The sequence below is a fragment of the Rissa tridactyla genome, chromosome 16, assembly GCF_028500815.1.
Source record: "Rissa tridactyla isolate bRisTri1 chromosome 16, bRisTri1.patW.cur.20221130, whole genome shotgun sequence".
NCBI lineage: Eukaryota > Metazoa > Chordata > Aves > Charadriiformes > Laridae > Rissa > Rissa tridactyla.
Window position 1 is genome coordinate 6,496,402 of NC_071481.1, and position 121,896 is coordinate 6,618,297.

The 121,896-nt window shown below is 47.8% G+C and overlaps 2 protein-coding genes across 2 annotated transcripts; one reads left to right on the forward strand and one right to left on the reverse strand.

Annotated features, from left to right (window-relative positions):
* The first annotated feature begins 5,893 nt into the window (after positions 1 to 5,893).
* On the forward strand, positions 5,894 to 17,791 carry SCNN1D (sodium channel epithelial 1 subunit delta). The gene is made up of 13 exons (XM_054222478.1): positions 5,894 to 5,905; positions 8,813 to 9,147; positions 9,997 to 10,249; positions 11,744 to 11,937; positions 12,343 to 12,446; positions 12,864 to 13,027; positions 13,604 to 13,702; positions 14,318 to 14,435; positions 14,952 to 15,030; positions 15,668 to 15,725; positions 16,505 to 16,560; positions 16,965 to 17,040; positions 17,314 to 17,791. Exons 2-13 carry the CDS (start codon positions 8,828 to 8,830, stop codon positions 17,725 to 17,727), a joined length of 1,935 nt encoding a protein of 644 aa, XP_054078453.1. The 5' UTR covers positions 5,894 to 5,905; positions 8,813 to 8,827; the 3' UTR covers positions 17,728 to 17,791.
* A 3,142-nt stretch (positions 17,792 to 20,933) lies between these two features.
* On the reverse strand, positions 20,934 to 120,667 carry ACAP3 (ArfGAP with coiled-coil, ankyrin repeat and PH domains 3). Its single transcript, XM_054222541.1, has 25 exons — positions 120,498 to 120,667; positions 77,905 to 77,962; positions 74,048 to 74,167; positions 73,022 to 73,075; positions 61,534 to 61,592; positions 58,313 to 58,496; positions 55,363 to 55,407; positions 54,822 to 54,917; positions 54,405 to 54,479; positions 53,083 to 53,094; positions 44,436 to 44,548; positions 40,159 to 40,210; positions 39,602 to 39,702; positions 39,069 to 39,180; positions 38,319 to 38,527; positions 37,948 to 38,017; positions 37,720 to 37,814; positions 36,961 to 37,175; positions 36,225 to 36,329; positions 33,419 to 33,511; positions 33,039 to 33,259; positions 32,767 to 32,876; positions 32,296 to 32,406; positions 32,129 to 32,190; positions 20,934 to 22,198 (listed from the first exon to the last, which is right to left on the reverse strand). The coding sequence occupies exons 1-25, from the start codon at positions 120,542 to 120,544 to the stop codon at positions 22,092 to 22,094; spliced, it is 2,526 nt and encodes an 841-aa protein (XP_054078516.1). The 5' UTR covers positions 120,545 to 120,667; the 3' UTR covers positions 20,934 to 22,091.
* Positions 120,668 to 121,896: the final 1,229 nt, after the last annotated feature.

Consider the following 121,896-nt stretch of genomic DNA (forward strand, 5'->3'; position numbering starts at 1 on the left):
GATTAATAGCAAATCGTAGGGCTTCCCGGCTAACTACGGTGCTTTCCATGTGAATAAGCACAGCCCAAACATCAGAGCAAACAGACCCAGAGCACAGAGACATTCATGGGTCTCCCAGATAATCTGCAATTTTGAATGAATCAAAAATAAGTCATCTATGCAATCCTTACGTCGGCCTAGCATTTTAGATCACCTTTGGTATCATTTAAAGGTTGCAAAATCATCTGTTTTTTAAAGCCAGGTCTTCTCTTCAGCCAGAATGCTTCCCTGAGGGTTTACCTGCATTCAGGAGATTATTACTATGGTTTTTAAAGTTTTCAGCACCGGTAGCCTGTATAGAGCTGTTTGTACATTTGCTGTTGGGGCATTTGGTCTATGACTTTGCAATTACCAACTCAGGCATGGATAGAACTGTTCTGTGAGAAGGTGAAGGAATCCTTCAGAGGTTGCTGATGGAAAATATAATATTGCAGCTGAATTTAACTCAAAAAGCATCCATCTAAAGAAAGAGGTATGACAGCTGACACAGCCACTTATATAATAGCTAGTTTCAGTTACTGATTTGCTAATGACTGTTTTGCCCTTGCGCAGTTTGTTCCTGGTTTCTTCATTCCCCTCCTTCCTCGCTGCCATACTATAGTACCTCTTCCTCTTGTTGACATCTGTTCTAGTTCCCAATAGGGAGAGCCTGAAGTTACTGGATTGATTAACCCCAGTGAATTCCTACCAAGCATTGCAATCGCTCCGCCAAGTACCAAGAGGAGTGAGGATCGTCAGGGGAGATCTGCTTGCCTATTGCCAGAAGACAGGAGAAGACATACTATCTACCACTTTCTCCAGGAGCTTGGACAACTGCTCAGGAAGATTTGGGCTTCATTTATGGTGGAGTTATGGTGTCTGTGATTCCAGGATGATTGCATCTTGCATGTCCACAGAACAAGAAGCTTTTACTGATGTTCTCCAACCTCTGGTAGTTCTAATTGCATCAGCATTCCTACAGATACTGCATCTGAGCTGGAGTAGGATTAAAAAAAAAAAAAATCCACTAGCAAGCAGGATTTCACCAGCTTGTGAATCTTCTAAATTGGCTGAGGGGTTGACAGGTTGGAACAGGCAGAACATCATCTATGAAGGCCTGTGACTAAAGAAACAAGAACAGAGAACAGGAAGAGAAACAAGAAAGCAGGTGTTATCCCAGAGGGATGACAGGAGGAGCTACAGTCGTCTTACTCAGAAAGGTGAGTGAGTGGAAATGAATGCTTGGTCATACTGGAAGCAAGCAGGATTTTGCTACTGAGGCTGCATTTTTAACCCTCTGTGCCTCTGGTGGAGGCTTAATGAAAAGCAGGGGTTATGTAGGGCCTCTTCATAACAACAGGTGTAATTAAGGAACGTTCAAATGGCTGGTGACGAGCAGAATATGCACGTGCTCATTGCTGCGATTTCTGGGTTTTGTAAGGATGTGCCAGCTAGCTTCAGCCGTGCTAACTCAGGCACTGCTGGCGATAAAACCAGAGCACTAGGGAGCTCAGCACAAGTTAAGGAGTATTTACCCACTTCCTCGAGCAGGTTTGGCAGCCTTTGCAGCAATTGGAGTTGCTTTGGCTAGATGCAAACCAGTGCAAGAGGGACGCCGAGGTACACCAATGCTATCCTATTTCTGCAGGCATAGCTCACTGTGGTTTCAAGATATAGATCCCCTCAGCCGTGGCTCAAAGCATCACACAAGCAAAGCAATGAATGTTGGGATTCCCAGAAGAAATTTTGGTGAACGGAGCTTCAACGGAGAGATTACAGCAGATGAGGCAAACGCCTGAAAATCAGAGTTAGTTCAGCAACATTTGGGGCAGGATCAAAAGGAGACATTAAGCAATGTTTGAAAGCTCTCCAGGGCAGGGACTGCCTTTGTTCTGCCTCTTGCATAGGACTGAACAAGCTGTCAGCACTTCCATAATACCTCTGGGTACTGCTCCTTCCTCCAGTGGGACAGCAGAGAAACAATTTTGCGTTCTGCTTTGAAAAGACGACAAAGTTGTTCTGGCTGGTAAGAACTGGGAAAAAATACAGGAGGCAGAGCCTGATGCGTGCCATTTCAAGTCCATACAGAGCACAGCCAACCAACAGATGCGGAGGAAACACTGGGAGTTTCCTTTTTCTGTAGTTGCCCACAGAAGTTTGCCTGCCTTTGAGTGGGAGGAGGAATAGACTGGCTCATCCAGTGGCCATGAAGAAAGCACTGTGAGGGAGTTTCCACAAAACCAGAGGAGGCAAGTCGCACTGATTTTGGAGAGAGAAAAACTGGGTTGGTATGCTGTGTCCTCTGTAATGGGAGAAAATGTGGGAAGATGGTTTGACAGAGTAACCTGGAGCATTCCAGGAGAATAAACGCCATTCATGCAGGAACGAGTGACGTGAGTAAAGCAAGATTTGCTAAAAATCAAGATTAAACTGTAGATCTACAAAGCCTGCTGAAGGCAGGAGGGTGCAGGATCTGCTCCGTAGCCCTTCCACTGCCAGAGAAGCGGATGCCAAAGGCTGCTTTTCTCAGCTCACAGGCTGAAGAATATAGAGAAAAGCACGGGGCATCTCTGCAAGACACCGGAGAGTTGAGGAATAATAGAAAGAAATGAAACACTTAAGTGTGAGAGAGCGCGATAATATGAAACAAATGCAGCACGGGAGAAAGTTAATAACTGAAAGACAGTTTGTGTGGTTAGTGGACAGCAAATTACAGTGAAGTTTACAGTTTGGTATGGCAGCAGGGAAAGCTGCTGGAAGTTGGGGGGGGTTTAATGTGTCATTTCAGTTTGCTGATTTGTTTTTGGCCTCTCAGTACGAGCAGTTTTCAACCAACTGTGAAAGTTTTCATGAACGAGTAGCTAGCGTGTCCTCTGTTGTTCCTGTGTAAGCCAAAAAAAAGTGTGATTTACTCTTATCTGTCAGGTCAGACTCATCTCACTGCAATTCAGCGTTCTGACAAGAAGTCCAGACAGTCTGGCACCTCTTGTTCTGGACATTTAAAATGAGATAGGGCAAAATATTAATATTTGAGCTCTAGAGGAGTAGCCTGTCACAGCAAGAGCGACTAGCTAGAGATCATCACTAAGCTTCTCCAGTTTAATCTCTGTTACCCTTTCACTCAAGCCTGTAACAACAGCAAATGTAATAAGGGGCAGGCACACCGAATATTCTACACGGTGAACGTTGTCTGTGCTGTTGACCTGCTTAGTGTCTAATGATACCCAAAATCAGTGTTATAAGAAATGTTTGCTTTATAGAGAGCAGCACTTTTTTCACGTGCACCAGCTGAAAGGAAATATTCAAGGATTAAAAAAAAATATATGATTGTCTGGTAATAGATTTCCCTAAGTGCCTGAGTCCATTCCACAAAGCACATTAATTCACTGAGTAACTCTTTGGCCCGTGTGAAGTAGAAAAAGTCTCTTCTTTCTGCCTGCAGGATACTCTTTGTACCTCTCTCTCTTCTGTTACTCTGAGCTGGTGCTGATACTAGACAGGCACGTCTTCAGAGACATGTTTGTACGGTCGTGATTGTAATTTCTGTTTCAGTAGTCTACGAAATGGGTGAGAATCGTATTATGGTCCGTGCTGAGCATGCCCAGTCATCAAGGCTCGTGTAGGGCCGAGAGTGGGGAGTCTGGACGGTTCCTTTAACACGTGACAGCAATGCAAAAGCTTAAAAGCAAAATGACGAGATCCCTTTATTTTGTTTACCTGTATGGTCTCGGTCAACTAAATGGGATGTGATTCCATTAAACCTAATTGGGGAACAAATTGCAATTTAGGGAAAGGGGTTTGAAAGGTTGTGGGAGGCATCCTTCTGTGTAAAGCATAACTTGGCCAGAGGGTGTATTCATCCGTTGATATTTGCTGCTGCTCTACAGGGCGTGCAGTATTCTTACTCCTTCCCCCCATTACGCTACTACGAGCACTAATAAACATGTTCTGCCCCACTGAAAATAATTATAGCATAGTCTTTTTGCAACCCTAAAGGACTTTCTCATGAATGTTATCTCTCCTTAATCTGTTTCTGTATTTTGAAAGAAACACCAACTTACTTTTTAACCAGAGAGAGAGTTCTCTTCCCCGCTCCTCCCAGTTCAGGATACAGGATAACGAATGAGCAAGTGCAAACAGAAATGGTATCTTGCTTGAGGGTCAGCGTTGTCTGTGTATCCAGTTCTTCTCCATTTCCTGCAGGAAAAATTCATGGCTGGCTCAGAAGGTATTGTTCTGATGTGTTGCCAGAGAATCTCTACACTGAGGCCTGCAGCCATAATGAAGCAACAGAATTTGTCTTGTGTATGTTCATTGTGCAATAATCTCATTGTCAAGGATTTATTGTTGCCATTTTCTATTGCACAACATAAAATGAAGCGAGAAAGAAGGGTGGGGGACAAATAAATGGACATGACAGAATTAGGTTTTCAGTTTTCTGAGGTTTTTTTTAATGATAGTTTAACTACTTACCTCTTCATCAATCAGTGCAAATGGCTCTGTGGTAGCTGCTCGATCAAGAGCCAATTGGATTTTTTTTTAATAAAAAGTTTAATTTTTACATCCCAAAATGCTGACTTTTTTAAAAATTTAAAACATTTTCCGAGTACTTTTCGTGACATTTCCCCTTAATACCAAAGACAAAGAGGATTAAAACACACTAATAGCAGCTGTTTAATAGGATTCTCATCTTTTAGAATAATCATGAACCTCCTACATGTTTTGGTTCTCTAAAACATAATCCAGCACAAAGCAATTGTTAAAAACGTAAGCAGGATTGAAATTGGTCAAAATCAGAAGAGTGTATTTTCCCTGATCTTTGCCCTTTCTCCCTTCTTTTTGAATTCAATTTCACAAGAAATTTCAGTTGTCTTTGCAAATGACAGTATTTCGCAAGTTCCAATGTAAAAGAAAATCCGGTTCCAGCCAATTTGAAAAGGCAGGCAGGAGCTCTGCTGGTCTGATATGGAGCTCTAAACAGTATCCATATCCGGAGTATTAACATTTTCATATAACAAGCTTCTTGCAAAACCATCGCAGAGCTGTTTTCCAACTGGGCAGCCGTCAGTACTAATTAAGCAACAATCCGAGGTGCTTGTGTTTTAGCAGTCCCAGAGTCCTGAATCTGCCTCTGTATTACTTATGCAAATCTTAACTAAGCAGTGTTACAAAACCAGGGTGTTCTGATTTTAACTGAGTATCGTGGTTGATTCAGTCTATTCAAGTCTTAACGTCTGAAGAGTCCTATTCTTTATGGGTATGGGATAGCCCACTGCAGGTGAGCAGGAGTCATGGAGAAGCAGGAAGAAATCCACTGCCACGTGTGCCTTAGACTGAGTAGCTGATCATTTCAGATTACACTGAGGTATGTAATTCCTCAAGCACACCTGTGGAAACCTTAATGGCTTCAATTACTAGTGATCATGCAAGCCTCCGGAAACCATGAAAAGAAGGCAGAATGCTAATTCCTCGATGGGAAAGTTCAGAGCGGGAAGAACCTTACAGGACCCATGGTTACTTCCCTAACTGTTTATAGAAATTGTGGATAAAAAGCTTTTCTAACCGTTAAAATAAAAAAGGAGAACACAGCACCACCACTCAAACCAACTTTAACTCAAGCGTAACCTTAATGTTAACTAGTTTGTCCAGTTCATTCACTTCCTATTATTCCCTGCATCATGCTTTGAATAATTTCCATGATCTGTTTCTCAAGTCCTGCCCCTTTTGATGTCATCGATTTGATCCATATAGGCCAGTCAGCTCCCAGGGTGTCTCCAGTTAGAAAAGGAGATCTGGAAGCTTTGGACCATCGTCTTCTGTTCAGGATAAAGCTGAAGGCTGAGCTTAGTGGCTTCTCTAAACACTCAAAGATAGAGTTCCTGCCAAGGTACAGTGGGGTGTTCTGCAATTTGGTCTTAGTTGTTTTGCTGTGTATTTCTGTATAGATGTGTGATGGATATGTAGATACGGATACCTATCCACATGGTGAAATATCTGTCTGCATGGCGTTCGTGTGTAAGTGTTTAGTATGCGTTGAGCGTTGAGTTGCTGTGATAAGACATGGGCATATGCTTGTTTGCCACCGCTGTATGACTTCCACTGACTTCCTTATAACCTGCAGCCTCTCTCCAGGCGCTTCCCATGGACAAGACAGGCAATTGCTCACTGTTGCTGTTAGATGTTTTGTTAAGTCCCTGACTGCAATTGCTACGTTAAATAAATTAGTGATAGGCTGATCTGGGAAACCAGTGGAGAGAGGCTCTTCTGTCGCCTGTACACATGTGTGTTTTGAAAGATTTCCCTCTGTTACTTTGCCTTATCATACGCTTTTTCATTCTAGTTATTTTAAGAACGCAGATTCAAATGGTAGGAACTAACTAGCCATAGCCTTAAAAGCAAGTCAGAATGTCTGGATTTGTCTCTAAAGACATGGTTTGAATGTTTACAGATGGTTTTTTAGATTCAAAATTATATGTAGAAAAAGTGTGTTTGGTAGTTTTGATTTAGCTTTCACTTTTGGCAACTATTGCCTTTTATACTACTTTTTCTCATTAGAGCAAGGCTGACTAGCGAGAGTAATACAACGCTAACAAAGTTTCCTGGTTTAGTCTCACACAATTTTCATTCCTGTCTTAAAATACTATAAATATTTAAAGACTCATTCAATATATTTCTTAACATACACTGCAAGCTTATTTTCAGTTATTCTCATCTAAATAAAATGAGAAAGAAAGGCTTGAATAAGAAAAAGGTAGAGCATAAAAGTTTAATCTGAAAAATGCGTAACAATAGAGGGTACCAAGACTACCATGGATTCATTTCTGGAGATTGCCACAGACAGTCGGTTTTGGCTGTAGAAGCATTCAGATGCAAGTCTTCAGCTGTAAGGGGGGCTGATAAGATTTGTGACCGGTGGTTCAGAGTATCGTGGCTCCATGTAGTCTGTGCGGGAGTAACGGTTTGACTGTATACGCCCAATGCAGAAAAACAGTATTTCCTTGTAGCAAAAGTGGAATTGTTCATTTCCCACTTCAATTCTTCATCACACATGTTTTCTTTTAATTGTTCGTGCCCTTTTTTAAATATTTCATTTTTCTTGGGCTTCCTGTACTTATTCAATGGCAAATACATCTAAGAAATTTGAAAAAATCATTTGTCGTGTTTAATCACGAAAGTATAAAGGGGATGCATATGCCTTTGAGTTAATTTCGTATTATTGTTAAACTATCTTAGAAAATACAAATGGGGTATGTGTTATGGCCTTTCAGGAAAATAACTTATGGGAAAATGGGTTTTCTTGTCTGGTAAAACACTTTTTTGGGCTATTTTAAAGGTAATCGGGCATAGAGCTTTTGGAGTGCTCTTCGCTGTTTAAAGATTATTCCTAATCTTTCTGACATGAGTAGGCACAGCTGAAGAGACTGTCTTAGCAGCTTGTGACTCTAAGATATCATTTCATATGAAGAGCCCTATTCCAAGGACCTTTGAAATAAAGCCGTGTTTAAAACGGGGGGGTCTAGGTGAGGATGAAGGCATCGCAGGTCAGGGCACTAGAGTCTATCAGCCGAGCTGTGCCAACCTCAGTGGCACCTGGGACCGAGCCACCACCAGACACTCCAAGGCCGATAACTCAGTAAAGGGCTTGAGCTTTCGTTTCCTTATCACATAGGCCACTTGCCACAATTCTTTAGTTTTTTGTGCACTCCTTGTCTTGTACCCAAACTCTGTTACTTACTGTATTCATAAGATTTTTTTATTTGGAGTTAAGGTTGGACTGAAGTGTTGTACTCAGTAAACTTCTCTTAATAGCATAATAGGTGGGGTGATTCACGGAGTGCTGTAATGTTGGAAACTCACATATTACAGGACTTGATGTCATGTTCAGTAAGTGGAAGTATGTCAACAATAGTCCCATGTCCCAAACTGGTACTAAAATCTAGGAAGATGTCCTGAGTCTGTGCTGCCTAAAATAAATAATGTTCACGCTTTCATCAGCCTCAAGTCTGAAATTATCTAGAGTAGCATAGTAGATGTTTTACTTACTGTGACAAAAGAGATATGGATTTTGATTTCCAGTTATGTGACTCTTCTTGGGTGATTTTCAGCTTCTGTGCTTTCTTTTCACTTCTGTAAAATAGAGAGAAGGAGAAGATTTTTAGATTCCTGGGGGAAACCATTTATGTAAGAGAGAGGTCTTACATATCCTATCTCCTAGGAGATAGGAGATATAAGAGATTAACATTTCTGTTAATAGCAGTAATTAATATTTCTAATTTGTCCCTTTCATTCCCTTGAAAGTTGGATTTATTCAGATTCCTTGACGTAAGCCATATTGCTAGTTCTGGCCCGTGGGCCAGCGTGTTTCTCTAGCAGTGTACTCATACGAATGAATTAGCTGCTGATCTGTATTAATGCACGGTGACATAATGTTTCAGAATCAAATGTTGGTCCCTGGTGTTCTTAGAAAGACGAAAACTACACACCCCTTTGGCTGCAGACTTCTCAGCAACTTGTGTATTAGTCACTAACTTTGCATATCCGTACTCACGGAGCAGTCATAGCGTAAGTGTGGTAGAATCCCTCAAGTTACTGAGGCATCAGCAGGAAGAACCTTTGATCTCTTTGCTACTTCATGGTGTCCAAACTCTGGAAAGACAGATGAGTGTCAGCTCACAGTTATTTTCAACTTTTGCTAATAACGAAGTCATTGCCGCCTTGTTTGAAAGCGTCCAGAGACTGGCCGTGGTTTTTCTAACAAGCTAATAAGATTTTTTTTTTTTTTTTCATTGAACAGAAAGAGACTTAGAGGATGGAGCAGGAAATGGCAAGAGAAGAAGAAGAAAAGAAAGAAGGCTTGATTGAGTTTTATGATTCCTTCAAGGATATGTTTGAGTTCTTCTGTAAGAACACAACAATCCACGGCACCATCCGCCTTGTATGTTCGGACAGCAATAGGATGAAAACAGCTTTTTGGACTCTGCTTTTACTTGCCAGCTTTGGCATGTTGTACTGGCAATTTGCGCTTATGTTCAGCCAGTACTGGGCCTACCCTGTTGTCCTGACCATGTCCATGCATTCAGAGCCCAAGATGTTTCCAGCAATCACCATCTGCAACCTGGACCCTTACAGGTAACCTGTGCTTTCCCCTTGCTGTAGTCATGTTTTTACACTCACAAGGGTTCTGGGAAGGTCAGCAACCGTAGGAGCGCAGCCTGGAGGAGGCTGAAGGTAGAGGGAGGTCTCCCTGCCCTCACGGAGGTAGAAAGGGACTATTGTTATTTCCAAACTGGTTTTAAGATAACATCTTGTTGGGAATTGTGCAACAGCATGTAGCAGTTTATTTCATGCACTGAGTCAGGATAGAGGGAACTCTGCCTTCTGACTCGGTTCAAGCTGCTAACTGATTTTGTGCTCTGATAAAAAGAGTCTTTCCCTGAAAAACGTGGCTACTCTGTGCATTCATTCTGAACTAAGCTAACCGTCTCTGGAATGGTCCATGTTAGAGATTATTCTGCTAGATTCTACATTCTGCTTGGTTTTTCAAGCCACAGAGTGGCCTTAAGGAAACAATATGAATTCTGTGGAAGACTGCATGGCTCTGCTTGTCAAGCAAGGCTCGCACAGTAGTGGCAAGTTATTGAGAAGTTTCAAATTACATCGTAAAATAATTATGTAATTTCCTCAGAATAATTACCTGGCTGACAGGAAGGCCAGTTTGTGCAGCTGATGCCGCACAGCTACAAGTTCTGAGGTTTTCAGTGGAGGATCCAGCAACTGGAAATGCAGCTACTGGAGCTTCTGATAAATTAACGTGTTGGAGTTAGGCATGCTAAGCATAGACAACATAATTGCTGACTTCTCTCACACGGTCTGCAGAGACCAGGAGTAGCTTTTCCATAGATACTGCGAGGGGACATAAGATAAAGTGCTTTTGTTTTGTGGATATTCACAAATAACTAATATTTCCGTTCCTTGCAGATTTGAACTGGTTAGCAAACATTTGGTTCAACTGGATCGCATGGCAGAGGAGTCAATCACTTTTTTGTATGGCGTCAACACATCAGCCAGCTTGTTCCACATGAATGAGAAAAACATCCGCATAAAGGACTTGTCTAGCGTTGGCAATCTCAGCACATCTAGCTTCAAGCTGAGCCAAAACTTCTCACTCTTGAGAATGTTTGGCCACAATAACAGGTCAGGGAGGAGGCATTCCAGCGTGGGCTTCAGGCTGGTAAGCGCGTGTCCCCTTTGAGATTTTAACCGGGCTACAGACAGGAGCAGCGAGAATCAGCTGCTCCTTGAGGGACAGGGGCAGAGGGGGACCCCGCTGGCAGGGCAGGATGGGTCCCCATCCCGCAGTACCTGAGCAAGCGAGCAGGGAAAGCCCGCAGATGGTGGCCGGGTCCAACCAGGAGTCCAGCTCATCAGGCAAGTTGGTGGCGATGAGGCAGGTTTAAGATGGGACCATGAAGTCAGCCCGCTGGATCGACAGGGTCCACGGCGAGGCAGGAGCACCACAGCAGCCAGGCTGGGAAGCAGCAGCACAGTCCAAAGAGGGGCTGAATGCTCCAGCTGAGCTTAAATGAGCCCCTGGGGCCACAGGTGGAGGGTGGGGGTGGATGTGCCAGGTGAGGCTGTTCAGGGACGCTAAGTCCTAATAGTGCACTGAGGGCCCTGGCAAAGATCTCACAAGGTACATGCAAAAAAATTAGTGAAAAAAAGGCTAGTTTCAGTGCTGTGTAATGATTTCTTGGAGGATGTTTCTGGAGAGTCCATCCCTGCCTCTAACAATTTATGCTGATTGCCAGGATTCATGTGAAGTGAAAGGACAGCAACATCAATGATCTTACGCAGCCCACCCACTTGTAAAGTCCTTCTGGCCGTGACAAATTTGGTAGATAATGATATTAGCAGGCTATGGGAATCATTGTAGCCCTTTCTAAAAGTATACAAAACATCTAGACTAAGCAGGTGAGCGTTGAAATAACAGAGAAACAACATGCGAGGATTCCCTCAGTGTCTAAATGCTGTGGTACTGGGGGCACTAGAAATGTTGCAGATAAAAGAAAAGATGGCAATAACAAATCAAGAGGACGAATGCAATAAATGTGTATCTGTGTCTGTGGAAAAGAATGCAAATGCTTCAGATTCTTCATATGAAAAACAGAGTTTACGTAGATCTAAGAGCAGGAGCTCAGAGGGAGGGATTAATGTGGCGCGAAAGGCCAGCAATTTTTGCCTGATTATTATCGTCCTGCCCCATCCTGCAGTCCTTCCCCAGGCACACTTTCACCAGAAGCTGTGGGTGTTCACCCAACGCCTGAGTAATAACACAGAAAGTGTCTCGGGACTTGGTCCATGATTCATGGGTTGTACAGAATTCCCACCAGGCCTGTCCCTCCTTCTCCCAGCGTACTTGAGTGTGCTTGCCTGCTCTCCTCTCCCGCCTCTCTTCCCCTGCGCTCGTTCCCCTGAGATGAGGCGGCACACCAAATTCAGCTTCAGGGAGAGAAGGTGCTTAGCACATAACAAGATGACCTCCAGACGTCCCTTCCAACCTCAGCCGTTCTGTGATAACTAAAATGATCAGAGACTCCACTTTCTGGAAAAATAAGGATTCCCCTTGTCCCTGTATCCAATATTGCCTTTACCCCCCGCTCCCTGTTACCCTTCGGCTGTCCTGTCCTGGCTGTGCTGAATGGTTCCCTCTCTTCTTTTCCCCCAGTGCAATGCCACAGGTGGGAATTGCTTCTACAAGACCTATTCATCCGGGATGGATGCAATTCTTGAATGGTACAGGTTTCACTACATGAATATCATGTCCCAGCTGCCGGTTATAATCAACATTTCTGATCATGAGGAGCAAATAGAAGATATGGTCTACTCCTGCCAGTACGATGGGGAGCCCTGCAGACCCAGGTACGTCAATTCTTGAGACGATAATTGTGATTTCAGCAGAATTCGAGGACTCGGGAGACTGCAAGTATTCTCCTATTGATTAGAGCATAGAAATTCAACCTGCCTGGTTGGAATAAGCAGGAAAAAGTTTAGTCTACTTGGAGGGAAAAGCAAGTCAGAACTTTGAATTTGACTCCTGTGTTTGCCGCTCTGGCTGTACCAGTGATCTGGTGATCTGTAATCTGGGGAGCAGTGAATCCCTGTGCACCGGATTTTTTTCCTCGTCTCCGGTGAGTTAACAACTGTCTCCCATGGTCACTGCTGTACATACACACACACATATATATACAAAAAAAGCTTCCTACGTAGAAGTAAAGGTATTGCTGCGCTTGTATTAAAACCCATCAAAATCTCTCTTGATTTCAGTGACTATGTTCACTTTCACCACCCCGTCTTTGGAAGCTGCTATACTTTTAACAGCAAGGGAACAGACTCTTTTTGGACAGCTACAAAACCTGGAATTCCTTACGGTATGTTATTTGGCAAAGGGTGGGAAGAAGAGCTGAAGTTAATATAATTTGACAATGGATTAAATATGTCTTCTATAGATGACTTACTGACATAGAGTCCTCTCTTCTGTCTGGTGGCACAAATTATACACTGTATTTGCTTGCTTCACGAGCCACATGTATACGATAGCCGTATCAACCCTATCTTACCTTATAGCAAGCAGAATATTATTTTAGTTTTCAAGCAGAATATTATTACGGTTTCAAAATAGGCTGGTGCAATCGCTACCTGACCACTCACCAGATCTCTGAGGAAAAAGAATGGCTCTTCTGTAAGCTAAGACAGCAATTTGATCAGTGCTGAGATGTCAAGACATAGTGGTGTTCCTTTTGGCCCAAAATAAGTTGTTATATGCTTCCCTTTTCTCTGGTTTACAGGACTTTCCCTTATCCTGAGAGCGGAGCAGAAGGATCACATCCCGCTCTTGTCTACAGTAGCAGGTGTGAAAGTGATGATACACAACCACAATCAGACGCCATTCCTCGAGCATGAAGGCTTTGACATCAGACCAGGCATTGCAACTACCATAGGCATTCAGCAGGTCAGCCACTTGAGCAAGAGCATCGGTTCTTTTCCCTCTGGTTGCAGAAAGTTGTGAGGAGCTGAACAGTGTGACTGACTCATACAACAGACTTGCGGGACTCTTCTGCTCCCCGCTGGACAGGGCATGTGTATCCATGGAAGCCTCTTCTCACTGTGCTCAGGTTCCCGTGGGCAAAACAAAATTGTTCCAAATGCGCAAGTGGCCTTTTAGTCCTCAGTACGCTGGGGCCTGATTTGTTTTACACTGGGGCTCTTGCACCTCTTAGGTCCTGTTCCAGCCCTGTACAGCGAACTGCGTGTGTGTCATAGCATGAGAACAAACATTCAGAAGTGATTTAGTTGTTTTGACGTGATGCGTTACTGCTTTGTCAGCTGCACCACAGGGACTGACCACCTGCACTCCCCTACCTTTTCCCTGCTCCTGTGTGTATTTTATTAGCAGGGTATAGCTTGGCCGCTCACATATATTACTACCTTTCCTGTCCTTTATATGATGCTCCAGTTAAGTTTAGGTGGTGACGGCTAGGTCCAATTACAGCTCCTGATCACTCAGGCCTCCTTTCTGTGTCCACAGGATGAGGTGAATCGCCTGGGCGGCAATTATGGGAAATGCACGACTAATGGCAATGATGTGAATGTCAAACTCCTGTACAACAACTCCTACACCCTGCAGGTATTGTCAGAGCGGCTGGCTGAGGACCCAGCTTATTCAGAGGCAATGAATAGCAAACGAGTCATGCCTTACTCTCCAGAGAGCTTTTACAAATCAGCAGGTTCATTGCTGGAGGTAACAGGGAGATTCACGCCCCTCTGCAAAGAAGCTGACAAACAGGGCGTTATCACTTGGAATGAGTTTCACTGAGTCGGGGATACTCAGTCCAAGACACTGGGGCTCTTCCCTCCTTGTACCACAAGAGGGATCAGACAGCGAGCCAGTCGTGGCAGCTGGAATGTTCTGGTGGGACATTCTTGGGCCATCAGGTCTTTATTTGTGTAAGTAGTTGCTTCTGGCTCTAGAAGTTCGGGCTGCTTAACTGAGATGTTTCTGGGCATAACGAAAAAGGCAGCTGGAGAAAATTCTGTCTCACTGAGTTCGGTACTGTTTTCAGAGGTAAAGATAAGGAATGAAAAGTGAAAACCTTTTGCATCATCGTGCTCTAGTAATGGCTGGTGTCTTTTTGCAGTACCAAAGTTGTTGTCTCCTAGCAGCTGCATGCTACAGACTGAAGATCTGGGCGCTTGAGAATTTCTGGCTTATCCAATCTTTTGTGTCTTCTTTATTTTCCAGGCTTGTTTGCATTCCTGCTTTCAGCACATAATGGTTCGAAAATGTGGCTGTGGCTATTACTACTACCCACTGCCTCCTGGCGCCGAGTACTGTGACTACAATAAGCAGCCTGCGTGGGGTGAGAGCAACAGACTGTTGTCTTGTCCTTGTCGGAAGGGGACACCTTCCCACAATAGTTACGTGACCCCTTCGGTTACTGCCCTTCTGCTTTGTGCCCGTCTCCTGCTTAGACTGTTCCCTCACATCACTAAATCCAGCCCGATGGCAGACCCCTCTCTGGGTGTTTGCGTGGATATCAAGTTAGAGCCTAAAAAACATCAAGCATCCCTCTATTAAAGACATTAATATAGGGTCAAGCTCTTTCATGTTACCGGTATTGGTGGCCGTGCTGGTGTAAGACAAAGCTTTGAATAACTTCTCTTGGTTTTCTGCTCGCCTGTCCTCGGCCGATCCTTACAGGGAAGGCACGTGCTTTGCACACAGGGGCCGTTCCAAAGTGAGAGTGAAGCAAAACCAAGTCTCTTTGGGAGACTCCTGTGTGCTTGGGAAGGGCAAGGGAGGCCGGAGGTTTCGGTAGCCTTCCATTCGGTAGCCTTCCGTTTCCTGAGTGCGTTCCTCTCATTTCTTTCACCAGGTCACTGCTTTTACCAGCTCTACAACAGGCTCAGAAATCATCACCTGAATTGTTTTGACCAGTGCCCCAAGCCTTGCCGGTACGTCGCTAAATTACAGCACAGTAAATGCCACCTTGCAGAGGAAAATTACACCAGTGGAAATATAGGCAATTTCATGGAAAATTTATGGATTTTGATGTTTTCTGAACAGGAGATGTCAGTTTGATGTTTCAACCCCAATGCTGAGAAAGGAAAAAGATAACAGCATTAGACAAATTAAATAAGAACTTTAATTTAAGTTAATTTTGACATGACAGCAGAGAGGGGAAATTATTTTATCCCACTGAAATGTTTTATTACGCCCAAACCAAATTGTTTGTGTCATTTTTCAATCTATACTACTTGTCTATGGATCACCTTTTTTATTGTAGGTCAATTTCAAAATGGAAAGACAGAATTTTAGAGCAAAATGTGAAATATTTTGACTTTAAATGCATCCAAGTAAAGTGGTCAGGCTTTTGAAACCATTCTAGTTTTCCTCCTGGCCCGAGCAGTTTTCAGGCAACCTCTGGTTTTATTTTCTAAGCTGACTCAATAAGCTTTTTCCAAGGGCCTCAAGAGCTGTCCCCGGAACTTATGCAGTGGGCAAGTAGTTAGCATCGTTAAACTCCTTCATGTATTCGCTTTTAAATGCCAAGAGTCGTAGCGATCATGATCTCCGTTTTTATCTGACCAGGGAATCGCTGTACAAGGTGTCTGCTGGAACTGCTAAGTGGCCGTCGACAAAGTCTCAGGTAGGCCATGCAGACAGCTGCTGTGTTCAGAGGGGATACCGCCTTTACTCTGGCTGTTGGAACATTAAAGTTAAGGGTGAAAACAACGACTCAGGCAGCAGCAACAGAAATGGCAAATAAAGCAAACTGGTCCAAAGCCTGGACCCAAGGGAATGGCCTTGTAGTTAAGAAGCCAGACTAAGGCGCTGGAGCCGTACATTCAATTCCAGTCCTAATCCAAGCTTCCTTGCGACCTTAAGCAATTCACCTCACTGCCTCGCTTCCCACCTACAAAATGGTGCAGATGACCTTCTGCTTCCAGTGGGTGTTGTGGTGCGACCGCTCGCTCACTCCTGTTCGTGAGGTGCTGTGGGGCTGCAGTGGAAGTTCTGTGAGTCAGTAGGTGACCTCTTGCCGTTTCTCATGTTCAGATGTTAAAAGGGCATTCCGGCAGCATGACCAGGCAATTAATTCATGTGATGTAGATGATAATGTGGAGGTAAATACAACCAATACATTTTAAAAGAGGAAGTTATTTGGCGGGGTTGCCATTAAAGGCAGAATTTAAGAACCAGAATACTGTACACACCTAAAATATCAGCGTGTATTTCCTTGCTATTCTGGCAAATATGGCTGCTACTTGATAGCTATCACTATATGTTGTAAATCAGTCTATTACATCTTTTTAAATTATTTGCAATAGCCTTTTTATTGCTTATGAAATCTATGTTTACAAAATATTAAGCATACAAAAACTCAGAACACAGGATCGCCAATGATATACATGTGCTCTGCTGCAGGACTGGGTCCGCCAAGCTCTAAGGCATCAGAACGGATATAACTCCACCAGCAACAGGTCAGTCACTGCGAGAAGGTGCTTCTGTTAAAACTATGGATCAGCTCTTCATCCCTGCAGAATTTGTAGATGTTAGACTGGAAAGGGAGGACAAGAGAAAAATCATAGAATCGTTCAGGTTGGAAAAGACCTTTAAGATCATCAAGTCCAACTATGAAATGCACAGGGTCAGCCGATCAACTTCCCATCTTTCCTTACAACACTGTGAAACGGTCACTTCTGTAACCTTTTTCCAAGCTCGTGTTAAACACCCTCAGGAAGAAAGCTTGAGTGAGTGGCGAAACCTATTGCCTAGCAATCAGCATGTAAATTGCATGTAAATCAGAATGCCGGCAGGGCCTTCCACCAGGTGAATGACGTGTGGCCATCCCACCGTTGCTAACTGCTGCCTTTCTCCAATACAGGAAGGATATTGCCAAGGTGACCATCTTCTACAAGCAACTGAACTACCAGTCCGTCAACGAGTCTCCTTTACTCTCAGTAGGTTGCACTACATCAGCTCAAAACATCGTTACCTGTCATTAGTTACGGTGTGCTGCGTGTGGTTGGAGGGAGGATTGTTTACAGCCCCCAGGATGGGATGGGATTTTGCTTCTTAGGGAAGAGACTTGAACATTTCACATTGTACGTAGTCACGCAAAATTACTCCCCAGCTGGCAAGCAGCTAACTGACCTGCGGGCGGTACGCAATAATTTCATGTTCCCGGAGCTCTGCTGTGTTTGATAAACACAACCCTTTGATTCTTTCCACAGGAGAATCTGCTTCTGTCCAGCATGGGAAGCCAGTGGAGTCTCTGGTTTGGATCCTCAGTGTTGTCTGTAGTTGAAATGTTTGAGCTGCTCATAGATACGCTGGTCTTGTCTCTCCTCTTCTGCTACCAACGGTTCAGGTCAAAGAAGACGTTGAAAGTAGCTCACACTCCTACCGTCCCCAGCGTGAGCTTGACCCTAGAAAACTACCGAGTTGTGCAAGAAGAAGCTGGAAAAGGTGATGATTCTGCTCATACTCACCCTTCTGGAGTGACTATTGCCATGGACAACAACAGCGACCCGCATTTTCACCCACTCTGCAGCAAGGTGGGAATGCCAGAGCCTTGCCCAAATGTGGTGCTTAATGGATTTAGATACACGAAGGACACCTCGTCGGACGGGGAGCTGAACCGCTAAGAAGGTGCTTGTGTGCGCAGAGAAGCGGGAGGCTGGAAACTCCCCTAGTGCTCAGGTGCTGTCAGAGAGGTCGCACACAGAAACGTGCTGGATCCACAATCCGTGAGCACCTAAAGCCCACACTGCTCAGCCTGGCAATCCTCCTCCAGCTGTTACAAGTTCATTATTAAACCGGCCGTGTGTCCTGGATTCAGGCATCATGCAATGTTCTTTTGTTCCTAATGAGTATCTGGGGAGGGGAGAACTGAGCTTCGACTCTCTGGGACAGTCGTCGCGTCCTCGTAAAAGCCTATTCATAGCTTTTAACTTTTAAATCCTTCTGAGGAAATCAGCCTGTGGCTTCAGACAGGCCCATCTACATTTCACAAATGTGCTCAAGAGAAAAAAATCAGCCTGGCCGTTCATGGAAAGATTCCCGGTGGAGGCTCAGGAGCGCGCGCTCCTGTCAGGCAGCGCTGTCTTGAGGATGACAGAGCGTGTCAAAGCAGGAGGTGGCTCTGATGGCAGCCGTGCTTCCGAGACACCTCTCGGTCCTTAACCTACCGCTGTTTTGTTTTGAGGACAACGCGCAGGATGCTGCTGCTGAGATGCTTAACCCCCGTTAGTGCAAATGAGACCCACCATCTTAGAGGAAAGAGAGGAAATGGGGTCGATAATGGTTTTTTCATGTCACAGATGAAGCATCTGATTTATTTAGAAGGTTAAAACAAAGCTGCGTTTTTGTTGCAGTCCATTTATAAAAAGAGATGTTTTAATGTTAATATTTGACAGTAACTTATGTGTACATAGAATAACACATTTATTTTTGATGATGATGTTTGCACAGGAGCATTTTACTCTCTTGTAATCTTGTTTATGACTCTCTGTAGAAAACAAAGAGTTAACAAGAAAACAATGAGCTTTGTTTTGTAACTTTTTTAAATAATAAAATGCTCTGAATACAGACGGTGACTGGGCGTTTAGTTTGGCTTTGTTTTGCCTACAGCTGATATGTGGGTTTGTTACTGCCTAGTTGTTAATTCTAAGTGTTGGCTCTGGAAAAGTCTCTTTCGACACGTCCAGACCTTACTTGCAGAAGCCTAAATGCATGGGAGGAATCATGAAAAGAGTTTTGGTTCCAGACAGTTTGCTGCTGACACCATTGGAAGCCAAGCACCAAGATGCTTTTGAAAGTCTCCCTTTTTTGTTTGATTTGCTTGATTTATTATTTTTTTTTCATTCAGAAGGAGAATCTCCAGAGTTGTAGACCAAACCCAAAGGAATTGCAGTGTAATACACCAACCCAGTCCAGGATCTCATAGATTCTCAGAGCTCATAGACTCATAGACTGGTTTGGGTTGGAAGGGACCTTAAAGATCATCTCATTCCAACCCCCCTGCCCTGGGCAGGGACACCTCCCACCAGCCCAGGCTGCTCCAAGCCCCGTCCAACCTGGCCTTGAGCCCCTCCAGGGATGGGGCAGCCACAGCTTCTCTGGGCAACCTGGGCCAGGGGCTCACCACCCTCACAGCAAAGAATTTCTTCCTCAGATCTCATCTAAATCTCCCCTCTTCCAGTTTAAAACCATTCCTCCTCATCCTGTGGCTCCCCTCCCTGATCCAGAGTCCCTCCCCAGCTTTCCTGGAGCCCCTTTAGGGACTGGAAGGGGCTCTGAGGTCTCCCCGGAGCCTTCTCTTCTCCAGGCTGAACCCCCCGAGCTCTCTCAGCCTGTCCCCACAGCAGAGGGGCTCCAGCCCTCGGGTCATCTTCGTGGAGGCTTTTCTCTGGGTCTTCTGCACTGGGAAATGCAGCTGCTTCGCGGACTGGCAGGAGTGATTTGATGCGATACTGCAGCCCGAGTCACCCTGCTGGGAAAGGATGCCGTGGAGGAAGAAAGCACTATGGACAAGAAAGAGAGAAAAGGAGTGAGACTTCTAACGCAGAACATCTGGGCATGCCCTGGGAATGCAAACCTCGAGCGGGTGCCGGGCAGTCATTACTGAAAGATTGCGGTGCCTCAGGTACGCTCAGGTCTGTGTGTGTGCACCAAAGAAAGGCCCTCTCAGAACTCCCAGACTTGTTACCACTGGGAATAGATGGGAATGCTAAAGGTTGGCTAAAAGGAGATTGAGGAAACAACCTTTATACTGGTCCCAAAGCACAGGAAAAAAAAAAAAAATTACTGCTGAATTCTGCATCGTGTAATATAATTTCCAGGAGGAGCCAGTCTGGGGACGGAGGAGGCAGGGCCAAGGACGGAGCGGCAGCGTCTTGTCCCGTGGTCAGATTTGGAACAAGAGGGATGTGGCAATACGGGACAGGGATCTGTCAGCGGAGGCGTGTGCTTCGGGTTGTCCATGTGCAGACCCAGAAGAGCAAGGGGTGTTGCAAGGCAGGAGGGAGATGCCCCGGCAGCCTGGTATGCGAGTGGGCAGGGAGCGTCTGTCGGTGGCACGGAGACACAGGACTGGAAAAGCAAAAGAGTGTGGGGTTCACCGTGGGAGGGGGGCACAGGGAAAATTTGCTTCGCACCCGCTTCTGCCACCTTTAGTGGAATAAAATGATGGTTTCTAAGGTAGTGGAAGCATAAGCCATGGGGATCCAGTTTGAAGGTAGCGTCGAGCAACCTTCTCCGAGGGTGTGGACTACTTTTCAGCTTGGTAGCTGCCTCTTGATTACCGAACATTCCTGTAGCCTGTTGGAGTTGGGAAATCAGCCGTACAAATTCTTCATTGGGGTCATACCTTAGTGTTGGGGATGTCATCACCGAAATATCTGTCCTATTTGGAGCTCCCCGTATCTGAGCTGCATTTTTCCAGCGGGCAGCAGAAATTGAGGCCTGAGCGGGAGCCGCGGCGACGCTGAGGATCCCACAGCAACGGCAGGGAGAGGAGCCAACCCCGAGCCCCCGCTCCCTGCCCCGGCTGCCAGGAGGCCTGAGATGTCTATTTAAGCTGCCGCACTGCGAGTGTGCTTCGTTAATAGCATTAATGAAATTAGAGCGTCTCTTAATCAGATAAAACAGAAGGGCTGCCAAGAGAGTTAGAATCCCGGGTTTCTTTGGCGAAAAGGTCATTTACCTTCCTCTTTTCAAGCCATAAACCTGTGCCAGATAAACTTCGTATTTTAACCCTTCTCAGGCCAAAGCGCTTCGCTGGCTTGTAAAGGTCTAGAATCAGAAAGAATGAAGAAACGTGTGTGGGTTTATAAAAAAAAAAAAATTCCCGTCTTTATTCTCAGTTCATAGATACTGTTTGCGTGTGAGATTTTTTTTTTCACTCCCACCTTTTCAAAAAAAATACATTTCTTCTGCCGTAAGATATATTACATTTCAGCCTGTTATAGCTTATATATCTCATTCTGACAATACACTTTATTATGTCATGGTGCCTATACCTGTATAGTCCACACACAACCTTTTATTATTTCCGCTAACTATGACATACAATAGTCAAAATGACCAAAAAAAAAAATAATACTGAAAGCCGTGCCTTGCGGAAGAGTGCGACTCTCCTCACGAAGAGCTGGGTCCTGCTTCCAGGGTTGTTCGTACAGTCTCCGTGGAATCGGCGTTGTGTTTCCTGCTCCACGTCAAACCAAAGCCCTCAGCGGTGGAGGCATCGGAAGAGGTGAGTTCGACAACAAAACGCTTTGCCGGAGGTTTTGCAGTGCAGTGGTTTGGGACTGGGACCTCTACGGCTGGGTGGTTTCCCAGTGTCGTGTCCTGGGGGGGCCTTTCTCCTGCGAGCGCTGTGCCCGGAGGGTCTCGTGCCACTGGGAATTGTGTCCCGTCACGGCGGCAGGACGCTGGTCGGACCCCAGGGCACGGCAGGCGGCCGGCGCTGCGCGTTGGTGAGCTGCGCGTTGGTGAGCTGCGCGTTGGTGAGCTGCGCTGGCTGCAGGGACACGGCCACGACGCGGCATCACTAAAAGTCTGTGACATTCACTTTTCCTCAGTTTTTGGAGCGCTTCAGGCTTGGTCTCCTCCTGGAATGCTCGATGGTCACGGCCGCTTCCCTGTACTTCATTTTAGGGGCGGGCACTGCCGCAGGGTGAGAAGTGTTTGCATACAGCCAGAAAGGGGGGATTTTTCCCAGAAACGGCAGTGTAGAAAGGGCACCGGGAGCTAAAGATCAGCTTAACTCATTTTAAACTGCATCCAGGTCCTGCAAGGCACGGCACCTAATGCAGCCTGAATGCGTTCCTGCTCTGGAACGGCCCCTGGGAGGTCTGTCACCTTCCCGGCCAGGGCGCAAAAGCCAGGGAACACACGGGTTTGGAGCAGAAGAACGTCTGAGCAGAGAACATCCCTCTCGGGCAGCGGAGCTCCCGCGCAGACGCCTCTGCCGCGGCGGGCAGCCCGGATGGACGGGGGGCAGAGGGGGTTATCTGCAGGAGTGGCTGAAGTGCAGGCTCCTCCGCTTCAGTTTCTCGGGGTCGTTGGACGCCATGTGCGAGAACTCCCGGAAGATGTCCAGGTAGGTGGCATCTCCTGCAAAAATACACAGGAAGAGGCGTTAGTCCCAATATTTTTGCTTTGCTTTGCAACTTCCCACCCACGGAGGTCCTGGGGCATCAGGCCGTTTTCTCTGAGAGCTCGTGACTCTCACCTGGGTGTAAGAGACAGCTCTACGTGCGGCAGAGACGGAGCCCAGCTCTTGAGCCTTGCCCTGCCTCAGAGGGTCCTGTTTTGCCTTTCCATTCTGTGTTTAATAAGAACAGGAGTATTCATGAGCTTTGCGCACGTCAACATGCTCTCAGGACTCTTCCTTCACAATCAGATTTGGGATAATTCCTCCCTTTTGGGATAATTCCTCCCTTTCAATATTATTGGCACTTTTTTCCCAAAGCCCAAGAGACAGCAGAGGAGACTGTTAAGACTCGAAGGCGAGAGCTATTCTGGCAGCCGAGTGCTCTGAAACGCGAAGGTCCTTCCTCGGTGCCGCTTGGGCACCAGCAGAGCTTCGGGCGGCCGGGAACACGGGGCTCGAGAGCGGTTTGCTGGAGACATTGTTCAGCCGGGAACAGGGAGAAGGGTCATTCATTGACCGCTTTTCCGGCTTCTCTTCTGGCAGCCAGACTTTTCAGAGCGTGTCGTGGCAGGTACAACATCATCGCGCCTGCGCTGGAACGAAACAACCGCCTGCCGAAGGGCACCCCCCGGGAACGGCGATTCTCCGTGACAAGGCCCCGCTCAAACCACGGGGCAAGGCAACGGGTTCGGGTGTCCCAGCAGCCGTCCCATGATAGAATCTCCCTTCACGCAGGAGTGGTTTCAGATTTATGCTGCAATTCTAGAGATAATTAGGCACCCGCATCCCATTAATGATATCTCTGCTTGTATTGTTTGCTACTTGATGTTCTAGGGCAATTTTTTGCCACGGATTGGGCATTTTTACCTGGTGATGAACTCGTGTAGCCACAGGGGAAAAGATAAGTGAAAGATCCCAGGTATTTACCTACAGAGGTGCAGCTACCTTCAGTCTTTCATCCAGAGCTCCTCTGCCCTTCGTTTGACAGCAGACATGTCCTGGAGAGACACTGAGAGGGAAGACCCACAGCTACGAGCTGAGTGGCTCCAAGGCACGTCGTCTGTCAATGTTGGTGCGGTGCAGAGGGAAAAGCTAATACAAAACCTTGGCTCCATACAGCCCATTCCATAGCAGGACCCCGTCTAACTTCGTATTTCCTCACAAACTTGGCTGGAGAGAGTGCTCTGAGCGCGTGTCCGGCTGGCTGAGCGTGGGCAGAGGCGGCCTGGGGTGTCCCCTCGCTCGCCCGGCATCTTCCCGGCCCCAGAGACGTCCTCGGAGGAGCCTTTCTCCAGCTGCTGGCGGGACAGGTCCCTCTGTGCTGTCCCCTCCCACCCCAGCTCATGGGCGAGCACACCGGGATGTGACAATTGTCCCTCGCCCGTATACGAAGGGTGTCCGGCCCCAAAAGTCTCGAGAATAATAGTCTTAATTCAGCATCATCCACATGCAGGCGGCAAAGGCTGATAACGCGAGCCTTATCGCCAGGGCAGGTTTTGACCGGGATCTGTTGATTTTCAGGCACAGCCACGCTCAGGAAACGTTCGGTTTTGTGCCTGCCGCAAAACCAGCTTGACCTACCTGTTGGCCTCTGCTCACGCTCGCTGGGGCCCCTCCTGAACTGGTGGGACTCGGCCCGTTCCCAGTCCCCCCCAGTGCTGTCCTGTGCACACACACATATCCCGATGCTACAGGGACTTCTGCCGTTAGACACCGTCCCCCAACACCGGCGACAGCCCCCCCGGGACCCACAGTGCCGCTCATTCGCTGTGCATCACCCCGGCATCGCCGCTGCTCCCCCGCCACCTATTCCTCCCCAGCTGCCCTGAATAAAACGTACTCCCTTTCTGGGAGGAGAAAAAACCCCAAGCCCACCCTTATACACTGCAAAGAAACCAGGTAGATTTTCCACGAGGACCATAAAGACTCCTCTCTCCGGGGTTTATTCAGTCGAACTGTGAAGCGAGCCTGGCAGCAGCAGGGAAGCGCCGAACTGGCCGAGTTCTGGTGCAGAGACCAGGGAGCAGCCGCGACTTCTCCGCTTTGATCCTTAGTTTTGACGGCAGTGGGATGGTGACAAAGTGGCACTCGAGTAATGGGCCAGAGAATTGCGATTACCTCCTGCCAGGAGCCTGACCGTGTTGGTAAAATCGTTAATATACCCTCGTTCAGTGAGACCAGTGATCCTCCTGCACACCGGTGAAACATTTGTTCTGGGAACACAGATACAACTCCAGTTACGAGAATCCTCCTGTTGTAGTAAAGCATCAGTCCCAGATTTTGGAAGATAGTTGAGCGTTTAATCCTCATTGCCTAAAGAAAGAAAGAGACTGGCTTTTGGAGATCTGGTTTCTGTAACCGCATTTTAGTCTTCAGTGTGTTCATCCTTGTGAGGCCGGGTGAGACCAGAGTCTCCATTTTAGACAGAAAGGGAAAGGCAGGAAAATAAAGGGGGGGGCAGTGGGAGTCAGTAAGAGGGTGGGGGGAAGCCACGTGTCTCCCGAGCTCTGTGCTTATAAATCTACTGTAAGACCACCCATCTCTCCTTCCATGAATGCCTCAAAAGACTGTGATGCTCCTGATTTCAAAGTACCCTTCCAATTCAACTCCTTCACTGCGTCCAGGAGCCTGCCCGGATTCATTAACTGGGGTCTGTTTGTCCCTCCAGGGGAAAACAGAGGTTATCCCACAATTTTGTTTTTCTGCATTTATTTTCCGTGCTGAGCATGGTAGAAATCATGAGGCCAGGCCAGGCTTTCTTTTCTTCTTCTTCTTTTATTTTTCTGCCACAGACACGCAGTACGGGAGAAGGCCGGGGGCCAGGGGGGGAGCAGGGGGAAGGATTGTGCTGTGGTACGTGGGAAAGGGTGGTCCATGTGCAGGAGGATTGATATTTTCATCTAGTGCAAGGTCTCCTTTTAGAGGACAGCCATCGGCACAGCTCATAACATATCAAGCATTAACGGATTCGGGTACTCCAAAGAAACACGAACGGGGAGGCTGGGGGGGTGATTTGAGCCCATCGCCTTCACCCCGGCCTTCTGCCTGAGCCCCCTGAAATCGCAGTATCACAAGACAGCGTCACAGAATCCCAAACAAAAATGCAGAGTATTTACGTGGCAATTCCAGTGCATTCACTGCCATACAAGTCAAGCTGTGGGCTGCAGAGAAGGAAAACAGGTTAAAAGGGGATGGTTTTCTAGAGCCAGTTAATACAGGCAACAAGGCAAGAAACCCGACATAAATAAATCAAGCCAAAGGAGGAGGAGGGAAGGAGTTTATCTAGATTTTTATTAAGAGTGTTTCAAGAGACAATAGAAGAGAAGGAAAAAAAGGCAGACACCACAGCAACAGTTTTAAAATTGTACAAAGATAATAACATACAGAATATCTGGTTCCATAGTTACAGTCAGTACAGGCCGTGTAGGGAAAGGGGGAATTAAAAAACGTGTTACAAAGTTGTAGGGAAAGCAGGCAAGTGAAGGAGGTTAATAGGTTATAGCGTATTTACAGCAAGTGTCAGCCCCTGGTCCAGCAGCCCAGCCATCCCGCGGGTCACGGAGCCCTGCTCGTCAACCACGCTCTGCAGCGCTGACCTGGCTCAAGGACTCCTTTCTCTCCGTGCTGTTTCGATAGGAAGGTGGGGGGGCCCTTCCTCCCCGCTCCAGGCTCTCACTGCAGCCTGCGGAACCCTGCAGCCAGAGAGCCTTACTCCGTTTCTGGGATCCAGCAGCCACAGGGCTCCCAGGGCGGGCCATCCACACGGACGTCCGTGTGCTGTTGGGAGGGACGCGATGGATGGAAGTCAACTGAGAGAGGGCCACAGAGCCACTGACAACCCGAAGGCAAGCGCCTGGCCGCTCCCCGTGTCACCTCTTGCAGCACGAGGACGTTACACGTGCTCCTTCGTGGCCCTCGCTGGGAGGAAGGTGCTGAGATGTGTTTGCGGAGCAAATGCTCCTACTTCAGCTGACCTCTCTCGCCACCCCAACTGCTGCGCTGGAAACACACACGGGCCTCCTCCTGCCTTGGAAACCGTCTTGGCTACTCCCCCACCTCCATCCCTCGTCCCCTCCCCACAGCCGCTGAGCCGCCCTATCCTCGCCCTAACACAGCACTGGGAATACAGCTCAGAAGGGACGTACCCCGGCCCCAATTCCCTCCGAGGCTGAGGAACCAGCAGGCAGACTGATATGAATCACATTCCTATGGAAACAGCACTCTATATTTCAGAACCTAAAAAAAAAAATAATAAAAAATATCTTGTTCCTTCAGAACTCCCACTCTCCCTTCTCCAGCTCAGTCCCTTCCCCAGATAACAGCACCACACGCACACGCACTCACACAGACGTCTGTCGTCAGCTAACCGATGGTTTAATATCGCATTTAATCCGTTCATCCTGTTTTGTCTTTGGTTGAAAGCAATGATGCTCGGGCAGCGAGGAGGGAAGCGGGCTCAGGGACAGTGGAGCAGCACAGAACAACCCGGCAGCTCAGCAGGAGACACGAGCTGCGTTGTGGCCACCGGACAGTAGGTTAATCAGTGCATTGCTTTAGGAGGTCCTGTTTTTCTCTTGCATAAATAACGGTCATTTTTGCTGGTCTGAGATGTTACTGATCCGTTTTAGGCAGTCCCAGCTTGCCAAATCTTTTTCTTTAGAGACATAAATTCTTCCAATTCCATGTTTTTCCTCTGGACTGCTCAAAGAAATGTCACATTGCAGAGACCATCTCAGAGACAATATTGAAATAACCTGAGGCTTCCCTGGCTGCCGCGTGGGGAGGGAACACAGAGGGTACCATTCCGACTTGCCAGCAACCAGAACTCATCCCGTGGGGAATCAGAGACACGTGGCAGACCCCAAAGGTTCAAACCTAGACTATCTGACCAGGCACTTGGTTACAGGGGTTGGGTCGAGTCAAACAAAAGCTAGGGGAGGGGATGTAAATATTCACCCAGATCTCCAAAAACTCAAAGGATGACAGAACCTGCACGGCTGAGGCAACGCTTTGGGTCTGTTTGCGTTTTGACGACGCCTGGCACGTTGCTTTCTAGACAAAGGCAAATCTCCTCCTGCTAACTGTGGCTGCAACCAAGTGACTGTCCTACAGACAACGCCCGCGCTCTTTGAAAAGAAAGGGAGAATGAAAAGAGAGTAGTTTTGGCATTAGGTATTTCAAAACCAAGATCGTACGACACAAATACAGCTGTATTTGAAGGAGGAAAAAAAGAAAGCGTTCAATGTCTAGTCTTCCCGGGAGCCTGGCTGGCCATTTCACTTTGCTGAAAACAAGTTTTCTGTACAACTTCCCCACTCTCCCCTTCGAGCTACAAGCACGCGCACGCACACACACACCCCCCCCTCAGTTAAAAAAAAAAAAAGAATAAATCAAATAAACACAGAAAACATCGAGAAGTGCCTCCTTAGCATTTTTTTTCCTGGAGAGCCTTTTTGTTTTAGAAACTGCAGGATGTACTGAAGCGTTTGATTATATTTCAAACTAGAGGCATTTAATGCCTTCCTGATCTGTGTAATGAAAATAGAAGAGAAAAGGGGGGAGGGGGAAGAAAGGAAAATCGTGGGGTGAAAAAAAGGCAGGTTTTGAAAAATATTCCCTAACAATGCTACAAAAAAAAAAAAAAAAAATCCTGACATTAAATACAGACAAACGGTATTGAATAAAAATTGCACTAGTCCTCTGGGCACATCAATAATAAATTAAATACTTAACAATTTCACCGATTAAAAAAAGACAGCACAAAATCCATAACAAAAGAACATAACACCCCCCACCCCCCCCCCCCAAATACTGTATGTAGGAAAAGTGCACAAAGTTGCTTTATACATTGAATCTAAATAAAGTACCAATACATGTTAAATAGATAAATTGTCTTGCAAGACGCTGCTTTTTGCATCAGTATTTACATAGGCTTTAACTTCACGTACTTCAGCAGCGAGGCTGAGCTTCGGCGGACCCAACTGTCCATGGGTTTCATATTGTTCTCATGAGCCGCTAACGCTGACTGTGAAATAAAATGACCCGCAGTGGAAGCCATGTCTCCGGTTCTCACTGGCTTACGGAAAGGATCCGTCGTATTTCTAACTTCTTACGAAAAGCTGGAAAACCACCTGGGGTGTTTTAAGTTGCTGTACATGTAAAAAACATGGCTAGACGGTGATCATGCTGAAATTCATTAACAGAGTAGGACCATGGGAGTGGCGAAACATCGATTTCATTTTCAAGATGGTTGAAGTACCCTGAAAGACACCAGCTTTGATGCAGTGCGGCCTTTTTCTAGCAAAGGGCACAACTTGAGGGGACATCAGCACTGACAGATGTCTTGATGCAGATCAGTATAAAATGGGACAGGATTATCAAAGAGAATTCATTATGGAGCATCTCCCAGTTCCTAACCCAGGAAGCAGAGCGAGTTCTTGGCCGGATATCGGTTTCTGGGCTGATCTGGATCTGTATTTATCAACACTTATAAATACTTCAAGGGTGGGTGTCAGGAGGATGGGGCCAGGCTCTTGTCAGTGGTGCCCAGCGACAGGACAAGGGGCAACGGGCACAAACTTTACCATGGGAAGTTCCATCTCAACACGAGGAGGAACTTCTTTGCTGTGAGGGTGGCAGAGCCCTGGCACAGGCTGCCCAGAGAGGTGGGGGAGTCTCCGTCTCTGGAGACATTCCAAACCCGCCTGGACGCGTTCCTGTGCCACCTGCTGTGGGTGACCCTGCTGTGGCAGGGGGTGGGACGGGGTGATCCCCAGAGGTGCCTTCCAACCCCCACCGTTCCGTGATTCTGTGGATGCGGCGGGGTGAGCTGTAGGATCCAACCACGAGCACGGCACCGTCCTGCTGACGGCGGAAGCGTGCTTAAGGGCTTTGCTGGATCGCCAGCAGGCTCAGCACCACAGCCCATATCCCCAGACAACAGCATCTGACACCATCTCAGCATGGCGAGGGCTGCAGGGCGTTTCGCACAGATGATTTGTAAGACTTCAGACTTGCTCCTGTCCCCACTCAGGCTGCAGTGGGCTCAACTGACAAGGAAGGGGGGGTCAAATGGGGCAGTGACACACAAGCAAAGGCAACACCCTGCTCGGTGGGGAAATTAGGTAAATTTAGGGTGAATTGGATGAGAAAGAAGACAAAGTCCAATGCAAAGGAGAGAAAGATGAAGCTCCATGAGAATGTAAAGTGGTCACCTTCTGTAATCCTGTGCAAGAAACGCCGAGCGGGCAGTGATGCCGGCTATACCTTCACACAGCTATCAGGAAGAAAGATAATTAACCCAGGGCATGATGAAGGCAAACTGAAGCATACTGCGTAGCAGCACAGCAGCAACAGCTATGTGCGGTGCACACCTGCCTACACTTGGTGTCACTTAGAGGGGTGTACGCCTGGAGTCAGCCCTCTCCCTTCAGTGATAGGAGCCCAGAGTCACTCCCAGGAACTACCAGCAGAACACGGTCCCTCCTCACAAAGAAATCATCCTCTGAACGCAGAATTTGTACACGCTAGCGTTCCTCTGAAATGCAATTGCAGCAAGGATGGCATTTTATGCCACACTGCTTCCATCCACATGCAGTCCTGAATCACTCCGGAGGGTGCCGCAGATGAAGGGAATACAAATACAGACCAAGCGACCATTAATTTTTGCCTTCCAAGATTGGTGGAAGGAGACTGTTCGTTATCTAGGGAAGCAGGAAAAGCCCTGGGGACAGGTTTTGCACTGCCACTGATCTGCAGCAGCTTCAGTACAGTCACTAGGACCATTTCAGATTCCCAACAGACAGCTGGGACTGAGATCAGAACTCAGCACTTGGCACTGTGCGTCCCGAAGCTCCAAAAGGAACAAGAACGAGAAAGCGACAAGACAAAGATGGACTTCAAGCCCCAGACTGCGCAGACAGAAAACTTGCACAGCGCTTTCATAAGGATGCGGGGACTCTCCCTTGAACCGAGGGGACACCCTCCTGGAGACCACGCGGAGTTTCTTTACTGTTCCACTTTTAGATGTGTGGGTGGAGAGTGAATGGTGTTGGTTCAGTCTCTGAGGGCAGTATCTTGAGTGAAGAGCTGGGTCACTGTTGCTTTAGTATCTGAGGACTCAATTACATCAGTAGAAACAAACCCACAAAGGTTTAATCCACTAAGGGCTGCAGCGCCACAGCAGCCAGGATACAAAAAAAAGTAAAGTCAAACACGTATCGCATGAAAAATAATATGATTGTGTCTCACTGCTGATGTAATGCAGGAGGATGGGGGACTCTGCCTGGTGTTCTTGCATTCCTTGTGAGATCTTGATCCTCTCAAGATCCCAGCTCTGTCTGTAAGGCACTACGGCCCAGCCCCAGAGCCGGCAGCCTGGGTGCCCAGGCAGGCTAAATGCCAGTTGTGGACCTGAAAAACTCCGACATCAGTTGCAGTTGAGGGCATTCTGAAGAGGTTCTTCCAGGAGCACACCTCCGCTTGGCATCCAAACTCCCAGCCAGAGGATAAGCCACCCATGGGACGCGTGCTCCATCAGCTCTCCTGAGACAGGATTACACGGCTGCAGCACCTCTGCAGAGCTACCGTAGCACGATTCCCATAGCGCAGACCATAAACACAGCAACAAAGTGCTCCAAGTAGAAACACATTCGCCCAACTCCCGCAAAGAATAATACAAGAAAAAAGGAAAGAAACAAAAAGAAGATTCTGCCGGTTGTTGGAACTGGGGAACTCAAAAGCCCCTGGGCCAGCTGCTGAGATGCCCTACTCACATGCTTCAGCCTGCGGGGGAAGAGCACAGGGGGATACACATGCAGGTAGAAGTCTCCTTCACAGAGATGCTAAGTCAGAAATCTGAAGTGAACAGGAAACGAACTGAACCGAAGTCAAATTGCATGGTGCAGCCAGCCATTTAGGCAGTGGGAGTTGGATGTGGCTTTTCTTCCCTGACAAAAAGCCCATCGCCAGCGACAAGCTTCTCCCAGCCTGAAAAAATTAGCACCGCTGCTTCCGTAACACTGTGCAGACTGCATCTTGGCCCAGAAAGCAGGCGAGCTATGGCTTTGACCAGCTGACCACCAAGGGCAAAAAGAGAGGAGCGTGGCTGGTATAGTCCTGAGAGCAATTAAGGTGAGTAGCCATCGCTCTCAATCCTACCCCTTCTCTCTTTTCCTTCTGGAGCAAAACATCTCTGCCCCACAAAACAGCCTGTTCCTGTCTTAAGAGGTCACCTTTTAGTTTACTACACTGGTCCCAGCAGCTCCCAGACGCTGCAGCGGTCCCATGAGAGAGCAGGCTGCTGGTCAGGCTGCCGGGATGGAGGGCTCCACGTCAGAATCCCTTCCAACCAAACTCTTCAGACGAGAACTCAGTGCACGGTAACTACACTGCAGCAGAGACAGGTTCGTCTGATCGTATTGTTGGTGGGTTTCTCCTGGTGATAGAGGGTTTCCTTTTCTTCTCTTTTTCTTTTTTTTTTTTTCCCTTTTTTTTTTTCTTTTTTTTTTAAAATGCTAAAGTCATCTCCCATACTTTTCACACACTCAAGTCCACACGCCATGGTCTGTGGTTATGCCCTAGGAGTCTCCTATACAAAATCAACCATCCAGTAGTCAAGCTTGAGAACTTAACGCGAACAGGAGAGGCCCCTTTTCCTTCCTGTGTGCATCTCAACCTCTATGTGCAGGCATCAAAAACAGACCAATCTGCAAGAAACACCAGTATACCAAGGATGGGGCTCTCAGGGCTTCTAGAAATTCAGCCCAACTTCAAGACAGCAAAGGGGAGGTGGGGGGGTTGTCACTAACACTCATCTATATTAAGGCTGATGAACTCCTGTATACACTTCCTGTACTGCAACTCAGTAGGGCTGTTGCTGGGATATTGACCTGGTTGTCCAAAGGGCCCCTCTGCTTCTCGCATTTCCTCGTTCATTCGAGCCAGACGCAGCCTAGAGCGAAACAGAGAAAGCACAAGGGAGAGGAGGTTTGGTTATTCCTTTCCCTGATGGCTATTTACATGTATACGCGCACTGGAAAGTCCTGGCTGCACTTACAAGGTAACTATGTCTGCATTGGCTGCCTGGACGGCAATGCTGAGCGGGTCCTGCCCGTCGCCATCCACCGCATGCTGATTCGCCCCTCGCTTGAGGAACAAGCAGACCTGACTGTAGAAAGGAAAGAAAAGGCCATCAGAGCAGAAATTCCAGCTCCCCCACCCCACCCTGAAGTGGGCAGAGGGCACTGCTTCACTTACATTGGTTTAAATCAGGAAACACTGCAGTGGCGTGGAGAAAGGAATGGGTATGCAGGGGCCCAATTACCCCCTAGGTATGTATCATCATGGGGGCAATTATCGTTAAGATAATCAAAAGTTGTTGATGTGATACGAAAAGGCAGGTTTTGCAAATAACCAATTCACCAAAACCCAGCTCCGTCGCCCACCTCACCCCGCGACTCTCAGTGTTAACGCTGAATCTCAATCCACGGGTGACGGAGCACATCACAGCGATGTGCAGAGAGCTTACCCAGTGTGCCCTAGGTACGTGGCATGATGCAAGGGAGCTCGGCCTCGGATATCTCTTTGGTTAACATCTGCCCCGTTCTGCAGCAGGAATTCACAGGCTATCAAGGAACCCTGGCAAGGTAAAGGGGAATTGCTAAATAAATTCAGCCAGCAGTACTGAGAGGACGTATGAGCACGTACTGGGCTGTAAATTGCCCATTGTCGGTGCTCTCTGAACTAGAGTCAAGACCTCACATTCCCAAACACGGCCTCACAGACACTAGCACAACGTACCCCCATCACAGCCTGAATCAGAGGAGTTTTGTTTTCATCTTCATCATTCACCCAGTTGATCTCAGCACCGTGTGCGAGTGCTTCTGCCATGAGAGGCAGGTTCCGGGCTTGCGCTGCCTTGTAGATCAACAAGCCAGGATGCAGCTCCCTCAGGTCCTCCAAGTCCGATGCTTCCTGTTCAATCTCTGCTTCACCGCTTGACTCCTCTGAAGCCTCGCATTCTATGAGGCAAAAAAGGATGGAGAGAGATGACCCAAAAGCTTCTTATTTCTGATTTCTTTTGTTCCCTGTTGTTCTTGGCCCCAGACAGTCCTGACCATCCATCCTGCCTCAGCACTAGCCACCTCCCCACATTTCCATCGGCAGCCTGTGGCACCCACCTTCCTCTGTCACGCTGTCCACCACGGAGCCAAACACCAGGACATCAGTGCTGCCATCTGTGCTTCCTCCAAGTCCGCTGTCACTGCTCAGACCTGCAGGGCCAACAGAAGACAAACCAAGCCCATTTTAATACACAGGCATTCCAGTAGCAGGCACAGCTGAGACCACGGCGGGGAAAAGGGCTGCGCAGAACGTCACACACACATTGCACCGGACACTGCTGGCAAGGGAGAGGGAGACTGCTATCCCGTTTAGCCCCACTCAATAAAACTGCCCAAGGTAAAATTGCAAAGCCTTATGGTGTCCGTGTCCCCACACTGCCCTTCATGCAGGGATGCTCCGACATTGCCATGGCACTTTGGACTGTTGAGGACAGCCCTTGCTGCAATCCATGAGGGACGCCGTGACGGAGACTGGAGCAGAGCAGCAGCAGAGACAGCTTTGTAGCAGGTTATGCAGTGTCATGAGCAAATGAAGACACCCCTCTGCTTTTACCACTAATAATCTCAGTTTCTACTCTATCCAGAGCTTTTCAGTTGTCACTGGGGCACTTGCCAATGCATTGATCTTGTGACAGGTTATTGACCATGACTGGGCTAAACAGTATCAACAGGGTGTATCTCAAGCCAAACTCTTAAAGCATTGTCCAGTGGCTCGCTCACCTTCACAGACATCCCTTCCCTTTCCCCACACTGCTTCCCACCTTCCCTGCTTAGCTGGTGAATGTTACAAGTCAGCCGACCACGTACAAGAAACGGAGCCGTGAAAAAGATGAAGCAACTTGCCCAAGGACACACAAGGTGTCAGTGGCAGAGCAACTTTGTGCCTTTTTCAGCCTGCGCCCAAAAGTAGTCAAGAAAATGAGAGAAAGGAAGGAAGCAGCACATGCAGGAATTTCCCCTGTGGGAACAGGGATGGCACATCACCTTCATCCTGAAGGATGCCCGCCCCCCGCCGACGACTCTGGCTGGATTCAGCTACTTGCTGCTATTAACTTCCCAATGACTAAGTACTGGGGGTGTCGGTCCTCCCAGAACTCAAGAGGTTAAGCCCCCAGGATCTACCCCAAGACCTACCCTTAAACCACCGTGATTAGAAAGAAAACAAGCCAGGTTGTAGCTAACAAAATGTTTCTAAACTATGAGCTGTGTAGTCTTTGCAAAGAGCAGTAGCAGGAAAGCCTGCAAGAACTAAAGTCCCGAGCTTTGAAAACCGTAACAGAACAAGACACCTTAACCCTACAGGCTGTCTGTTGAAATCTTCAGAGCAGCTACAGCTGGGTCCCAGATAAAGAACAGTCTCTAAACCAGTGGTCCCGAAACCACGGCTCGCAAGTAACCCTTCAGCACAGCTCAACAGCCAAAGGAGATAATGAAGCTACAACAGGAAAGTTTTAAAGTGGCACACATCGTGAATATGTTTTTTTTGGATTTCCTGTCAGAAAAATCACTGCTGTTTTTTGTAGAAAGCAAACGTACTGCTCGGGGAGACTATGCTCTCCATGTCAGTACAAGTAAAGAGTGATTCCAATGAGGCCACATGGCACTACTCGAGATTTACATCAAAGCAAGAAAGGAGGATCTGGCTCATATCACAAGAGTATTAATACCTCAAATTCCCAGTTCCCTTCCTACTGAATCAGTGACAAAATTCCTGCTTTCTTCTACAGGAGCAAGATAAGGCTGTTGAATAAATCTGAAATCCTGCATCTCCCAAGTATTGTTTCTGTTGACTAATAATGCTAAATTCCTTGAAACTGGAAGGAAGTGCCTTAAGGCACCGATTAAAGCACCTTCTTCACTGATTTCAAGAGGTAGCATGTACTTGTAGGAAAGCCTGTGATTTTCTGCTGTGCTGACTCAGGCCCGTAAATATTTCTCATAAGTTCATACAACAACAAGGAACTGAGCTATTAAATTTTAAAAAATTATCACTCCTCAACTAAGTGTGATAATGGACCACCCGGCTAGCCTGTGAGAGATGCGGGGCATGCGAAGTAAATGCTTCGTACTTCCTATTTGCCAGGAGATCCCACCTGTACAGGATTGGATCCTTTATCTCATCTGAGGGACAGCTGTTCCCTTATGATGTAGTAACGCGACTGCTGGCAACACTAGGACGCTTTTTGCCTTTCGAAAGCCTGCCGGCCTGTCTTTCCCACGAGGGGCTGGTAACCTACATGTTCCAATCATTCGGCTGAAAGAAAATACATAACTGCCTCTGAAGCTTGGTTTGGAACAAGTAAAATTTGGGTGTCTCTTTTGCTGCTAGCTGCCAGAGCGTCACCTTACCTCCGTCCAGGAGGAACGGCGTACCGCTCCCACCGGGACCAATGCCACTGCCACTCCATGGGCCACCTGTTAGCGGATGCTGCATAGAGATGTGGCTGGCACCTAGAGGAAGGTGGACGGAATATGAGGGGGAGTTCATTGTCACAAACACAAAAAAGAAAAATTGTCCGCAGTAAGACTTGCTAAAAATGGAAAAAAAAAAATTAAAAGCCACAACTAAAAGCAGAAAAAAGCCAATGGAATGCACAGTCCGGGAGTAAAAGATGTTGGGAAAAAATCCCATCCACCAGAATGCAAACACCAGGGACTGACTGGATAGGATATTAAAATAATAAATGCAATAAAAGAGCAATGGGCTGGAGTTGGTGCAATTAACTCCCCATCACTCTTCTGAAATATTTACCCTCTCTCCAGGGAGGCCGATACCTTGCCTTAGGTCTGGTGCAATGCACATGCCCTAGAGGAGCCGGGAGGTAAAGCCTGCCAGGAGCAGGGACACTTTCTTTGTACTTACTGCGTGGGCCGGAGCCAGCACCAGTGTCAAAGTAGGAGAAGAGAGAGTCCAGCTCATCAGGGCAGAAGAGGGAATCTCGACGGAACTTCCTCTCCAGTGTAGCTGCTGTTTTACACAGAGACATTTTGAAATACATAGTTAATAACATATAAATGAGACACAGTTAATAACATCATAAATGAGACGCAGTTCTACAGCTGTATTTACACAGGCTGAGCTTGCGTGTCCAATGCACCCCAGATGTGTCCAATGTCATACCCATGTCCACATACGCCATCAAAATACAAAGAGCTGACTATAGGTGGCATACACTGCAGACCAAACTATCCCAGAGCATTTTGAACAGCTAGAACTCTTGATAAGCGTGGCCTCTCTTACAGACCAGGCAGGTAAAAATAAAAGGATTTGAAACCTATTAAAAAGCAGGACGGTGGAATAACAAAAGAAAATGCACGAAGCAAGCGGAGAAAGTTGCTGGAACACCCTGGCGTAATGACCTCCTCCTTTCGCCACAAGAACCTCCTTAAACAGACGGAAAATGTTATGAAATGGCTCTAAAGACCTGTGTCAACACAGTTTGTGCAACCATGTTTTTGCTTATACCTCTGGCAGGCTGCAGGTCCTAGAGAAAGACAGGGCCTCCCCTGTCATCAGGGCAGTTGTGTGGACACCTACAGAGAGTGGTGGGGAGGCCACCACAGCTCTGCATGGGGAGCAGGGCGAGGGAGGTTCCCACCTGATGACAACATGGCTGGTGACGCATTGCCTGCTTCATGGCGGTACTTTCTACGAGCCGTGGGTGCTTTCGTGGTGCTGTTGTTTCTCTGGCACTTCTTCACACACCAGCGTCGAGGTTTTCGTTCATTCTCTGTTAGGGTCTCCCCATTTGGCAGCTTCTTCAGGAATTTCTTCTCCACATACTTCACCTTGATCCAGGCTTCCTTGTCCTGCCTAAGAGAAGAACAGCATAAAGCTGTGCACGGGGTCACTTGAATCACCTAAAGCAAACAGCCACAAGGAGATGGAGCTGCTCTGGGTCACTGTATCAACCTGGCTTTGAGTCCTAAAAATCACTGAGGCCTGTATTAAGAAGGGAGACTTTCTCAAACCTACAAATATCTCCCATCTCAAAGCAAAACTAAGAAGTGCAGGATATAGCTGAGAGCGGAATGAGATGTTCAGCCCTAGGCAACACCACGTGTTTCAGTTACGTGCATTTGAAAGGTCTCAGAGCAGTTTAAACCCAGCAAGCCCTGGTTCCCGAGCATGTTTCACCAGGTTGCTGGCTGGTAATGCTCCACTGACCTTTCTGAGAGTCAGTCTCAAGTTAGCTACAGAGGGAGTGGACTGAGGTGCACCTGAGGTAGGATGGGCTCTCAGTGAAGGCCAGTCGCTCTTAATCTGACTTTCCAGACAGCTTTGGGTACTGGGTTAGCTGTGTGGATGGAGAGCTTTCGACAGCACTGAGAGGACCAGGGTGTGCGCTCAGACTCACCTGGAGCTCCCTGCTGTTGGTTTCTTAAGTCCCAGCTCTTCACATTGTGCCTCGTAAATCTGATTCATGGTACTGTTCCCCAGCTCGCACATCAGCTGCAATACAACAGGGAATGAATGAAATCCTCGGGTGAGGAGCTACGTTCCCTCTAGCCCAGCTTACCACCAAGTAAGACTCCTCCCATGTCCACCCTTTGTCTATCTCGTGCTGCTAAAAGCCAACACTCACTTTCAGTAACTCTGGCTCCCAGGAGTCCAGTGTGAGAGATCGGACCTTGGAGCAGTGAACACCCAGACTCCTATTTATCCAAACAGAAGAAAATTGAAATGGTTATATGGCTCAAAACAGAACTTCTCATGCATCGTAAGATGAACAAGATCAATCCAGTTCTTATGCATTTATCTATACAGATGGAGCTATAGCGAGGAGTTTTATGCGTGCACAGATGTACCTGCACACACAGGTACTGCAGCAAGCAATTACTTTTGAATCTATCTGTATAAACATTATCGTCAGTTGTAATTCAGCCTCCACCGTTTTTTCCAGGAGCTTGCAATCCATCCCTGGCTGGCAGCGCAGAGCGCACACGTACGCAGTACCTGTGGATACCGGAGCACTCAATGCACAGCAGAATGCCCAAGTTGATACTGGCCCAGCGAGGATCCGGCTGACCACAGTCACAGCACTGGTCATTCCCAGCGATGCTCTGCACTCTCTGCAAGATGGACTCTCCTTTCACACTGCGCTCCCGGGAGTCGGTAGCAGAATCAATGCTGCTGGTTGATGGGGAAGCAGTCCGGTCCAGCCTCTGCAAGATAAAAAAAAGAGTTCTAGGATTTTGCAGAGCACTGTAGAACGAACCAGAGCTTTGCACAGCAGAGGCACTGATAGGAAGCGTCACCTGAAGAATAAACAAGGGCTAGTCCAAGTAGGGAACGGGTAAAGCCTCATTAATCTCTATAATTGGCACAAGACGGCGCTGCCCCCCACCCCTGCTCTAGGGTCTGCTACTGTCTGTCAAACTCCTTGCTGTCATGGTGCCTTGCTTGCTCTCGTCCCAGCTAGGGAGCAAGCTCTTCCCAGGGGAACATCGATGATGGCAAGAAAGCGAAGATGTCAGGACAATGCTGATTTAAAGCCTTGACTTTCCCCCAGCCCAGCTTTATAAGTGCAGCTTTGGTTGGTGATCAATTGTTGCCTGAGTTAGCACTGACCGCAGCTGCTTTCCTTGAGGGCAGAAGAGTATTTCCAAATGGTCCACTCCCACACACCAAACCTGCCACAGCCCGAGAGCCCACTATTAGGGCTCTGAGACACAATTATGGATCTTTCACGACCCCCTCACTCACCTCAATATAGTAGCTGTCAGGACTCTCCCGGTACGCAGATGCAATGCTGGCTTGAACAGCCTGAATCCAGGCCTGACGCAGCTTCTCCGAGTCAGCCTGCAGCATGCAGCTCCTGTGAAGGAAGGAAATGAGTTGGAAAGAGCAAAAGGACAGGGTGCACGTTTTGGTCAAAATTGTTCCACTTCATCCTCAGCATAGCCATTCCAATGGGGGCAGCACCTTGATCTGACAGGTGAAGGGGCAAAAATTAATCCTACAAGCTTGCGCTGCCAAAGGTGTTCCCTCTTCAAAAACTCCAGGCAGGTCTGCTAGCTTTTTTGAAAAGCCGACCGCTGCCAGTGTCATCATCTATATGTATACTAGGCACGCATGGCCTAGACCTAGCTTATGCTGATGTCTGACGAACTTCAGAGGGATTCTGGAGTACAGGCAATGGTATCTCCCAGGGCAGCATCTGCTCAAATCTAATCTCTTGCAGTTCCATGAATAGTCCAGCCACCGTGAGGATGGCCTAGGGAAGCCAACAAACTTACTTGGTAGGTGAGACGACCTCAAAGCAAAACCTCCTCTCTATGTCTTCACAGGGCTTGACGGTACAGAGCCGCAGGTCTTCCACCACTACTGTGAGGACATCCTGAAAGGGTGAGAACAGGTGGCTTTGTTGGCTCCCTGAATCTGTCATAATCAGCCCCCTCAGAAAACTCTTTCCCAAACCCTGCTGGTTAGCACACGCTGAGCCCAGAAAGAGCAGAGCCACCCCGCCACCAGTAACTCTAGGGCAATAGGAAGGGGTTACACAGAGTTTAAGCATGGGACAACATGCACATGAAGTGGCAGGGTTACTGGGGACTTCACCAACTTCCTCTGATGAACAGGAATAATCACAAACACCACCTGCTGCCACTTAGTTCTCAGTATGGTCTAACTTTGGAGCACAATAATGCCTGGATGGGCTTGCTGTCCTGGGATCCGATTCCCCTCCCCACTCCTTCCACCCCACTCCCCTGCCATGGTGCAGAAGTCCCCGGCAAAGCAGGACAGCAGACAAGTTGGCTCATCTGCCGGTGTCATCTGGGGTAGCCTCACTGACCTTTAGCTTCTTCTGGTAGACCAGCTGACTGTTCTGTATGGAGAACCACCTCCTGAAGGAAGACAGACAGACAGACATCAGAACAAGTGAACAGCAGAGCCACAGAGAGGCAGTTTGTTCTGCAGCAGGGCAGGATATTTCTCCAATTAAAAAGAGTGTAATTTATCCCAAGAAGCTGGAAAGTAATGACACAAGAAAAGCTTGCACTTCTCCAGTCCCCTCTCTCGGAGAATAAGGATTTACAGCCTTAGGGAATGACTCCGGGCATTGAGATGCCGTGCTGGCAAGTTTTCTAGATATGTTAATGTGCAGCAAGAAGGAAGGAAAGACGGGAAGAAACAAAGGATTAGGGCAGTGCCGTATTCCTGCCTATGATTTCTGGGGCAGAAGTCTGTGTGTGCACTGCCCTTGGTGCAGGTAGCAAGCCCAGTGCCTGTGGGACATGTCGCACTGGTTAGGGCATACTTGCCTATGTGCTACTTGACATTTACTGGGGAAGCTGGATTACTTGCACGTGCCAGATGCAGTGTGCCTGCTGCCTCTCCAAGCAGGCTGTCATAAGGCAAGCCAGAAATTCCTTGACACCATGAAGAACCTTCCAAGGTGGGAAAAAGAAAAATCCATCTCAGAAAAGCCTGCTAACTGGCAGCCCTACAAATACTGTTGGAGAAAATAATACGAAGGAGTTGCACACCTTGTTGTTTACACAGGCTATGCTACCCACCAGGCTGATTCCTCTGTACCCACCACAGCCTACGTGAGGCCAAACAGTGCCAAAGCTCCCGCTACCTACAGCTAGAGCACGGACAGATATGTGTGAAAGGAGTCTGCCTTCTTAGGAGGCAACAAATCACCAGCTAGCAGCTTTCCATTAAAATACAAGTGACAGAAGGTCTATGCGATGCTGACAGCAGAGGTAATTCCCTGGTGTCTTAATCTTCAGTGCTAAATCCGAACCCCCAAGTCACTTCCTCATTCCAAGATACAGCCTAAGATTCAGCAACCCGATCTCCTTCATGGAGGGCAATGGAAGCCATCACTAAGCTTCAGGAATAAGGTACTGGAATACCTGAGCATAAAGAATCACAGGTGTGCAGCAAGATGTTATTTAGAGCACATATTACACACTCTGTTTGCAAAAGAACTAGGTTCCCTGGGAAAATGAGATGAGACGGGATTCTCTTTCTTTTGTCATTGATGAAATATTGAACAAAGGTAAAAGACAACAAAAGGACTTGACATGTCTGTGGGCAAATGGGAAAATACAGGTAACTGGAGGCCATCTCATCCATGTGGGAGCCCATTTTGATGAGCCGATGTGGTTCTGCATCATTCTGAGCTGCTGTGACAGCAGCAGTCTGTGCTCAAGGAGTTCTGCTGTCAGATGAAGCCAAGCAGAAAGTCTGTCTCTCAGGTTCTGGTCTCTGCTCCTGCTCTTCGCAGCTGTGCTCTCCTGCTCGCCCCCCCCAGAGCGTGCATTTCTGCTCTTAGCCTGACACCTGCACTGTGGGTTTTGCTGTTCCCTCCCGCTCACATGAGGGGGAGGCACTAACAGTGCGTGACAGTGAGAAGGTGACAAGTAGGCTACAGGAGCTGGGAATAGCTAAGACGCGGGTAGATGTGGCTCAGAGTGGGTGGGACTGAGGAGACAGAGATGGCTGTGGGGAGGACACAGACTGTATGGCTGGGATGTAGGAGGATACAGGGAGGATAGCTGGGATTTGAGGGAGAGGGAAAACTTGGAGACTCTGACACTAACATTACTTCAGACTTCAGCAAAACCAGAAAGTCCTAGAGGGTCATGTTCCCTCCAGGATAAGTGTCCTTTGGAGTGACCCTTGAATTCACCAACAGGGGAGTCGCCAGGAGAAGGGAGTTGCCTGGAACTGTTTCATCTCTACCACAGGAGTCAAGCACAAGGTTTGACATTAGCCTGACACATTTTGGAACGACCTTCTGCTCTGCAAAGACATGTGGGTGTCAGTGACAGCAGCCATGCAACAGGCTACGGACCAAGGTGATGCTTTGCTTAGGAAACACCGAGCAGGAAAGCCTAAAAGGGTGATAAAAATTCAGCTAAGACACCTTCCCCGTGCACCAGGTTGTGAGCACTGAAATCAAACACCGTGATGCACTGCATTGTGGTTTCTGGTTCCTCCAAGTGCAAATTTAGCACTTAACTGTCAGGGGATCAGAGAGCCTGAGGGGTAACACAATTATCCTAAATTTGCCTGGAATCTCCTTAGTACTAGGGGAAGCTTCAGAGAGAAGGCATCGCTTATCTAACCAACTCGGAGATCTCTAATAATTTCAAGTCTTTTTTCCATGCAAATACAGGCAGTTTCTGTGCATACCACAGACTGTTCACTGAACCATTTAGTGCTTATTTATTCCTAAGTCTAACAGCAGCACGTTTCAGCCTTGCTGTGATGTACACTTTGAATGCATCCCGTAGCCAAGTAAAAGAAGATCTCTTAATATTGTATCATTTCCCTGTTATGTGAGAGGAGGAAATGTAGGTCAAAAAGGCATTGATCTCATGCATTAGACACTCACTGGAAGGGTTTGGATCCTTTTGCACAACCGTGTGTGAAACCCATTGACTATCTCAAGGGAAACGAAGCACTCAAATATCGAGCAAGGCTAGAACATGAAACCTTTGCTTCCACTTTCCCCAGGATCTCTGACAGCTGTGGAGCCTCCTGACTAGTGCAGGAGGCAGATCAGCCTGGCCTTCCCAGTGACCTACCAGATGAAATATTTATAAATTAATAAGAGCGGGGTCAGTGCACAGAAAGCCATTTCTCAGCTCCTGGCAGCACAGCTGATATCTCCACTTTCACATATCTCCCTGTCCTAGATTAGACAGGTTTGATACTCATGGCATCTCCTGCTGTGTTAGGTATTTCTCTTAATCGCTATAAATTTCCTAGCTTTCTTAGGGCAAGATTCAAGTTGCATTGTGCCCTATCTTCCCTGCATGGAACCTGGTCATTCTTCCATTGTGGAAGGGTTCTCTTTTTTTCCCTCCTGGCATTTACTAAGATGCAGCAAAACAGGAGCTGTCTTATTCCATGATACAGCCTAAGAGACACGTACAGCTTCACAGAAAAAAACATATTTGGTTTTGAACAGGAAAATAATGATCACTTACATAAACTACACAACTTCTAGCTCTTTCCCTGATTAATGTACATATCTCCAACACACCAATGTCAAAGACCCACAAAGCAAGTGGCTTTGCAAGCTCAGCGCACGAGTTATAACGTGCTAGCAGAAAATTTACGCAGTCTTAAAACACCATTGCAAGCAAGCAGATGCTTACTCCTCTTTTGCTCTGAGCTGACTTGGTGCCACAGAACCAGGCTAGTGTCTTGATGAGGCTGCGTTAATCTCTCGTGAGATAGTTTCTCTCGGGAGGACTTACTCAGAACTAGAGTTATGCTAACGCAGCTTCAGGTTCTGATCTTACTTGCAGCCAAACAGGTTCTGAGCAGAATTGCAGAATCACTTCGTCTGAAAGGGACCGCTTCAGATCATCCAGTCCAACCCTCCTGCTCAAGCGGAGCCAGCTAGAGCAGGTTGCCCAGGACTGTGCCCAGGTGGGTTTTGAAAATCTCCACAGATGGAGACTTCACAACCTCTCTGGGCATCCTGCTCCTCTGCCTGACCATCCTCACAGCAGTTTCTTGTGTTCAGATGAAATTACACATTCTTAATATAGATGCTCATTGCCTCTTGTCCTGTCACTAGGCATCGCTGAGAGGTCTGGCTCCCTCTTCTTCATTCCCTCCCATCAGGAATTTGTACACGTTGATAAGATTCCCTCCTGAGCCTTCTCTTCTCCAGGGTGAAGAGTTCCAGCTCTCCCAGCCTTTCTTCATATGAGAGATGTTCCAGCCCCTTAATCACCTTCATGGCCCTTCACTGGACCCCTTCCAGTAAGTCCATATCTTTCTTGTGCTGGGGGGCCCAGAACTGGACACAGTACTCCAGATGCGGCCTCACCCGTGCTGCATAGAGAGTAAGGATCACCTCCTTCAACCTGCAGGCAAAATGCTCCTAAGACAAAAGTCTCTGTACACAGAAACTATCAAACCAACCTCATTTTTACTATTTTAACTATTTAGCTTCTAACTACTTAGCTCTGAATCCTCCCAGTGATGATAACAGTTGCTAAGTTGTCACTAAAAGTGAAGTATATTCCTCCGCAGGCAGTATGATCTGTGTTCAGAGCCCTAGCCCAAATATCAAATGGAATATGAGTTATTACTCACCGATTCCATGTTTTGAAAGCATTGCTAGCTCTCTTGAAGAGGTAGCCTTCCATCACCACTCCATTCGGGGCATCAACATTAAACTCCACTTTTGAGTCATCATAGGAGAAGTCCTGCAAATAAAAAGAGACTGACACTCTAACACGACTGCACTCCCAGGATCAAGATGGAAATAAGCCTAATTAAAGCATCAAGAAGGGAAAAATATCTATGTCAAGATCCTAAGGCTTAGGCAGAGCTGTCTGTCACAGCACATCCCTGTGCCTTAGTGGGCTGCAGCCACGAATAGCAGTCATGAAGTATCCTCGTTCCAGTAAGCTCATCTGTCCCTACTGTTTGGGGAAAAGTACCACGCATGCTGGGCTTCCCCCCTCTGGTAGCTGATGAGGAGAAAGGCAGGTAACTTATCACTGTGAGGGCTAAAATTCCCAACATTTAGGGCAGTCTACAGTGGGAAATAAAGCAATGGGGATGCTTTTCACTGGTCAAGCGAGTTAGCAATGCTACTGCTGCCTCTCTGTTCTGCAAGGGGCCAGGAACAGAACAAACCCCAGCCTTTTCACACAAGGGAAACAGGCATGATGATTTCTACAAGGGAAGACTTATCAATTCCATTTTCATTTGCTATCATCACACGCCATCTCCAATCTGTGCTCACTCAATTCTCTATGCTATGCTACCAGTCAGAGCTAATTTGTCAGGTTTGGCACTGATTCATCGGAGAGATCTCATGGATTCTGACAGCTGGCGAGCAAGACACAGAGCAGAGAGAATAGCAGCTGCTCTCACAGAACGCAGGATCCTTCTCCCTGGGCAATGGTCTGCCTGTTTCCCAAGAGAAACTGGGTCACGAAGCCAAAATGACTTTCCCCTCTAACCTGGGGAACTAAGGCACATTGTCTCTTGCACGCTGATTCCACTCTAATGATGCATTCTACCCACACCTCCCTCTCTCTTGAGCGCAAATATTTCCCCCTGTACTGCTTGGTTCAAAGACATAACAGCGTAGTGAAAACAGCCCCATTAAGTTAAGTGCCTTTCCTAGCTCAGCATACGAAGACCCTTGCGATGCTGTGTCGCTAGGCAACGTGCACTTCACTCTCATTAAGATGAGTTATTTTCATGTTCCGAGATGCAAGCTTGCCTGGGAGGTGTCATAATAAGAATAATACTGATACAGAAGGAGGAGATTTAATGGGACAGGACTGAGTCACTCCTTGGAAAGACAGCATGATGCCCAATTAGACACTAGAAACTGCTGTAAGGCACCCAATTAAGAGAGGTCTGCTCAGCCCCAAATTTTCTTCCCATAGGAGGGTGAATCCCATGGGGGGTCCTCTTCTGCAGATGCCTTTCATGTACATACTGCAAACAAAGGCTAGAGGGAATTTTCCTCTGACTTGTAGATATTTGAATGTGGCATTTTTGTACAGCTGCTCCAAAGCGACAATTCCATAAATCTGATGAGAATCTGCACCGCTTTATAATAAATAATGCAAACAGCCAGAAATCTGGGCTTTGCTGAAAAGCAAGCGTAGGGCAAAACCTTTCCAAGCATGTCTTAAAGATGACTATTTATCCATGCCTCACTTTGTGAGAGAGGTAAAAATAAGGGGGAGGGTCTAAATATAATCACCTGACTTCCTCAGCTGCCCTTGTATAATCAGGCAGTGTGATGGTAAGAAGGATAAAGTGCTGATGAGTGCAGGAGGAACAGATGGGACATATGCGTCACTACAGTAAATCCACTAAAAATCAGTGGAGTCAAGCCAGGTGTGAATTTAACCTCCTTGAGTCTGTATTGTATCACACCTCTCTACAAATTCAATGGCTACAGCCGAGCAGCTGAAAGCACACGGAGCTGTTTCTTGCCTTTGAAAGAATTCTAACCCGTGCCAAACCCAGTTTTAGGAGGAGAAAATTATACGCAAAACCACCAAGCGCATATACAGCTAAGATGACAGAGTGCCATCTGGATAATGTCCAAACATCAAAAGAAAGACATTGCTGGGAAGAATGGCTGGTGTTTGCATTACTCCGAAGGTATTTCTTTTCCTTCTTCTCTCATCGCTTAGGAAACACCCCCAGGGCAAATTCTGCTCCGATTTCTGCTGGTGTAATTCCTGAGCAACGCCGCTGCTATCAACAGAACTACTGCAGGGGCAGTTGAGGGCAGAATACATTGACCAGAGCTGTAAGCTGGATTTGTAAAGGAGGTACAAATCAAGGGAGAGATCCAAGGGGCAAGGACCGGTCTGCCTCTGATCCCTGGGGCGTGCGGCGGTCCGATCCTCAGGGGCACTTTGTTCCATTCCATTGGAATGTCCCTGCAAGATGTCCCTGCTCACTGCGGGGGGGTTGGACTAGATGGCTAAAGGTCCCTTCCAACCCAACACATTCTGTGATTCACTGCACTCTGCTTGGAAGCACCTGAAGTTGTCTTTGGTACAAAGTTATTGAGTGTTGAGAGCCCAATGAAGTGAGGTAAAGGGGAAAGTTTTAAAAATCCAGAAATTGTCCGCCTTTTCCTTTCTCAGCTGGGAAAAGGCCAAAAGGGAGATGCACAGAAATGGCTCAGGTAGCCAAAAGGCAAAATCTTGGCAAGTGCAATTGTGAAGCTTCCAGCACACTGGAGCGAGATTAAACTATGGGCTTAAACCATGGATTCCTTGGCACATCTTCTTGTTGTACCCACACAGGGAACTTTCTTGCCACCGCCATTGAAAAGGGAGGACAAATTGCTGGAAAAAGTTCAGAGAACATCTGTTGAATCCTGATTCCAGGTCAAAGCTAGCTTAGAAGCTGTCTGAGGAGATCATCTTGCCAATGGTGTTGAAATATCATGGTAGTGCGTGGCCACAGCTGGATACACACAGATGTGTTATAATGAATCCCCTTAACTGACAGACCTGCCCTTAATGCGTCCCTGTATCTGTTCTATTCATCGATACACAAAGATTTTGATCCTGTTAGTTTTGGGAAATAAGTCGAAGGGTCCTGGCTGACAGACACTGCTCCTGCCAAGCACATCGTCAACTGTGCCATCGGTAACTCTCTCTGTGACTCTTACAAGGGACACAGCGCATCAGTGGACTCACTCCAGGCAGAACTAGGAAATAAAACCCTTCCAGCCTCGTGAGCCAAGCCGCAACGTCTGAGAGGTGCTGGCGGAGAAGGAACGTGTCACACATTCTGCAACATTCAAAGTGACTTTCTTGATTCAAATCTTACCCTTGACAAAGCAGGGTAAGAGAGTGCACACGTATGCTTTCCCTTGTTCCCTCTTTTTCCATTTCCTGCTATATATGAGATTTTAATGCATGATTTTAATAAGCTACCTTTTACCGAATTCTTCCCATCATTGCAATGTACACAGAGTAGGCAAGTCTGCTCTAAAGGAGTTCGGACTGATTTATTAAGTCTGCATTTAGCACCTCATTGTCTCTGTAATATGAAAAAAAATGCTTGACACAGAAAAGGCTCCCTCGGACTGGGATCTGAACGGCTTTGGCTGCGGCTGCATATGCAATCGTGATTAGCAACAGCACTGACACGTTGGATTACACAGTGGTAAAATAAATTGGACGTCTTCCAAAATAAGGAAGCAGATCTCTGCCATCATCTGCTTCCCTTTCCTTCACTGACACCAATAGTAAATCACACCAATCTTGTCTCACTGTCCCCTCTCCTCATCGGTCCTGTCACTCCGAGTTTACACACAAGGCTGCCTGGGAACCGATATTCTTTTAGAAATGACATCACAATGGTTTCCATGGGAGCACAGTGAATGCTGCCGAAGCAACAATGAAGTAACACATTCCAAAAGACACATCCTTTGGGATGTGAAAAAGGACATTAATGTGGACACTTTAAAACCAGCAAACGGAAAGCAAAAACCCAGCACAGGCACAGACCCGTAAAAGAAGAAAAAACCCTATTTGAAGGCAGCCTCGTGGCCCACTCAGTTAAAAACTCCCTCGTCCACCTCCACACAGCACGTAGAGAGGCTGCTTGCGTTGCAGAGGCCAGACAAGCTCTTCCAACTGCTCCTCTGTGAAGCCAGCGTTTCATGCAGAGAAAATGGCTGGTGAAATTAAATAAACCTCCAGCTTCAGCAAACAGACTTAATATGAAGAGTGAAGATGCCCCTCATCAGCCCGGAACACTTGGTGGGGGGCGTCTTCTCAGTAGGGAGCCCACTGAAGTAGGAAGGTCTTGTTTATAGGTTCATTCCTATCCCAAAGGGGGCAACACCTGGATGAGAACAAATGGAACCTTTCTCTAAAATACCAATAGTTCCTTAAAATTCTTTAAAATACAGTCACTATGGCAGGGTCCCTCCCTCAGCAGCCACAGCATTACTCCCTCAGTGTATCAATTCAGTGTGGAAATAATAATTCTGTCTTTTTCCGTAAAATGTTTTGATTTCTCCTGATAGAAAACACTATCAAAACTAGGCAATCGTGACCAGTGAATCTTTTCAGTCCAAGTGTTTTCAGCTCTTCAAGAAACATGTCTTACTACCAAACCTCCATGTTATTTTATTTTCAATCAATACAATTTAGGATAAGCGACAACACAGGCAATACACGCCTTCCCTCATAGAAGACAAAGGCTTTTATCCAAAAGTGCCCTCTTTACTTAAGTAACCAATGATGCTCAGTATTTAACAATAATATTATGTACACACTCTAACAACATTACGTACATATCCATGCATTGAAAAGAACTTCTCCTGGAGGCGAGTTAAAAATGGTATGAGACTAGTTTGGCTATTCAATTCTAAAGAGAACACAAGTCAGAGGAATATTCACATTCCCTAAAGATGCACACACACCCCCTTCCACACAAACACTGGTGCCTGCACATTCTGTTCTCTTCTGGTGCCTGAATATATTTCAAGCTTTTCTCTATCTGGCTATTTTTACCTCTGTGTATATACTGTGTTCAATCCAAGACCCTCAGAGGCAGATGGAATTTGGAGGAGGGCTCCCCCACCTACATCCCCATTCTGCACAGACAGCTTTCATTCATTCTGGCCAAATCCCATTTACAGACCTTTTGTTTCTTGAATTTCCTAATGCCAAATGATCTCCCGGCTCTGCAGCTTGCCAGCAGATGATGCACAGAGATCTGTGCCCTGCCCCGGAGCTTTTCCATCCCAGAACTGAACACATTTGCCCTCCCTGCAGTAATAAAGCTGTACTCGCTTTTGGGTCACATCAGCAAGCAAGCTCCTACAGGCGCAATCCTTGCTTCCCCAGGGAAAAGTGCCCCCTAAACTTTCTCCCCAAGCCAACCCTGCGGGAGTCTCCTTACCAGGAGGTATTCAAGCCTGCCGAAAATCTTCATGATGCCAGCTGCAAGGGAGGTTTTGCTGCTCTTGCCTAGAGAGCAGGGAGCCGCTCTGTGTGTCCTCTCTCTCTCTCTCTTCGCTCTCTAGAGTAGCATCTCTGCTAAGCACCGTGGGCTGGCAGGGAAGGAGGGATTTCTTTTTCAGCCCTTTCTCCTTTACCCCTCCTACTCCTTTTTGGGAAGCTATAAGCTCTGCCGTTGGCTCCTGTCAAAGCAAGGGGCACTAGGCGAAGGAAGGCTGCTGGCCCCTGGGGACCACTTGCTTACCCCCTCCTCATGCCTCCTATTCACAGTCAATCAGCTTAGAGCAAGGGCTAATTATCATACAGCTGTCATGGAGGCACAGAAAGGAGCAGGAGACGCCAGGCAACACAGAGCAAAGTTGACAGGAAGATGCTCACCGAATGCCTCCCTGACCTTCACAGAGCCAGGCTTGTCTGCCTTCAGCAGGGTCTGCCTCCCCCCGCTTCCTGGAGCACAGCCACCCTTTGGCCAGTTAATTCCGCCCCTGCTCCACCGCAGCCGCAGAAATCCGGGTGTTGCGGTGCCATATGGCCCCTAGTTTGTTATCTACCAGCTGGACTAAATGAGGCAGAGAGCTCTGCCTTGGCACTCCATCCGCCCTTCCCCTGCAAACAGGCAACAGGAACACAATTGCTTGCCCCATGACTCCGGACCGGGGAATATGTATAAGGCTGCAAAGGAGCTTTTACATAGCCCTGGGTTCTTTCAGAGAGAGGCCTGTCGGTTTCGGTGCAGTGGAAGGATTCAGGAAGGTCCAGATCTGTGAGGGAGGACTGGTTTAAACTCCACTCATTTCCCATTGGAAAAAAATCCTAGGCCTGTGTGTTCCAGTGCTAAGTTCTACAAAATTTTTCATAGAATGGTTTGGGTTGGAAGGGACCTTAAAGATCATCTCATTCCAACCCCCCTGCCCTGGGCAGGGACACCTCCCACCAGCCCAGGCTGCTCCAAGCCCCGTCCAACCTGGCCTTGAACCCCTCCAGGGATGGGGCAGCCACAGCTTCTCTGGGCAACCTGGGCCAGGGGCTCACCGCCCTCACAGCAAACAATTTCTTCCTCAGATCTCATCTAAATCTCCCCTCTTTCAGTGTAAAACCATTCCCCCTCATCCTGTGGCTCCCCTCCCTGATCCAGAGTCCCTCCCCAGCTTTCCTGGAGCCTGTTTTTTTAGGTACTGGAAGGGGCTGGAAGGTCTCCCCGGAGCCTTCTCTTCTCCTAAGTGCTCCAACCTACACACACCAGGCCCTGCGTGTCTTTGCACATCCATCTGAAGCAACTGAGCCCACATAACAACGCACAAACTCATCACACGCGTGGCTTAAGACAGTTTAGTTCAACACACAAGGGAAACGAGGGAGGCTATGAGGCTATCTCCTCAGCCTTTGCAGGAATGTATTCCACACTGCAGTCCTTGCACACACCCCCCCACACCCAGCCAGGAGAAAGGCACCCCCAGCCTTCATGCTGAAGCTCTCCTCTCTCTTTGCACAACAGGAGGATAACTCCGATATTTCTTGTCACCCAGAAAAATTGAGACCCTTCCTTCCCTCTTGCTGATTTTATCAGAACCCTTTCGGTAGAAGTGAGCATCATTTTCACATGAAGTGTGAAGCTGCAAATGGAGCTCTTTAAGGTTTTGCACCTGGGAAGGCAGAGAGGGCGGCAGTTAAAATGACGGCTTGAAATGATAGCTGCCTTGGGAATCTGCCCCAAAGGCAGCAGATGTTCCGTGAGGGAAGATGGGGAAAAGGTGGCATAGGAAAAGGGCACCTGAATTCCAGTATCAAAGAAAATAAATGGTAAAGATTTGTGCCGAGTTTTTCTCTCCTACCAAATGTATGTTAATTAAAACAACAAGGAAACAAAATGCCACAGACCTCTTCCTTATGAGCAAAGCTGCCCTCACAAAGACAATTCAGTTCCCTGTCTTCAGAATCTGCGCAGCTCCCACATCCCGAGAACACTTCAAAATGTATGATCTAAACTGGATTCCCTCCCTTTCTGTCACGCCTTAGCAGGCTGTTTGGGAAGACATCGCGTTAAGGAAAAAAAGGGGTATTTCTGCCACTCCTCTCTAATTAAGCACAACTAAATCTCCAAATTTGTCAAGAGACCAGAGGGTATTCTGGGCTCAGCATGAAGACACACATTCAAATGCGGGCTGTGCTCCCTTTGGAGGTGATGAGATGCTCACCAGATGCTGAGTGCCATGCTCCATCGCGAAGGGAGGAGCAACTCTGCCTCAGAGTAGCTGAAAAACAGTCTCGTAACATTTCCAGGCAGGAAGCTTTAAATCCCGACTCGCAGTAGGGATGTTCAGCTCTCTCACAAGCTTATGCACAGAGAGACACAGCTCTATGCGTACATACTCTGATGAAGACTAATTGCTCGTTCTCCCTCTTGGAACCTGACCTCTGCTTGATTCCCTGCTAGTCCAGTCAGCAAAGCCACGTAAAGAGATTTAGCTGAAATGCACCACACTCAAGAGATTTTCCGCGTTCCCTCGAATGAAGTCATCACTCCAGCAGAGTCCCAGGGGAAATGAGAGTTCACAAATGGATTCACCCCTCCCTCAGAACACTTAACCACAGGGAGCATACGCACAGGCCGATTCACAGGGACTGCCTGTCGGTAGCTTTCCAATCTGGTTAGGTTTCCATTTCAAGGGCTATGCCATTTTTGAGAGACAGCATTAGAAAGAAAACAACAGCCACTTAGACTCCTTCTGTTGAGAAGTATTGATCCACACAAGCGCCTGCCAGATACGGACTCCTTAGAGACTCCTCCCAAGGGCTTGGTTGATGGAGAGCTGTTTCCCAGGGCTCTCTGAAATCCCCTCTCACTCTGCCCACAGAGCGTGTGTGCACGTGTTCAAAGTCCACCAACACCCTCTGTTAGGAGCCTGTGCAGCTCATTCACCTCCCACCAGACCCATGGCCTTCAAAGGCTCCAAGGCACCAAACCTGCGTGGAGGGCCACCTAAGTACTGTGACACTGACCTCCGAGTCAAGACAACTGACCACCATGAGAGTAGTGGGAATGGAAATCTTATTTTTGCACAGGATTGAAAACAACTTTGATGAGGATGAAATCAAACTCACTTGAAACTGGGCTTTAAAATTACACCTCCAGTGTTCAGGTTACAGCACCAGCGCTACAGTAAGGTTGCTTTGATTTGGTTTCAAAGGCAAGACTTAGTAAATATCCAGATCAAAGCACTAATTCTGAGGAATGAAGATGCCAGGAGGAAACACATGTGGGTACTCACCTGCAGGAGGGTCTGCAAGGGCAGGTCAGCGATCCATGAGGAAGAGAAGGAAAAGGAAAAAAATAAATAATTAGTTGATGTTTCTATAAGCCTCGGATTTGGAATCATTCCCAGATGAATGGTCTGGAAAATCAGAGCCCATATTAACCAAAGATGCCTCCCTACTGAAGGCTCAGGCTTGTTTGATAGCCAATCCTATTATCTTGCCAGTTCATGGTGGTTACTCTCAGTTACAGCAGGTGAGAGCACACACAGAGTGGGCTCCCCAGCTCAGCCGAAAACAACAGCTTGCTCAGCCATGGCAGCTCTATTGCTTGGGTCCCCATGGACCTTCCCAAAGTGATGCCGCTCAAGGCTGTAGCCAGGTCACATCACAGGAGCTAAGCAAGAATCATCTGAACTGCAGTTTGGGGCAGACTTGTGCGAAAGATGTTCACTGCAGCACACTCCTCTCTCAACGGCAGCACAGAGTGCTGCGCTCTCTCCCCCACGACCCATTAACATCATTTCAGTGCAGTGTGAGCTCCCTGGGAAGGAAGAAAAGGCCCTGCAGCAAGTTCTCTCTATGGGTAGCAGAGGAGTGCATCCACTCATTTGTCTGCTGGATGATTTAACAGGGTCTCTGGCCATCTGGTTGGGCCGGGCACGCAGGCACGCTGCCATACTGCTGCCTCACCATGGGGCACAGCAGCGAGGCAGGGAGAAGTGTCAGACGGGACATGCTAATACTGCAGTAGCTGGATATTATAGGGCTTGCCAGACAAACGCTAGCTTGCTCAGCCAGAGGAAGGATGTGAGACCGGGGGAGAAAAGAAAAGCAGAGAAAAGAAAGGGTGGGAGAAAAGTGCTCTAGCCTCTCCCCAAAAGCAGCTCTGCTAGGCAGTCGTTTTCACAGGTGATCACAAACTACATCCCCTCCTCTGTCTCAGCCTTTAAATCTTCCCACACCCTCAGCAGCAAAGAGGGAGACAAAGCACAGAAGGAAGGGTTGCTCAGAGGTAGAGCAGGTCCATGGCAGAGCTGGGAGAACCACCCAGGTGCCCTGACCCATGGGGTCCTTCCTGTGTCCCTCTCCCTTGTGTACTCGGATGTGTCAGTAGCTGAATGCCCTACGTTTGATCAGGCCTACCTACTAGCTAGACCTCCCGGCATCTATGAGGTTATTACTCTCATCTCAACAACTTCTGCTGATGCTGCTCCAGGGTGTGAAGGACTGACCCAGCAAGGCCCCTCATCAGATGGCAGTTGCCACTGTGTGATTCAGACAGCCACGCCGATGGATGGAAGTGCTGCTTGCACCAAGCTGCAGCCCCAGGACTCACCCTCTGCTGTATCAGGGCATGCTTGTGCTCCATCTCCCTCTTCTCCACTGCAGAATCAATCACCAGCTGGTCCAGCTAAAGGCAGGGAGGAGAACACCAGGTATAAAAGTCAGGAAGGTGGTTTATGAGCCACTGTCCAGCTCTGCTTGCCTGCTCTGGGATTACACCAGCCCTGCCTAACATTGTAAGTCCCCAAAAAGGGGAAAAGGGCTGTGTTTGGGTGTGCACTGAAAGTAACCACAGCTTTTGGCTGTCACCCTGCAGGGTGGCATGGCTAATCCAACATCCAACAGGCATGATGCTCTGACCCACTCCCTGATTACGAAGTTTGGTAGCTGAAGAGGGAAGAGGATGTCCTTTCAGGGTGAAGGGGTACCAACAGGCAGATTGAGTCAACCACGTTCCCTGTCCCCTCACCTCTGTGGCTAGTTTCTTCATGTAGGGATCCAGTTCATGGAGAAGACTGTAGCCTTGCTGGAAGAAGGTGTACTGGGCATGCATGAAGGACAGCATCTGGGGAGGGAAACAGCAGCAAGGTCAGAACAGGTTCTGGGACAAAGTGAAAGTCCTTATCCCTTGTGACCCACAAACAAGTCTCTTCAAGCTCTAACCCTTTCCCTTCCCAAAGCAACCTATCCATTAGATGCCTCTCCCTCTTCTCCTTTCTTCCTCTCATGAATCCTTCCACGCTGTCAGATAACCCTTGCTGTGAGCACAAAGCAGTTCAAGCAGCGTCCTTCACCCCAGAAAGTCCCCTCCAGTTCTGGCCTGTGGAGTATTTTGCTGGTCCTTCATTCTCCCCTCTTGTCAGCATACCTGCAGCCCCCAGAGCAGTCCCAGACAGTATCGCCAGGGCAGACTGAGGAGTCGGTATGTCAACCCATGCAACCTGAAATGGAGAGGGCTGCCTTTCATTGAGTCACTGAGAGCAGCCACACAAAACACAGAGAGCCCTTACCGCGTCCAGTATTTCAAACTTCTTCTTGGCCTGCAGGACGTTGATCTGTGAAGGAATCAAGATGAGACTCTCAGCATCAGCAGCATTAAGCAGTTTGGCATGGAGATCTAAGGATGAACAATTTGCTGCAGCACCCCCGGCAGCAAACCACAAACTATTCAAGGACAGTTCCAGAAAGTTAGTTTCTGAAAAGACAGTTCTGGTGAGTTCCAGGTGGAATAAAAAGGAAACAGTATAGATGCATTTTCTGACCTGGGCTGCTACTGATTAAGGTCACTGCTAGGTGTATGTCTGTACACTGACAACAAGCAGTGACCCCAGAGTGAAATCTGGCATCACATGAAGGAGATATTTAATCTCTCAGGTCACTGCTTTGATTTCTCCTAGCAGGCTGAGAGGCACCAGTGTAGTGTTGTGGGTTTTTCAGAAATCAGTGACGCCCGCCAGGAAATTGTGGTACGTATGGGGGGGCCTACGTTTTGAGTGTGCACACCCTTTGCACACCCATTTTTCTTGGAGAAAAGTGCACGGCTGACAGCAACACAGGAGGGAAGACAAAGTAGTTCAGGTACGTCCCCAGCCTTCTAGATCTCTCCTTTCCAAACCCAGTACATTAGGTTAAAAAAAACAAACAAACCAAAAAAGCAGAAGAAAAAGGACTGGAACTAGTAACCCTGCTTTATGGAATCATAGAATGGTTCAGGTTGGAAGGCACCTTAAAGGTCATCTAGTTCCAGCCCCCTGCTTTTACTGTGTTTTACTGGGTTCTGTTCCTTTTGGCCCTCATCAAGGTGTGCGAGTAATCCTTCAAGTTTGACCGTGCCAATTTCAGGGCTGTTGACAAAGTCAAAGAGGACAAAGATGACTTCTGCAAGATGTGAAAGGTGCAACAGATCCACAAACCAGGGTCTGTCTCTCTGGAGGCTGGAGAGAAAACGGAGGACGCTGGTTGGAAGATTTTCTCCATGCAGTATTTCCATAAGGACCAACTGGGACTTTTCTGCCAATACAGTGCCCTCCATAGCTGATTCTGCCACGGCAAATTCTGGGACTTGATTTTTGCTGTAAGCCAAGTTGTCCCTTTTCCCAGGTATCCAAGTTGGGATTTCTGGCAGGAGAGCTTAACCTGCTGCAATTTGGATACAGTTGTAATTCATTATAAGGGGGTGCCCTTCAGTTGCGCAGACATTCAGGGTCAGAAAAAGCTCTCTTTTCAGATATAAAAGAATAAAATTATGACTCTCCTCACTATATCCTGAAGGATGCTTGGACAAGTTCATGTCAAAACCGATGGATTTACACCAGTACCTTGCAGTGGACTGACAGGGAAACCTCCCCCAGTATTGGATTAGCACATTAAAGGAACTCTTCCTCTTCGTCAGTGGGAGAAATGGAGGCAGCTTACTACAGTGTGACCTTCCCAGAAAATACAGTGGCATTCATATCTAAATCCTAGATGCAAAAAATTGCAATCCTAAAGGAGGATCAACATGCATGATTTGCACTCTAAGGGAAAAGTATTGCCTTTCTATCCGCAGCTGCCAGAGCATGAGACAGCAGGAACTACCTCCTGGTCGGACAGAATGTGTTGGCAGATGGTCTTAGTTCGGTGCTGCAGGAGTGACAGCTAGTGGAGACACACATGGATCAATATTAATGCTGAATTTGTCTGCTTAATATACCCACTGCCTGCAAGGACAGACCTGACATGAAGCCTACAAATGATTCACCATTCTGGGTGCGCTAAGTGTTACTGCAGGAAATCTCCCACTGGGAAGCGAAATTCAGTCTAAGGCGGCGTGTTTCATTTCTCTTACTGAAAAAACGATTTCCATTTCCCTTTGCAGGTACACTGTAGCATTTTTAGGAAGGAGAACATATCACAGACATGAAGAGCCATGTCAGTGCCACGCAAAGGCACAAACATAGGTAAGAACACGCTCCCACACAAACTCATAACATAACACAGGTTGGAAGGGACCTCCAGAAGTTATCTGTCCAACTGCCTGGGCAAAACAAGACTGACTTCAGAGTCAGATGAAGTTGTTCAGAGCCTGGTCCCACTGACTGTGAATCCCTCTGGGTCCCTGTTCCAGTGCTGCATAACTCTGAAAACTTTTTTGCCTTATATTCAACTGGTATTTCCACTGTTGCAACATATGCAAGTACACGCTGTGTGCATACATATATGTACACACATATATCCATCCAGATGGATGTTTGCACACGCATCCATCTGGAGTTTCGGGCATGAACACAAGTATGCACACATGGATGTTTACATGCGCGCACAGATCCGGACATTTGCCCTTAAGGACATGTTCTACATGTAGGAGCAGATGATGATTTACAGTGAACACCTGACAGTGCTGTGTTCGGTCCCTCACTCTCAGTAGTTTCATGACACTGTTCTGCCAGACTCTCTGGAGAGTTATAAAGGTCAAAGCAGCTGAGGATTTGGGGAAGAGCCTCTCCTCTCTTACACCACTTATACTGACATTTTGTGACTATTTCAAGCAGGCCATCAGCTACAGAACTCACAGCCCCCACCACTGCAGGTCCTCTCATCCCAGCATAGCCTACTTTCACGTAGACAGGCTGGATTATGCCAAAAGGCAGCTCAAAGAACCCTGGCACCTGCCGCGGTACAGGGCTTTGCTAAGCCATACACAGGTTCATAGTGGTACAACTACGTCAGTGTCTGGAACCAGAGCAAATCTTGGTGTTTTCATGCTCCATCACACCAGTCCTAAGGACTCCCTGCCTCAGAGGGCAAAAAGTCCAATGGATTAGTAATCCAGTACCCTTTTGAAACCAGTTGCAAGACCCTACTTGCTCTTTCTCACCCCTCAACTTCTTCGTGCCCTACAGCAGATTTTTTAGCAGTTTGCCTGTGATGTCTTGTTCTGTCCTGGGAAATACAGCCCGAGCTGGGGGCACAGACACCAACCTGCAACACGTAGTCTAGGGCCAGATGCCGGAAACACTTTCTGGTTATGGTCAAGGTGCCTGTTGCCTCCTCCACTTCATGGGGCTTGTGACGAGGTGCCTGAGCATTCTTCACTAGCGAAATCTCCATGTCCTCTCGCACCTTGTCAAACTGCTTCTTGGTTTCCTTGAACTTCCGGACGTCACTGGAACCCAAAGGAGACGAAATGGTGAGAATCATTATTACAAAGCAGTCAGAATATTGCCAATACCAGCAGGGCAGGAAAAGGTACAACCAGATATAATACAATCACTCAGAGATCCACTCCAGATGCCACCGGGATCCTAACCCACCCCACGACGCTCTACCGTGTGCAGCTGGACTGACTCCAGATTAACTCTAGACAGTCTTTCTTTACAGACGGTTAGTAAGGAAAGATATTGGACCTTACATGCTGCCTTCAAAGCCTTAAGGAAATTCTCCAGGGACAGCATCCAGAAAGCCAGGCCAGATGGCATCCTGCTCTAAAGATGGTCCCCAATTAGCCCTCAAAACAAGCGATAAGCAGAACATTTCAGAATCTACCTGTGAAAACAGTTGCTTCATATTTCACTTTGTGAAAAGAGTAAAAGCAGCTACTTTTCAAATTCAGCACAGGGCACTCAACCGGGGTAGCCAGGCCATTCACGTGCATCTCCAGCTGATTCTGTCTTGTCTGACTATACAATCCAGACATTTTATTATTCTTTTCCTCTTTTATAATAGAGGCACATTTATTAACATTTGCATTCAGAAATGCACGATCCACAACACAAACTTTCAAGTTTTATTTATGCCCAGAGACCTCACATGGGATCAGGGGTCTGCTTTGCAGGGGCAAGGGGGAGGCTATAAAGGCATAGCAACAGGCAGAGTTTTTGAGTTAGTTTGGTTGGTTTTTTTAATTAAATAGCAGGTATCATTCAGGCAGGACTTGATGAAGATCAGCTCTTACAAGTGGCCCTGGTTCCTCAGGAGTCAAAAGCAGCAATGCTGATTTACAGCAGCTGTAACACACTTATTTTCTGTCCAGTGGAGCTCTCTTTACCTCAGTTATAAATTGTTATAACTTAAAGTAGTTAAAAACGGCTAGTCAATAAGTAGCACCCACTTGTTCTTTGCCCTAGGGAAGACAAAGGGCCTCAGCTGAACATGACAATCAGACAGTAAATGCTGAACTCTGCCCTGTGGCAAACTGTTTGAAGTTGCGTATACTTATGTATGGATCAGCCTCTGGCCCAGAGTCTCCACCATGGGCAGGTACAGCAATGATAAAGGAAAACAGAGGCGACTGGATTACTGTTCTTGTGGCTGTTGCTTCTTCACAATGCCCTCAATGCTCAGGCATGCCAAACTACACAGCCATCTAGCTCCATTCACAGGAAAATAATGGGGCCGCTTTTTGCATTTTTGGATCCCTTGCAGCAAAGGGCTGTGGGGATTTTACACAGCTTTTGATCCAGCGTTGGAGAGAATGGCTTCCTCATCTGTGCATGTCCCCAGTGGAAAGGAGGAGGAGTGTGGAAGCATATGATAGTCCTGGGAATTCTCAGCTAGCTCAAAGCCAGGCTACAGCAGCGTGGCTGCAACCTCAAGACTTGCCTGACAAAACCCTCTTACTCAGCAAGGTCTGCGGCTTGGTAAGGTGCTAAGGCAGTCACAGGGCATTTGGCTACTGACAGCACAGGCTGGGCAAGCTGACCTCTCCTGTGTGTGCCACGTAGATAAACCAGGCAAAGGCCTTCAGGGCTCGGGGACAGGGAGGGTCAGAGGGTAAATACTGCCCTCTCAGCTATGCATGAGCCACCATGCAAGGGCACGGTTCCCCAGGAAGTTGCAGATTGGCCCTAGGTGGATTATTCAAAATGGTTCCAAGAGTAGAAATTATTTTCCAGCCCAGGGCCGGAGGAATGTGCAGATCGAAGCTCCAGGCCCTGCAAGCGCAGAGGTTGCGCGGTACAAGCGCAACAAAAGAGTAAGTTGCAAAGATGCTGAAAGGATGATGGACCTAAGAGGAAGGTGAAATTCCCTCTTCCGACTGCCAGGCTTAAACAGATTAAATCTGAGCTCATCAGAAAAATGATTAGAGAGGAAGCGGGGGGCAGGGTGAGTGCTAGGCAAGATGACGGGGATGAGGAAGGGGGGGGTCAGCTAGGGACCCCCTCCCTCCCTCAAACCACACAGCTGCTGAGGGATTCAGAGACAATTTCCAGTTCCCATGGCAACCAGCCCCTGCACAGCCCGAGGCCCGGGTTGCCTCTCTGACCTACATTCAGCAGAGGTGGGATCCTGCGCTGCGCTGGGTGCTGCCCGGGGAAGAGGCCCTCAGAGGAAACAGGTCAGCGCGGCCATGGCGGGGACAGCCTGCTGAGAGCCTCGATAAAGGCACACCCTGTCCCCATCTAATTAGCTTCCCGGGCCCAGTTCTTCTGCACCTCAGGCCTGCCACATGCAAGTTCACATCCTTCATATGCAATATTCTGCGTGGCTCACACCAGGGCACTGTAAACTCGCTTTCCATTAGCGAAGAACTCTGAACCAGTGGCCAAGCTCCAAGGTGAAGGCGCAGTGATGCTCAGCTGCTCCCTCCACACGAAGAGCGGCCCTCCTGTCTGTCATCTTCCAGACAGGTTACTGCAGAAGAGCAGGGCTGCTGCCAGTTTGAGGGGCTAAGCATGTTGCTTTGGGGAGCTAAGAACACAATGATTCTGCTGGACCCCAAAGTCATTTGGCAAAGTTCTTCCCTTCTGCTAGCACGCACTGGTTTAAACCACTAAGGAAACGCTGCATCAAACAGAAGATAACATAAGATGTAGAGCTGTCCCTGCTCTGCAGGGATCTGAGCTCTTGAGATGTGTCTGACTTAGAGGATCCGTGAGAAGCAGCAAAGATGGGCTCTGCAGATGAACTTCACCAGACTTCGGGATGATGCTCTGATCTGGAAGTATGCCTCATGTCCAGCTTTAACTATGAGCTGGGAACAGGATGAAGACACCCGGTTACAATGGAGCAACCAAATGATAGTGTAGCAAGACAACAGCAACAGCCACCACACAAACCAGACCTTTTCCTCTTTTCAGTGTCTTTTCTGCTCCAAGCTTCAGTAGTTGTGCAGAGGTTGCAGCTCTGTTTCCAGTGCACATCGGACAGGTGCAATGGAAGGTCAAGAAGCTGAAGAGCAAACGGATAAGACAAGTACTCACTCTTTCACAAAATTGTGCAGCTGCTGACGGACTGACCTCTGAGCCTGGTCAAACAGGATCTGAAAGAAAAGAGAGGGAAAAGAATATCAAATATTTTTGCAACATGGAAACACTGCGGAGTCAGAAAATCCATGAACACTGTCCAGGAGCTTCAGGGTGTGGGACTCAGAATTACTCCAGGGCTTAATGGTGTCCATTACTTTGGCTGTGATAATGGGCAATAGCTTTTTTCTGTAGCTGCAGCACTCCCTTACAAGTGCAGAATTCCTGCACTGCAGGTTCCGCAGCCTGTGCCAGGGCTCTGAATATCCCAAAGAGACCTACGCCACCAATGTACTTTCGTAAGAGGAGTGTTTGTAGGAGCAGTTACCTTCATAGTCCCCATTTGGAACTCTCTCCCGAGCCTCGAATCTCTCATTTTGCCAGAGGAGGGCACTGTCACCTCAACGCTATACCACTTAGGGAAGGAGACGGGAACACCCGCTGAAGGTACATCATAGTCAGCCACACGCTGATGAACGCAGGCGAGAGGTCCAAGCTTACGGTATACAGGCTTAGTTCCTACAAGTCTTAAGTTTTACTCTCCTGCCTGTCCCTTACAAAAAATGGCCCCAAGCTCATAGAGTAAGCTCTGCCCATCTCATCTCCAGCCGTCCCCATCTCCTTTAAGACATGTTCTCCCCCTACCCTCTGCTAGATGTCAAACAGTGGTGCCTGCTCAGCTCCCTCCATCCATCTCTGAGGGCTGCAGTTACAAATACCTCCCTATTTCAGACACGCGTCGGGATGACGCAGCTTTGTGGCTAACTGGGACCAGATTCTGGGCACAGGCTCCCAGACGACATAGCCACGGCAGCGGGAAGTACACATCATCCCGGAGTTACAGAGAAAAAGCCACTGGCCAGGCTGCAGCTACCAAGAGTGGCCCACAAAGAACAGACAGGGACCCCATTTCATTCCACCATCGGGAATACGTGGCCTGGGCACTGGCCCAAAACTTAATGATACCCTGAAACATGACAGTGCTGGGGTCTGGCATCACTACAGCTGTTTGCCATGAGTAACCCTGGCTCAGTTGCTCCAATTTAACACTGTCCTGAGCAGCTGGTTTAACCTAGAGAGGTCCTGGAATACACAATGGTAACCGTGTCTGTCTTCCTGAGGATGCGGTCACCAGGAGCAGCATTTCCCAATCCAGCATTTGGCCTTGGTTTCTCCCCTGAAGTGACCAAAGCCCTTTCGGGGAGCCCACGGAGCGTGAGGGACTGTTCTCAGCCAGGGGGAGCTAGGCTAACACAGGACTTAGTCAAGGCACCTTCCCTCAGCAAGCAGACTCTGGGAAGCACTTTGGAATAAATCAAACAGCTTTTTCTAGTCTGCCTTTTGCCCCTCCTCTTTGTGGCAAGCTTGGATTTCCAGTGGGAGTTTTTTGGACAGCTTCCCTTGACACCCCACCCACCATCTCTCCTTTCTTTTTCTGGCCACCTTCTCTGCTGCATTACACAGTCCAGGTAAGACACAGGAGTGGTGAGCGCCTCTGGGTCTCCAGGCTTTCTCCAGGAGGCAGGAATAGTCATCTTATATTAGACCATTTACAGTGCAAAAGAGTTGGCATTGCCTAAAGCAGCACCTTTTCATGCGGAGGTGGCGGCTTAACCTTGTCTGGCTGCCAGGCGCCCACCAAGCTGCTCTCTCACCACCCCTCCTCAGCAAGAGGAAAAAGCTCATGGGTTGAGATAAGTACAGGGAGATCAGTTCCCATCACAGGCAAAACAGACTTGGGGAAGACTGATTTAATTAACTGCCAGTTAAAAAAATAGAGGATTGCGAGGTAGAAGAACAAAACTAAGAACACCTCTGTCCACCGGAGAACGATCTGTATTTCCAGCCTGGGCAGCACTGCCTACCACACTAGGATCTTGGCAGACACCGCAGGGATCTGACATGTGACACACACTCTGAGGTGGTCACAAGCTTTAACCTCCTCATGCCCTGCAGTAACCTACTAGCAAAACCACGCTGGTTCATTCCTGGCCCTTCCTTCCAGTGCCAGACTCAGAGAGATACAGATGTCCTCCCTACCTAACATCTCCCACTAGGCGATAGGCAAGTCATGCTTTTGACACTCCACAGCTATACTACCCCAAACAGAACGCAGAGCGCTCTGCGTAGAAGCAGCAACACTGACTGCAGAGCCTCAAACACATTCATTATGTGTATTGCTGCAGCCAAGGACAAGGCAAGAAGCATGCCAGGACTAGCGGAGTATAAACAGCCACGAACAGCCTCTAAATATGAACAGATGCAAAGCAAGGGGGAAAGAAAGAAAACCAAGACCACCCAGCTTTGTGTTTTTACCAGTGTAAATTATTTACTGCTCTTGGCATCCATTCACTCTCTCCAACGGCACTCCAAGCGGGATTGGCTTGCAACTTTTCCCTTGGAGCAGCTTCCCCAAGTGACATTTGGGCATTGACAACGCTTCCCTCCACTCATGGTACCACGCAAGGACAGGCGAGTGGCAAGGAAGCCATCTGGTCCCTACCTTACATCTGCACCCCCATCCACCTTACCACTCCTGCCTGGAAAAATCAGCACCTAGCTGGTGCCCCAGGGCACTGCATTGAAAGCAGCAAGGAAAAATCCGCTGATCACTCAGCATGCAGGACAAACCCAGCAAGGTTCCCAGCCAAGCAGATCACCCGGAGAGTAGGATACTGCCCTTGCCCTTCTGTGGTAGTCAGAAAGGCTCTGCACACCAGCATCTAGCCGGAAAAAGGAGAGATGCCTTGAATAGCGCAAGTGAAGCGTTTATAGAAGGTCTCTGCCTGTAACAGGGAGACACTCTCCCAGCGGGGCACTTCCAGGCCCACGTGCAATGCTCTTCTGCCACAGCACGGGCTTGTTCTCAGGCTGCCTAGGAAGGAAATTAACTACAGCTTCAGTCCAGGTCTAAAAGTCAGAGCTCATAAAACTGCTTCTTACTAAAGCTGTTCACCGAGAGGGAACTGAACTCACGGTGATCACATAAGCAGTATCTGGTACAGGAACATTTCTATATGGAATTTTAAATTAAATGTATCTGTATCAGAACAGGAAAAATACACAAGTGAGGAAGACAGGCCACATGTACAGATCTACCTCCTGCTCTGTCAATACTCCTCTCCCCTGCTCCTGTTACTCATGCCCTGAGCCCCACACCACTGCAACCGTGCCCATCCTTCCAGTCTGCACCGACTCACACAGTGCAAGTCTGGGGCAGGGATCGCCACGTGGTTTGTGAGGGGATACAACAGAGAGCATCTCTGCTGAGGAGCATCCTATGATACCAGCGTTACTTTTATCGCTGCTTCATTAATTTTGCCAGGCAAGATCACCAGGGGAATATTGTCAAGTGGGTCCTCCATTCAATTTTCAACGCAAAATAAAGTTTTAAGAGCTACAGTTTCAAATACAAAATCATCCCTTGGCTTTTTCTCCTTTCCCAGACATATTTGGAACAAACCATTTGTTTTAAGATTTTCCAGACCAAATATCACCCCACCCTCTCTCTCAGCTTCCACCAAGACATGAGAAGTCCAACCTATGACTCACACACATCTGTGCCTGAGGAGGGTCAGCATGAAAGAAGGGAGTTAACACAGCTCTCGCCCAACAGCAGCAAAACCCAAATCCTGCATTTCACTTTCCCAGCATGGGCTTCGGAGGATGCAGGATAAATCCAAACTTATGTTTGACAGGGGACTTAGGAATTTCATGCTCCCAAGAAGCATGTGGGCAGGATGTTATTCCTGGAACTGAAAACCTAAAAAAAAAATATCAAGATACAAGACATCAGAGATCCAAAGGGATGCTACAGCTACAGCATTCCCACAGGACTCCCTGCAGAGCTAACAAGAGAAGAGGAGAATCCACCAGGCTCCAAAGCAAAGCAGAAGGTAAAACGAAGCGTGACTGCGTGGCTGTGAACTGCTTCTCTCAGGACTTACATGCACGAAGTTCAGAAGTAGAGCGCCACAGCTGCACACAGGAATAGTGCTTGAGTAGAGATTAAAAGTAGGCAACAGCATTTGTGGTGGGAATTTGTCAAGGAGCTGCGAAGACTGTTGGACCAGGAGCTAAGGGGGGATAAAGCAGCTGGCAGGGCAGGAGCCTCACCAGCCAAAGCACCACACCAAGAACGCAAGGCAGGTCCAGAGGTGGCAGCCAGATTCAATCAAGAGTCCAGATCATCAGGTAAGTTCGTGGTGATGAGGCAGGTCCAAGGCCAAGCTGGGAAGTCCGGTCATGTGTCAGAGTCAAGCCCAGAGATCACCAGGCAGGTCCACGGTGACAAGGCAGGTCCAGCGTCAAGCCAGAGAAACCAGTCCACAAGCTGGGGTCAGCAGGGTCCATAGCTGGGCATGGCTGCAGTTGAGCTGGAGACCTGTGCTCCTACAGCTCAGCTCAAACCAAAACTGAAGGCCCTGGGTGGAGTTTAAATGGAGTACCTGGGCCCATGGGGGCAGGTGTGGGTGGAAGCCCCAGGTGAAGCTGGTCAGGGCCACTAATGTCTACTAGTGCACTGAGAGCCATAGCCTGGGACAAGATCAAGATCACGAAGCAAATCAGCCATTCTCCTGCAACGACTGGCCCCAGCTGATGAGACGGAGGGTGTGGAGCTTCCTCTGCAGCTGCCTGACATATGGACAAAGGCAGCTCTCCCTTCTCCAACTCCGCCAAGTCACCACCCCAGCCACAGCGGCCATGAGCTGGATGAGTCACAGCTCTGCGCTTATCTCCCTCATGGCCAGTCTGGAGGCCTCGTTCTCACCGACGTCCCCAGAAACAGGCTGGGGACTGGTTTACGTTGCGTTCACATGAGGGTTGGTTGTCTGGTGGCCTGGGAATCAGAGCCTGATCCTTTTATCCGGTCTTGGGAATCCTGCCCCGTCAGCAGTCTCCCAGGGGCACTGCAGCGTGTCTCTGAGAGACGGAGGCAGCGGGGCTGACCAGTCCTGATTCTGTCGGCTACCTCCGAGCATCTGCCAGGGGACAAAAGTGACCCCCCTCCCTGTCCCGCAGAAGATGATCATCCACAATCTTTATGCCAGACACCCTGCTCCACAAAGATGGCCCATTCTGCCGATAAGCCCCTTCTCAAACACGGCACCGTTAGGACTGCAGTGCCTTTGGCAGTCCGTCCTGGCCTCTCCACCTCTTTCTCTTCAACCACCTGTCCTGCTGCAGAGTTGTGAGGAGGTTTTCCAAGACCTGGGTGCTTTCCTGTTCTACAGTAGGTCTATCCAAGCTGAATTCAGGGTGTGCCCGACAGAGCTTTGGAAAGAGCATGTAAATACCACTGCAGCTGTTCAAGCAACAAAATAAAACCCATCAATGACAGCAAACTGTACATTTTCCCCTGATTTCATATTTCTACAGTTTATTGCTCTTTCATTGCAGCTTCTAGCAGCTGAATATAGTAACCTAACGGCGCAGGGGGGCCATGCAGAACTCAAGCATCTTTTGTTTGGCAGGGGATGCTTAAATGACTTTTATTCCTGTCTGGCTATATGATTTGGTACTACATCTCTTGAGTGATGGCCCACCAGATAAATGCCACCCATGAACAGCACTCCGCCTGCGACGCCTTTGTAATACAGCTCATTTGATGATTTGTGCTCTGGAAAACAAGCCAACACCACTACTTCTATTACACATGTCGGATGTCAACACAGTCTAAGCCTAACTTCTGAACCAAAAGGCTCAAGAGCTCCAGTTTGTGCTTAGGTCAAAGGACATTTGTTTCAGCCCTTTACATTTTATTGAAGCTGCTTCTCTCCCCTAACGAGAAAGCAGACATTGTAAGATATTCTAGAAACCGACAAAAACCTAGTCTTTCTGAAACCCAGAACGCAGCACTGAGCTCACGTTAACTGCTAGACTGGTATCAAACTGCAAGGGCAGCAGCTCCCTGAAGACTTTTGGACTAGCGTAATGCCATCGCACTAGGGCACAATGGCAAAACCTGTGAAGCCCTGAGACAAAAGAAAGCACCTCCCCTGTCGGATGGTAATTCTGCCTCCACAAACGATATCCCTCACTGTGGTAGCTTGAGGCACCTGGACCCTTCCCAAGCACGGTCGGAAAATGCAGGTGGGCCACCCAACCCTGCGGAGAGCAGGCAGCTTGGAAGCACTTCTCCACTTTCCCTTCCTTCTTCCTTCCCCCTGAACTCCACCGCTACCCTCCGCCCGTGACATCTGCCATCTGCCTCACTGACTCATCACAGCTTGGGTGGCTTTTCTTCTTGTCAGCAGGAAATGCTTCCTGGCTCGCTCAGCACAGCTAAATCTCCCCTGCAAGCTGCTGCTGCTCCTGCTGGAGGATTCCTGTGACGTAGCTCCAGTCATTTGTGGCAGCCAAAAAAGCTCAGGACTTAACGAAGCTCAACACAGCACTGTCTGGAGTAGTGCTGACGAAGGCAATGTTAATGTTACATCTTCGGAGCTGGAAAAAACCTGGTGCTGTTGAAGATACACTTAAGGCACTCAGCCAGAGTAATCCTATCACAACAGCACTTGCATCCTGTCACTTTTCTTATCTTTCTGATCACACAGAGAGAGAGAACCGCATGGGAAAGAGCCTTGCTGTGTAAAGGTGACAAGGTTGTGCTGCAGATCCTGGTATTTCCTTCCAAGATGTGTGTAGGGCAATAGGCTGGTGGGAAAACCACCTGCCATTCTTTGACCGAGCCAGAGATTACTGCACCCCACGTTCACTGCCTCTTGCCCTTGTATAACCTGGAGCCTCCCCTTCCCTCGTTGTATGGAAGTGGATGCTGACTGCTTTGAACTATCTGTAAATTGTACATCTCTTAATCTGGACAGCTAGCCAGCACCAAGAGGCTGGCATGGAGCATAACCAGTTGTGTCTACTTTAAGAGTTGACAGAGAGGATTACCTGCCTTCAGCAGTGCTGACCAGGTACACGACTGCACTAGAAAGAACCGCACCTACAAGCAGCGCAGGGAACTCTGACCTAATCAGAAGCTTTGGGGGAACAAAATCCGCTTCAAGTCTAGAGTTGAACAGTCTTTGGCAATGGGACGAAAAAAACACATGAGCTTCTGCACTGCTGTAATTCCAAACACTGTTGCCTTGCATCATCATGTAAATCCAATAGCCCATAATTATCAGCTACTGCTCTAGAACTGATGGCAACTTTATGCTCCTATACCTGTGGGGAAACCTTGTTACACTCATGTACTTAATCATATTCATCAGATTCTGTAAAAAGAGGGAAAGGTTGTTTTCTCACGTATAATGTCAGCTTGCTATGCCTTTCAACCTGTTTTGTGTTCTGGAGGGTGATAAGGAGGAAGGAAGGAGGCAAGCAAACACACACGCAGGATTTAGAGCTGGCAGCACAGCATCTGTCTGTGGAGAAGCAAGGAGCATTTCCAGTACAGAAGAGCTTGGCAAGCCACAGTCAAAATTTATTCACTGCAGTGTGGTATGTTGTGAGGGGGACGGATCACAAGGGAGACTTCAGGCCCTTGAGCAAAATTCCAGTTCATGCCACTCAGGCTCATGTGGAAGGAAATGGTTCACCCTGGCGAGCTACGCAGGAAGGATGCTGCAAGGCTCTGGCATCCCTGCCTGCCACCCGCTGCTCAGAGATCTCACAGAGGTAGCTGGCAACTTGTTCCCTGTCATGGATCAGGCACCTCTAACCAGCGCGTGGCAGCTCGCCCGGTGAGGCGAGGGGATGCAGCATGCTTCGGGCGGTTCAGCTGTGCCCCACGCTGCACAGATTGTACTTGCCAGAGAACGGGCAGGGGAGACTCTGCAGAATGTCGGCTCCTGCGGTGTTGAGGCAAAGGCTCCTGGCAGGTAGGGGAGTGACAGAATGGAACGGTACAAACAACGGTACTTGGAGAACTAAATACCGCCGAGACCCTGCACCTCTGCCCTGCTCGTGTTTGGTAAACAGCCAATCACCCTAAACATTGGGCTTTTACAAGTACTGGAGGTAATAGCTGATGCTTTTAAATTCTTAGCACAACTGATACCTGCAGGACCCCTAGAGTCAATAAGGGAAAGGGGGGGCATTTTGCTTTTGGAGGAGTCACAGTAATTTCTCATCAGGTATTTTCCTCCTGCACGAACTGAAATTTTGGGTCTAGGATGCCTGACGCTGGGGATCCTTATCCCTTAGATAGCTAGTGTAGCATCAGTACAGCTGAGAATCAGACCACTGAAATGCTGGCAGAAAAGATGAGTACAGGAATTCAGTGGACCTACACACTGCCATGGTTGTTAGGAGAGGGAAATGACAGCCCCCTGAAGCAAAACACAGTATTCACCCACAGTAAAGCCACCAAGAGAAATAACGCAGAGTGTCCTGCCTTGTACCTGACTCTGAGGTGGCATGGCAGCCAGCAGGACCTTTGGCTGGTGCCGCTACCGACATCTGCAGCTGCAGCGATGCCTCAAGAGGTCAGCATTGTAACATCACTAGGAAGCTTTTTTTCAGCCACAAAGCATACGTTTCTGAACAGAACATCCTAGGAAGCCAATTGCCCAAGACGCTGGAAGGCCCTTTTCCCTAGAGCAGCAAACAAAACCAGCCTCCCAGCTAAGCAGTGGGCATGTTACAGAAACACATCCTCTGGGGCTGCCAGGGCAGTGCCATGGTGTCCCTGCCCATGGCAGGGGTTGGACCTAGAAGACCTTCAAGGTCCTTTCCAAATCTAACCATTCTATGATTCTCCAGCTCACTAGTGAAATCAAACACAACCAGCTAGAGACAGCTTGACCTCTTACTCAATCATCCTTACCTACATCAGTTTGTCTGAGCCATCTAACCTTTCCTGTCTCCTCTAAGAAGCCAGCCCCAGTAAAACAGCAGCCCAAGCAAGCCCCGTTAGGCCGTCAACACCAGCAGCCAAAGCCAGGAGCCCAATCTTCTTAAATACTTAATGGGAAGAGGCAGCCGCCTCCAGAGTACAGTTCAGGGAAGCCTTGGACCGTAGCTCTGTGAACCCTTTCAAGCTAGCACTGCCCTCAGTTCGCTGCGTTTGTGTGGTTGCACTGTGAAATGGCTTTAACTAGCTAAAACCCAGTGCCCTGTGTAGCGATGTTACCCACTGTGCCAGCACCAGGGAGGGATGACGAGGGTGCTGGGGAAAGTCAAAAACAGAGAGAAGGCAGGAGAGGTGGCAGGACTCAACTCTCTTTTGGTATCTGTCCTCTAAGGCTGCTTTGATGTTTCTTCCTCCTTGTGCATTAAAATGAAGGTGGCAATGCTCTGGAGCTCAGTGCGTTCATCTTCTACATTCAAGCGAGTTTTATGCTTGGATTTTGCTGAACTAGAATCAGGACATCGCCAGGCCCTGTGCTCTAGCAATAAAATTATAAAGCAAGCTTTTCCAACCGATTTTTTGGGGATATTTACCCTTCTTTTTAACTTGTTCCAGTTGTACATACTGTCCTGGCCACATTCCTAGAGTGAGCACTGACAACTGTTTCATAGCTGAGATCCTAGACGTGGACGAGCCAAGATACACATACACACACACATGCACACAGGCACACACAAAGGAGACAGCAGAAGGCACTAAAAATAACTCAGCTAATTGAACAGCCGCCAGAGAGGGCTCGAGATACAGCAGTTATTCCAAAGCCATTTCCTGGAGAGGGACTCACCCTGCCATGCACCAAGGGAGGAGGGTGCTCCCCAAAGGCTGGGGGGAAAGGGAGGATTTAAGCACGTTTCCCCTTGTGCATGCAGCTGGTGGTAGGGAAATATTGCCTTTTACAACCCCTGAGTCACACGTAGCGGGGAGCTCGCCCCTGCTGGACAGGGTGGGGTGCATGGGAAGGGTTATACCACATCAGCTGGGGATTTGACAGCTCTGGGAAGGGTCCTTCTGCTTATTAGTTGGCTGAGGCAAGAGCAATCCCAGAAGTGGCACTTTTGGCAGAGACCAGGGATCCAGGGGAAGCTGCACAGCTGGCGTAGCGGAGCTTGCAGACAGCATTCTGCATCCAGAGGTTTCTGGCTGGAACTGCTTCCTCATGGCTGGGCTGCACGCACTCCTCAGCCCAGCCCCTATCAGCGCAGCTGGGATGTGATCCCTGGAACGAAGGGGTAGCTTCTCAGGGGTTCATATGCTCCTTGGCAGAAAGGCCTTACATTTTCAGAGAGAATTTGAGCAGCATCAGAAAATCAGGGTTTGATTTTCTCTGATGCTCACACTGGTTTATTCACGGTCTTCCCACCAACAGCATTGCTGTACAGCTGTTCGACTGTTCCCAAATACTAACAGTCCTAGGAGAGCTGCATGTGCAGTACCTTTTTTCCCTGTCCTATTTTACTAGGGAACAGTCTTCCCATCTCCTTCATGAAATAATTAAATAGACTTGATGCAGCTTCTTCTCCAGCTGCATGTGATTAACTTGCATCCCAAAAGCAAGCATCGTGCCTAATGTACTCTGACAGGGGCATCGTGGTATAAAAGTGGGTCAGTCCAGCGCTGACACCCTGAAGCTTCCTTCACTTTAAAGCACTTGTGCTTTAAGGTCCTGCTGAGTTACAGACTTAAAATTGTGGGTCTGGCATGGAGCCACCACACATGAAGGACCTTCCTCTTCTATGGGGTTTACAGATGCTCTGGCTGGATGTTTGGGATGGAGAAAGGGCAGATTCTAACCCCTTGGGCTCTGTTAGTGAGACACAGTCAGCTCAGGAGAATAGCCATTGTCTGGGCATTTCCTTCCTTTCATCTCAGTGTAGCATTAATATGTCCTGTGCTATCCTTAAACACAGAGCTGCACGCAACTCGCTTCAGTTTGATCCATTCAGAGCCCTGACAGTGCCCTAACTATGTCATGAATTTGAATGCCCAGCTTCAGAACATACTCCAAATCCACAGCAACAAGGTTACACATGCAAGCTGGTAACAGCCAGAGTCCTGAGTCGTCAGAGCTCCTCAGGACCCTGTCCATCCTCACTACAAAATCCTGTGCGATCCAAACAGAAGAACAAGGCATCTGCAGTGCAGGATCTTTGTGATCTCTCCCCTTCCTTTGACTAAGGGGTCTCTCACCTCACCGTTCTACATATTTATTGTACATCTTGGATCTGAAATGAGCCAAAAGGCACCCATGCAACAGCACATACCCTTTCACTAAGTGGTACCTCCTCTGCAAGCCTGTGGAAATCCCATCTCCTAATGTACGTGATGCATCAGGACCGACCATTGTGAGAACACACTCACTGCTCACCCAACTCAACATTATTGCAAGAGGCAACATTAACTCACAGTCCTTTGCTGCTCTCTTGGCTAGGCAGGGTGTGGGGACTGGAACCTGCAAGACACTCCCTTCATGGACCCCATCTTTGGGCAGCGTCCAGTAAGCCAAGCACAAGAAACCATTAACCAGTGCCTCGAGAAAGATGTTGCCATCAGCACACAAAAAGACAAGAAGAAGTGGCATCTTACCATGTGATAGTTAATCATTTCCTGCAGACTGTCTCCAAATTTGTCGAGGCACTCCTGCAAAAAAAGGTAAAGAGAACTGGCAGTGAATAGAAGCAGCTGCCCTTCATCCCCAGGGGTTCAACGGCTGGGAGAGACTCTCATTAAGCCACTGAAGAGACACCCTGCCATTTTGCAAGAAGGTGTTTCAAAAATGTATGACATTGAAGCCATAGGCTCCCCGTCCTTTCCAGTTTAGTGCTGAAATCAAGATGTCAGTTGTCGCTCGTGCAGGCTGGCTACCCGTGTTTCCCAAGTAGCTGATGCTTACTGACCTAGATTCCAACAACCTTGCCAGCACTGCGGCTTCTTAAAAGTCCAGAGCTCCCTGCAAATGATGAATCTCACTCTGATCTTTCAGCACTGCCTTATCAGATCATCTCTACATTCCTCCAAAAATAAAATCTCACACTAAATGGCTACTTAAACAGCATACGGGTCTTGAACATACAGTCCATGCACAGCATCAGGAAGCTTAACGCTCCCCAGCCCTCACTGTGTCCCATAGAATCATAGAATAGTTCAGGTTGGAAGGGACCTTAAAGATCTTCTAGTCCCAACCCCCTGCCCTGGGCAGGGACACCTCCCACCAGACCAGGTTGCTCCAAGCCCCGTCCAACCTGGCCTTGAACCCCTCCAGGGATGGGGCAGCCACAACCTCCCTGGGCAACCTGTTCCAGGCGCTCATCACCCTCACAGTGAAGAATTTCTTCCTAATATCCAATCTAAATCTACCCTCCTTCAGTTTGAAACCGTTACCCCTCACCCTGTCATTACACTCCCTGATCACGAGTCTCTCCCCAGATTTCCTGCAGCCCCTTTAGAGACTGGAAGGCTGCTATAAAGTCTCTGCAGAGCCTTCTCTTCTCTGGGCTGAACCCCCCCAACTCTCTCAGCCTGTCCTCACAGCAGCGGTGCTCCAGCCCTCTGAGCTTCTTCATGGCCCTCCATCCCACCGTGTCCCATGCTCCATCCCACAGGATGACTTACCGAAATCATTTCATCCTTCTTGCACTGCTGTGACAAGTCCCGGACCCCGCTGACAAAGTGCTTGTTGGTGGTGATGTAGGCTTTGCCCGCTTCAATCATCCCACTGCAGAGCTTCACCAGCTGCACAAGGAGAGCGGTGTGAGCGGACAGGCGGCTGGGGACATCAAACCGAACCGCAACCAGGCTGCTTTCAATCTGCACCAACACCACAGCCCAGGACCTTTAGAACAGGATGCCATCCACGCTCCTGGTGTGCCTACGCTATCGACCCTTACCGCACGTGGCAGAAACAGGGATGCAAATGACACTTCTCAGGGTATGTCATGCTGCCAACATTTCACTTGTCACTTAAGAAGAACAGTTCCAGGCTATGCCCTGAGGACAAATGAATCAGGGCAGCCCATTTTTACCAGCGGATTTCTACTGTTCATTCTATCCTGAGGCATCAGGACGGCAATAAAAGGAACCTGATCACGCAGACTGGCTGGGGAGAGGTGAGACTCCTTGGTGCTGGGTGGAAGTGATAAGACATCTAGAATCTCCCTGCTGGGAGTCTGCTGCTCTTTGGGATTGTTGGGTCTCTGAGCCCAGCTGGCTGTCCTCTGTACTTGTGGAGACTTGTCTTGCTGTTCCCTTGGAATGAAGGAGCCAGCATTCAGCAGCTGCATGTTTTTGTATCACATTTTCCTTAAACCAACTGACCAGGACCTCTTAAGCCATGTCTTTTGTGTGCAGCCAGTTATAATCTATGTTTCCTCACAGGTTAACACAGGTTAAACCATCAAGACTGTAGACAACTATGAATCAATTCCCACAATTTCGCAGCCCAAGGAAAATCTGCTGGTGCACGGTGAGGGATGACAGCCCATCTCTCTGGACTGCCTGTGACTTAGTATAGTCTCTCTGATGGACCTGAGAGGAGCTTTATTCGGAGAAATGTTAACAACTCTAAGCATGCTACACACGCTCCGGTTCTCATCACCGGCCTTGTCAGAGTGAAGTTACCAGTGAAGTTACCTGGAACTTGCAGCAAAATGGGGGGGCTTCCTCGCTTTGGAATGAGCTTGGTATACATCTCCAGACAGCCTTTATTAACTTTTGATAATTTAACAGCTGCAGGGAACATTCCCAGACTTCCTAGCCCCAGCAAACTGCCTTAGCATGCCTGGAAGTGGCTGCAAAGGCTGGAGCATTAGCTTAGCCAGAATTCCTGGCCATTAGCCTATCTCCTTTCAGCCAAAGCTTCTTGTAAAAGGTTACATTAAACAACTTAAGATAAATCCATAAACCAAAGGCCCAAGAGATTTGCAACAGTAACGGCTGGACACTGAGCACAATTTATAAATTGTTTGTTTGCTTTTAAATCATCACTGTTCTAGGCTTTTTAATTAAGTAAAAAACTTCAGCTGCCGATAACGAATAACACTTGGAACGGAAGTTTTCCATTCTTAAAATCTAGGAGTTTTTCAGGGATAAGAATCTTACTAATGAAAAATTGCTTTAGAAACCTCTCCCCGTCAACCAGCCTCAACTACAGGCTGGGAATGAGCCGCTCTCAAGTTTGGCTTGATGTCAAAGCCCCACTGAAGCGCGCTGTGCTGTTTTGGGGCTTGGGGCTTGTTGTATTTATGCAGCCACAAGGTTTTGGGGTCTAATCTATATGCATGCATTGCAGAACAAGCCTGCTTGCCTCTGTCTGCAACTCTGTAAAAATATATCTGAGTATATCTGAATGTATAAATATATATACAGTCACACGTGGTATATCTGTGTATACATAGTATATACAGTTTTCATTCTTTCACACTCATATCCTCTCCTGTCCACGCAATTTGACAGAACAGCATTGGATGCTAGCAGACTTGTACTATCCCAAGCCCAGAGAAGAAACGCAAACAGATGCAGTTCCTGTCACATCTGGAGCCCAGACGTTCACTAGGAGTTTGGACAGATCCTCTGGAAAGGAAATCCAGCCTATTCTGCAACGTGGCGGTTTCTAGCGTACCTCTGTGCAAACACTTGTGGCCAAGGCTGTCTTACTAGTAGCTGAAGGTCATTCAGCACAAGCACACTCCCAAGGGGAGCAATGATGGCTTTGCAGACGGAGCACAGGACAGAATGAAGGAAATCTCTTTGAAACAGCCCAAATCTCTGGTGTTCCCTCAGATGAATCATGTACACAGCCCTTTACCTCCATTTTAAACAGGTGTTAAAAGGCTAATCATTTAAACTCAGTGCTCAGGGGCACAGTAAAAGGCAGAGAAACAGAGTCAGTCCTTGGCAGCTTGCTGCTCTTAAAGAACTCGTCACGCCAGCTAGTTGGGTACCGCTGAACAACATTTACACCAAGCCCCAGAAAGGCTGCCCTGGGCATCCACCCAGCCGGTACACGGGAGAGCAGCTGGGCCATCCGAGGCTGATTTATCAGGAATGGGGTTGACTGAATCTTGTCCAAAGTTACTCTCAGAGAAACTAATTTGAACTTCAGTGGCTCTTCAGATGCAAACTCCAGCCTCGCTTGCCCTGGACCCAGGCCTGATAAGGCTGTTGCTGACAGTGACTGAGCCAGCATTTTGCATGACTGGCATCTCTGCAGCAAATAGGGGAAACGATGCACGCAAACAGAATTAAATATCCCTCCACTCTGCACTACCAGAATATCACCCCATAACGGCTGTCAGGGGAACACCAAAATCGCATAAACCCACTGCTTTAATGCAGTCCTCACCCGAAGGAGCTCAAATCAATTTGCACCAAAGCACTGAACAATAAAAAGCTGAGAGCCCTGAACAGCTCTTGTACTTCCAGCCTGCTCTCATCTAACTACAGGGGGCACTGACAGCAGTAGTGGTACAATCAGAGCAAATTTTGCCCCATGTTTTGTCTTTAGAGCCTTACCCTCTTCCACAGAGGAAAACAGACGACCTAAATCCCTTTGCAGCTTTCACCAGTGAGACTAGTTAGCCTGTGCAGATAACCATTTCAAGCAGCTTGAGTAGCAAATAGGTTTTATAGGACACAGCTTTGCCTAGGGCTTGTGACTTCAACAAAGCCCATTTCTTCATCGGACAGAGGAGTTTTATCCCTTGCTAGCTTTGGGAAATCTCACAGATAAAAAGCCAACAGCTATTCTGGCTCCTCGCCTTCATTTCTCCCTGTTCTCACTTAGAAACAACTTGGCTGATGTCTCAGACATCAGGAGGAGTGGGGGTGGAAAAGCCGCCTTCCATCATAGAGCCTCTGTCTTAGATCCAAACCACCAACTGGATGTAAAGAATCACCGGCATAAATGCAAAATGGCCAAACTCGTCCCTGAGAGGATACTTCCAGCGTCCGATTACAGCTGTGGCACATAGCCTGGCTGAACATCAGACAGAAACCACCACCACCAGTCTGAGCCTGGCCCCGCGTTTACCTGCAAGTGTCTCCTTACAGCCCTGAGCTGAGCCAGTGGTGCCTGTGCCATGTGGACGTGTAACGGCTCCCACCCCACACGGGTTAATATCACAAGCAAGATGGTGGAGAGGGGGAACAGACAGCACCGAAATAACTTGCCACAGCAGGAGAAGCAGTGTCAGTCCCCATGAGATCCAGGACCAGAACAAGAAGGCCATCATTCAGCATTAGGAGCCCAAGTCTGGACCTCTTGTTCTCAGTTGGAAGTCACAAAGGAGCCTTGACAGGTACCTGTCAGTAGAGGGAGACATGGTCCTGTTGACAAGCCCAGTGTATTTTACATTAGTTTCCTGACGGCCTGAGATGGGCTCACTTTTTAGAGGAGACTGGTGGGGCCATACTCCTACGCAGGAACTCATCAGTCCCTCTTCAAACCAATGCGCTGAGCTGCCCCATCTTACCTTGTCAAGCTTCGCTTCTATCTCCACCACATCTGTTTCCACTTCATCAATGGTTGCCCTGCAATGACAACAGCAAAAAGAATTAATTAATTGATTGCTTATGATGATTGCGAAAGAAACCAGGAAGTCACATAAGAGTACAGATCAGAGGGATGAAGGTATGTGTGCTGGTGGTGGACGGGAGGAGGGATACACGCTTCCCACTTTGGAGTTTCCTGCTGCTACATAAGCTCGGGATTGACTTACTCAGGAGAAGGATCACACCTCATCAAGAATGAATTCCACAGGGCTGCGAAAAGAGATGGAGGTTATGCTATCTCCTGTCAGCGTCATGGAGAAATTCAGGTGTGCTGTGGTAGTCATACACGGCAAACTCACGTAGTGGCCTTGTTCTGATTCTGCAGGCAATGCTGTTAATTGGTAGTAATGCCAAGTGACTCAGAAATAACCATCGTTATACCCCAGCCATCCATTCACATCAGGCACAAATTGCAGCACCACCAAAACCCACTTTCTAGGCTATAACTGTGCCTGAAGTGCAGCCACATGGCGAATTATGTCCTTTGAACCTTAGGAACCTTCACTCAAGCAGAAACACATCTCGGTGCTTTTGTCGTTGAACGCCACAAGTCTCTTTCACGCACGTGGGGCTTTGCTTGCATACAGATAAATCTGCTCCATGATTATCATATCTGTTTTCTTTCCACGTCACTGGACAGATGTGACAGTAAGAAGCTACTACAATCCAGCTGCAAAGGTCACTGGGCCTCCCTCACAAAGCGAAACATTAACATGACATCAGCCATTTGCAAGAGGCATTCCCGGACTGAGGTATGCGGTATGAAGTGACTGTTTGTGAGGCCAGAGTCCATCAGTAAGCACTGCAAACCTGAGAGCATTCCCTTCCAGAGCTGCTCGCTGCTCCATGATGTCTGTACTCGGACGGTTGTTTCTTTAACCACACACCTGGAAATGTGGTAAGCCTCACGCCACCCTTACGCACCAAGGATACGCAATCCATATTTCACTGCAAGGAGCTGCTTAAGGTTGTGGGCTTGTAATTTAAAAGGTTAGTTCCTGAAATATTACACTCAGGCCATAAAAAATCCAGCACTCAACATGTGCCAGCTGAAAGAACAGCAGGGGAGGGACGTGACTTAGAGCCACATGAATCAATACTGCTATCTCAGTAGAAGAACAGGACACCCACAAACCAAAGGGAACGGCAAAAGTCCTGAAAGAACCATTAGAGTATGTAGTAACTCTGTGCCTCTTGAGGCTCTCGGTGTCTTCAGTGCATTAGTGAATGACGAAGATAGTGACTGTCTTCACTAGGGGACATGCTTCTAAAAGATGGAACGATAAGTTGAAGAAGAAAGCCCAAAAGATTACAAAGCTGCGTTCTAACCCTAAACTTCCGCCAAGCTGAGGAAGGGTTTAGGCCAACAGCATGGTACCTTAAACGATTACGCATACCCAGAGTAGCACAGCACGCTCAGTAACATCTATTCTAAGCATTCTTCAGTGGGAAATATGTATAATACCTTACACGGGTGCGTGCGGTCCCCATCTGTAAGCTACGAGACAGCCAACATTTGCTATAGTCCGGGTGGAGCAAAGAGGAGAGAGTCTGTCCTCACACGGTACTGCAGTCAAACAGAAGACCCAGCGTTGTCAGGTCTCTCCAGGAGATCTTCAGCGGCTTCAGACACACGCTGCAGGAGAGAGCAGCTTTTCTACCCATCGTGCGCGCCCTCCAAAGCCTGGTGTGGGCTGTGAGCAGCCAGCTGACTGGGGCATCCTGTGTGGTAGCTCTTTGACTAATGACAACTGAGGCCAGGTGATGTTGTATGACCGCTCTTTGATTAATGACAGCAGAGGCCAGGCAATGTCATATGACCGTGGGAACTCCCCTCCCTGCACGCCAGGCCTGGCCTTTCCACAGCTCTATACTGTGTCGCGTGACTAGTAACAGTCCCTTCTGACACTGCTGAATCCCAAGAAGTTGGAGTTGGTAGGAGAGCTAGGAGACATTGACACACCACCCTGCAAACTGGAAGGCTGGAAAAGCTAAACAATACATCGGGCATCACCTGAAGAACCAGCAACGGAGAGCGACAGCTGAGCACCCTTCCCCAGCAGATCCTCAGTCTTCTCTGTCGACTTTGCTGGAGGCAATGGAAGTCAACTACGTTTTCCCTGTTGGGCCACCTGGTCACTTTGTCCTTGACAATGTTCAATAAAGCAGCTTTTACATCTCGGTTCAGATTAAGATTCACATTGAGAATTAGGTCTTCTCTCCCTAGTGTCTTTTTAAAGAGAATTTCCCCTAGGAAGTTGGTTTTCCAAGTCCTAGGCAGTTTGGAAATCTCCAGTCCCTTTTGGCTGCCTTATCCCACCCAGTAGCAGGTGGGAAACACTTAGAAGTGATGAAGTTGCTTTGGGAAAGGAGCACCCAGGAGTACGAGGTCTCTGGGCCAGGGATTATTTCTTCTCAGGGCTGCACAGCACTTAGCGCAGAAATGCCCTGTGCGTCCTGGGGCCTCTTTTAAAACATCAGTATAAAAAGGTTAATCCTTCCTTTGCCCGCGACTTGCTGACTTGTGAGAGGAAGGTCCTTTCTGCTGCCTTGAGACTTCAGATGTTTTTACTGACATCCACACAGGTACTCGCAGACCAGGAGTATATCCTGGGACCATATCCTCCTTGTATCAGCACTAAACCCTCAAAAAACTTTTGCAAGAACTTTTTTATTGCCTGGAGGTGCTCGCTGGGAGTTCCCAGCCATGCAACCTGATGCGTTGCTGGTTGTGGTCACCTGTTACCTGTGTGCTACAGGAGGTTTGAATCACCCAGTTCCTCACGTGCTGAGGGACGCTGCCTCAGCCCCAGGCAAAACTGGCTCCACGCCGGAGCCTCCACGCGCTGGTCCCATCCCCACCTTGCAGATGCTGTCCGGTATTGCTGGCTGGGGACCCAGTCCTAAACAGCCCATCGCTGCTTCAGGGGAGTTAGAGAAAGCCCTGAATCTGAGCGGCCTCAAAGATTGTAGGTCTAATAACTGCTTGTTGAATCTCAATTGGCTGCATATTCAAGAACTGTGATGTAACAGCTGTAACTCTCCTTCAGAGACCACTGTCCTCCCCTTCCACTGCTCTCTTGTTCCCAGATGATATTACATACAAACAGAGGACTGTCTCCTCCATCGATGCCCCTTTCCATTAAAAATCCCTTCTCGCCTGTGGTTTGACCAGGCTGCTCCCAGCCAGGGAGGGCAGAAGGGGGATGCTGAGCATTTACAGGCCACTTATGACCGCACTGCTGCCCTTTCCTTACCTGGTTTCTTTTAATAAGGGAGTCTGAAGGAGAAAAAGGGGTGGATCTGCTGTTCCTAAATAAGCTGTGATGTCCTTCAGCTCTGTGAGCAGAGAGAAGCACCGAAACACTGCCAGTGCTGTGTGAGGAAAGGACGTGTCTCTACTCCCTTCATCCAAGAGCTCTTGATGTCATCCCAGCAAACAATACTCCCTACATCTTAACATAAGCCGAACATCAAATCCAGAGGAAACAGGCTAGGTTATTAATCACCATTATATATCCTAGCAGACAGTCTGGAATCTGCTTTCATTCAAAAATACCGGATGCAAGAAAATACAACTACTGCCTACAATTGGCTCCTCTACTTCCTGCCACGCAAGGAGAAAGACGTACTTACAAAAAGTTTGCTACCTGCTGAGCACTTTAAATTAAGCATATTTCTTACACCTTCCCTCTCTGAAGTTGCAGTATGGCTGCTCAGGAGTGCACCTGATCCCTGGTCTTCTCCTGTACCTGTAAGGAAGCTGGCAAGAAATCAGGACAGAGAGGGCAAGACAGCAAGAAGCTACGCATGTTCAAAATGGCCTTTTTCATCAGCAGCTCCTCAAAACTTGGGCTTGTTCAACCTGGAGAAGAGAAGGCTCTGCAGAGACCTTAGAGCGGCCTTCCAGTACCTGAAGGGGGCCTACAGGAAAGCTAGCGAGGGACTCGTGATCAGGGAGTGTAATGACAGGACGAGGGGGAATGGTTTCAAACTGAAAGAGGGGAGATTTAGATTGGATATTAGGAAGAAATTCTTCACTGTGAGGGTGATGAGCGCCTGGAACAGGTTGCCCAGAGAAGCTGTGGCTGCCCCATCCCTGGAGGGGTTCAAGGCCAGTTTGGATGGGGCTTGGAGCAACCTGGGCTGGTGGGAGGTGTCCCTGCCCAGGGCAGGGGGCTGGAACTAGAAGATCTTTAAAGTCCCTTCCAACCTCAACCATACTATGATTCTATGATTCTAAAACAGCAGATAGCAAGAGACTAAATCTGCACCCACCATGGTGGGAGCAAGTCTTTTTGTGTAGGTCATATGCATATAGGAATTCATTGTAACAACACCCCAGCAAGGAACACTTTCATGCAGAGTCCCAGCAGGGCCTGACTTTGCTGCGGTTGCAGGGCTCTTGGGTTCCATTATGAAAAGGGAGGGAACCGGTCACTGCAGGTTTACAAGAAAGTATAATTTTCTGTGATAACAGGAGAAACACCAAGTATAGTGCATCCATTTCTTTTTTTGCACTTTTGTTGCTTAAGAACAAGCTCTGCCTTGGCACGACACTATAATGCCAGCCTTTGCTTTCTACAAATACCTCTCTCTCCTGCCACAGGCACTCGGAAAAGAAGAAAACGCAATAAGGACATTATGGAAAATTACTAACACAGATTCATGTCCAGCCCACAGCATTGCCACTGCTGTCTTTCCAAGCTCTGGCCCGACTCAGGGACTCCTATAATGTGAAGCTGTGATGCTACTGCCAGACGGTGGCTTAGGTCCTACCAGCCAAGCACCTACTAGAGAAAGATCCATTGCACTTTCTGTCTTCCTGTCTGCTCGCTCAAGCCATACAACCAAAAGGGACATTGCAAACTCTAACAGAAGCGCCAGACCACAGACTGATGCCATTAGAGAATGAGGGTCTCTGCTTCAGCGCAACAGAAATGTCATACTCCGTTCCCTCGCTGTGTTGCAGTGCCCACCTGACTTGGCATCCCTCTCTTCTTCCTCCCAATTGCTCTCCGTACAAAAATTACAGTAACAGATGTTACTGCAAAGCCCCTTTGACAGTTCAGAAAAGGTTATTTTAGTAGGTGTATTTAATAGCGGTCTTCTCATTGGCTTGCAAATTACATTTGATTGGTTATGAGTGTTTAGGAATTTCTTCTCAGTCCTGCTGCAGTGTTCCTTGGAACCACATCTCAGCCAACGAGGAGGTTTCACACAATTGCTATTGGCTTAATTCCAGAGAAGGATATATAACCAAGTATCTGTTCCCTAATTAGAGAAAACTCAGATGTCATCATGGCCATCTCCAGCACAAACACCACCCACAAGAGTGTTTCAAAGCTTTGCAATACTCTCAGTGCTCCTCATAAGCTTCAAAAGCATCAACTTGCAAGTGTTGGAGAAAGATGTAAAGGCTTAGACACCACAGAAGGAAATGGGTGGCTTCTAGAAGACTGGGTGTTCTCTCAGTGTCCTGAAACACAGATTCACCAGGCTGCTGGTTACTGCGGTGTCAGCACAGCTAAGTGACTTCACCTTTCTGTAGCAGCAGCAGAAAGCGCCATCACGAAAAATTCTGTCCTCTGTGCCATAGCAACAACAGTCCAGGAACCTTCTCCAGCAGACTGGAAAAGAAAGTGCTGGGTAGCCCTTTCTTTGCTTTCCCCCAGCACTTCTTCCACCCTCTTCCTTGAGCAGCCCTCTGGGAGCAGCCTCTAGAATCCAAGCAGAAATCTAAACTCCTCAGCCGGACTGAAAATGAAATCCTGGTGACTCATAATGAAAGTACAGACTCCCTTGTGCCCAGGGCTCTGGCCACAATCGATCTGCTACCAGCTCTTTGAAAACACAGCCAAAAAAGAAGCTTCTTTCTCTCTAATAATGCAGTGCTCAAGCTTTACTGCAACACATATGGCTGCCCTATATGAATGGCAGCCTGGCTGTGCTGGGGGCAAAGCTTTTGAAAGAAAAGGAATAATTAAAGAGCTTCTTTCAGGCAAATTTTTTCTCTTGCAGCTATTTTTGTTCACTGGATTTGGAAGTCGTGTGCCTTCATGCATCGCACTCTTGCTGCCAGATTCAATTTTTCCACTTCGTTTCTTCATGCTTCTGATAGCTGGACATAATAACCAGATAAAAAAAGAGAGATGGGATTTCTGGGGATGCTTTTCTTTTCAGGAAAGCAACAGCAGCCATTGTTTAATCTGCAGACATCAGCTAGAGGCTAGGGTAGCAAGGCGGTCTAGCGGTGTATTTCCTGCCAGAAGGTGGAGAGAGCATCTATAATTTACTCCCCATTTTTATCATAACCTAAGAAAAGGAGTTGATAAATTTGGACTCTGTGTGGAGGAGGAAGACATTTTGGGTCTGGTAACCACTAAGGTATGAATACAGCTGACTATGGCTAGGAGAGCATGAAACCTGAGCTTTATTTTTGGTGTACGGACTTGATATAAAAGGTTCCAAGCATTTGATTTCAAGGACAGTGATCTCAGGGACCTATTCAGTTCCAGGACTGTAAAGGAGCTCCAGCTTCATTTATCCATCCTTTCCAGTTACATGATGCTTTTATATCCGAATGAAGTCCTTGGGGAGATGAATTATGAGGCCGAGATGTGGTTAGGGGTAGTGCAGCCATGCATTCATCTTGGGTAAGCTGGAAGACAAAAGGACCTCAGTCCTCAATCAATGCCTAACTCCTACCCTGCAGTGTCTTTTTCCATACGCCTGGTCTTGTTGGCCAGGGATTTTTCCTTTTGCAGCTCTGGCCCTTTGCTTCTTAGAAAGCAACGTAAGTTCTCTAAGAGCTGGGAGAAGGTTGGAGCAGAGCAGCACTGTGCAAAACCAGAAGCAGTTCAAGTTCCCCCCTTCATTATGATCTGTGCTATTCCAGCACATTGCAAACAAGCTGGTAATGAGCTAAAGCGGCGTTAACCGAGATCCTTCCTGACAGGCCCTGCTTCACACAGCCAGGACAGGCCCAGCACATTGGCTCCAAAGAGGTAGAAAGCTTGGGAAAAGAGATTATACCAGATTATTTAACACCTGATTTCCCATCCTTCAAGGGTACAACATGCCTAAGTCCATTCCTGGGCTTTTGGAGTTCAAAATGTCCTTATCCTGCTCACTGATGCAGTTCCAGAGTCCTGGAAGCTGATCAGGCTTCCCTAGAGAAATAACAGGTTTCAGTGCAACTGCTTACTGCAGAACACAAGCAGTGGGCTAAATTCTCTGCCAATTTCATTCCCAAGTTTAAATCCTCCCACTGTTCCACCGGCGTGTCAGAGATAAAAGGCAAAACCCCTTCAGTTACACAAGCAAGCTGAGAACCTGGAATAACTCCATGGGGATGAGTAATGCCACCTCAGCACTGCTGAGCTCCAGCACTCCATCCTGAAGGAATACAGACGTGAGATGAACAGGCACAGCAAGAGGCACATATGATCCCGACTGAACCTAGATGCTTGCCATTTCCACAGCACTTGTGGCTTCTCTCACCCAGAGAAAACCCCAGGCAGAGGCAGCAGCTGGAGTGCGCATGCAGGGATGCTCGGCACTTAGGGCTCACACAATTGCCCAGCTGGAGGCATCTGGCTTGGAAACCAAGTGATTCTGACAAGGGAGAATTGAATCCCTTCACCCAAAAAAGCAATGTCCCGATTGCTGGGCAGCTAAAAGCTGTGTAGTCATGTCCTGGCTGGGTGCCCTCCGTGTTTCCTGATGCTGTGCTCTTCCTGCTAATGCTTTTCCAGGCCTTGGGCTATTTCAGTCATGAGGGGAGAGAAAACAATCCACGACCTCATCTGCTAGTTGTGCAGTGCAAAGCGGAGCCCTTCCAACTAAAGAGATGAAGCTTGAGTTTCCTTGCTCAGAGAAATCAGCAATTCCCCACAGTCCAGAGGGTTTTGCATTGTCAATTTTCCTTTGTCCTTTAAAGAAGCCATTCAGAAGCATGATTTGTATGTGACAAAAGTCTTCCCAGAAGCATTTTTATATTCCATAGGGACAGGAATAATAAGCTATTCTGCTATCGGAGAACAGGGTCTGTGGCAAGAACACATCTGCCTTTCCCCTCTTGTGGCTTGGTTCTACTAACTCTCATTAGACGGTCCTAGCCAAGCGCCGAGAGAATAATCACCCGCATCCACAAAGCGATCAAAGCAAAACAGTCCCACCGGCAAACTGATGCAGAACTCAAGTCGTTGGCACCACTACAAGCTGCGGCTGAGCGTAATTGTGTGGGTGTCTAGAACTGCGTTTTATAAGCTGCGCTTGGGGTGCAGTTAGAAGGACAGGGCTGGTAGAGGAGCACGGAGAAAACCAGAGGGGAAAGGACGTCCTGGCAGAGGGGTACTGGCTGTGACAGGTCAAGCACAAAGCCCCTTTTTTTGTGAGATTATCATTAGTCACCTATTACTTCTACTCTGCTGAAACGGTTTATGATGACTGGAGCAATGAGCAGGCCTAACGAAGCTGTTATTAGCTGCCACGCAAGTCATCCCTTAGCCTGGACTTCCCCATTGCTACATTGATAAACATTTGCTTCACGGTGACATCGTGAGTATTCGGTGATTAATCCACATTTGGCAAGCTCCGAGGGATCCTCAGGTGACAAGCTGACTACAGCAAAGAACAGTCATGTATTCGATAAATAAACCTTAGCATTAAACAATATCATATTACTAACCAGCTCAGGCATGAAGTGATCAACAGACATTTCTCAGAGAGGCCTGTCTGCATTTTTCACATTTCATTTTGTTCATGGTGGAATAGTGCTCATGGTTTTCTTGAAATTTTTTGTTGAGTGCCTTTGACACAACCACACACGTGTTCTACATGAAGGCAAGTACAGCAAAAACACACCACCAAACGAGGTATTAAAAAGCAATGAAACTACCTAAAAATGCTTGGTTACCTCTGGCAACTATATGCAGAAGAGAACCAAAAGAACATAAAATATAATTCCAAATTATTAGCTGCTATAGTAGCAGCTACTTACACTTGCAGCTGTCAAAGCAACTCACAAAGCTGACTTAATTAAATATACCCTTCTTTTTCCTTGGGAAGCGCATTTGGTTTTCCTCACTTTTCTGGCAGGGAAACTGAGGCACAAGAATACAAAGAGTAAGATACTTTTTCAGTGTTGAAGCTCAGAAAAACACAGGGCTATTTTCTGCCTGCAGTCACCAGATTACAGGTTGTTAAATTGGTCAAGTAAAGGGCTCATTTGTCCCTAAGGCACATTGCTCTACAAAGGCCACCTCCTTCACCATCTACAAAAAAGCTGCATTTTTAGAGCCAAGCACGTAAAAAGCACCTCGGAGGTTCTTGCTTTCAAAAGTGCCCACCAAGTGGAGGTACATCTCTTTGGGGCCACACGGCTCTGCTCTGCGTGAGCTGATCCTGCTCCAAGTGGTATCAGCAGGACACGTGGGGTCCAAGCCAACTCCCATTGCACTCAACGTGAAGAACATCCCTTTCACTCAGCAGGAGCAGGAACGTTTCCGGAGAGCCTCCCTCCACCTCCACTGGTGCCAATTCTAACTCAGGCTGATTTGTGGCTCTTACATACGCGATCTAACTGCTACGTGGTATTACCACTCCCTTACAAGCCGCCTGTATTGCTGCCCATAAAACGCTCCCCCAGTTGGAGAGGAGAAGCTGTAGCCCTTGAACCTGGACTTGAAGCCTCACCTGCAGGCCAGCTGTTTCCAGCTGCTGGCTTGGATGCACGCAGGCTCGCTCCGTTTTAAATCCCTCTTGCCGTGGATGAGTCATAGACGAAACAGGAGCACTGCATTCCAAGTAGTGCTTTTATACCTTGTGCTATACCTGATCAACACGTTGAGTGGGCTGGGTAATTCCTAGAAACCCACCTTGCACCAGGAATAACTGCATTCACGAAACCCACTTTGCTCGCAGCAACAGAAATGACTGCCAAATCCAAGAAAACAGCTAATCCATGCCTTGCAGTGACAGCTCCTCCATAAAAACATCTTCTGTGGCCAGGAAAAGGACTGCCGCATGACCCTAATGTGTTTGGAAGTGAGCCACTGGCATGTTCAGATCAAAGGCAATGTTACTTAGCCACCCGGAGCATTCAGATCTCTGCTTAATATAGTCCTAAATCAGGCTGCTAAGGGCCCTACACTACATGTCACTGCAGTGATGTTCAGTGGGACAGAACGAAACACGGGCTTTCCAGGGCAAAGGACAGGAAACAGGAATTCCTGGATCCTATTCCCGATGGCCACAGCATCCATGGGAGACCACTTTCCACTCTCTGTGCCCCATTATCGCCCTTAAAAGACTGAGAAAAAGGAATCCTTCCCTCTCTCACAGAAGTGTTTGGAGGATTTAATAAATAGCGGCAAAATGCTCAGAGAGTGAGAAGCTGTAGGTGTGCAAAGGGGAGTTATTATTATTTATTGAATCTGACTGTGTTCTATTTGAAATGGAGTGAAACCAGCATTTGCCTTGGTGAGATTAGCTCTGCCCTTAACGAGACAAGGATGTTTGGCACAGACACAAGTCATTTCTCATTCAGGTCCTTCTTCCAGAGCCATCAGCAGCCTGACAAGGTCACTAACAGCTGCCAAACTGCCTTCCAAAGCAGCACAGACTTTCTCTAGAAATTAAAATAAGGTGAGCGTGTTCCTTCAAGGAAAGGGGGCCTGCAGGGGAAGATGGGATTTTAAGTTCCACCTCCATACCCTTGTCTTCTGCAAGATAATGTATTTGTGGAGGTTTAAATTGAGATGAGGTAAAAGGCAAGAACTGGCTAGCAGTTGTCACTCTCTGGATTTTTCTTGCAAGAGAGGAAAGTGCTGCTTTGATTGCACGGTGAAATACGGCTGTGGATGACCCTACAGCAAGTACATTAGTCTCACTTCTTTTTGTTGGATACAAAAGAGAAAAATAAGGAACGTGACACAGACAGCAGAGTCAGCACAACTCTAAAACAAAGTAGTTATTAACCTCCCCAAATACCTATCTGAAAGCTTCTGTGCCCTCTAGTATCCACTGTTCTTCCTCCTTTCTTCAAAAGAATAAGTATACTTTGCATCTCCCTGTCAATGCGAGCAGACAGCACCATGGCAACAGCTCCATGGTGACAATATCCATGACAACCAGATCCTGCAATTGCTACGGCTTCCCGTTCAAAACGAGAGATGGATTTACACGGCTTTTTACATTTGCTCATGGAAATAGCATGGGACTGGTTACGAGATAGTTAAGCCTCGCCAAAGGTTTCTGAGGTAATGAGCAGAGTATACAGGATAGTGTTGGAGATGTAAGTTCTAAGGAGTAATGAAACTGGACTGTCATTAAACACCAGCTCAGCATCCCACCCCAGCTGGAGCGTGGGCTGGATGCAAGGACAGTCTAGGTGAGATGCTTTCTCAAGGCTACAGCCCCAGCAAGTTTGTACTTCTCATACAGGAGGCAGAAGAGCAGCCATGCCAGCAAACTGCAAGTTCACACACACATCACTTGTTAAAATTCTGGAGGTTTCAATCACTTCGTTGGTGCTGGCTCTGCTGGGCTCAGTGAGCACGATCCTACAGGAGTACCTCCCAGAGGGATCCGAGAAGGGACTGAAGAGCTACCCTGGATGAGAACACAGACTCCCTCCGTTAATGCCAGCCATTCCCAAAACTAAAAGCTCTCTGAAAACATGAATGGAGTCTTATATGCTCACGTGCACATGGGAAAATTGAGGCACAAAAATGGGGACTGATCTTGCTGAACTTCAAATAGCAAATAAGCACAAGAGTCCCCTGAGTCCTAGTCCCAATCTTAAACTGGACTCCTGTTGGAAGAGTCAACCTGGAACTGGGAAGAGGGATGGCGGGGAGTGAAACCAACCATGAGACAGGAAGAACAAGTGGGAAACAGACTTCTACGGGAAACCTCCCCAGCCCACTAAATCCTGTTGCTCTCTCAGCTCAGTGTGGCTCTTATTTTATGGTTGGACTAGATGGTCTGAAAGGTCCCTTCCAACTTAGGCAATTCTATGATTCTATGATTTACTATAGCCAGCACGACTCCGTCCCTGCCACGCACACCCGACAAATGGCACTGCGCTCCCTTAATTACACACACAGCAGTGCGATGCCTAGAGCTAAAGAGTGTTAATTTGGGATTAAGTTGCACCTGAGGCTTTAGTGGCTCCCTGGCTGACGGTCGGGGTAGCAGTGCCGCTGCCATCTGCTTCTCCTTCACTACTTCTCTACTACATCTCCTAACCAGCCCTTCGCCCCGACTACCCCGACGTGGGCCAGGCACAGCCTTATCATGCTGTCCCTTTAAAAACCAGCAGCCACCACTTCTTTCAAGCTCTGCTGCATAACAGTTTCTAATCGAACCAGGCTTTCCCATCGCATTTCCACCAATCATGAGCATGGCGATCCTTAGCCCTTGCGCTTCCACACCTCCATTCATCCTCTTCAGGACACCTGGCACTTCACGTGGTGGAGAAGCACAAAAAAAAGAAAAGGAGCAGCCTGGATAATTGAAAGCTCTGCATACAACTGAGGGAATTCAGATCCCATGTATGTATTCAACTGGTGCTTGGGTTTAAGTTTGCTGAAAGGAGCTGGCTTCATAGTCTTGGGTCTGATGTGCACGAATTAGTCACAGCACATGAACAGCACTGTCCTCAGTTGTCTCACTGGTCCCTCCTTCCTTCCAGAGAGGAACCAGTTCAGCTGATGTTGACTCCTTGGGCCTTAGAGCCTATTGTTCTTTTGTCAACAGCAAGATCAGGACAAACTAGATTAAAACTCACTTGCATAGAAGACTGATGACTTCAGTAATGCTTAAATTCTATTTCAGAGCAGCAAGTTCTCAAAGTGCAAGCTTCATTTCTCTTTCTGTGGATCAATGGCAAAACTCTGCATTTAGAACCAGGAGGATGAAATCCCACCTTTCTTACCCTTGTGAGGGTTCCTGATTTTACTGATGGCGGTCTGCATCCTGAGAAAGTGATATCACGGAAAATGCCCCTCCATCACCCCTGAGCCTGCTGCTACCTGCTCTCACCAAGCTTCTGAGCAGATTCATTTGCTTCCTTCAGATTCTTGGGAAACGCAGCTCGTCCCCTTGTTATTTATCCCCTTTTATCCCTCCCTGCAAGCTCCCTGCGTTCTGCGTGTGTGCAGAGGGGGAGGGAGTTCCTGCAGTCCCTGCTGGCTGCAGCACTCTCACACAAAGGAAAAGTAAATGTTTATCTGGTTCTTTGGTATGTATATCACTGCTGTGCTTACAGCTCAGGAGACAAGTCTCGCTGCAGCTGGAGTTAGTGCCTTGGAATACCATATTCCAAGGGTGGGTCTAACTAGGCTGGGGAGAGTGCTGTCTAGTGACTTGGAGCAGGAGTCTGGGAGCTAGCGCTCCTGGGTTGTATCCTTACCTCTGGCAATGACTCACTCATGTCATCAAAAATAACTCATAATCGCTCCCTGCCTTGGCTTCCCCATCTGTAAAATGGAGCTGCTTTCACAAAGCTGCACCATGAACTCTGCGTAATGACAACTGCACCACATTCAAAGACCTTCAGATCAAAGATACTGTGAAGAGATTACTGTTAATATTGCCAGGGATTTATTAACACACCCCTAGTGCTGACAAGTCAATAGCCTTCCCAAGCATAAATGCTCGACACAGTGCAAACACTGACCTAGATTTTGAGTAGTTACGCTGGAAACTGGCACATGTGATGCTTTTGCTCTCTGGCTTTCAAGTCAGCAGTATTCAGGTAAGTAGAGAATATAGGGCTGCCTTTTGTTTCAGAGCTTTCCCTTTCCTACCGCCACTCAGTGTTTCAAAGTGTTAGCAAGGCCAGACCAAAAATTAGTCTCTCTTTTTCCATCCCCAAACTGCTGCCTGAGTGGAAGTAGAATGTTTGCGAGGTGCAAAACAAGGTTCGAAACACCCCGCGACACTTCAACTTCCATCCAGGAAAGGGCAGTGTTGCTCACAAACCCTAGGTGACTCACTGTGGCACAGAGTGAACACGGGGATCACTACACAGGGTGGCAAAGATCAGTCTTGTGATGCCAACAGCGACCTGTCTCCAAGCGAAAGAAACTCCCGTAACACATCAGTTCAATCATCAATGGAGAAACAGGGAAAGGAGCTCCTTCCCAACCCTGACAGTGTGGTATGAGCTATGGTGTTAGTGGGCTGATCTTACTGTGTCTGAGCGTAGAACGCCCACGTATTACCGATCATCTTGGCAGTGAGAATTTTTACCCATTTTCCATCCCCTCATTAAATCAGGATTTTTTTAATATGTCCACCATTCCTGCTAAATGTGTGAACGTGCAGTTTCTCACCTCTTTGGCACAACAGCCCCAAATAGCAGTGCACAGTGCAGCAAGAAGGAGTTTAGTCCTTCACAAGAGTCAAACCACGGAGTCACAGCTCAATTTGGACTGAACAGCACATGTGGGAACCCTAGTGGGCAGCAGGCTTCAGAATGGGACGCAGGCTGTATTGCTCCATTGCACTGACTGGGACAAGGCTGTGGCTTGCAGACAACAGCCAGGCTTGAAAGGTACAAAGGGCCGAGATCTTGGTCTTCATATACTCAGTCACACAGCGATGCCAAAGAAGGGCATCTCGCCAAGTCACCAGTGACATATTCAGAACTGCTCTTGCTTAATCAGGTTAAGGAGAAAAGTCCAATTTTACTAGAAAACATTTATTTCCTTCCTGCTTTCTCTCTGTATAAGGAACTGGCTTCTGGTGCTGAAATCTCATGAGATACTGGTCTCCACAGAACCGGGACTCTGCTTGCCTTGTCTGCGCGGCTCGCTTGAAGCATCCATGAAGCTCTTGCCCCAGACAGCACAGTTCTTGCAGTCGGCTGGCTCTGACAGGGATAAAAATCACAAGGCACAGGCGAGTGTCAGGATCCTTGATACCTCCACGATACCTGGAGGAGAGAGACTCACTGAGGACAAAGTTTGCTTTTGACGTTTGAGGTCTCACCACGGGGCTTCACCACAGGTCAGTGAAGGCCTTTAGCCTCATGCTCCATGTAGAAAGACTAAGGCAGGGAGAATAAATAATCACACGTGCTTACGCAGCAATTCAGTGCCAGGTGTGAGAGTACTTACTCCCAGGCATCGTTTTATGCTCTGGTGGCAACAGCGAGCCACTGGGAAAGCTACCAAAGGTGGGTTAACATCAAGACCTTCACTGGCAAAGGCTTAGAGGAAAAGTCCTGGAGCCAGCTCGGTTTTAAAGGGCACGCATATGCAAAGTCCTCAAGCAGATACTTGATTTTAAACCTGTCTCTCACTCCCACCAAATTCAATGGGATTTCACATATATGCCTCGTGCTAAGCGCATGCTTCACCCAGCTTGCTAAGCTGGAACAGGAATCAGAGCGAAGAAATGTCCCTGTAAAACCAGTTGCACTGGTATAGCTAGTAGGATGAACTAGATCCACAGATATGCCCAGCGAGGGATTAACTACTGAGTTAATGTTACATGCTGCTACACTTAAAGCCCCGGGTGCCTCGCTGTCCCAAGGATGAGAGATGGAAGACACCTAAGATGCTAAGAAGCACTCATAGTTTTTTCTAGGTTTGTTCCATCTGCATTACTTAGCATTAAAGAGCAATTTGGTGCAGAGCACAAGAGGTGTGCACACTAACAAACTGGAGTCCCACGAAACTGCCAGCCACAAAGCAAGTGTTTTCATCGCAGCTGAGCTGCCCAGGCTAGCTGAGACAAAGCGTGAAAGAGAGTTGTTGCCTCAAGCCACAGTAGGTCAAACTGCAGGTTGCTACATTTCTCTAAACAAATATATGTTCACCATGCTTTTAGGCAAACAAACAAACCGTAAAGCCAGGCACAAAAGCGAGCATGAGGTATTTTAGAGGTCTGCACGACCATTGTGTCACTCTCGTTTCTGCCACTGCCTAATGCAAGGACACTACAGATGTCCTTGTCCCTGGAACTGCATTGCTCTGTGACTCCAGAAGACACACTTTCAAACACATGACAGATCTTAAAATAAGAAGCACGAAATCCTTGTTATTTGCCTGTGGCTACTGGTCTTTTCTCTGGAACAACTAAGTCTTTCATTTCTCTGGGCCCCATGTGATCCCTTGTTACCAGAAGCCGCAACTTTAAAAAAAAATAAATATCACAAACTAATTATCAACTCCTGATCCTCAGCAACCTAACAGAACGACTGCTATGGCATGAAAGATGAATTTGGCCAGCAAGTGAAAGCGGATCGGCTGGATCTTCTAGCACGAGACACTGAGACACACACTCCCCACTCCTGCCACAAACACCATCCTTAATTCTGAACCAGGAGGGCAGGACATATGCAGAATTGGCATGTATAGTGAGAGTAGGTGGGTGATGAATTGCAGAATTGACTGTCCAATGTCTACCTACTAAATGGAGGCCTTAAATCACATACTAAAAGTTCACCTGCACAAGTGATGGTTTAGACCCTGAAAATGAAGGCTGCATACCTTGTCACTGACCTACATCAAATTAATAACATAGGAACATAGAGGAAAATCTTCTGACATCGGTAGGGATTACACAGGTTTTTGGTTAGAAAACAAATCTGGTTTATGCCAAACAGCGCAGCCTTGCACCTTGCTGGTAACGGCGTGGAGTGGCAGGTAGACTCGGGCCCTATGATTCACCAGAATTCCACCGAAAAGTTGTTTTGGAAAAAAAGCACCACTGGCAGACGTTAGGTGGACTCTGCTGTGCTGCACAGGCCTTCTGCCTCGAACCAGAAATGGCTGGACTGCAGATGTGCGCAAGATTTTGTTTAGTCTATGATAGTTATTGCTGCAGAGAAAACTTTGTTTTACTCCTAAATATTCATTCTCCCACACACATGCATGACCACAATGCACACACACACACAGACTGGCGGAAGATGCAGATCCTGCTTGTTTGAAACCTCGAGCTGGAATACAACAGCATTTCAGAGAGACTGATGGGAGCCGGAGAAGAGAAAGGGAGAAAGACACAACGGCAATAACAGGAGATGCCACAAGTCAGGGAGGAGGGCCAGGAGAGCGATGCAGAGAGGTGAGGGTCGATTAGCAAAGGGAAGTGCAAGAAAGCAGGAGAAAAGTGCTTTTGCTGAGTCTCGGGGACAGAGTTTCCATTCATACAAACTGGATGTGAAGCACTGCTGATTTACACCAGCTGGGAATCTAGCCTTCAGCACTGGTTCTGCGTCCTTGCAGCCAAAGAGAGTTTTGCCATGAGGCTCCGCTAGATCAGGCCATTGCTTCCTCTGCCTCTTCCCTGACCGTGCACCTGGCCGGGCTCTGAACCCTTCTTGTCCCTGGACAGTCTGAGTGCCAAAGGAGACAGAAAGAGGGACTGTGGCAAGAAAATCACATAGAGCAAGGCAAACCGTCTTATTTGCCAGTGGCAGGTGTCCCTTTGCTGCGATGGCAGTGATAAATGTCACCCTGACCTCCTAAACACAAACACACTCACGCACACTTCAGCTCTTGTTCCCATTAGCTCCGGAACAGACAACCACACAGGGCCTATTCTGCGGGCACAGTATCATCTTGCACTGATTACTTCTTGTCCCCTGCCTCGACGGTGAATTTTGAACTCATTAGCGTAGCTGCTAATGGCTCTGCACGTGGAGCCCAGGCACACTGGGGGCCACAGACAATGCCCTCCCTTGTGGCTGCCGCCACAGGAACTCCATTGTGTGCCCCACACTGGAGCTGTGTTCCCCTTGGCCAGCTCCCCACGCTTCTCCCCGCTCTGCGAGATTTCCCGACCCTCTGCCAAAGCTGAGCCTCACTGGCCTTTTCAGTGTTGGGGTTTTGCTTTACAATTCCCAGCACGGCACTGTTGTCACTGCAGATCCATTGGCAGGGGTGATGTTCCCAGCTCCCGCCAGCACCTGAGCCCACAGTCGCCCCGTTCTGCTGGAAGTACAGGGCCTGGACCCCCACAGAACCCCCAGAATTCTCCCTTGTGAGCCCCAAAAGGTTTGTGAGAGGTGTTCGGTATTTGGCGCTCCTCACTGGGACTCTTGTGACCAGCCTTTTGAAATTGCTCTCCGTTCATCATGCTGAGTCCTTTGGAAAATCTGCCTCCCAGAGGTTCAAGTGCCTTCAGCCCCACTGCTCAAATCCTTCCCTAAGTGGAGAAGTGCTGTGATACTGGTAAAACAGGAAAAGCCAAAGAAGGCCACTAGGATAAACATAATCATCCAAATCAATGGCAAAAGGACACAGGAAGTCCCAGATTTGTGGTTTGCAAGCACTAGGGACAGTTCGGACTGTCCAGTCATACTTGCATTACCCAAACCAGAAACTACCAGTCGGTCACTCCAAGACCAGTTCTAGCTCACTGGGAACACATCATCCAGACCGCCACATGGAGATGTGATGGCAGTCCCCGCTCCCTCAGAGCACAGGCAGGTCTAAAGCACGCGGCAGAGGAGGTCGGTGCCTTCCTCCAGCCTGCAGACGGGGATGCGCATGGGGACGAAAGTCACGCTGTCATCTCGGCAAGCCCATGAGCAGAGCGGAGCACCCTCCTCTTCAGTCTCAAGCCACAAAACACAGACCCCATGCACTGATCCTACCTCGTCAACATTTGCCAGCGTCAAATGTTTCTCTGTTTCCAGAAGGAAGGAATTCTTTTGTCCCTGAGGGCAGCAATATTCAGAACTACACCCTCCTGGGAACAAACACTGATTCCCTTTTTATGCCTTACCACCACTCAGCATCTCCTTTGCCTTTGCAGCAAAACTAAACTTCAAGCTTGTCTCAGCACAACAGCTTTCATTGAAAGAAGTGGACGCAGGGTGCATGGAAGCCAACAGTAGATCTGACATTAGAACAACCACGACCCGCTGGGAGGTACGGCAGCCTGGGAAGTGCTGCACAGCAGTTCCAAAGTGCCCATGTTTCAACTCGGCGTGATGCACCAGTCCCCTTGGCATACGGGCTTACAGTTCAAACCACCAGTTTCGAAGCAAATTCCTGTCAGAGACACAGTCCTTGAAGCTCCGTCCCAGCTGCAGAAGGAGCAGTGTCCCATTATCTAAGGCAGAGAGAGCATCTACCACTTTCATTGGATAATCCCTTAATTAGTGTGGCCTCCAAAATAATCCTATTGAATGGGTTACACACAGCACAGTTTAAAGCAAGCCACGCCACAGATCCCAGGGTAATGGACAGTATGTCATTCTTAGGTGCCTTTGTATTAGTTGATTAGCTTTCTTTGTTATCTGCTAAAACAGGTTGTGCCCCAACCCTCCCATTCTTTCCACAGCACTAATGGGCCTTTGCTTAATACATTATAGCTTGCGGGATTCAAAGGCCAATAAGGCTCTTTTGACTAACTCATAAGACCACACGGGCCATTTAAAAAAACATGATGGATGAAAGCTTATCTTCCAGAGTGGTCCCCAGTCTTGACATGAAGCTATCAAGACATGCAACACCACTAGCTCCATGGCTGAAGAAGTAGGATGGGGGTTAAGAAATTAGCTTGGCCTCTCGTAGAAGCGTAGGAAGAAATGTTGCTACTGATTCATGAAGACAGATAAGAGAACAATTGCTCTTCTTATCCAATGTTTTTGGGTCTTGGGGATACATGTGTAGCCCTAAGGCATTAAGAAATGAATCCTCATCATGGATGAGAAATCGGGGTCACGGCAGGAATTAACTGAGGGGTGTGATGCTTTAGGCAGTTAAAGCCCGGCAGACCTGGACGTGCTCCATGAAATCAAACTTTTTAAGGGATGCAGTGTGAACTCTTGGGGCCAAAAAATTAAAATAACCTGTCCTTTGTGTTACAATAACAGTTATGCTTTCTTCTTTCTCCTTCTTAGTGCACACATATTTACATGTGCACTGCCCTTTTAAACTGTAAATACTGAGCAGTTCTCAGAGGACAATGTCTGGAAAGGTTTCCTGCTATTGCCAGAAGAAACAAATGTCTTATATGAGAGATATTGGCCGGGGGGAGAGAAGGGGCTTGGTTTTGGATTGGGTTCTGAACATCTTTTCTCTCCCTTCCTCCCACTCCCTTTTTCTTCTCTGATTCACAAGGAAACCACAAAGCAAACTTAAGACTGAATGAGACTTGTTTTTGTGAATGTTCTGGCTTTCTTTTAGGACATTCACTTCCACCCCCACTAGCCTAAATCTCCTCCATTTATACCAGCCCAATACATTCAGCAAACTTCCACAAGTGTAAACACAACTGAAGTCTGGCCTGGTATTTAATTACCATTGTACAAGTCACTGGAAGTTACACTGATGTACAAAGGCATATTTTAATGCTCTCATTTGGTCCAATGCTGTTTAATTTGGTTTAACTTAAACTTTTCAAACTCTTTAAACACACTGACCTTTGCGTGAGGACAGACTTACATGACCAAAAGCCCAGAGCTACCCAGTACTTTTAGCTGCACAGTAGATGGAGTGCATCCCTCTGCCTCTCCAGACACCTATTCCGAAAGGCAATTAGCAAGACACCTATGCGACCCTCCACTTCCCTATCTTGCCATCACCACATCATTAGAAGGCTCTACTCTGCTGCAGTGCAAAATCCAGCAGAGCTAGCTAAAATTACCTTTGTTGCTGTTTTTATGAGATATTTTATATACTTCAGCCTGTGCCTACTTGAAGTTGGGATTTAAGGTATTTTTAAAAACATCACAAGCCACCCATGTATTTCTGTGGGCACTTAAGTGCCTTTAAAATTCCAGCCTTGGATCATCAGCTCTAAAATGAGGTTAATTCTCTATCTAACGAAGAATTGTAGGAAGAACTCTGTTAACGCTTATTTACAAGGTCTGGATAATACAGCAATGAACTAATTTGACAGCAAAGGCTGAAGAAACTTCTGAAAAGCACTGGATATAGCTGATGTGTTTTAACGAACGCTTCCTTTCCCTGTGAAACAGGTTCTCCTGCTCAGGGTTGGGTTGGAGCGATTACACATCAAAGGCTTTGCTTTTGCAATCACTAGGGCCAAGAGCTAACTCGCTAACTCACTGCTCCGCAGCCTGGGATGGCACAGAATTTGGAAAGTGGGACATGCAATGCAGAGCTGCCTGGGAAATTTCTGGAGAAAAAAACATTTTTTCTGAAAGAATGCCTTTAGCATTGGGAAGTGCTGATTTATCACAGCGAAACATTTCATGGGATGGTGTTGAGACTGGGAATATTCCATTCTGGTAGGGAAAGATGGACCAATATGTTCTGCTTCCGCCACTTTGAACCTGAGCTCCCTTGACTTCTAAGGTTCGTATTAAGATCTGAACCCAGCTGGAAATGGAACGACAGTTTCCAAATGAAAAATTACTTTAGAATTTCATATCACGGGAGCTTCTTGGACCAATTTTTCAGCCCAATCCACTTCTGAAATAAAAATTGGGAAAAAAAATCTACCGGAATTCCTGCAAACCTGCACTCCTAGCTCCTCACACAGCTCCAAAGAAAGCCCAGCCCTGCCCTGTGAATTGGCTCCGCATTGCAGCCTAACCTGTCGTACAAATGGGGCTAATGACTGATTTCTGTAATAAGAGCTGGCAAGCATAAGAAAGATTTCACACCCTTCCTCCCATGAATGGGGAAGAAGCATCCAATTAGGAACACTGCCTATACCTTAATCATTTCCTTTGTCTGCATGGTTATTAATATCTTTACATGACTAGTCAAGCCAGGGGCTATGTTTTTCTGTACTTGTTTTTGGCTACTACTTGATACATCCAGAAGCCACACCCATAGAAAAATAAGGAAAGAAAAGGATGCTGTTGTTGGCATTATTTGCAGTAACAACTGCATTCTCCAAGCACACGGAAACCCCTATGTATTCGATATTATACAATGTCACAGAAAGAGACTGTCACAGCTCCAGTGAATCTAAGTAGATACGGCAGGAAAAGAGCAAGAGGAGTAAAGAGAGGCGCAGGAGAGGTAATGCGACCCAAGAAAGTCAAAACAAAAGGTCAATACCCAAACCAAGAATAGAATTGATCCACCCGATTCCTCATCCAGTGCTCCGCACTACCTGACAGATAAATATAACTCAAAACCTCTGCTAAAAAAATGAAAGGTAATCATCAAAAGGAAGCTGGAAGTAATATGTCTTGTAATAAGACTGGAAGTTGGGAAGAAGGCCAGATGTTCTCAAGCCTGCAGCTGGTCCACAATGGACCCAACAATAAGCATGCACACACAATGTGGAATGGTTCAGGCAATGCTGGGAAGAAGCCCACTGCCTGCCTACCTTGCGCCTAGCACATCTGCATTTTGGCTTTTAAGTAAGAATACAAGGGAACAGGAGAAAAGCCAAAGGTGGGAGGAATTGCCAACCCCTCTGTAAATTCAGATGATAGCACTGCATTGTCCTCACTTTGGAAAGCAGATAGCATTTAACTACATGCTTGCAAGTCCTTGCTGACCACTGAGCTCTCTTCTCTGCTGATAGAGCAACAACAGGAGCCAAAACACTCCAGATGTTGGCACTAATCCTGCAGACAGGGATTCCTAGTTCATTGTGCGACACATCTTGGCCCACTTGGGCTCTCAACTGTCCAAGCACCTGGAACAGAAGGATGTCACCCCTGGCAGCGCAGCTGACTCCTCAGACAGGCGTCCCCAAGCAGCAAATTCACAGCAGCTCTAAGATGCTCTGCACAGTCACTCACATCCTCCCCTCGGAGAGAGAGCTTAATAAGTGGAGAGGCAGTGGGCAGAGTCATGCTATTTATATCAGCCATGATTTAAGTGAACATCTCCGTCCACTGGAATGGAGATTCAACTGCTTCTGATTTAATTAATGAAGGCCTCATTTGCTCTGTGAAGCAGGACCACTGCCTATCAGTACATTGTTTATAAAGGCCTTTTCTTCCACACATGAGGATTTCTGTTCTGAAAATTCTGTTACAGACTCACGCAGCAGATTAACAAAGAAAATATTTTACCATGTGCCTTGTTCAAAGAGAGGAGGCATAACTGCACTACGTTAAATAAAACTGTATCTGCGTTCAGCTAATACAAGCCGCTGGCAAGATGTAACTGCAAGCTGGATACCCACCTGTAGTGCTAACCACTACGGCCATCCAAGAGTGGCCCACAGGCTAATCACGTGCCAGGCCAAGGATGCTCTTCAGACAGACACGGCTACCTGGCACACTTTTGGGCTGTACTTAGCATGGTGAGTGGTGGGAAGGGAAGAGTTTATGGCCTCTAGTAGCAGGCAGGTTGTGTTTAAAGACCCTGACCCATGGACAACTCATTGAGAAGTCTATGAAGGCCCCCGTTGGCAAGTATTCCCCACTTGGGCAAGGCCCCCCAAGTTTGCCCAAAAGGCAGGGAGCCCAAGAGGTCTGACAGACAGAGGTAGGTAATGGTGGCAGTCTTGTCAGCGTCCTCCGCACAGCCGACATCCTCCCACTGCAAAGGGAAGATGAGAATGCAGAGCCCTGAATGAGATGCCCTTGGAAGAACCAAGCCAAGGAGACAGAGTTCATGTGGGGAGGAGTGCCTGGGTTTGATTTGAGGCTGAGTCAAGGCCAAGCCACAGCCCTGGATTCTCGATCACTGAGATCACACAAGCCTGACTTGGAAAACAACTGACAAAAACCTCCTCAGAACTGGTGACTGTGACACACCAACCAAACCAAAAGGCACAAAATTCAGCCTTCCACCCAAACCAGAACCAAAGGGGCTCTGGTGTCGCAGTTCGTACCCTGAACCATCTCACAGGCTAAGGCTCTGACAGGACTTTGCCTCCATCCTGGACACAGGGATGATCCAATGGCACTACAAACCCACCACATGTTGCTGGAGGATATGCAGGAATAACACACAGTATTCTGGTTTCTGTGTTCTTTATCTTCACATTTCTAAGGCTCCCTTTGTGCAGTGACTAGTTTATTCTCAGATCTGCAGCCGAAGGGAAGGCTCACTCTGCTTGCTTGCCAAGTCTTAACCACAGCCTTTGCTCTATTTTGTGGAAGGTTTCTGCACATTCAGATTGTCTAAAAGAAAAATCATCTGCAATAAGAAATAGATGGCTGCTCTTTGTATTTGATAGCACCCATGTCTCTGCTATTGCTAGATGGGAACAATGGCTGCAATGATTTCTGCCTGGTCTGTGGCTGGCTGTGCTTTCAGCACTGGTCTGTCACCACAGGGTAGTTCTGATCCTTCCCAAAGCTTTGCTATCAGCCTGCAAACCTCCACAGAAACCAAGACCTGTTGCTGCTAATCTCTGTTTCCCTTTCTGCTCCGAAGTGACAAAGCAGAACGCTACTCCTGCCTCGCATTCCTCCAAGCCCACAGGAAACCATAAATCAGAAGAAAAGCATAACATCCAGAGAGAACTTGGAAAAGGCCAAACACTAGGACCGGCTGAGGGGCTGGGGAAAGGGAGCAGGGAACCAATAAAACCAGCTACAAGGTGAGCACTAACCCACACCTGCACCTTGGCTGCGAGAGGTCCTGCTCCAAAGGTGGAGGGAAACTGAGCGTCAGGGCAGCTAAAAGTCTTCCCCTGTTTCAAGGGAATACATATATACATGTATATCTATATTCTTCGTTGCCTTCCAGCCCCCCCTCCAGCCTGTTCTGTAATTAAATAATAATAATTAAAAAACTTTTAGCAGGAGAGGGTTAAACCTCCCCAAGTGTCACCCTGGGCAGAGCTCTCAGCTGGCTTCAGCTGTACGTAGGGACCCTGCTGGGAGACAGGCCACCAGCAGCAGCGAAGGTTTGCTGTGGAGTGGGGGAAGAAGCTGAGAAGAGTTTGTGTTTGGAGGGAAGTGAGCGAGTAGTGCTTGGTCTGTGAGGTGCCAGCCTTGTTTGGCTCTTCATAGAATCATAGAATGTGTTGGGTTGGAAAGGATATCTCGTCCCACCCCCCTGCAGTGAGCAGGGACATCTGTAACTAGATCAGGTCGCTCAGAGCCTCATCCAGCCTGGCCTTGAACGTCTCCAGGGATGGGGCCTCCCCCACCTCTCTGGGCAACCTGGGCCAGTGTCTCACCACCCTCAGTGTAAAGAACTTCTTCCTGATGTCTAACCTAAACCTGCCCTGCTCTAGTTTAAACCATTGCCCCTCGTCCTATGGCTCCGTGCCCTTGCAAACAGCCCCTCCCCAGCTTTCTTGTAGGCCCCCGTCAGGGACTAGAAGGGGCTCTGAGGTCTCCCTGGAGCCTTCTCTTCTCCAGGCTGAACCGCCCCACCTCTCTCAGCCTGTCATAGCAGAGGTGCTCCAGCCGTCTGATCATCTTCATGGCCTCTTCTGGACCCGCTCCAACAGATCCATGTCCTTCTTGTGCTGAGGGCTCCAGAGCTGGACACAGAGCTCCAGGTGGGGTCCCACAAGAGCAGAGTAGAGGGGGAGAATCACCTCTCGCGATCTGCTGGCCACGGTTCTTTTCATGCAGCCCAGCTCTTGAAGCCCAAAGTTTGGAGTGCCCCAAAGCAACCGAGCAAGGACAGTGTGACCTGCTGCCATTGGCCTCAAGGAGACCAAGCTTACTTGTTTGGCCAACACAGGGAACTGCGGTTGGTTCAGTTTTGCTCTGCAGAGAGTCTGTTACAGCTCTGCATCCTCAGCGTGACCAACCTCGTCTCTGCAGCCAGGTAATGCCTTAAGTCTCCCTGGCTTTGTGACAGGACCTGCTCTACCTTCCTCCCATCAACCTTGAGGGCTGCAGTTTGGGCTGAAGCACTTCTTTGTGGTTGAACACAGCAAGGATCTACTTCATTTAGAGGTGACTCGTCATTCTGGTCAAAACAGCTGAGATTTACTCTGGCCCAGATAAATCTATTTATAATAAGTGTTATGCTAATTCCATACGCCAGTCTGATCCACTTGTACTCACTGGAGCAATAATGCTTTCTGCTACCTTTGCTTTTTAACTGCTTTTGTGCAGCCAGCAGTCATTTTGTTCTCCCATCATCAGCTCTTACTCTAAGGTAGATGTGTGCTTCCCCTCGCCTCCCCTTTCAGTGATCCATACAGCACTCCATTTCCTGCAGCCCTGCTGATCTGCCGGTGGGAACTGCTGGCTCAATCCGAGATCTGCACTATGTTTTGAGTAAGTGGGAGAAACCTAGGTAAAAACAGATTACGCAAGTAGTTTTAAAGCCACTCGCGTTTAAGTCACTGTAAAAAAACCCCGAATTGCTTTTATTACCATATCTGAGGCTCATGTTATGTTTTGTAAAGAGTAGTTCATTTACTGTCACTCTTGTGAACTATGGAGTGTGGAGGGGATTTTACTCATCATTAAAATGCGTCTGTCTTTGGGATAAACTGTACCAATTGCTTAATGCAGAAATGGCAATACAAGAGCTGTTTTTAGTGGTTTGAGTCTCCTATTTTTGTTCTAGGATAATGGAATAAGCTGTGTTTCTAATCTTGACTAAAATCTCTCTACAGATGGCTATAAGCATGATGCAGATATGGAAGACAGTGCCAATGCTTTTTGATCCTGGGAGCACGAGAGAGTTTTCCGCAGTAAAAAACTGAGGTAGAAGAGCAGAAGCTCTGATGATATAAGTGACACTGAAATGATTCTGAGACGTGGCGTCCTCATCTCTCTCCTCGTTGTTTTATTCTTTTTTTTTTTTCAAAGGCTCCACTGAAAAATTTCTTTTCCCTTTTTGAGCCCAATGATTGCTCAGACACTTGAACTTGTCGTCAAATCTATCAGCTTCAGCTCCTTTCCTGCTATAGAAACACAAGTAGCTATCAGCCTCAACTCTTCACTCTTTCTGAAGTCCCAGTGGACAGTACAGTTAGATATTGAGAGATTGCTGGCTTGTCTTCCTGCAAGATGGGGTTTGGATTACTGGTTTGCTAAGAGCAAGCTTGTAGAGCCAGCAAGTGACTTCAGCTTGCTGTTCCACTGTTAAGAGCAGTCAGAGGTGGTCTCAGCAAGCTTCTGAGTGCTACGAGAACCTCCAAGAAGATAAACAATTAAAATACGGAAAGTACATCAAGACATGAAAAACAGATTGCCCAAATCTGGTTTTCACTGGCACATGAATACAGATGTTTTCCTGGTATTTGGAGTTCTATTTTCTCATGTTTTTCATGGAGGCTAGATGTAGCCCTAAAACCATTTCCAGTATGTCGTCTCATGGGTGAAGAGATTCTGTGCCTAGACTTAAGTTAGCTCTAGCTTTGGTAACAGTGTTTATAACATTTTGCACGTTTTGCACAGCTACAGAAATATCCAAGTCTTTGCCTGAAATGTGCTAAATGTCAGTTTATGGCTCTCATCCTTCTACTGAGAGGCTGGAGGTGTATGTTTAGACAGAGTTTTGAAGCAAGATGAATAAGACTTCATATTTTGGTTGCGTGGTATTCCATTGACTTTAAATCAGTACATTGATACTTAGCAAAAACTGAAACCACTCTTCAGGAGACATACAATGACAGATACGGCTTTTATGCATTCTGCTATATACATACACAAGTACAGGCTTTTTCCAGTGTTGCTTCTCATGTATATTCAAACTATAAAAAAGCCCACTGGAATTTATTAAAGTATTTGAGTTTACCAAGTACTTTCCCATACACTGAATTCTCCATCACTACTTTCTGATAGCTGGCCTGAGCTCCTGTAGAAGCAAGGCACTAAGCAACCTCATCTAGCTGGGCCTGCTTTGAGAAGGGCATTGGATTAGATGACCTCCAGAGGTCTCTTCCAACCTAAATTACTCTAGGATTTAATGGCTTAAAGATTAAATCCTTCCTTAGCTCTTTTAATGCACTCCTTATGTAATGTATCTCATGATAACAGGTTTTCCCCAGCTTTCTCTGCTCCACAGCCAAATGTTCAAGGAGACAATAGCAACTTGAGCATCTGGATCTCTCACCGTCCAACCCGGACTGATCTGCAGGTCATACCGTGTACATAAAGCGGGGAGGAAATGCTGTACAGAAGGCAGTTTACTTTTCACCACTCATCATTACAGCCTAGGGGGGAAATTCTGACAGAAGTTGCAGCAAACTATTTCCTACTTCTGCCCATAGTACTTGAGCAGCTTCTCAAACCTTGAGAGAAAAGGGAAGCGGCCCAATAACGTCATAGTAATGTTAATCTTCCAATGCTGCTATTTCAGTGTGTGTGGAAAGGAAAATCCCATTAGAAAACTGACTTGGTGAGGACGTGTAGATCAGGTCAAGAAATAATACTGAAGTAGACTGCTTCCCTAGGGTAGTGTCTCTTCTCTACACAGCCCTCTTGGTGCTTTCATATTAGCAGTATGCAGATGTCTGTGCAAACTATGGTAAAACCAGTAAGGAACATCAACTTCTCAGGGAGTCTACAGTCTGACTGATGGTAAATCAGATAGTTGACTTTCAAATGGCACCATCCTAAGTGCAAAAGGGGTTCTCCGCTTGCCAGAGCAGTCAGGACTAGCTATTTCTTGTTCAACGTTGTTCTTGTCCCCTTCAGTTCACTGAAAGTAATTTCTCAGCTAAAGTGCTGAGCTGAGCACCTCAAAGTGATGGATTCTCCATGCGGACCATTTCATGGGCCAGCCATGTGCGCTAATGCTGATGAATTGGCACAGCAACTGACAAAGATCATCTGGTAACTACCACATCGCAACTTCCAGCTTTAGCTCATCAGAGCATAGCACTATTTCTGCTGATAGCCAGTAATTTCTCTGGTTATCAAACTGAATGGATCTCTACCTTCCTTTCTGTTCTGAGTATCTGTTTTGCAGAAGAATGACACAGCTGCAAGATTCACTGTCTCTGATTCAACGTGCAGTACATCTCAGTTCTACATTTCTAATACGCTTTGAGAAAAGTCCAGGAAGAGATACAGCTCTCTGCATCTGAAATCTGCATGGACAACTGCACTCCCGCTGCTCAGTGTTCCCCAGGCCTCTCTAAGCATCACACTGTGCAGTTCAGTTCCTGCAATGTCGCTCAGAAGAAGGATGCAAGAGAGGGCTATGAGTTCTGGAGAAGAAAATACCACCCAGAGACTCATCCTGAGCAAACTAGGTGACACCACAGCACGCCTGTCAGTCCAACTGCACTGTGCAGGCAGAAGATGACTTCTCCTGAACCAGATTTCTGGCTCTTGCTTTTTGCTGGCCTGGGCCTGCTGTGTCTCCCACAGAGAGAGGTAACGTGCCTTATTTGACCCTCTCGAGTTAGCTGATCCATCTGGCAAGTTCCACAAACAGGACCCCAGTGAGACACATGCCCAGAAACAGGCATGCTAATGACCAAACGTTCCCCACCCTCAAGACTTCATCAGGTGTGTCATTTGCCCTTTCCCACGAGTAATACTTTTTCCGTCCTAGACACTTTGATCCAGCTTGCTAAGCGGCTTTAGAGCAGGGCTTGCTTGTCTGCTCATCAGAAAGCATTTCCCTTCGTGGGTCGCAAGGACCGAGCTTTTGCAGTGGCAATATGGAAACTGCACAGCAAGGAATGAATACAGGAATACTCTTTTCTGAGCTGAAAAAAGAAACATGTGGCCATGCAACTCCTCAGATGATATTTATTTGCTTTCTTTTACAAGCAAAATGGATTTATCAAAAAACTTGTATCAAACAGTTCTGTCTTCTCCCCAAGTGAACTCAGCGGCATCCGTTTACCAACAGGGCTGGACAAGTTCCAGCAGGTTTTGTTGAGACTTCCCCTAGTCCATAGTTTAGCTCAATCCACCCTCCCCCAGCAGGGATCTCTTTCAGCACTAAATGCTCCTTGTTTCTTTTTTCTCTCCCTCCCCTGGGCCTTGGCTCAGAACTGGAGCTCCCCAACCTCTATGCTCCCTTTGTCTCTGTCTGAAAGGCTTTTCCTGTGTCGCGTCCTGCCAAACTCAGCGAAGGTCTTGCCCTCGCTGGCAGCAGAAGTGCTGGAAGAGCGGACTGACCAGGGGGCAATAAGGGAGGGTCCTTGCCCCTTCCTTTGCCCTGGGAGACTTGGGTGTTGCTTGCACCCTCACAGAGGTGCCAAATATTTTTTGCTGTGTCCCAGTGCCACAAAACAACTTTTTTTTCTCCTGTAGTTTACTGATACCCTTAATAACAAAACCCTTTCCGAAAGGGATGAGAGCTTATGGCTGTGCTACTTCAGCTGGTGCTGTATGGAAGCTTGCTGGGGGGAGGATGAATAAGTGTCCTAGACACTACTCATCCCTTGCTTTTATTTATTGCTCTCAAGGGTTGGGCATGGTCCCATTTTTCTAGCTCTGACTTCCTCTTACAGCTCTCCAGAGGGAACAGAACTGTTGTGATGTGGCTGGGGTTGGGGAATTAATTCTCATATAAAGGATTAGTATCTCAATCATCAAGCTTTAGAAAAGGACATTCTTCTGAGCGCAGCTTGTAGGACTTTTACCAGCTACAGCTTGCTTATCTGCTCTCTGTAGCCTTATGATGGATCGTCACATCAATTTCAGCTAGTAAATCATCCTTGCAGGATGAACCTTACTGTCCTGCTGCATACCCGATGTTATCTTGGACTCATACAAGGAGGAAATTCCGAAGCTCACACAAAAAGCCAAAATGTTGGGAGTAGAGGGAATCACTGGGCAGGAAACAGGGACCAGTGAGTGCTACTTGGGAGTAAAAATTAATACATCCTCTGTACTGAGTGATGTGGCCCAGGCAAGGGAGAACAAAGTTGGCATTGTAGTAACCGGGCCTCAGCAGCAGAAAAAGAATTGAAGCACAAAGTCAGGGGTCAGAACAACAGGGTTCAGCACTGTAGGATTCACAGATATTCATCCTTCATGCTGAAAATTTAGCTAGAAACCTCCACTTCATCTTGATTTCTTGGCATCTCACACATCTCATCTGAACCCACACAGTTCAGGTAAAAGAGATGTATGAAGTACTAAACTATGAATATTTGTGGTGAACACAAGCAAAGATTAAAGTCCATGAGGCTAGATGCTATAGCATTTTGACTTCTGAGAGAGCCTTTTCCCATCCCATCTACATATATATCAGCTTGGAGTTTTCCAGTGTCTCAGTCCTGTTTACTAGTTTGGCATCATCCCGTAGTTTTCTGCATTATCTCTGAATTCAGATGAGTCAGTGGCACATCAAGAGCTTGCGTTATTCCAAACTCCTAAACTCAATCTGGCACAACCAGTTTTATTGCACTCTTTGAACACTTAAGGCTGGTGTCTTTCTACAAATGTCAGCTTGCTGCCTTCTCTTCCTCCAACCTTCAGGTAGGCTGTTCTCTGCAAATCTGAGAGCACCATCTGAAGTGCCAGCCTCCAGCTGGTGGAGAAAAGAAAAGCCGGGAAGTGTGTGGGAAGAGAAGTGTGGGGGAAGTGTGGAGAAGGGAAGTGTGGGGAAATATGGGGGGAAGTGTGGAGAAGGGAAGTGTGGGGAAGGGAAGGGAAGCGTGGGGAAGGGAAGGGAAGCGTGGGGAAGGGAAGGGAAGGGAAGCGTGGGGAAGGGAAGCGTGGGGAAGGGAAGGGAAGGGAAAGGAAGGGAAGGGAAGGGAAGGGAAGGGAAGGGAAGGGAAGGGAAGGGAAGGGAAGGGAAGGGAAGGGAAGGGAAGGGAAGGGAAGGGAAGGGAAGGGAAGGGAAGGGAAGAAGGGAAGGGGGCCTCTTGCAATGTCAGTGCTATCACAGTGGCTGTTTCCTACATCCTGGAGTGAGGTCACAGTGCAGGGACAAATCCATACTTCCTGCCAAAAACTGGGTTTATCAGAGAGAACAAAGGGGTGATATTCTGAAAAGAAACTGAGCTGTGGGAAACAGCATTGTTTCACTGAGCTAGATGGAGCAGGAACAACTGACATGCTTAAACAGCAATTCTTCAAAATAGTCATGGAGATTTCTGCGTTACCCCAATAATGCGAATGTAGCAGGACCATGCTGATGTTTAAGCTGGTATTCTTCTCAAGTGCATGGGCGTCAAACGGCCTCAAAGCAAGCCACAAGTGTGTACACTTTCATAACCTAACTTTTCTTTGTTGTAGGAGTACAGAAAAATCTCTTTTAGCTGCTCTCTATGTCCATGGAGATGCTCTATTGTAGCTATATAAGCAGACCACGTCTGTAAAATCTACACAAGTAGTATACTGTATTTTCAGCCCAACGGTCAGAGATTTAGCAGACAAAACCGTATGTCAGTCTCCTCTATGTACTGTTAAATAAAGACTGGCGCAGCTGCTTGGGTGCTGAGAAAGGGCTACAAGCTGTACGTCTGTACCTGTGCATCTGAATGCGTGTGCGTGCAGGCCATACAGCTACATTTTATTCCCATAAAATATCCTCTTGCCTTACCAACAGGCAGATGTATCCAACCCTTGGAAACGCTGCATGTGCACATATGCATTTACACACATGTTCACACGTGCTGTTTCTATTAGCAGTAGCATTTAATAAAGAGTATGGAAATTATTAAGCCTTGCTGCAGCGTGATGAAGCAGACTGGGTATGCAGAGAACGGATTATCTTACTCACTGATATTATATAATCTGTTTAGACTGTGCCACTTTATGCTTATTTAAGGAATGAATGAGCACTTCACTCTGGGATGTGCCACCCCTGAGTTCTGACATCATCCCTTTAATCCACTGTAATGAATATACCGCTTTGCTTTTTCGCCATTCCCTCGCTATATCCAGTAAAAGTTCTGTACCAGAACGATTACTCTCAGAGACCACATATATGTGTGTGCTATTCCACAGTGAATTAAGTGATGGTTAACTATATCAGAGCAACAGAATGTTCTCCGCCTCCCTCAAGAGGAGACCTGGCACATAAGCAAAGTAAACTTCTGCAGATAAGGTGAAGCAAGACAAGAATGGAACGTGTGTGTGGGCACACTCCTCTGTAAATGTACCACACTGCCTTTGGTTAACCTTGTATTCAGTGGATTGGTATGGGCTGTTAAGAACACATACAACTTTTCCGTGAAATTTTTCTGGTCCTTTGTTCCTTCCTATAAATCAAAATCTCTGAAATGAACTCCCTTCTTTACAAAATGAGAGGCCAGAGGAGACAGCAAAATGCAAAAATAAAAAGGTCTGTAGATGCACTGCTTTAAAACAAACACTCTCCAGTGAGCCAAAACATGTACCCCACCAAGCGAACATTTTGCCAAGAGGTTTGTGGAGAAGTAATTATCTTGCCTCGTTTTCTTCTTTTGGGAGCAGTGGCTGACAGGAGAAAGCAGCTCCTGCAGCAACATGTGTGGCTTACTCACTACTACTTTGACCTGTGTTGGTATTGTCTCACCTGGTTTGTCAGGGCAGATACATGCATGCCTACATGCTGTTCAAATGCACGGGACTAGTGGCAAAGCCAGTTTCCTCACCACCAAGCAGGAAGAAACACATAAAGACTCTTCTCTAAGCCTTCTAGAGGAACAGAGTCTCCAGCATGCCCTATACTCTTTTCTAATCTGCTGCAATAGAAGTAGAAACACTTTTCCCTTTCTGCTAGCAGCTCGCCCAACAATGGGCAGAACATTAGGCATGATGCTTTTCCCTTGCTGGTACCTGGCCAGCCACGATGGGTGTTGTGACTGTAGTTGCGGGCAGCTCCTTCTGGGCTGAGGGCCAGTCTGGCTGCAGCTAGGCATGGATGCAGTGGAGATGCAGGAAATCAGCCTCCACCCTCCTTGCAGTCCACAGGAATAATTGTTCAGTATCCCAGTTCTGCTCTTTATCCTACTGGGTCCGACAGGGAGGAAGGCTGGCAGCTTACATTCTAGCTGCTCTGTACTGGGGAGTAGAGACACAATTCAGCTCCATGCAGCCCAGAAGATCTACACATCTCCCTGGGGCTGCGATTAACCCATGTCATCCATCTCCTTGGACTGAGGCGTACAGCTCCCGAGCGCTCCAACATACTCCATGCTGGGAATTCTGCAGCTTAAATTGCTTGTCTTGCCCATTGCAAGATTTTAACAGAGCAGGCTCTGCAGTGCCTCAGAGAAGATAAAGAAGCAATTAGAAAGCTACTGGCAGGTAAAAATCTCATCCTTCCATACTGGCCATAATGCCTGCTTCCCCCTCTCCCTCCAAGTCTGCAATTGCTGGTCAAAGAGGGAACAAATTCTGCCCTTAGTTCCTCTTCCTTTCCCCACGGGAAAAGTTAGCATGGAATCATGTTAGCACAGAGACGAATCTACTATCCTTTTTTTTTTTTAACTTTCTTTCCTCCAGCCCCATTTTTAAAGCAAGCTTAACATTAGCCACAATTAATTATGGGAAGAGTTAACAACCTGTGTGCATAACGTCTGAAATCAGAATACAGCCCTGATGCAGAGGAGAACTGCAAGCAAACAAGCAAGCAAGCACTCTTGGCTCCAGGGAAACATTCTGTCCCGTCCCCAGATTCATCCAAACTTGGACTGCAGAGCTCTGTTTCTAGGGCTCTTTTCTTTATCCCAGATAACCGGACTTAGAAAGCTAGCAGTAGCCTGGTTTTTCAAGCAAAGCTGGTGCTTAGGAAGCCAGAGAAACTCATGGTTCCACTGGCCGTTCTGCTGAAAAAAAAATAATACTGTGGCTGAAATTTCATAGTGTTATGGAAGCCAGTTTTAAAGGGACCATCGCCGTTTCAGAAAAGCTTGGCATTCCAAATCTCTTGTGCTTGCTTTTCATTCTTCCCTCCCATCCCTTCTCTTCCACTGCCCCTTGAGAACTGAGCAGTTCAGGACGCTTGGTGTCCAGGCTGTACAGGGTTAGCAGTTTCAGGTAGCTTTTAGGTGCAAGAATGAACATAAACTTATTTAGCAATGGCTACAGGAAATTGCTAGGTGGTGGGGAAACTGGCTCTGTCACCAGCCCCATGTATCCAAACAGGGCCTAGGCACACGTGTTTGTCCGGACAAACTCTGTGAGACAGTAGGGACACAGCCTAAGGACGGCATGGATGCAGCTGAGGGACAGCTGCACCCGGACCCAAAGTCGCTCCCGTAGCTCTGATTACAGATCTCAGCCTTCATGTGTTCCTAACCCCAAATAATCCAGTGCACGCGTTTTCCATCCTGAGTTCATCTGTTACCCTGTTGAGCCCTAATACCAAACTGAAAGTCTTCAGCCTCTTCATATCCACTATGTGACTCGAATAGGGTCTCCCAACTCACTGAGCTAGTAACCCCAGAATATGTGCCCTACAAATCAGAAAATACTGTTTAACAGGCAAAAGGGACTTGTAAAATCCCCCAGCGAGGGTTTAACTAACTCAGGAGTTGTAGCGGAATTTACAACGCCCTGATCTGTGCATCAGCAGATGAGACAGCGCTTTACTCCTTGTCCGGTGATTATAGGTCAGAGCCCTACTGACAGTGCAAAACTTTGCAAAAGCACCCAGATTAACAGAGGCAATGTCACTGATAACGTTGATAACGTGCAACAAGCTCCCATCTCAGGCTGTCTGGCACAGGGGAGGCCAGCCAGGGAAACCTGCCAGACACACAGTCCAAGCTCCTCCAGGCAAAGGATTCTCCACCATGCTGTCGCATCCCTCCTCCCTGACCAGCCTGCAGAGCAGCCTTGATGCTGCCGCTGAGATGAGGAAAACCCAGCCTGACTCCAGGAGTCTGCACTGCATTCCTGTCTCTGGGAGGCATAAGGAAATGAAGATAAATGGATGGCTTCCCTCACACAGGCTGGGAGAGGTCCCCAATGTGCGCAGCAGCAGTACGTTGCCCTCCTTCCTAGCCCTCCTCCGCTTGGAGCCCACTGCTGGAACCCCATACTTCCCTACCTAAAGGGATCACCAGAAAATAATGATTAATCAATCAATCAGTGCTGATGGCATCATGCTACAGAAGGTCCTTTGTCATCAAAAACATTATTTCACAGGCTTTTGACTCAGATACCCAGTGTGACCCTTCCACCCTGTCCCTCTCCCCAGGCTAGGGAAAATGAACCAGAGGGGCTGTTGAAATGAACACATGGGACTTTCCTCAGTTGCACAATCGCCAAGTGCCCAAGCAAGCAGTAGCCCTCAGCCCCTGGACTCCCTGGTCTCTACTCGAGCTAGCAGAGAGCCTGAGTTCCCTTCAGATGAAGGCTCAACACCATTGTTTCCCATCACCTCCACGAAACCGGCCTGGTGGCACCTCTCCAGCTTCCTGAGCTCCAGCAGTGTGAGTGACAACGGACTCTGACTTATCCCTAGAATGCAAAGCTCGCTGGCTTTGCAGTAACACACATTTCAACAGGAGCCTGTCTGGAGTCCACGTGAATGAGGCTACGCCAAATAATGTTTCATTGAACTCTTACTCTACGTGCTCACTTGGCCACACCGCAGCTCTTCGAGGACCAGGGTTGCAGTCCAGAGACACCGCATGGTGCCAAGACAACCAGCAAACGCAATTATCAAGACATGTGGCACTCTCCGAGGAGGAATGGATGACTATCCCACAGAAAATTACAATAGCACAGATAAGCCAGCATCAGCATCTCTCAGCCGCGTTACTTCTGGGTCTAATTACCCTCTTCCACCACAGGGTTATTGTGCTTTTCTTTTTATTCCTTTTAGCAAGCTTTGTCATCTAACTTCCAACCCTCTTACATTCTTTACTACAGCTATAAGACTAGCAACCAAGAAAACCCTGATCTTGGTATTTTCAGTGGCTTTTGGCCACCCTAACAGGACAAGGTCTATGGTTCCTCGTGGTGTTGGCCTCTGGAAGGCTTTGAGGGAAAGCAGTCCAGACTCTCAGCCAGAGTTTTACACTTTGCAAAACTTCTCCTGCAAAATCATTCAGGTTGAACAGCTTTCTCCTTACGCTTATCTCTTGGCAGCCAGAAGGTGAGCCCGGAGAGAGAGGAATGTCAGAAAACTATCGCTGACAAAAGAAGTGATTTTCACCTCTGTGTAGCCACACACATCCCACCCAGCAGAAGACAACAGAGAGGAACAGATACTGAAAACAAAAGCAAGCAACTTCCAACTCAGAAACTGATTTGTTAGATGACTAGAAACATTTCAATGTTTGCAGATGCTCTTACAGGGTACATACTATTACAAAGCAAGGTGTGTCACAGGAGTGTTATTCCAGTAATAAGGTCAATCGTCAAGTTACGAAATATCAAAATTTCCCTTGTCCGTGTGCTACAGCCTGAAATTTATGAGGTATAACTCCCATGGGCCTGAGAGATTGTATTTCAGAGTTTAATATCATACACTGCAAACTCACAGCTTTTAAGTCTGGGCAGTTTTACCTTGGGAAAAAAAAGAATTTAAAAATCCTTTTCTGGTTTGGAGTGTTGGGGTGGATCACTGGGGTTTTAGCTTCAGAGCCTTGGCCCTTTGGGATACCCTGCTTACGCAGTTCACAATTCAAAGTTACTAAGGAAACTGCTTGCCAAAAATTTGGCATAAAATACCATTTATGAAGCCAAGCCAGAAATCTCAAGCCAGTTGTCACCCAGTCAGTTCTCTCATACCAGGGGATTTTCCCTGACTACACGTTGAATAAATACCTTCAGATCTGCCCACAGTAATGCAGGCTGAAGGGCTGCAGCTTTTTCCTAAGTACTTCAGGGTTCACATGGGGGTTTTGATGACGGGGAACCTCAGATTAAGGGACGTCTGCTTCCATATATTTCTGTGATACCACCTACGGAGGAAAAAACCCTGTGCCGTGCGAGGGTCCTGCTGTGATCTGCTGTGAATGTGACTCATCTGATGCAAGAACAGCTGAAATGTAACGCATCCGTGATTGCAAAGGAGGCCCCTTGGGGTGAAGCTGTCACAACTACAGTCTCGGTATGTCACATCAGGCACAAACTGCCATAAATACGCATGGCGGGGGAAGAAGCACAACCCATTAGATGAGGGATGGACCCCACCATAAACTGTGCCCCAGTACAACCCCGGTAAAAGCCAGTTTGGTTCTGTATCACTGACTAGGGGTCACTTTAAAGGGATGCTGGAAGCCAGGAGAGGAAACCAAGCCTCCCTGCATTCGGAAAGCACCACGCTGACGTATAGATATTTAGGGGCTGGGTGGACAGGACGGACTGCTGCAACTGGGATAGCATCTCATGGCTGGTGCTGTGAGAGGAAGTAACTATATGGTGACATCTTTGCTTTGACTTCTCCCCTTCCGTACTTCAGACTCTTTGACTTTAGGAGCGCAATGATAAAGAGGTAACAAATAGAATAAATAGATAAAGACTGGTATTATGATTGATATAGATAATATCATGCTGCTTTTGTGATAATATCTTCTCTCTCGTGCAACTAAACCAGCAAGTGATGGCGATTGTACTCATTAGTCTCTGATTCAAAAAGAAGCTCTCTGTGTAGGCGTATCTTCATGCAACTGCAATCGGCATCAGGGATCTTGCTTACATAAGAAGCCTTGTGTAACAAAAACCAATTTCAAATCAATGCACGTGCTCTTTTTGTTAAACTGATTTAGTTAAACAGATGAAGATTCCTTCTTTGGTCATTCTGGGTGTAAATTAAATTTGCTTTTAAGTAACTTAAGCTAATAAATTTGGCTTACCTCAAACTGCAGTGTCAATTGACACAAATCACACAGAAGCCACTACGGTTTTTTCTGCAGAGGCCTTCACTAACACATATTCACACAGCACGGATGCATTAAAACTGGTTTTACTAGCTTTAAACTTGTCTAATCAGACTTCGCAAGATCAGTTTGACTAAGGGTTTTAATACTTCCCATTCTGTTTGAAACACCCTAGTACAAGTTAGAAAATATTTTCTAAATGTACCTTTTTTTCACTTTCTTTTCCTCCGGCAAACGACAAAATTTTTTTCCTTGCATCTTTCATGGAGCTAGAATTACATGCCTGCATCTTTCTCTGCCTGAGAGCCGCAATAACGTGCCGACAGTGCTGCACGCTGCTAGAACAAACATCTCTGCCAATGTCCCTGGGTCACTGCCTGATGACAGTGCCGCTCCGGGGAGTTCTGCGAGCGTCTGAACTGCTGTGGCACAGCCAGCCAAGAGGCTGCGAGGCATGGGGGAGGTGAAGGTGGCACCCCTCAGATCTGGGCACGTACACGCTCTTGCATAGCCTACCCCTCAATTGCAGGTCTCCATTTCCTGCTAAGCAGCACGGAGGTCCCTCGGTGGCCCGGGGCTTGGATGTCTATGGAGGGATGCTGTTAGCTGTCTGTTCCCTGAGGTCGTGGGAGCTGCAAGGGCTCCTCCTGAGAAGATTCCATCAGTCAAAGCACGGCACCTCCTGGCTCACCCCACCGACCCGCAGCCCGCTCTGTGGTGGGTAACCCTGACCTCACAACAAGCCTGATTAATAAGGTTAGTTAATAGCAACAACAATTACAATAGCAATGTTAGTTAGGGAAATAACCGCTGATTTCCCTCCCTTGTGGGAATTACCACAGAGGCATTTGGGGTTTTCTGTGACCCACGGAGTGCTACAGCCAGGTCCAACCTCTGCAATTTGTTCCTACTCTTCCCTCGTCCTCCTGATTGTTCCTAGAGTGCATTTACACCCGGAATGAGTAATGATGTCCCTACCCGCCCCTTAGGACCAAGCGAGTCTTCCCTGAGCGAGGAGGGAATAAAGGCAGGGGGGAAACGTTGGGGGCTGGCAGTATGCCCAAGGACTTCCATTTTGCAAGAATGAGCCAAATTTATGCATCTAGCAGTGTCGCTTAACAGATCTGCAAGGGTAAGGGCAGAAGAGGGTTCTTCTTTGCATCCCTCTAGACCACTGCCTTCCATGACCGAGTGGAACAAGTCAGAAATGTGTTCCTAGATTTCCCAGACTCCTGCTAGCTAAAGAGAGGGCTCTGCATGGCAGGGAGATGAAAGCCGCATCTATTGGGGTTACATTCAAATGTGCTAGAACTGGTCTTTCAAGGTAATTATATTTGTTTACTGGAATTGAATATACATGTCTCTACAAGATGCCTTACAGAAATAAGGCTTATCTACCAATCTAAAGATCTATACATACTTAAGTAACAAAATTTTATTTTTAAAGTTTTCTTTGTAGCAACTGGTCCCTATAAAATAGGAAGCAATGATGGATTGACTGTATATTGAGTATTGATTTGGAGTGTTTTGACACGTAATTGGATTCGATTGCTACAGTAGACTAGTTTGGTAGCCTTATTATGGGATGCTTAATACAGTGTTTATGCCTGTGCAATATTTTGCGGAGTTTTATTTTTCTCCCTGTGTATAACAAACAGAAAGGAATTTGATTATCTCGAAGGCTCACTGTTGAGGGGAATAAGTCAATTGTAAAACATGGCCCAGCCCTGCGCTGGGAAGTGCAAAAGGGCTCGGTGCAGCAGTGGGTGCCAGCAGGAAAGGGAGGGCGATACCTAGCTAAGGGACTGGTATGGGAAATCTGGATTAAATTTTTGCCTCTTCCACAGATGTTTCCTATGGCAAGGGACGTTACCTATTGCTGTCTCAGTCTCTGTTGAGAACATGCATTATGTGCTACCTTCTCCCACCTCGCTTTTATCTATATTTCTGTATGTAGTTTAGCTTGTATGATATTTTTTTATAGTTGTAAGATTTTAGGAACAGGTTAGTAAGCATCTCTGCTATGCACTATAGAAGAAGTCCTGGCCTTTACAGGCATCTAAGGATTCTCTTGTATTACAAATAATTGTAACAGAAGAACAAATTAAAGAATTGGGAGGAAGAAAAGTATACAAGGAAGCTAAAATCTGTACTCTTTGAGAAAGTCTGAAGAATTCTGTTTTGTTCTCTTTTATTTTGACACGGGTCTGCAAATATCAGTATTGAGGTGTTCATAGTTCCCCTGCTACATACATTTCAGCCGTCCTGAAATATACAGGTTTATTTCTCTAGTCTAATCTCTTGTTCTCCCTGTAACAGGCAGACTGTGTCTGGCCATTTGGGAAATAGTTCATAATTCCATGCTTAAATAACTGGCTTTTGATAAAGGTCCAACACAGTGCTGTGAGGGCTGTTTTGTTTTTATGGATGGAGCAGACAGAGCAGAATGATGTTGCCTGCATACTAAGAAACTTGGCCTGAAGCCCACACACACCAAAGGCAAAATAAATAAATAAACATATCAATCAATCTTGACGTCACCAGGAAAAGGGTCACTGCCATGTGGAACGAGACATCTGGACAGTGAAGTCACTGCTCTGGAAGGATGCCACTGAACAGTTCACATACTCTGCAGCACAATAGGATAAAATGACAGTCAAAAAAAGAAAAAGGCGGGGCGGACAAATTCTAATTGATGCTAAGTGAGCAGAGGTTTAAAGAAGGAGCCTCATACCTTCTGCAGACCTGTCCATGCACCTAACTTTTTCCTGATGAAAAAGTCCCATGATTCCAATGCCAGCCAGGCACACAAATCAGACCAGCCTGTCATCTCACATGACACTGTCCATTACATTTTCGGAACCAGCTTTGGAAGAAGAAAGAGCAGGATCTTACCACGCAACTAAAATTACAATGTGTGAAGGGGACCTTTTCCACAGCCCTACATATTCCCATACACAGGGATAAAGAAGATGCACTTGCCCGGGTATTTGCATTACCTGCAGCCGTACACAACCACACATATACATACACAAAATGACAATCGGGCAGAGTAGCCACACCAACAGACCCCGCATATGAATCTTGCATTCCATTAAATTATTTTTAAATGCACTTAAGGGAAAATGCAAACTGTTCTGTTTAATAAAGACAAAGGTTTTGAGAAGAAGCAACAAGAAACGTCTGCAGGGGAGACCCCCTGACAACTCTTTCCGCTGTACACACAACCAGCCAACTTGCTTCTGCAGGCTATTGTCTGTCTTTCCCTCTGTCCCCATCCAGGCACCGTATTGCAAGCAGCAGGGGGTTGTTAACTATGGAAGCTCTGATCTTCCCTTTATAGCATCAGGACATCGTAGCCCATCCAGGATGCTCCTGGCACAATGGAGCATCTGTACCCAGAATGTGGAGGCTCCTCTCCGGCCCTGGGCATTTATGAAACGGCCTGATTTAAATGCAGCGCGGCCAAGACGGAGTCTTTGTTGTCATAGCCCAGATTCCTTCAAGACCGCTAAAAAAATCCACCCTCCGAGAGATGGGAATGTGACTGCATGGAAAATGACTGTATTTCTTAGCCCTGGCTCTTCGGGCGGGTTAAATCAGCCCTGTCCAGCGGGTCCCCAGAGGGTGATGCCAGTTCACCCCATTCTGAATGGGACCCGGCGCTGTCTGCCGGCTGCTACAATTAGCAATTTTTCATCTGCAAAACGCCCGAACCCAGCGGGGGCAACGAGGCAAGGAGGGGCAGGTTGCCCGAGAGGGCAACGCCTGCAGGCCGGCGGCTTGCCCAGCCCCGGGCGGGGCTCGTTGGGCCGCCAGCCCCGGCCCGGGGGTCGCCGGGGCCGGCTCCCCGCTTCCCACCGCGGCCCGGTGGAAGCCCCCTCCCCGTCCCCCGGCTTATCGCCGCCCCCCGCCGCCTAAAGCGATTAGCGGAGCTCGGCGGGGCCCCCCGCTGTTCCCGCTGCTCCGCCGCAGGGGTTGCCCGGGCCGCTGGGCTTACCGGAACCGGGGCGAGTCCTTGATGCACTCCTCGAACTCCACCGTCATCCTGCCGGTTCGGCCCCGCGGAGCCTTCAGCGGAGGAAGCGCATCGCCCGCCGGCAGCCAAGGACGCGCGGGCGAGCGAGCGAGCGACCGAGCGAGCGACCGCCCCCCCGCGCCCGCCGCTCTCCGCCCGCCGCTCGCCGCTCCCCGCCCGCCGCTCCCCGCCGCCGCCGCCGCTCTCCGCCCCGCAGCGCCAAGGGCCGGGCTGTCCGCGGCCCCGGCGCGGAGCCGCCCGCGGGCAGGGGCGGAGGGCAGGGCGGTGGGCCCGCCGGTCCCCTCCCCCGGTCGCCGGGGTCCGCGGGGCCCTGGCTAGGCCGCTGCGGTTAGGCTGGGAAACACAGATGCCTTCCCCGCTCCGTTTTGAGGTGGGGATGGGTTCTCAGGGGATGATTGTGGAATCGGAGAAGGGTTTGGGTTGGAATCATAGAATCATAGAATCACAGAATGGTTCGGGTTGGAAGGGACCTTAAAGATCATCTAATTCCACCCCCTGCCCTGGGCAGGGACACCTCCCACTAGACCAGGCTGCTCAAAGCCTCATCCAGCCTGGCCTTGAACCCCTCCAGGGATGGGGCATCCACAACCTCCCTGGGCAACCTTAAAGATCATCTAAATGGCCCAGGTTGCCCAGGGAAGCTGTGGCTGCCCCATCCCTGGAGGTGTTCAAGGTCAGGTTGGATGGGGCTTTGAGCAACCTGGTGGGAGGTGTGCCTGCCATGGCAGGGGGTTGGAACTAGATGAGCTTTAAGGTCCCTTCCAACCCAAACCACTCCATGATCTAGTTCCAGCCCCCCTGCCATGGGCAGGGACACCTCCCACTAGACCAGGTTGCTCTGGGCCACCCTGTTTCTGTGACAGTGGCCACCGGCTCATACATCAGCTCACATGGGAGGGGATTCTGCCCCTCTACTCCACTCTGTTGAGATGCCCTGCAGTGAAATACTTATTGATAGTTTGATAGTAAATGCAACAGCATTTTACAAGATTCCATGGCAAGGGACACTTGGTTGTTTACTGCATAGAGGACAAGGTCAGACAGAATTGTCAGGGAGGCCCTCCCGTTGAGTCACGAGGTTCAGAAAGGACCCCCTTGCTTTCTAAACTCCTTCTCAGAGAGGAGTCTAGGTGCGGCTGGATCCAATCCTAGTCCCAGACTTGGTCAACGGTTTATGTCTAAAGGATTACATAGGTGCAATCAATCCATTCTATCACTTGGCTAAGATTTCAAAGTTTAGCATGCTATTAACCACTTACCGAGGATCTGTTGCAGCAAGGAAGCTCTTAACCTCGAGGAGTAACCTTGAGTGGGCGTCCCTGCTCAAGGGGAGATCCTGGTGTGCAGCCGCTGCCATGCA

Bases quoted from the DNA above. Each gene is read 5' to 3' on its own strand.
- SCNN1D (XM_054222478.1), top strand. From the start codon at position 8,828: ATGGAGCAGGAAATGGCAAGAGAAGAAGAAGAAAAGAAAGAAGGCTTG. The intron at 11,938-12,342 runs GTACGTCAATTC...TCTTGATTTCAG, and splicing joins GGGGAGCCCTGCAGACCCAG to TGACTATGTTCACTTTCACC. The intron at 15,031-15,667 runs GTACGTCGCTAA...TTATCTGACCAG, and splicing joins CAGTGCCCCAAGCCTTGCCG to GGAATCGCTGTACAAGGTGT.
- ACAP3 (XM_054222541.1), bottom strand. From the start codon at position 120,544: ATGACGGTGGAGTTCGAGGAGTGCATCAAGGACTCGCCCCGGTTCCG. The intron at 74,168-77,904 runs GTAAGATGGGGC...CTCCTTGTGCAG, and splicing joins TAGAAGCGAAGCTTGACAAG to CTGGTGAAGCTCTGCAGTGG. The intron at 33,512-36,224 runs GTAAGTACAAAG...TTGGCCCTGCAG, and splicing joins TGCTGGCTCCGGCCCACGCA to GTCTGAGCAGTGACAGCGGA.